Raw genomic sequence first — 144,179 nt, 5'->3', positions numbered from 1 at the left:
ATTGCCGGGAGAAATATAAATAACCTCAGATATGCAGATGACACCACCCTTATGGCAGAAAGTGAAGAGGAACTCAAAAGCCTCTTGAAGAAAGTGAAAGTGGAGAGTGAAAAAGTTGGCTTAAAGCTCAACATTCAGAAAACTAAGATCATGTCATCTGGTCCCATCACTTCATGGGAAATAGATGGGGAAACAGTGGAAACAGTGTTAGACTTTATTTTTCTGGGCTCCAAAATCACTGCAGATGGTGACTGCAGCCATGAAATTAAAAGACGCTTACTCCTTGGAAGGAAAGTTATGACCAACCTAGATAGCATATTCAAAAGCAGAGATATTACTTTGCCACAAAGGTTCATCTAGTCAAGGCTATGGTTTTTCCTGTGGTCATGTATGGATGTGAGAGTTGGACTGTGAAGAAGGCTGAGTGCCGAAGAATTGATGCTTTTGAACTGTGGTGTTGGAGAAGACTCTTGAGAGTCCCTTGAACTGCAAGGAGATCCAACCAGTCCATTCTGAAGGAGATCAGCCCTGAGATTTCTTTGGAAGGAATGATGCTAAAGCTGAAACTCCAGTACTTTGGCCACCTCATGCGAAGAGTTGACTCATTGGAAAAGACTCTGATGCTGGGAGGGATTGGGGGCAGGAGGAGAAGGGGACGCCAGAGGATGAGATGGCTGGATGGCATCACTGACTCGATGGACGTGAGTCTGAGTGAACTCTGGGAGTTGGTGATGGACAGGGAGGCCTGGCATGCTGCGATTCATGGGGTCACAAAGAGTCGGGCATGACTGAGCGACTGATCTGATCTGATCTAGGACACAACGTTGTAACAAGACTTTGCTCAATGGGGCTGCTGCTGCTGCTAAGTCGCTTCAGTCGTGTCCGACTCTGTGCGACCCCATAGACAGAAGCCCACCAGGCTCCCCTGTCCCTGGGATTCTCCAGGCAAGAACACTGGAGTGGGTTGCCATTTCCTTCTCCAATGCATGAAAGTGAAAAGTCAAAGTGAAGTCGCTCAGTCATGTCTGACTCTTAGCGACCGCATGGACTGCAGCCTACCAGGCTCCTCCGTCCATGGGATTTCCCAGGCAAGAGTACTGGAGTGGGGTGCCATTGCCTTCTCCGCTCAATGGGGCACTCATCTTGAAAACCCTGAGCTACCATAATAAAGGGGCCATGTGGAGAGGTTCTGAACATTTATAATGATGGATGGAGAGATGGACAGGTAGAGAGATGATAGATTATTAGATCGATTATGATGGATGAATAGATTTCCAGGAAGCCCCAACTATTCATGGCTTCCCAGCTATGAAGTTAGATATGTGTGTGAAGTCATCTCTAGATGATTCTAGTCTCAAACCCTTAGAATCACCCCAGGTGTTCACATCTTCCCAGCTGAGATTTCAGGCACTGTGAAGCTGACACCAGCCAGCACCTCTGCTGTGCCTTGTCTCAATTCCAGACCCACACAATCTGTGAGCATAGTAAAATGGTGATTGTTTATGGAACTACATTTAGGAATGGTTTATAAGGCGACAGGCAGGCAATGGAGAACACGTATATACCATGATTACCATATGGAAAAATATGCCTACTCAAGGTAATGAAATACACTGCAGTTTGAAAGTTGAGTTAGTAAGATGTGCTGATGGCTTGGATGAAAAAAGATAGCAGTCAAGAGGTGGGAAAGGGGATGACTCGAAAATTTTTTGCCTGAGTAGTTGGATACTTGGACACATTTCCCAGGTTACAGAATGTTGGGGAATTGAGTGAGTTTGGCTTGATCATGTTACTAAAAGGACTGTGCAACCTATGTGTAGGATAGAAAGCAATTCCCGGAGACGTCCTGGCTAGGCTACTTCTGGTCCTGTATGCCCTCAGATCTGTTCTCTCTCCAGCTCTGTTCTGAGAATCAGAGGGCTGATAACTCCAGGTCCTGCTCCCAGGTTCCTGAGTCAGATTCTGGCTGGGTTTGGCCAATAGGAAGCCAGTAGTTGATTTGAGGGGGCTTCCCTGGTGACTTAGATGGTAAAGAATCTGCCTGCAATGCAGGAGACCGGGGTTCAATTCCTGGGTTGGGAAGATCCCATGGAGAAGGAAATAGCAACCTACTCCAGTATACTTGCCTGAGAAATCCCGTGAACAGAGGAGCCTGGTGGGCTTCAGTCCACGGGGTCGCAGAATCTGATATACTGAGCGACTAACACACACTTTCCAGCTGGCTCTAGTGGGAAAGAATTTGCCTGCCAATGCAGAAGACACAAGAAACGCAGGTTCGATCCCTAGGTCAGGAAGACCCCCTGGAGAAGGGCATGGCCACCCACTCAAGTATTCTTTACTGGAAAACCCCATGGACAGAGGAGTCTGGCAGGTGATAGTCCATGGAGTGGCAAAGAGTGGGACACGGCTGGGCACACGGTTGATTAGAGAGCTAAAAGAAGAGAAAGTCCGGGACTTTCTCCCCTTCTCTCTCTGCCTTGGGTAGCAGCTCTAGTCTCCAGCCATGGTTGCATCTCTTCCTGGTTCCATCTCCAGGCCTCCTGTGATTCCGGCTTCCAGCAGGGGACCCCTGGGTTCAGTACGTCCATCCCCTCCTTTGGCCTTCCAGCCAGCTGAAGTGGCCGCGGCTTCCGGCTGTAGCTCAGGGCAGCAGACCGGTACCTCCTGTCCTACTAGTTGGGACATTAGATTAGAAATTAAGTGCACAATGAATGTAGTGCTCTTGAATCAGCCTCAACCCAGCCCGCCAATTCTGGGTATGTGGAACAATCATCTTCCACACAACCGGTGCTTGGTGCCAAAAAAGTTGGAGGCCATGGCTCTGCCTGACCTCTGGGTTCTATCTCCTGTCCAGCCAAACCTCTCCATTCAATTCTCTCTGTTATAAATACGTAAATTCATTTGTTTTGCCACCTTGCCCCTGACCATAGTAATCTAGGTTGAAGATTCAAGTGTACATGTGCAGGCTCAGGGGAGCAGCAAAGCAGCCCAGCCCCACCTGGGGCAGACTCCCAGGCTCCAAGGTGTTTACCAGACCTTCACCTTGGGATTTGCTCATTCCCGACCTCTGCACTTTTGTACCTGACATTCCCTCTGTGTGTGTGCAAAATGTGATATCTGTGCATCCAAGGCAACCCCCCTTCACCGGCTTTCAACCCCAGCTCAGAACCCGTGACCTCCTGTACGCCTGTCACCAATGGCTCACCTGTCCAGCCCCCAGCCTGTGGCCTTGGCTCAATGAAAAACCACTTGCTGACCAATTGCTCAGTATTGCATCCTGTCTTCCACCTTTGTGCTTGGCAGACTGTCCCCTTTACTATTGCTCACAAGGTCCCTTTACTGGAAAACTCCTACTCAGCCTTCAAAACCTACTTCAAGTGCTCACCTGGGGAGTAAGACATTTCTGGCAGGTTTCCTTCCACATTCCTGCTTCTGTCTTGTTTCCCGGCAAGTCACATTGCAGTCACTTTACACATCCCTCTCCCGTATGCAACTGCCAGCTCCTTGGAGGCGGAGCTAAGTCATCAGCTGGGGTCTGGGCTCCAGTGGCCTTCAGGAACTCTTGGTTGAACTCTAGACACATGGATGACCGTGCATTTTCAGTGACTGCAGGCAGGTGACTTTGGTCTTCCCAGTCTGCTTAGAAATCTCTCCTAGGGGGATTCCTAATTCTTGTGCAGTTTGTTGGTACCTATTTTAGGGCAGGAGGAAACCAATAAATGTGTCATCAGACATGAACACTTTGTCTGTTTCCTTTAGTGCCATAAACTTTTCTTCCTTCTTTGTTCCTTCATTCCTTCTTGCCTCTTTCTTTCTTAGCTTTTTTTTTTTTTGCCTGTGCCCAGTCTTAATTGTCACACTTAGGATCCTCGATCTTCACTGTAGCATGTGGGCTCTCTTAGTAGGGGCATGCAAACTCTTAGTTGAGGCATATGAGGTCTAGTTCCCTGACTAGGGATGGAACCTGGGCTCCCTGCATTGAGAGCACAGAGTCTTAGCCACTGGACCACCAGGGAAGTCCCCTTTCCTAGCTTTTATCTCTTCTTAATTTATTAGTTTTACTGATTTTTATTTTTTCTAACTTTGTATTTCAAAATCATTTTAGATGGAGAGAAAAATTACAATGACAATACAAAGAATTCCCATCTATCCTTCACCCAGAATTCCTAAAGATTAACCTTTTCCCCATATCCATGGTCACACCCTCTCTCTCTCTCTCTCCATATATACATGTGTATTAAAATTATTTTAGGTAATTAATTCAGTTTTGGCTAGGGATCCAAGTTCCCTGACCAGGGATCAAACTCTGGGCCCCTGCATTGAAAGTATAGAGTCCTAACCACTGGACCACTAGAGAAGTCCCATACATGTGTATTATTATATACATATAATATGTAGATCGGAGAAGGCAATGGCACCCCACTCCAGTACTCTTGCCTGGAAAATCCCATGGACGGAGGAGCCTGGTAGGCTGCAGTCCATGGGGTCAGGAGGTGGGTCATGGAGAAGGCAATGGCAACCCACTCCAGTACTCTTGCCTGGAAAATCCCATGGACGGAGGAGCCTGGTAGGCTGCAGTCCATGGGGTCGCTAAGAGTCGGACACGACTGACCGACTTCACTTTCACTTTTCACTTTCACACATTGGAGAAGGAAATGGCAACCCACTCCAGTGTTCTTGTCTTGAGAATCCCAGGGACTGGGGAGCCTGATGGGCTGCCGTCTATGGGGTCGCACAGTGTCGGACACGACTGAGGCGACTTAGCAGCAATATGTAGATAGCACATAATATATATGTATTGTGCAGGTATATATGTTAAATGTGTACCTATGTATAAAATACAGATAGATGTAAAATACCTATAGCTACAGATTAAATATTGTTTTTGTGAACCATTTGGGAGGGAGTACGATGACCTTCTCTGTTCTTAATCACTTCCTGTGCCTTTCCTAAGAATACAAACATTATCTTATGTAACCAAAGTACAGTGTCTAAATCAGGAAATTTAGCATTGCTACAAGACTACTATCTCATGCACAGACTGTATTCACATTTCGCCAGTTGTCTCAATCAGCTCCTTTCCGGGAGAGTTTGTTTTTCCCTTCCTAGGGTCCAGTCCAGGACCACAGGCCACAGTCTGAGGTCCTGTCTCTCCAATCCTCTTTTATTTTATTATTATTTTTATATGTGTCTCTATTTCTTTCAGCAGTAAAATACACACTTTTAAAATTTTTTTATTTTTTAACTTTTTATTTTATATTGGAAAATAGCTGATTAAAAATGTGTGATAGTTACAGGTAGACAGCAAAAGACTCAGTCATACATATACATGAATCCATTCTCTTCCAAACCCTCCTGCCACCCAGGCTGGCACATAACACTGAGCAGAGTTTCCTGTGCTATTCAGTAGGACAGTCCTCTTTAATCAGGGCAGACCCTCAGCCCTCCGGTGTCTTTTAGGACCTTACTTTTTTTTTTTTTTTGCTGCCCCACGAGGCATGGGGGAATTATAGTTCCCTGACCAGGGATGGAACTCATGGCCCCTGCTGTGGAAGCCCAGAGTCCGAACCACTGGCCCGCCAGGGAATTCCCAAGACCTGACAGTTTTGGAGCATCAAGGCCAGTTGCTTGGTTTCCTCATAGGTCTCACCACGTTGTTACAAAACTCTCTTCTTGTCCAGACTCAGGGGAGGACTCTTTGCAGGGCCTTGTAAAACCTTAAATAAACGACATGGACAAATTCCACTTTGACCACTATCTTGTTAAAATTCCTCAAAAAAGTTAACTCATTGGGCCCAAAGTGTCTTAACAAAAGCCAGGCTGTACTTCTAGTATTCCCCCTTCCTCAAAGGATTTTATGTGCTGTTTAATGATTTTTCACAAATAGTCTTTCTTGCCCTTAAAGTCGGATTAATTGAATTTTAATTCAGTGGGATCACTCTCTAAAAAGAGAGACACTAGCTCTGCAGGTCGGGTCAGGGCTGCTCCACCTAATTAAGGGCTTTCTCCAACAGAGTGGGATTCTGAAGGTGAGAAAGTCCAGCCAAGCAGCACCCTAAACTCATGTCTATTTTGGATCATAATGAAGAAATCCCTCAAGAATTCGTGGGTGGTCCAGTGATTAGGACTCCGATCTTCTCTTGCAGGGGACATGGGTTCAGTCTCTGGTTGGGGAACTAAGATCTTGCATACTGCATGGTGTGGCAAAAAAGAAAAAAAAAGAAAAAAAATCCTCCTTTTCTTTCTTTTTAAAAAATATTTAATAATTGATGTATTTGGCTGATTAGTTGCAGCATGGGGGATCTAGTTCCCTGACCAGGGATGGAACCCAGGCCCCTGCATTAGCAGCATGGAGTCTTAGCTACTGGACCATCAGGGAAGTCCTGAAATGTCCTTTCCCTTCCCAGCAAAGGGAATTCTGGTAGGCCTATGAAGGGAAGCCAGCCACCAGGGTTTTCTGGGCTCCCAAAACTCACCTGTCATATTTAAGGCCCCTGCCTTTGGTGGGTGGGGGTCCTGAGACCATTCTCCTGTTGGCTACTCATATTAGCCTCCCTGTTCTTCCTTCACAAATTTTTTTTGAACAGCTAAACATAGTTGACTTTTGAACTGTGGTGTTGGAGAAGACTCTTGAAAGTCCCTTGGACTGCGAGGAGATCCAACCAGTCCATCCTAAAGGAAATCAGTCCTGAATATTCATTGGAAGGACTGATACTGAAGCTGAAACTCCAATACTTTCGCATCCAATACTGATGCAAAGAACTGACTCATTGGAAAAGACCCTGATGTTAGGAAAGATTGAGGGCAGGAGGAGAAGGGGATGACAGAGGATGAGATGGTTGGATGGCATCACTGACTCAATGGACATGAGTGAGTAAACTCCGGGAGTTGGCGACGGACAGGGAGGCCTGGCGTGCTGCGATTCATGGGGTCGCAAAGAGTCGGACACCACTGAGCAACTGAACTGAACTGAAAAATAGTTGAAATTCCCCAAATTATGAAAGACTATACCAAGGTCGCACAGAGTCGGACACGACTGAAGCGACTTAGCAGCAGCAGCATACCAAGGAAAGCAGACTTTCTCTCCCCTATTCTGGCCTCAATCCCACCATTCTGGCCTCAGTCCCACTGTTCAGAGTTGTTTCTGGCCCAGAGGACTTGAACTTAACTGAATGAATTTTACTGAATGAATCCGTGAACCAAAGCTTGTTATTTCCTCCTAGAATCCTGCCCACTATTTTCCTGATCAGCCTGGTCTGGACTACAGTTATAGATAGATAGATAGATGATAGATAAAGACAACTCATACTGAGAGTTCTAGAAAACATTCTGACTTCAAGTGGACAGGACAATTATCACACGAGACATAGCAAACTAGCCACAGCCACTCCACTTCAATGGTATCTGAGGGACTGATAGGCCAGATGGGGGCTGCTATCGACCTCGGATCCCTGATCCACAAAGCCACTGTTCGTTTTTCTTTCTTTTTTTGTCATGCCACACAGCTTGCAGGATCTTAGTTTCCTGACCAGGGATCTAGCTCAGACCACAGCAGTGAAAGCAACGAGTCCTAACCTCTGGATCGCCAGGGAACTCCCAGCCACTGTTGGCTTTCTCAGGGATTTTCACACTGTTTTTAGTGAAGGGCAGAAAGGAAGAAAACCCTTATTTCCTTCCCCAAGAGAGGAGGCCTGGAAAACTCAGACTCCAGACAGAGGGCAGCCTTCTGAGCAGGCCTTTTCCCTAAAAGGAAGGTTTTGAAGTGGAGCAGAACTGTGTGGTCCTTGCCCCCCATGTCCTCCTCCTGCCTTTGGTCTGTGGAAAACCTTTCGCCAAAGAATAAGTGTAATCAGACAAGTGAGAGAATGCAGAAATAAAGGAAAACAGTTCAACAAGACTCAATAATTTGCCATGAAGTGATGGGACCGGATGCCATGATCTTAGTTTTCTGAATGGTGTTGAACTTTAACTTAATGACTAATAGTAGATTAGTCATTAAGCAAAGTCAAGGACCTTCAGTTTCTCCTCAAGGGCAATAGATAATATTCTGAACCATATCCTGTGAGCTGTGTGCTAAAGGCTGAAACCCCCACCAGGTGGAAGAAGTTAACTACATGAGAACCAGACTGTAGCCATGTAGCGTATGTGTAGCCATACGCTACCACAATTCTGAGAACTGGCATCAAAGAAATGGGGACAAACCAACCCTGGAATTGAAGACTGACTCTACTTAAGACAATCAAGATGATGCTGGACAGACCACCTGTGACCAATTTCAAGATGACTGTTAGAGCTGACCGTGCTGTTTCTGCAAGCAGCCTATGAAAGCTTTTGTCCGAGGATTGTGTGGAGTTGGGGGGGAGTTGCTTTCTGACAGGAGTCCACCCTACTCTCCAGGTTGCATGCATCCAAAATAAAGCTAATTTTCCTTTCCACCAGCCTTGCTTGTTTCAGTTCAGCTCAGTTCAGTGACTCAGTGGTGTCTGACTCTTTGCAACCCCATGGACGACAGCATGCCAGGCCTCCTTGTCCATCACCAACTCCCGGAGCCCACCCAAATCCATGTCCATTGTGCCGGTGATGCCATCCAACCATCTCATCCTCTGTTGTCCCCTTCTCCTCCTGCCCTCAATCTTTCCCAGCATCAGGGTATTTTCCAATGAGTTAGCTCTTCTCATCAGGTGGCCAAAGTATTGGAGTTTCAGCTTCAGCATCAGTCCTTCCAGTGAACACCCAGGGCTGAACTCCTTTAGGATGGACTGGTTGGATCTCCTTGCAGTCCAAGGGATTGCAACACCACAGTTCAAAAGCATCAATTCTTTGGTGCTCAGCTTTCTTTACAGTCCAACTCTCACATCCATACATGACTACTTGAAAAACCATAGCCTTGACTAGATGGACTTTTGTTGGCAAAGTAATGTCTCTGCTTTTTATATGCTGTCTAGGTTGGTCATAACTTTCCTTCCAAAGAGTAAAAGTCTTTTAATTTCATGGCTGCAGTCACCATCTGCAGTGATTTTGGAGCCCAAAAAAATAAAGTCAGCCACTGTTTGCACTGTTTCCCCATCTATTTGCCATGAAGTGATGGGACCAGATGCCTGATCTTTGTTTTCTGAATGTTGAAATTTAAGCCAACTTTTTCACTCTCCTCTTTCACTTTCATCAAGAGGCTCTTTGGTTCTGCTTCACTTTCTGCCATAAGGGTGGTGTCATCTGCATATCTGAGGTTATTGATATTTCTCCCCGCAATCTTGATTCCAGCTTGTGCTTCTTCCAGCCCAGCGTTTCTCATGATGTACTCTGCATATAAGTTAAATAAACAGGGTGACAATATACAGCCTTGACATATTCCTTTTCCTATTTGGAACCAGTCTGTTGTTCTATGTCCAGTTCTCACTGTTGCTTCCTGACCTGCATACAGATTTCTCAAGAGGCAGGTCAGGTGGTCTGGTATTCCCATCTGTTTCAGAATTTTCCACAGTTTATTGTGATCCACACAGTCAAAGGCTTTGGCATAGTCAATAAAGCAGAAATAGATGTTTTTCTGAACTCTCTTGCTTTTTCAATGATCCAGCAGATGTTGGCAATTTGATCTCTGGTTTCTTTGCCTTTTCTGAACATCAGGAAGTTCACTGTTCACATATTGCTGAAGCTTGGCTTGGAGAATTTTGAGCATTACTTTGCTAGAGTATGAGATGAGTATAATTGTGTGGTAGTTTGAACATTCTTTGGCATTGCCTTTCTTTGGGATGGGAGTGAAAACACCTTTTCCAGTCCTGTAGCCATGCTGAGTTTTCCAGATTTGCTTACATATTGAGTGCAGCACTTTCATAGCATTATCTTTTAGGATTTGAAATAGCTCCACTGGAATTCCATCACCTCCACTAGCTTTATTCGTAGTGATGCTCTCTAAGGCCCACTTGACTTCACATTCCAGGATGTCTGGCTCTAGGTCAGTGATCATATCATCATGATTATCTGGGTTGTGAAGATCTCTTTTGTACAGTTCTTCTGTGTATTCTTGCCACCTCTTCTTAATATCTTCTGCTTCTGTTAGGCCCATACCATTTCTGTCCTTTATTGAGCCCATCTTTGCATGAGATGTTCCCTTGGTATCTCTAATTTTCTTGAAGAGATCTCTAGTCTTTCCCATTCTATTGTTTTCCTGTATTTCTTTGCACTGATCACTGAAGAAGGGTTTCTTATCTCTCCTTGCTATTCTTTGGAACTCCACATTCAAATGGGTATATCTTTCCTTTTCTCCTTTGCTTTTCACCTCTCTTTTCATAGCTATTTGTAAGGCCTCCTCAGACAGCTGTTTTGCTTTTTTGCATTTCTTTTTCTTGGGGATGGTCTTGCTCCTTGTCTCCTGTACAATGTCACGAACCTCTGTCCATAGTTCATCGGGCACTCTATCAGATCTAGTCCCTTAAATCTGTTTCTCACTTCCACTGTATAATCATAAGGGATTTGATTTAGGTCATACCTGAATGGTCTAGTGGTTTTCCCCACTTTGTTCAATTTAAGTCTGAATTTGGCAACAAGGAGTTCATGATCTGAGCCACAGTCAGCTCCCAGTCTTGTTTTGGCTGACTGTATAGAGCTTCTCCATCTTTGGCTGCAAAGAATATAATCAATCTGATTTCGGTGTTGGCCATCTGGTGATGTCCATGTGTAGAGTCTTCTCTTGTGTTGTTGGAAGAGGGTGTTTGCTATGACCAGTGTGCTCTCTTGGCAAAACTCTATTAGCCTTAGTTCTGCTTCATTTTGTTTTCCAAGGCCAAATTTGCCTGTTACTCCAGGTGTTTCTTGCTTGTTTTCTGGCTTTTAAGCTGGGAGCACCTGGACCTACAAACAGATTTTTTTTTTCTTTCTTTAATCTTATTTTATTGGATTCCAAAGTTTATACTTTTGAAAGGCATTGAACCCATATCTATGCATCTATATCCCTGGTGGCTGAGAGGTTAAAGTGTCTACCCGCAATGCTGGAGACCCAGGTTCAATCCCTGGGTCGGGAAGATCCCCTGGCGAAGAAAATGGCAACCCACTCCAGTATTCTTGCCTGGAGAATCCCATGGACAGAGAATCCTGGTGGGCTACAGTCCATGGGGTTACAAAGAGTCGGACACGACTGAGTGACTTCACTTACTTACTTACTTACTGTATACCTGTATTCTAAGGAGCATTGTATTTTGGAGATCTTGCCCTGTCTTGGAGTGCCTACTCACTGTTTTTGGCTTCGCTGAGTCTTAGTTGCAGCACTCAAGAGCTTCGTTGCCACATGCGGGATCATTATAGTTGCAGCACATGAGGTCTAGTTCCCTGACCCGGGATCAAACCCGGGGCCCCTGCATTGGGAATGCAGTCTTAGGCACTGAACCACCAGGGAAGTCCCGCTAACAGATGTTGGCGCCCAATATGAGGCTGTGTTCTTGCAACATCGGGCTCCAGGGAGGGAGTCGTTCCCGAGCCAAGGCACCACCTTCATGAGGCGCTGGGAAGGCTGTGAGGAGCCGCTGGCCCCAGGAGGAGGTTTGAGAGGACGTTCCCAGTGGTAACCATTTGTTTTGGGGATCGTCTCTGTTTCTCCCCTGCTCAGCCCTTACGGCCATACTACGCTTTTCCTTGGTGGGACGAAAAGACACCTCTGAGGAGAGCTGACAAGCTCCAAGACACCTCTAAGTCCACCAGTGTGCACCTGGATAACTTCTCTTTTGAGTATGAACTGTGCTATTTTGGCATTTTGTAAATTGGTTGTGATTTGTGTCTGATGTGGAGGACAATTTTTGTAGCAGAGAAAGCTGGGCTGATAAAATACTGTTTTCAGAATTCTAATCCTGAGAGAACAAAAATGTGCCTAGGAGAAAGCTTGACATGAGCTCTTATCGTGTCCTTAAAATACAAACAAAGCCCACTTTGCCTGGGACTTCAGTCTTAGGTTAATCGGTAGAGCTTCAAAAGATGTTTGGGGTTTATTAAACACACTCTCGTTCCACATTAAAGAGAAAGGGTGCTATGAGAACAATTTAAGTTTTTGGAGATTATGTAATATGTTGAGTAAAATGCTGGTTTAACAATTCAATTACTTGTTTCTTGGTTTTGTTAAGGCTTTTAAGGGTTAAAAATTGTAAATATGTAATGAAGGCTACTAGCATGACAGGGAAAGCATTTCAGAGTGTAAAGCAGCTATATGCGTTGTAGGTGAGAAAAGGAATACAGAATGGAGATGTTTTTGTTGAGGAAAAATGGTGAAAATTTTGTTCAAGAGCTGTTTCTGGATGGGGAAAAATAAGAGACAGATCATATGGATACAAAACATGGTAAAAGGTTTGTGAGAAAAGGGAACTTTAAGAGAAGACTTTTGTGGGTTGTCAGGAGTGATTAAAATTAGAATGGATTTAATTAGGTAAATCAACTTTGTTACTAATAGTAAACTGGTAGAAGATGGGAATTTTTTTCTTCCCGCTCTGCCATGCAGCTTGTGGGATCTTACTTTCAGGACCACGGATTGAACCTGCATCCTCAGCAGTGTGAGCACTGAGTCCTAACCACCGGTCAGCCAGGAAATTCCCTGGAATTTGGTTTTCTTTCTCCCTGTTAAAAGAACAAAAATTTCCTGGAATATGGGGCTTTTTTTGATAACAGACTGTACGTTTCTTTCTCTAGCTAAGTTTGAGTATTCCCAAGGGCCCCGAGGCATCTCAGGAAAAATAGTAAAGTAAATTGGATTATTTGGTATATTAAATTATATTAGAAACACTTGATAACTTTCAGATCATACTGCTGAACTGGGTAAGAAATTTAAATAATATTATGGAAAGCTATTGTTTTGTTGCAAACCATATTTCATTTTATTATTATTTTTTTTTACTTTTGTTATTTTAAAAACCCTTTTGGCTGAACCACTCGGCGTGTGGGATCTTAGTTCCCCAACCAGGAATAGAACCCAAGCCCTCTGCAGTGGAAGCACAGAGTCTTAATTGCTGCACCACAAGGGACATGCCTTCAAACCATAAATTATTTTAAAAAACAATAATTTTATGTATTTATTTTTGGCTGTGCTGGGTCTTCTTTGCTGTGTGGGCTTTTCTCTAGTTGCAGTGCGTGGGCTTCACTTGTATTGGAGCTTGGGCTCTAGAACATGGGGCTCAGTATTTGCAGCTCTCAGGCTTTAGAACATAAGCTTAATAGTTATGCATGGGCTTAGTTGCTCTGCAGCATGTGGGATCTTCCCAGACCAGGGATTGAACCCATGTCTCCTGAATAGACAGGTGGATTCTTTACCACTGAACCCCCCAGGGAAGCCCCCAAACCATATTTTTGACCCCAATGTCCAGGGTGGAAAAGATACATTCAGAAAATACTACAAAGATGCATTTTGATTGTTAGCCTCATTGTAATGTCTACTAATTTTCAAAATTTTGTCCAGGTGCTATGACAAAATAATCAGAGAGAGGCAATGTTTTCATGATATAAAATACTGATGCTAAGCTTGGAAACTGAGATTATTTCCAACTCCGTGTCCATTCCCCAAGTTAGGCTGGGCTTCCCTGGTGGCTCAGTGGGTAAAGAATCCACTTGCCAATGCAGGAGACACAGGTTCAATCCCTGGGTCAGGAAGATAACCTGGAGAAGGAAAAAGCAACCCACTCCAGTATTCTTGTTGGGGAAATCCCATGCATAGAGGGAGGCTGGTAGGCTACAGTTCACAGGGTCACAAAAGAGAAGGAGTTAGCAACCAAACAATAGCAACAACACCCCATTTCAGCAGGAAGTAGTAAGTGGTGGTTGCCCCATTCCCTTGAAGGGTTGGAACAAATTGGAATGGAAATGGAACCAAAACCAAATTCCTCTGCTGAGTTTATGTTAACCTGTGTGTTCAAAACTGTATTCCCTTTCTGTACCCATTCCTCCTCAAGATTGAGGAATATCACAAAAAAGGGGTGGGGGGATTGAAACAGAGGACCCTTCTCTGCTGTCCTAGTCCCCAGCAGCCCCCAAGCATTTTGGCACCAGGGACAGGTTTCATAGAAGACAGTTTTTCTAAGGACCAGGAGTAGAGGGGATGATTTGGGGATGCTTCAAGCACACTACATTGATTGCGCCCTTTATTTCTATTATTATTATTACATCAGCTCCACGTCATTTTATCAGGCTTTAGACCCCAGAGGTTGGGGACCCCTGATTTCCCCCCATAACCTCAGCCTGCCTTCTGTTGTGGAAAAAGTTTTAGTAACAACTCCAGGCAAGCGGCAGCCAAGGGAGGCTCTTTTCCCCCTAATTCATGACATCAGTGCACCTTGGCTTTTAACAAGCAGAAATCAAAAACTCAGGACACCCCTCTTGAAACAGCTAGAGACCATCTGCTGAGCAGCTTTGCTAAGGAAGCACTTCTTGACTCTGCCCTCTGAAGTGGGCATCACTCTCATTTTATAGAGGTGGAAGCTGGGCTCCAGAGAGAGCAAGCAATTTGCACATAGTCACACAGCCAGGAAGTAGCAGAGCAGTGCCCAGGACTTTGCCATGAACCCATCCTTCTTTCTTTCCCAGACTGCGGAAGAGAGCCCGACTCGGGATCTCCACAAGGCATTTTATAGTAGCTTCTGCATTCATTTGTTTAACCTTCACTGAACTGGTACTTACTAGCTGCCAGGCTCTTTTCCTAGAGCAACTCACTTGAGCTTCATAACAGGCCTATGGGGTTCCTATTATTCTGGTGCCATTTTACAAATGAGGAAACTGCAGCACAGAGAGGTGCAGTAACTCACCCAAAGTCACACAGGAAGTGGTAAGTGGGATTGGCATCTGGACCCAGGCTGCTGGGTTTCAGAGTGAATGTTCCCTACATTCCCTGAAGCCAGATCCAGGAGGAGAGGGTGGGCAAGGAGATGATGTACACCAACAAATGAAAAAGCAGAATGGGACACCTCCCCAAAATTCATGGATTAGAAACCCATCTTTTGCCCAGTTTGAATGACAAGAGCCTCACTGAAAGTCGTATCTGGGCGGTGTCTTCACCGGGCTTCTTGTCAACCCTGCCATTTCCACGGAGCCCTTTCCTGTGGGAACAGCACAAATGGTGTTCAAGAAGGGCCCTTGGCCCTACTGCTGGCTGTGGCTACAGGAGCCACGGGGTCCAGGACTGGAAGGAAGCTTCTTTCTTTCTACCCTTCCCAGCCCATGCCAGGCGGTAGACACCCTATGTGAGCTTTTTGTTTAGTCACTAACTCGTGTCTGACTCTTTGTGGCCCCACGGACTATACCCCGCCAGGCTTCTTTGTCCATGAGGTTCTCCAGGCAAGAATACTGGAGTGGGTTGCCATGCCCCTCCTCCAGGAGATCTTCCTGACTCAGAGATCGAACCTGAACCCAAGTCTCCTGCATTTGCAGGGGGATTCTTCATCACTGCATCACCTGGAAAGCCCAAAGCAAATATTAGCAAAGTGTTAACTGGTGTATCTAGGGTATAAGCGTGTTCACTAAACCTCTTTTTCATCTTTTCCATAAATTTAATCTTTTTCAGAATAATAAGTTGAGGAAAGATAAGGTGAAAATTGAAGAAAGTAGGGAAAACCACTAGACCATTCAGGTATGACCTAAATCAAATCCCTTATGATTATACAGTGGAAGTGAGAAATAGATTTAAGGGCCTAGATCTGATAGATAGAGTGCCTGATGAACTATGGAATGAGGTTCGTGACATTGTACAGGAGACAGGGATCAAGACCATCCCCATGGAAAATAAATGCAAAAAAGCAAGAAGGCTGCCTGGGGAGGCCTTACAAATAGCTGTGAAAAGAAGAGAAGTGAAAAGCATAGGAGAAAAGGAAAGATATAAACATCTGAATGCAGAGTTCCAAAGAATAGCAAGAAGAGATAAGAAAGCCTTCTTCAGCAATCAATGCAAAGAATTAGAGGAAAACAACAGAATGGGAAAGACTAGAGATCTCTTTAAGAAAATCAGAGATACCAAAGGAACATTTCATGCAAAGATGGGCTCGATAAAGGACAGAAATGGTATGGACCTAACAGAAGCAGAAGATATTAAGAAGAGATGGCAAGAATACACAGAAGAACTGTACAAAAAAGATCTTCACGACCCAGATAATCACGATGGTGTGATCACTGACCTAGAGCCAGACATCCTGGAATGTGAAGTCAAGTGGGCCTTAGAAAGCATCACTACAAACAAAGCTAGTGGAGGTGATAGAATTCCAGTTGAGCTATTCCAAATCCTGTAAGACGATGCTGTGAAAGTGCTGCACTCAATATGCCAGCAAATTTGGAAAACTCAGCAGTGGCCACAGGACTGGAAAAGGTTAGTTTTCATTCCAATCCCAAAGAAAGGCAATGCTAAAGAATGCTCAAACTACCGCACAATTGCACTCATCTCACACGCTAGTAAAGTAATGCTCAAAATTCTCCAAGCCAGGCTTCAGCAATATGTGAACCATGAACTTCCTGATGCTCAAGCTGGTTTTAGAAAAGGAAGAGGAACCAGAGATCAAATTGCCATGGAAAAAGCAAGAGAGTTCCAGAAAAACATCTATTTCTGCTTTATTGACTATGCCAAAGCCTTTGACTGTGTGGATCACAATAAACTGTGGACAATTCTGAAAGAGATGGGAATACCAGACCATCTGATCTGCCTCTTGAGAAATCTGTATGCAGGTCAGGAAGCAACAGTTAGAACTGGACATGGAACAACAAACTGGTTCCAGATAGGAAAAGGAGTATGTCAAGGCTGTATATTGTCACCCTGTTTATTTAACTTATATGCAGAGTACATCATGAGAAACGCTGGACTGGAAGAAGCACAAGCTGGAATCAAGATTACCGGGAGAAATATCAATAACCTCAGATATGCAGATGACACCACCCTTATGGCAGAAAGTGAAGAGGAACTCAAAAGCCTCTTGATGAAAGTGAAAGTGGAGAGTGAAAAAGTGGGCTTAAAGCTCAACATTCAGAAAACGAAGATCATGTCATCTGGTCCCATCACTTCATGGCAAATAGATGGGGAAACAGTGGAAACAGTGTCAGACTTTATGTTTTTGGGCTCCAAAATCTCTACAGATGGTGACTGCAGCCATGAAATTAAAAGATGCTTATTCCTTGGAAGGAAAGTTATGACCAACCTAGATAGCATATTCAAAAGCAGAGACATTACATTACTTTGCCAACAAAGGTTCGTCTAGTCAACGAACTATGGTTCGTTGTGGTTTTTCCTATGGTCATGTATGGATGTGAGAGATGGACTGTGAAGAAAGCTGAGCGCCGAAGAATTGATGCTTTTGAACTGTGGTGTTGGAGAAGACTCTTGAGAGTCCCTTGGACTGCAAGGAGATCCAACCAGTCCATTCTGAAGGAGATCAGCCCTGGGATTTCTTTGGAAGGAATGATGCTAAAGTTGAAACTCCAGTACTTTGGCCACCTCATGCGACGAGTTGACTCATTGGAAAAGACTCTGATGCTGGGAGGGATTGGGGGCAGGAGGAGAAGGGGACGACAGAGGATGAGATGGCTGGATGGCATCACTGACTCGATGGACGTGAGTTTGGGTGAACTCCGGGAGTTGGTGATGGACAGGGAGGCCTGGTGTGCTGCGATTCATTGGGTCGCAAAGAGTCGGACACGACTGAGCGACTGATCTTATCTGACCTGAAGGTGAAAATTCATAAGTGCAATTAACAGTGCTTTCCAGAGAACTGATAGCAAATAGTGATTCATTTTTCTCTTCCCCCCAAATAACATAAGACATATACCTTATTGCACAAGGTCTTCGGGGAAGTGGGGAGCACTGTGGAACTCAAAGAACCATAGGGTTTCAGCGCTGACAAATGAACCCTTACCTACCTCAAATTACATACCACTCTCTCTCCAGCAGCTACGACCCACTGCAGTGTGACAAGAAAAACAAAAACGAAACATCTTAGAACTTCTTTCCTAGTTTAATCTGAAACGTACCCCCTGAGGTCCAGTCACCTGCGGCTGTCTCCTGCCCCCTCTACCTGACCACCTGAAGTGAAACTTCCTCCTTGATGCTTTGTTCCAGTTCTTGGGTCTTTGTCTCCCATCCTAATTTTGGCTTGGAGCTCTAGAGACTGGGAGTCTGGGCCCAGAGCAGGTACCTTGATGGAGTTTAAATATCTGATTGATCAAACATGCAGTGTGGGTTTCACATTGTGTCAACTGGAGAAATATTTATTAATGGCTTTTGGTCAACACATGTCCCTGGCCCAATGATGACATCAAACCTTGTTCCCGACTTTCCAGGTGCTTCCAATTTAGTTGTGGAGATGAGACAGACACTGCAAATAATGAGCTGAAGTGTATTCATTTTCACTATTAAAACTCAGAGGCAGGAAAATACATACACCTCAGGATAGGATGAAAAAGATATCCATCTTTTCCCTTCAACCACAAATAAAGTAATAGACAATAAAAACAAATGAATTAATGAGATAAAATGAATAAAATAAAAAATAGAATAAAGAGAAAATAAAAATAAAAGCAGAACAAATGAAATTAAGTAATGAAATAAAGCTAGTAAAAACCAAATGAATATAAAATGAAATAATAAGCCGAGTAAAATAATAAAGTGGAATAACGAAACAAAAATGAAATAGAAGAAAATTACTATAACAACTAAAAATAAAGCCAACACAATAAATATAAGAAAATTAGTAAAATGAGAAGGAATGTAATTAATCAAAGAAACACTATAAGGATTGGAGGGAACGGAGTTACGTTTGTTGGGCAGGATCTCGTTATGTTTTCCGCCTGCATTTGGGCCCCCGGGTGTCGGCCGGAACGGAAGCTCGGCGCTGGGACATGCTGGGTCGCTAATTCGCGGCGCCCTCGGGTGGGATGGCTTTCCGAGCCGGGAAACGTGGAGCCTGGCGGGGAAAGAGGGGCTCCCTGGGCCGGCACCACCTCGGCTGCTCTGGGCCGGTTCGCGGCGTCGACCCAGCCGCCAGCAGGTGGCGCCCTGAGCCCCGAGGCCCGCGCACCGCGCTGGCCGAGCAGGTTCCTCCCAGACCGCGCGCGCCTTCGCCGCGGCCCGCGCTTAATCCTTTGGAGTCTCCCCTGCCCCCGCCACCTGCGGGCCCTCGGCTGCTCTTTCTGAGGATGAGCCGCGCGAGTAATGGTGACTTTGCAGCCCCTGGGGGGAAAAATGTCACATCAAACGCCAGGTTCTTGCCACAGACCATCGCGGAGACTGGACAGGATGGTTCATGCAAACTCTTGATCTGCCTCGATGGACTTACACTGTGTCCTAAAAAGTAACTGAAAGTGTGAAATAAAATTTTGAAACGGGAGTAAAAAAAATAAAATTCACCTGCCTGCTGCCTCCGGGGAAAGGCTATTCGTCCAGAGTAGCTAGCTACCTGTGGCTTTAGCAGGGATTCAGTGAGGGCAGAGGGCGCTTGCAGGCGGCCGGCGCGCAGTCCCACAAGCCCCAGGAAGGCCGCGCTGGGGGAGGCCGGGGCGCGCAGGGGGTGGGGACGCGGGGACCAGGGGCCGCTCACATGCAAATGCAGCTGGGACAATCCGGCCGGGCGCCTCCGCGCCTCCGGGAGGCCGAGGCTGGGACAAAGCATTAGCATTTTCTACATGTGAAAAGCCCGCATTCCTGGGCGGGGAGGCCGCGAGGGCGCCGCCCCCCTCTCCCCATTCACACTCCGGACCACACAGAGCGCCTCTCGCGCCAAATGCTCGAAGGTTCGCTCCAGCTTTTCTTTTGACTAGGGCGATGCATCCGAAATGTAGATATTTCCCTAAACGCCGGCTTTGACATTTAATGTGATCCTAAGTAGCCAGAAATGTGGACTGGATTAGGAGGAGGCTTGGGGCCCACAGGGACACTTGGCCAAATCCGCCTAAATCCTCCTGGACAATTGCTTGTCACCACACGGATCCCCTTTGCCCCAAATGAGGGGGCTAATGAACTGCGGTGCCTCCTCCCGGGGCACTCCCACTCCCACCCAGGAGCCGGCACGTCGGCCCGGTTCTTCCCAGGGAGGAAGCCACGCCTAGGGTGCAAACTGCTCTGTGAAGGTATAGGTTTGGTTCCTTTAGGCTGGGCTGGCTGAGTTTGACCAGTAACCCACCCATGCTGGGTCACTATTTAACTGGCTTGATGAGGCTCAGAGGGTCAAGGATGCTGAGGCCCCCCGCAAACCCTGGGATTATGTTAATAAGCCATCCCCACCTTGAGAGAAGCAGTTCCTGTAACACTGCCCGACCAAGAAAGGAAGGCACCCAGAATCTGTGCTGCAGACTTTATTATCTAGAACAATCCACACACTGTACACACACAGCCCTGTTTTCAAAGTATTCAGGATCCAGGAAGGGGAAGAAAAGATGATGAAGAAAAGAAGTAGACAGCCTGAAAAATCCACCAGGTTACCATCGGGGCTCCCCTGAAAAGCTTACCATCCCCGAAGTACCTCTGGGTAGCATGTGTGGAATGAATGAAGGCTTGGGACAGAGCAGGGAATCTCCCTGGGAGTTAGGGACCAAGGGGCCGAGTGAAAGGGCCAGAGTGTGTACACATGGAAACAGGAACCCAGTCCTAGGGATGGGAAATGGGGACCACTCTGGGGGACAGCAGATTCCAGTCTGGATGTAACACGCTGGATGTAAGAGAGGTTCAGCTGGGGACAGGGGAGTGGTTGGTGTACAGAGACCTCTCTGGGGGGTCGGAGCTGTGCTGCGGTGCAGATGAGAGGAGGAAAGGTGGGAAAGGGACCTCCTGTCAAAGGAGGAGGCCTGGGTTCCCAGGTAACCTGAGACAGGTTACGCATAGGATGAGAACATAGGATACCCGTATATACTGAACACTCCTTGTGGCCCAGACACTGGACACAGCTGGAGCTCAGGAGGCAGTCGTTTACCTGGAAGGGTCCCCTCACTCTCTACCACCCAACTCCCCAGTTCCAGTGGCTCAGCAGTCTGCTTTGATTATCCTTCATATTACACAGTAAAAAAATTAAGAATTTCCTTTTGAACAGTTGGAGCTCATATCCAGCAACAACAATGTCCAGGGCTTTAAACCTCATTCCAAGTCTGTGAGAGGGGGACTGTTATTGTCCTCACTTTACAGATGAAGAGAGAAACTGAGGCACAAAGAGGCAAAATAGCATGTTACAGATCAAGTCTGTCTAGGTGAAAGAGCTGAGATTTGAAGCCAGTCCAGCAGTCTGGCTCCAGGGTTCACAATGGCACTGGTCACCTTCCTCCAGGTGGCTTCCAAGTCATCGAGGATGACTGGGCTGAGCAGGTCCTTTGGGCAACAGGAAGATAAATGCACTCACCTGTAATGAATGTCTTTGCATTCGGGCATCTCATTTTAATTTTCACAGGAGGCCCTGAGGAAAGTTAGCTTCATTGCGCAGAGGGTCAAAAAGCTCAACAGAGATCAAGTCACTTGGGTTGAGTAAGGGGCAGAGCTCCCAACAGACTGGCCCATAAGGGGTTCTGCATGGTGGGAACACCAAGAGTGCTATTCTGAGAAGGGGGTAGGGGTACAAGTGGGGCAGGAGAGACCCTTAAAGGCACTGGGTCTGCTGGGGACTGCCCTGCGCAGTCTGTGAAGGGACCCATGCTGTGAATTCTGGCCCACTGGGCTGCTGAACACGTGGTGGGGCTTGAACAAAAGCTAAGGAGGCCTATCTCAGAATTCACAACCCCATCAGCTATGACACCACCCTTTGAGAGCGCCCATACCTGTTAAACTGCAGAACATCATCTACCATAAAAGAAAGGTATGATCGAGACACAAAGGGTCAGGGAGGGGAGGGGGGTGGAGAAATTGGGACAGTGAGGAAAAACTTCCAGGACATGGCATCTAAAACCTCTCAGCACAGTTAGGGTTAACTCCATTAGCAGTAAGTGAAAGTTGCTCAGTCATGCCTGACTCTGTGACCCCATGAACTATATGGAATTCTCCAGGCCAGAATATGGAGCTTCTTTACCAGCTGAGCCACCAGGGAAGCCCAAGGATACTGGAATGGGTAGCCTATCCCTTCTCCAGGGGATCTTCCTGACCCAGGAATCGAACCAGGGTCTCCTGCATTGCTGGAGGATTCTTTTCTTTATTGAAGTATAATTGCTTTGCAGAATTTTGTTGTTTTCTGCAGGCAGATTCTTTACCAGCTGAGCTACCAGGGAAGCCCCTCCATTAGCAGAGATGGTGGTTCAGACTGTGGTGGAAAAAATGAGTGCGAGAAGCCTTCCTGGCTGATGGACTCAGAAAGACAAGTCACAGAGGTGAAGAGCCTACATTTACTGCGCCCAGATCTGCTGAGGGCGGCTGTGGAGGGGAGAGCTGGACTGCTGGGGTCAGAATTTGACAACAGTGCATCAGATCTAGAGCGCTCCAGCTGGGAAAACCCTTCACCAGCCTTCTCGAAAGATGTGCAGGGTTGTATCAGCACTGCAGCTAAGGATGGATACATGATTTGAGCTACAGAGGAGATGGAGGCTGAGGTTTGCTGAGGGTTTCTGGGGAAACTTTGTTCCTGATGGTTTCTGATCACGACAGGGTGCCTTTACCCTCTTCTTTTCAAATTTTATTTTTGGCCGCGCTGGGTCTTTGCTGCTTCGAGCGGGCTTTCTCTAATTGCGGTGAGTGGGGGCTACTCTTCGCTGTGGAGCTCAGGGCTCTCCTTGTGGTGGTTTTTCTTGCTGCGGGGCATGGGCTTCATTGCCCCGCGGTGCATGGAATCTTCCTGGACCAGGGATCCAACCTGTGTTCCCTGCATTGCCAAGAGGATTCTTCACCACTGGACCCCCAAGAAGGTCTTGCCTGCATCTTCTTGCTTCAGTGCAGATATGATGCTGGAACATCCTGTGACCAGGGGGACAAAAGTCCAGATGCTCTGTGGGAAAACAGAGCTGAGTCCCTGATAGCATCACTGGGCACCAAAGCCAAGGTCACCAGCTGCCTTCGGATCCCCTTCTCAAGTGGGATAGAGACTATCTTTAAGTCACGGATCCACTTTGTGCTACTCACAGCCAAGGGTATTCTTATTTAACAGCAACCTGGGGCCTCATCTGCCTCTTAGCTCTTCCTGCTTTCCCTGTAACTAATCAGCAAGTGGGGGAAGTTCAGTTTCTTGAGATGTCTCCAAAGATGTATTGCCTTCGAGTTCAATTACAGGCATATGCTACCCAAGACCTGGTGGGCTCGCAATTTATGAAGCGTGTGGGCTTTGTCTGGAAAATGCCCTGGTTAAGCTCTAATCCTTTGGCCACCTGATGCGAAAAGCTGACTCACTGCCAAAGACGCTGATGCTGGGACAGATATAGGGCAGGAGGAGAAGGGGGTGACAGGAGATGTGGCATCAATGACTCAATGGACGTGAGTTTGAGCAAACTTGGAGAGGTAGTGAAGGACAGGGAAGCCTGGTGTGCTGCGGTCCATGAGGTCACAAAGAGCTGGAAACGACTGAGCGACTGAACAGCAACAGGCAAAGCTGCCACCATCCTGCGACACACATGTGGGTCCCACAGAACTGCTGCAGATCTGGGGCTTGGGGAAGCAGCTCCTGCAGATTTGGACCAATACTGGTGCAGCCTACGACTCCCATCTCATTTGGAAAAGGCTTCGAGAGGGCCCCCACCTCTGTTTTCTGTATCCTCCAGGAAGGAATCTACTCTGTATATAAAACAACTTGTTGTTTAATCACTAAGTCGTGTCCGACTCTTTTGCAACCCTATGGACTGTAGCCCCGCCAGGCTCCTCTGTCCATGGGATTCTCCAGACAAGCATACTGGAGTGGGTTGCCATTTCCTTCTCCAGGGAATCTTCCTGACCCAGGGATCGAACCTGCGTCTCCTGCACGGGCATGCGGACTCTTGACTGCGGAGCCACCAGGGAAAGCAACTGGCACATGGCAAGAGCAGGCGAGCCCTGTGCACACCCATCCCAGGTTCAAATGGAAGGAAAACCGTGCCCCCTTCTCCGAGTCACTCCTGGGTAGTGTCTGGTCACATCACACTCAGTTCCTATAGATCCCTAACTAAAATGTTTGGTTTCAGCAACAGAATAATTCAGATGCAGCTTCTGCTAAACCATGTGCTTCTCTAAACGCTCCCCTCTCCCATTTGTGAAAACTGAGGAACCGTGTACATTCAGCTAGTGTGAGCCCGGTTTTCCAGGTCAGGAACTGGAGAGATGCTGCAGCGGGGACGATCCTGAACGGCCAGCTTTCATGAGGCCACCAAGCCTGATACTGACTGGGAGGCTACCCAGGTTCTCCAGAGTCAGTCTGCAGAGTGTTTTGTTTTTTCTGCTTTTAAGTTTAACGTATTGACCCTATCGACAAATTTTGGCCAGGTCAATCCCGCAACACATACCTGTCTCTTATGAGAAAGAAGCTTTTAAGTTCCCATTTGCATCTGCAACGTGATTAGCGATGAGCCTTGAACTCCCTGCTCACAGACTCCCTAACTGGTGCTTCTGCCTGACGGTACAGGAGGGTGAACGTGGCCAGTGCCCTGAATGCTGTTTGTTGTCATCTGTAATTTTTAAGCCATAATTGATTCCTATCAGTCAACGCTTCTTAACCCACCTGACTAGCCCTAGGGGCCTTACTATATGCATTTTCTGGCCCCTTTAGTCACAACTAGGTTATGACACATCAGCCTCCCCTGCCTTCTGCCCTGCGCAACTTCTGGCCTGGCTACTCATCTGCTCATGATGTGGTATCCATTTTTAAAACTTTAACATGAAATCTTGAATGCCAACATACTGTAACCATTGCAAAAAAGACAAAATGTATTTACCGAGACTGTTCTGATAAGACTGTTTTAATTGCCTTTGACAGATATATCACATAATGGCTTAAAATGAATAATCTAGCAAAGATTATATGGAAAACAGATGAAAATGAGTTTATGAATCCTTAACTGTATTAAGCTTCCAGCCAAAAAAAATTAAAAAAAAAACAAAAAAACAAAATAAAAATCAGGGGCTAAAATCGTTTCAAAATTGTGTCTTCAAAACTAGCACCCTTCAGCATCTGTCTTTTATTCATTTTGCTGTGATACAACTAAAAAGGCTTGTAAATATTCCCCTGGGTCTCAGGTAACAGTTTTCCACGGGCACGCTATCACTTTCTCTGCACAGTGAACGCTGGCATTTGGATGGGCTGGATCGGGTGGACGGGCTGGAACACTGGCTTCTTTCTCATTTCAGAGAGTGTTTTCACTGCAGGGAGCAGCTGATTCCTTTTGATGATCTGTAAGGCCAGCTGGGTATTACCTATAAAAACACTTCCCATTACAAAAAAGCATATAACAATAGCACCACCTAACAAAGCAAGCCCGTCAAGTCTCAAAAGGGAGGAAAAGATGATAGAGAAGAGCAGTGGTCTGCGACCGCTGCTGGGCACTAGAATCACGTAATGCCCCTGCACCATCCTGGGAAATGCTGATTTAAGAAATTCAGCATGTGAGCTAGGGGACAGAATTGTTAGAAGCTCTGTATTGAGTTTAAGGTGGAGCCCAGTTTGAGAACTTAAAAGGGCTCTAGACTGTGCACTAACCCTGCCACGCCTTTCAGGAGGATGAGGCCTGCTGGGCGCCTTCTTCAGCAATAAAAAGAGGGGAGGCTTGTAAGGATTTCCACGATCAGCAAGGGGGTATGACGAACAACTCTTAATGCTTCTGTCCCCCCTCATCTCTCCCATTCAGCTCTCCTTTTCTACTTCACATCATCTCTCATGTAGGGCCCACAGCCTTTCTTCTAGGTCATATATGCCCCCAGAGGCATGACCTGGATTTAGGCTTGAATAAAAAATCCTCAGCAGGAACTGGCTTACGGCAAAGCTTATTAACGACATCTGTGTTTAAAACACTAAGGTGTACAACTCAAAGCCACTGCACTCTGTCTCAGGTTCTCAATTAAGAGTCATTTGGATGCCTAAGAGAAAGGTTAATTAGTAGAGATGAATTATAATTGTCAGAAGTTATGCTATTCTGGATTTTCACAGATAAAATGATATACACTTAACCTGCAAGAACTAAGAATTTGCGAGATATCAGAAACTTCCTTGTTTAGAAGAATGTGATGGTTAATATCTCTTCCGTTTCTAAGAGAAAAAGCAGACACCAAACATCTCTGGCTCTCTGCAGGGCTATAGTCAAGAGAAGAACCACTCACCATTCTGTAGCTCAAGGTAGACGGCCAGCAGGATGGCTTCAGGGGGCACCTCTTTGGGATGGATCATTGAGGCCGCCTTCATTCAAAACAAGAGAGAGACCCATGAGAAACGGGTAGCTTAAGATACAAACTCCGAGTAACGCCAAGAAAAGAAAAAGAATGTCAGCCTACCAATGTCGAGTCAGCCAACTAACTCAAGCTCACTGGGACACTACAGTTCTGCTCGGATGGCCCTCAGCTGTCTGTCTTCATCCCTCACAATTAAACTAGACATGTAATTTTCAGTACATATTTATCTTCCCTTGCTTAGTCCGTAACGAGTTCTTAACAGGAGAAAGCGTTCCTTCTCTCTTGGTCTTCTCCTGCTTGGGATTTTTCTAGCTCTTGCCTATGCTTGTTTTTTGTTTTGTTTTGATCATGCCCTGCACCTTGTAGGATCTTAGCTCCCCAACCAGATACTGAACCCATTCCCCCTACTGTGGAGGTGTGGGCCTAACCACTGGACCGCCAGGAAAGTCCTGCATTAACATGCATCTGAGGATGAGCCCTTTCCAGTTCTGTGGAACCCCTCTGGGGCTGCTGATGGCAGTACCTGTTCCCCTACTACAGGTTGGGTCCCTGCCTGTGACTGCTCCAAGGACGGGCAGGGGACCTAAAGAGCCCCGATCAAAAGTTCCCGAGACCGGCTGATGCGGCCCCTCTGGGTGGGAGAAGTCAGAGGTCTAGTTTAGTTACACAGCGCCAGGGACTTTTATCGTGTGCAGAATTTCTTGGGTACTGACTTTGTGAACCCTTCTTTCTAAAAAGGTTTATCTGTAATTTAACTTTTTGAGTGGACAGAGATTCACGCAATTCAAACAGGTATCCAGGGAACAGTCTCCCACCTCAGTGCTCCAGCTACACCGCATCTCTCCTGTCACCCCCGGAAGCCAATGTTAGCGGCTTCTGGTGTATTCATCCAGAGATCCTTTATGCATATACAGGATTACATAAAAAGTGTTGTGCATTTATTTGTTCTTTTCACTTAAAATATGTCTCAGATATTTTATTGTTTTAGTATGCAAGGTTTACAGCTGCCTTGGGTTCAACTATATGGAACACCATTCATTATTGATTTGACTGAGCACTGATATAGATGTGGTTAACAATCTTTTGAAATATTGATGATTAAAATTTTCAGGACAACTCTCCATTAGGTGCCTAGGTTCATTTGCAACAACAGTCAGTTGTGTACGTTGCACGAATATGTCTGGGGGCTTCCTTGGCAGTCCAGTGGCTAAGACTGCGTGCTCCCCGTGCAGGGGGCCTGAGTTCGGTCCCTGCTCAGGGAACTAGATCCCGCAAGCAGCAACTAAAGACCCTGCATCCGCAGCTAAGACCCAGCACAGCCAAGTGAGTACTTTTTAAAAAGAGTGTGTCTGGAGGAGTCACATTCCAATGTTTAACAAACTGACCAGAAGTCAGAAGGCAAACAGGATGACAGAGCCCAGCAATTCCAAGCCCCTGCCAGCTGCTCCACGAGGCACCCGGCCCGGCCCGGCCTCACCTGGTGGAGACACTTGCGGGCTTTGTCATACTCGCTCCGCAGGCAGTAGGCGCTGCCCAGGTTGAACAGCATCACGGTCCGGGCCGAGCTGACGGAACTGGGGTAGCACTGAGGGGCCCGCTTCCCGGCTGGGGAGAAGAGCAGACCCGCGTGAAGAGGCCAGGCCGGGGCTCGGAGGCAACCCGTCCACCGCCCGCGAAGCTGCCCAGAAGTAAGCCTGGCTGTCCTCGGGCGGCAGAGGAAGGCCACGGAGGCTCGAGGGCGAGTCTTTGGGAAGCAGTCTGGGCTACTGAAGTCTTTACAAAATGTCTTACTTACAGGATTCCATTGCTTCATTTTCACCTTTGTCTGATCCTACAAAGACAAGAACATAAATCTGAGGGGGCCAGACAAAAGAGTATATTTTCCAAACGCTTGATTTTCTTTAGGAAATGGAAATCTAGTATTAAGGCCACCTGCCCCAGTATTTCCTTGTTTACGGAGTGGAGGCGCTAACGCTGGCGGCGCGGATGGTGGGACTCTGCCCGCAGCGTGGGCGGGCTGGCTTCCACCCCTGCTTAGGAAGATGGCTTAGGAGGGCATGGCAACCCACTCCAATCTTCTTCCCTGGAGAAGCACCATGGTCAGGGGTGCCTGGAGGGCTACAGTCCATGGGGTTGCAAAGAGTCAGACATGACTCGGCGCCCAAGCACACAGGTTCTAATAAAAGACACGAGAATGCCACCTGCCACCCACCAGCACCCCACGTCTGAGAGATAACCTCAAATAAAGGGAATTCTAGTCTTGCTCCCTCAAAAATTTAGCCATGATTTAAAACTGACTTTTGAACGTGTTTTTACTCTCCCTGGGATTGTGGAATCCCTCAACAGAGAAAAACACAGTATAAGGATAAAAACAAATCATTCTGAACTCCTCAGTGGTCCAGTGGTGAAGACTCTGCGCTCCCAAAGGAGGGGCCCAGGTCCAATCCCCAGTCAGGAAACTAGATCCTACATGCTGCAATCGAGTTTGTATGCTGCAACTAAGGCTCCAAACAACCAAATAAATAAATTAAAAGAACCCAAAAAAAACCAAATCGCTCTAACACCATCAGCATTTCAAAAGTTAGAATTTAGCAATTAATACATAGTAAGTATGGCCGCAACTACAGACTGCCGACCTATAACTCCCTCCCCTTCACAACCGTGCCCTTAAATTTCTATACGTCCTGAGTTACAACGGAAAGGGAGTAGAAATGGTGAAGAGTTCTGATCAAACATGTCTTCCTTAACCTTGGTCCTGCTCGTTTGAAGAGATCCCTAAGGAGACATCAGTGACATTCTCTGGGTTCAAGTGAGTAATAGCATCAGAGATTCTGTCCAGAGAGATGAGGGCTTCTGCAGCATATAAATGACCCAGGAACCTGAAATGAAAAAAAAAATGGGTTTCAAATTGAAACGTAGGTCATCACAAAAATACCCAATGTATAATAAAATCTGGTGTATATGTAAAAATTTCACGTATGTTAAGAATCACTTAAATTTTTCTCTTTAAAAATATCTTAAAAAATACAATAATTTTTATGTTAGCTAAGAAGGATGACACACATCAAGACAGCAGTTTAAAAGTGGGCAGTGAATCAACTGTATTTCAATAAAAATTTAAAATACAGTTGACAAATGTATGCTGTTCTATTTATACAGAAAATACCATCAGAAAGCGGCGAAGTTCTAAAGGAAGTGGCAGATCCTAGGGTGTGTGCCCCGGGAGTGGAGGGTCAGAGTTAGGGTTCTCCAGCCTGTGCTGCCGCCTGGAAAATCCCATGGACGGAGGAACCTGGTAGGCTGCAGTCCATGGGGTCGCTAAGAATCGGACACGACTGAGCGACTTCACTTTCACTTTTCACCTTCATGCACTGGAGAAGGAAACAGCAACCCACTCCAGGGTTCTTGCCTGGAGAATCCCAGGGACGGGGAGCCTGGTGGGCTGCTGTCTATGGGGTCGCACAGAGTCGGACGTGACTTTTAGCAGCAGCAGCAGCAGCAGCCTGTGCTGCCAAATCAGCCAGAAGGCACCGGGGCACCAGACTCTGTTTGGGTCAGATCAACTCTATTTCTTTAAACTTATTTATAACTTTGGCTGCACTGGGTCCGTGTTCTTTGCTGCATGCTGGCTCCCTCTGGTTGAGGTGAGCGGGGGCTACTCTCTAGCTGCGGGGCACGAGCTTCTCGCTGTGGTGGCTTTTCTTGTTGCAGAGCACAGGTTCGAGGTGCCTGCAGGCTTCAGTGCTTGTAGTACATGGGCTTCAGGCTTAGCTGCCCCACGGCATGTGGGATCTTTCCCGACCAGGGATAGAACCTGTGTCCCCCACATTGGCAGGTGGATTCTTAACTACTGGACCATGAGGGAAGCCCCTGGATCAGCTTCACTTATACTGCACAAGTGTCCTCCCCTTCACATCCTCTCTCCCGGGTGCAGCTACTGCCAGGCAGATGTGTTTCCTCCAGGTTTACAATAGCCTGGTTCTTCCAGTGTCTTGCTTTGAGCCATTTTCCCCAAGATCATCTGATTGATTTCTCAAAATTAAAACAGCCTTAGACATAATAATCCTTTGCTCAAAATCCTAATGACTCTTTCCACTTGAGAATTAAACTTTTGTAGATTTAAAGCTCTCCACAGTTGGGTTCTGCTTTCCTGTGTTCAGTCAACGTCTCACTCCCCCAAAGGCTCCTCTGTTCCCGTCACTGTCCTGGGCGGACACCCCACTGCGCTGCCTGCAGCCTTGCCTCCTGGGGTGCAAAGCCGGGCCAAAACCTAACTCCTCTGAAAGGCCAGTTCAGTTCCCATCTCCTTGAGCCAGCCTGTCCCAACTGAGTCTGTCCACAGACTCAGTCCTCAAGTCCTCAAACCTTAGACTCTTTCCAATTTGACCATTTTCTGGGATTTGTGCACACTCAAGAGCAGTTCTCTTTCTTTTCTCTTTTTGGCTCTGCTGCATGGCCTGTGGGATCCATTCCCTGACTGGGGATCAAGTCCAGGCCCTCAGCAGTGAAAGCACGGAGTCCTAACCATTGGACCATCAGGGAATTCCCAAGAGCCATCTCATCTCTCCCTCTTTTTTTCCTAAGAGCTATCTCTTTATTGAGCAATTTCTTTCTTCTAACTAGCAGCAGCTGTAATGCCCCCACTTTTTAAAATTAATTTTTACTGGAGTATAGTTGATTTCCACTGTTGTGTTAGTTTCTGCTGCACAGCCAAGTACGTCAGTTACACACATACACATACCCACTATTTGTTAGGTCTATTCTCATGCAGGTCGGCACAGAGCACTGGGTTCCCTATGCTACAAATTAGGTTCTTATTAATCTATTGTATATGTAATGCTCTTCCATTTTGCTTCCCCACCAGATACCCTATTAGAAATGACAACTTAAAAAATCAGTAACTTTAAATTTATTTTGAAATAAGATATTTAAAAAATTGCATTAAACCAGAATCCATAAGCCAATAATCATTATAAAACACAGACACATTAAACTTTCCTGGTGGTCCAGTGGTTAGGACTCTATGCTTCCAAGCAGGAGGTGCTGATTCGATTCCTGGTCAGGGAACTGAGAACCCACATGCCTTGGCAAGGCCAAATAAATAAAAAAAACCCTCCTCCCACCCATAAACATACAAATTCAGAGAACCAGTTCAAACCACTTCAAATTCTGTGAATTTACTTAAAAAAAAAAAAAAAATTAAATGCCTTCATGACACGCAAAGCCCAGACCTTCGGACGAGGTACACGAAGGTAAAGCCGCTGTGGTACCTGGGCTGTCTAAGGCACAAAGGCTTATCCTCATTGCAGAGATGGGGGTTCTGGCTCGTGATTAGAAACCACAGATGAGGGTAGAATGGTTAAAGAGAATTACAGATGAAATGATCAGACATGGCCAATCCCTCAAGAAATAATAAAACCTAAGAATGTTGTTGCTTTGAAGTTCAGAGGGAAGAAGTTGATAAAGGAGGTTGAAAACCCTGCCACAAATGCCAAGGAAAGAATCTAATTAGGATTATTTCACAACAGTGATGACCATGTCAGTCAAAGAATTAAAAAAAAAAGCAGCAAGGATCTGTATTTCATTTTTGTTTAAAAGAAATACATACACAAAACTCTGCTCCGCCGATGGCCATGCACAGCACAGTCTGAGCAGCGGGTGTCTGGCAGGCACAGGCCAAGGTTCCTGGCTGGTACTTCTCAGCACTGGGGCAACCTGACTGCCTTGATCTCAAGCCCAGGACCCTCCAGGCCTGGAGTGTAGATGAGATTTTCTCACAGGAGAGCAGAAGCTCTCATACTTGAATTGTGACAAAGTCTCTAAGTTCCTGGATGCTTTTTTTTTTGCGGGGGGTGGCGGGGGTGGGGGGCCTCGCCGTGCAGCCTGTGGAATCTTACTTCCCTGACCAGGGATCAAATCCGTGCCCCGCTGTCTTGGAAGCATGGGGTGTTAACCACTGGACCGCTAGGTAAGTCCCAATCAATGTTAACCGTAGATGCTTGTATAAAGTAGTACTTTTATAAAAGGCAAAAACAAACATTTACAGAACTGTTCCTCAGGGTATGACCTCACAGTTCTAAGTGTTGCATGTTACAAAGGCCACTGAAAGGGAAAGGAACGTATTGTGGAAGGTGTAACTATGTGCATACAGGAAGAATGCAAAAGCAACTGTCCTGATGTTACGCAGAGTACACATGGCCTTGGATAAAATTTCCAGCATCAGCATCATATAAAGATTCAAAGAATGCTGCATGTTACTTAATTTTCATAAAAGGAAAGATGATGTGCTTTAGAAAATTTTAGAGTGACAATGACATTAATATTGAAGAGGCATCTGAAGAGTTTAAGTAAGTCTCATGCTCTCTGGAAATGGTGCAGTTGTTTGGGAAAATATTTTAAATTCAAAGCAGATTTATCCTGTTGACCAAACTCCTTTTCATGTGGGTCTTTTCACTGAGGACTCAGCTTGTTTTGGGAGCTAGTATGTGGTAATGTGCCCCCTCAGACCCAGAATACAGAGTCCAGAGTTTCTGCTTCCGCATGCAGCCGTTTCCAATAACCCTCGCAGTGCAACAAGTGAAAAAAGGTTTCACTACCAAACAAAAAAAAATTAGCAAATTAAGAAACTTTTTTGCTTTCCCTAAGATAATTTACATTCCACTGGGGAAGTCAGAGAGGCAATATGCACCACAGAGTCACAGAAACCCTCCAAACAAAACAAACACACAGGGTGAGTCACACTTACTTCAGAGATCCTGACAGCTTGGGCTGCTGAAGAAGTTTATCTGCGTGATTCAGAGCCATAAGGTTATCACCCAAAGCCAGAGCCACGTAGGCACTGCAGGCGAGTATGGAGCATCTGGAACACAAAAGGCGAGGGCTGAGGAGACCTGAGTCACAGGGCGGCGAGGATGACGTTTGTTTCAGAGGAGAGGACGGCCTACATTGCCGGCTGTGGCAACCTGGACGCCAGGCAAGGAGCGGGGAAGCCACAGTGCTAACGGTGAGAATTAGAAGGATGTACAAACCACCACCTGAGGCTCAGTTTAGCTGTTTACCTAAATCATCTTTAGCTTCCATCCCATCTCCCACAAAATAACCCTCTGGAGTCAACAGCATATGCTTAGCCTGTTAAAAAAATGTCATTAAGTGTCTAGTGGGAACTTACTCCCATATAACATTTCTTTTAATATCCTAGAAATTAAGCTATAGAAGCACATTTGCGACTCTGCTAAGAAACACAATTAACTTACCGAAAAATCCATTTTTTCGGATGTTAAAAAAAATCCATTTTTTACAGTAAGCTCAGCTTACTGTAAAGCATTCTTCTCTGAAAGTATTAAGAAGTCTATCGCTTTTGCTAAGCCACAGTATCAACAGTAACTAAAAGAATTTCATTCACATAGGTACTATTATCCTATATGAATATTCAAGGAAAAAAAAAAAAACCAGGACGAATAAATGTGAAGATAAAAATGTAAGTTACACTGATTTGGCTAGGTTGGGCTGGAAACGTAAACTTCTGTTTGGTTTTCTACTTAACAGGCAGCTCATTTAAAACGACTCTAGCTAAAGACTTGACACTAATAGATCATTTGAATGTTAAACAACCGCTCCACAAAGCAATCTTAAAATAAACCCTTGTCAAATAGAAATGAGGTCTGAATGGCCAACCACAAATGACCTGACATTAGATACAGGGTTTTGAGTTATGTTTACAAATTACAATACATATGTATATCATGAAGTGCACTCCAGTTGTAATTTCAGTCTGGGAAGAATGTGACCATCCTAGCAACACAGTTTTCTAATAACTCTGAAATTCTCTGACTAGAAATGCCCCTCTGGTAAAACCACAGGCGGGCAAATTCACAAGCAGCCTGTTTCCTCCTCACTGCCTCACTCCTGGTTGCTGGAACCTTAGAAAATTGTCCACTAAAGGAAAAGTAGCCCTGCAACCCCTGACAACGCAGAATAGTAGACTGGCACAAGGAAACTGAGATTGATGGCCTGAGCTGTGACGATAAGGGCTAGAAGACTGCCTAGTGTGGGTCCTTGCTTTATGAAACTGAGATCCAAAGTAACTAAATATATTCTCTAGCTTGGAGTATATGACTAAGGTCAGGACTAACAGTCAACGCCGTGGACTCCCCATTCATGGTTCTTCCCAAACTATCACACTGCTTGTCAGTTCACAAGACTGCCCTAAAAATAAAGTATAAAGAATGGATTACATTATGATTTTTCTAGTGCATACATAACTATGCATGCACATGCAACCTATCTTTTTATCATTTATTATTGTTCTTTTTACTTTTTGGCTGTGTTGTGTGGCACGAGGGATCTTAGTTCCCCGACCAGGGATAGAACCTGCGGTCCCTGCATTGGGAGCATGGAGCCTTAACTACTGGACTGCCAGGGAAGTCCCATAATCTGCCTTTTTAAACAGGAAGAAAACAGAATTTAATGGAAACGTTACAAGTTTAAATTTTGTTACTGAGCACCTAATTTAAAATCTGAACCCTGTTCACAGAAGCGAGCGCTTAAGGGCAGCAAGCAGTGTCATTACCAAAGGGATTTTCCCGACAAGCCTGCAGTCATCCTCATGTCTCCAACAGCTGTCTTCACTAACAAGGCCATCCCACGGCAACGACGCCCAGGGGGAGTCCTCTGTGATGGAAGACTCCAGGGCCCAAAGGAGGGAGGCACTGGCTGGTTATCTCCTGTTTTCAGGAGCACTTCAGTGATGAGCTCTGTGTGGTGAGATTAGGGTGACTTAATTTCCTCTTTTGGTTTATTTATAGTTTTTTTTTGAATGGCAATAAACATTCATTCATCACTCAGATATGCACTGCTTATGAAGAGAAAGAATGACTTTTAAAGGCCGGGGTCTTGGGCTTCCCTCGTGGTTTAGTGGTTAAAAATCTGCCTTGCAATGCAGGGGACACTGGTTTGATCCCTTGCTTGGAAGATCCCACCATGCCACGGGGCAACTAAGCCCATGTGCCACAACTACGGAAGCCTGCGTACCCTGGAGCTCGTGCTCCGCAACAAGAGAAGTCCTCCCACCACAGCTGGAGCAGAGCCCCTGCTCGCCGCAGCTAGAGAAAGCTCGTGCGCAGCAACCAAGACCCAGAGCAGTCAAGAATAAATAAATAAAAAATAAAAATAAAATAAAGGCGTAGGTCTCCAGAGGCCCTAGGCCATCATCAACTCACGGCCACTTGAATGACAGTCACACAGCTGAATATTCGTTTCCGTCTGTGACTCTTGCCAAAGGCCAGGGCAAAACACAAGCTCCTTAAAAGCAGAAGCTTGCCTCTTTTGTTTCCTACACAAAGGCTGGAGCAATTTCTCAGTGTCTGCGTAGGTGTTTAACAGGCCAGCACTGTAAGATTCAGCTTTCAGCACCGCAGATCTACTTTTCTGGCACCCAGACGCCCACCTGCCCAGGTGGCAGGCCACCTTGCTGAGGAAGCCAACTCCTCTCCGGCTTCCAGACGTAGGCTCCAGGGCCAGAGTCTAGGACAGGCCTCGCCTCAGGCAGGCTTGCTGGGAAAAGCCTGCCCTGGCCTCTCCTGACAGTAGGGGGGCTATTACTGCTCCAGCCCACTGTCAAGCCCACTTTGGGTCCAGAAATCAGTCATGTAAGATTTGCAGCAGGATTCTACTTCCCAAACTATAATTGTGTACAAGGTAAAAACTGGTTTTCCTCAGTTTTTACCTTTTCCCCCACGAGACACCATGTCAAATCAGAACAGGGTGAAAGATTCTACTATTAAAGCAAGCTCCCTATTAAAAAATACTTGAATACGTGAACGCAAAACTCTCTGCTCAAGAGTCATCACATTCAAGTATGTTTCCTTGCATGAAACTAACATTCATACTCCTCTTCTCGGATGGAGTGCCTTCTCATCCACCCTGAGGCATCTCTTAACACCCTCTCGCTCACCCTCTATTTCCTCTTGGGAAACAACACTCCACGCTGCATAATTCCTGCAAACTGGTAACACCAGAAACACGCTTGGCTCTGGAGAAATTGCTTCACTTCTGATAGCTGCTACTTAAAATACTGACCCCCCCGCCGCCCCAACCTGCTCCACCACTTCCTCGAGTCACTGTCCAATCTGCTTGACCAACCGCTCAGTGGATCTGACAGGTCATCAGACCGGAAGAACTATACCTCAGGGGAAGGGACATGCTTGCTTCACCCGCCCTGCTGCGCACCCCTCCACCGTGGGGGATCCCATACAACCCCGCCCGCCCCTCCACACGCTGGAGGAGCTGGCTCTAGAGCCACAGAATGCCAACCCCTGGTAAAGAACAGAACAAAAAAGAAGAACAAAGAAAGGAGAGAAATGGGGAAATTTTTTTCCTTAAAAGACCAAACTGCAGCAACAAGCCATTTAAGACTGAGCATTAAAATGTGTCAAGCCATATATTCTGTGGGTAAAATGAATCTAAACCAAGTGCCTAAAACAGCAAAGTCAGTTCAGTCGCTCAGTCGTGTCCGACTCTGTGTGACCCCACTGACTGCAGCCCGCCAGGCCTCCCTGTCCATCACCAACTCCCGGAGTTCACTCAGACTCATGTCCATCGAGGCGGTGATGCCATCCAGCCATCTCATCCTCTGTCATCCCCTTTTCCTCCCGCTTTCAATCTTTCCCAGCATCAGGGTCTTTTCCAATGAGTTAGTTCTTCGCATCAGGTGGCCAAAATATTGGGAGTTTCAGCTTCAGCAGCAGTCCTTCCAATGAATATTCAAGACATTTCCTTCAGGATGGACTGGCTGGATCTCTTTGCTGTCCAAGGGACTCTCAAGAGTCTTCTCCAATACCACAGTTCAAAAGCATCAATTCTTTGGCACTCAGCTTTCTTTACAGTCCAACTCTCACATCCATCCGTGACTACTGGAAAAACCATAGCTTTGACTAGATGGACCGTTGCTGGCAAACAGCTCAACCCATATCAAGAGAGGCTACACTGGGGGTAAGCCCAGTCAGTCACCATTTGTCAAAGGTAAATAAATTCACAAAGTGACCTTGTGACACATGTTATTTGAAAAATTGGCTCAAAACATCCTATAAAGAATTTCTTCTAACAAATTGAATATGGTACTGGATTTAAAATTTTTTAAATGTACATTTCAAACTGTTTCCATTTATCTACAGAAATCTAGAAAATGTTAAACTTGTCAACTCCAGCTCTTAAAATGTAAAGCTTTATGTCTTCTGTAAACACTTCGCTTTCTAATAACTGTTCTGTTACTAAGAGCCTTACTGATAAACACACCCCAAATCCAATACCAAGAGAGGACCAGCCCAAAAAAGCTGAGGAAGTTTTCCTCTTCAACCAAATCTAGCATCTCAAGGAATCCAGTCCTACCCCAGGCAGCAAGTGAAATGCAACCATCACAGACACAGCATCTCACGCACGGCAGGGCCGTAAGATCACGCAACCCAACTTGACAGAAGAGGAAAGAAAGGCCCAAACGGGTTAAACGATTTGTCCAATGCCAGCAGGAGCCCTGTGGGGTTTCTCCAGAGTGGGAGACCACTGAGGAATTATCCCAGCCCTGGCTTGTGATTAATCCGATCACCATTCATCTAAGTGGGGTCCCGGGACTCAGATGTGAATCGTGCTGTGTGAAGACAAGCTGCTGATAAGATGAAGGATGGATCCCACAGGCAGGTTCCCTTTTCTGGAAGAGTTTCCTAGATGAACACGTTTCCGTAGATCAGACCCAGTTAAGAGAGTGAATCGGGGCTGAGCTCCTAACAAGAGCAATATGAGAGTCAGGAGATTATTAGTCACGATACTGTTTTAGGTATGTCTCTCCAACTACAATAGAAGTACTTGGCTAAGACCAGAAGAAATAGGATTCCTTAAGTACACTAAAACTGCCTGTGATATTTATATTATCCACCATTTGTTTGGCTCATCCTCTTTTATAAACACTGGGCCACGGGAGGTCCCTTTTAAGTGAATGGGAAATGATTCACTGGGTGTCACATCAGAAGTCTATAAGAACCAATTAAGGTTCCATAATTTATACTTGTGGAATAACTGGGCCGAGTTAAATTTGGTCCGAACATTTCCTTTTATCCATTTTGAGCCTCTTACTAAAAAAAAAAAGAAAAGAAAGAAAGAAATATTGAAATTAACTGTGAAAGCCAAAAAAAAAAAAAGACTAATTTGAAATTTTGTTTTTATTTTGTATGCTCTGATTTTTCTCATACGGACACTTCCCATATTGGCCCCAACATTATTTCTTGCCCTTTTCCAGTTCTGTTATACTCTTTTCCAGGTTCTAGAGAAGCCTCTAATTTATCTTTAGAAATTAAAAGTTTGTTAATATCACAATCTCAGAATAAATAACAAAGATGTCCTGTAATATGCAACATATAAGACATACCCATGCAACATACCCAGGACAGTTATTAAAATATCACACAACAATGAAATGTTAATGTGACTAAACTTGTGGACTTCTTTCTTTACTATTAATAAGATGTGTTTAGTCGCTCAGTCATGTCCGACTCTTTGCGACCCCATGAACCGTAGCCTGCCAGGCTTCTCTGTCCATGGGATTCTCCAGGCAAGAATACTGGAGTGGGTTGCCATGCTCTCCTCCAGGGGATCTTCCCAACCCAGGGATCAAACCCAGGTCTCCCACACTGCAGGTGGATTCTTTACTGTCCGAGCTACCAGGGAAGCCCATTAATAAGATATTCTATGCAAAAGGATTAATATGTTGAGCCCTTAGTTCATATCATATACAAAAATTAACTCAAAATGGATCAAAGACCTAAATGTAGTGCTGAATAAAATTTTTTAACTCTTAGATGAAAACATAGGAGTAAATCTCATGACCTTGGATTTGGCAGAGGATTCTTGGCTATGACACGAGAAGTACAGTCAATAAAAGAATAAAACATAAATTGAACTTTATCAAAATCAAAAATATTTGAGATTCAAAAATACCTGCAAAAAACCTGAAAAGACAACAGACAGAATTGGAGAAAATATTTACAAGTCATATATCTGATAACGGAGAAGGCAATGGCACCCCACTCCAATACTCTTGCCTGGGAAATCCCATGGACGGAGGAGCCTGGTAGGCTGCAGTCCATGCGGTCGCGAAGAGTCGGATACGACTGAGCGACTTCACTTTCACTTTTCACTTTCATGCATTGGGGAAGGAAATGGCAACCCACTCCAGTGTTCTTGCCTGGAGAATCCCAGGGACGGGGGAGTCTGGTAGGCTACCATCTATGGGGTCACACAGAGTCGGACATGACTGAAGTGACTTAGCATAGCATATCTGATAAGGACCCTGGGCCTAGAATATATAAGTAACTCTTACAACTCAACAATAAAAAAGACAACCAACCCCTCTATAAAACAGACAAAGGATTTCAATAAACATTTCTCTAAAGAAAAAGATACAAGTGTCCAATAAGCACATGAAAAGATGTTCAACATCACTAGGTTTCAGGGAAATGCAAATCAAAGCCATAGTGAGATACCACTTCATACCCACTACAATGTATCAATAAAATAAAAAAGATGAATAACAAGTGTCGGTAGGTATGGATGTGAAGAAATTGCAACTCTCATACACTGCTGGACTTCCCTGGTGGCTCAGACGGTAAAGCATCTGTCTACAATGCGGGAGACCCGGGTTTGATCCCTGAGTCGGGAAGATCCTCTGGAGAAGGAAATGGCAATCCACTCCAGTACTATTGCCTGGAAAATCCCATGGACAGAGGAGCTTGGCAGGCTACAGTCCATGGGGTCACAAAGAGTCAGACATGACTGAGCAACTTCACTTCACTTCACTTCATACACTGCTGGTGGGATTGTTAATGGTGCAGCCACTTTACAAAATTACAGAATTACAGTCTGGTAATTCCTTAAACAATTAAATAGTTACCATGGGGCCCAGCAATTCCACTTCTAGGTAGAAAAATAAACAGCATGTCTACACAAAGACTTGTACATGAATGTATAGAGCAGCATTATTCCTAGTAGCCTAAAGATGCAAACAATCCAAAATGAATGAATAAACTAAATGTGGTATATCCATACAACGGAATATTATTCAGAAATAAAAATGAATGAAATACTGATATAGGCTACAACTTGAATGAACCTTGAAAACAGTATTGTAAGTGAAAGAATTCAGTCATAAAACCCACATATTACAGAATCCCATTCACAGGAAAGTGCAAAGCAGGTAATCTAGAGAGACAGAAAGTGGATTGATTAAGGCTGGGGAGTAGGCTGAAGAGAAAGGGGTTACAGCCAAAGGGCGCACGGCTCTGAAACTGACTGCGGCGATGATGCACAATGTTGTGAATAGACTAACAGCCACGGGGCGGTACACTTTACACGGGTGAATTGTATGGTATGTGCATTATATCTCAATGCAGCTGTTTTAAAAATATGTGATCAGTTATTTTGTTGTTTAGTTGCTAAGTCCTGTCTGACTCTTTGCAACCCCATGGACTGTAGCCTCCCAGGCTCCCCCATCCATGGGATTCTCCAGGCAAGAATAGTGGAGTGGGTTGCCATTTCCTTCTCCAGAGGATCTTCCTGACCCAGGGATTGAACCCTCGACTCCTGCAGGCAGATTCATTACTGCTAAGCCAATTATCAGTGATAGTCAATAAATTTTGACTTAAAAAAGAGTCAACCCTTATATTAGGTGTGTATAGTGTAAGAAGTCAACCCTTATAATATATTAGGTGTGTATAGTGTGTAAGAAAATCATTATCTCCCAAATGCACGTGGCAACATTAATATTTAAATCAAAGCACATGGCCAAAATATCAGCCCTGTACATGTTTTTGCACTGTAAGAGTCATTTGGGAGTTAGGCCTTTTAAAGATGAAATTTTCTGATGAGACGCTCAGCTAAATTTTGTGGCATGTGAGAAAACTGGCATAGGAACAGTATCACACACTGGTAAAAACCACGTGTCAAAAAATACAAACACTTCAAATGTTTCTAAAACCTTAGAGGCAGCAGTGTCCAAGAGGAATGTAATCGGGGCCATGAGCGTAATTTTGTATTTTCCAGTAGACACATTAAAAAAAAACAGTGGAATTAATTTCCATATTTTGAAATTAACCCAATATATCTAAAATGTCATTTCAACATAATCAATACACAACATTACTGACATATATTACGGGTTTAGAAGTCCTGAAATGGGTGTGTATCATACATCTGTGTGTGCCTTTCACCAGCCGTGTCCCACGTGCTCAGGGCCCAGTGATGAGTGATTGTGATCTTAGATACTGAGGCTTTAGGGTCTAAGGAATACACGTAAAATACAAGCAGAGTTTTTTTGTTGCTCTTAAAACACCAAGTTTTCCACATGTCACCCTATGAGTGATATGTCAGAGAAACTGACCATTCATGAATCATTATTGGTTAATTGTATTCCCCCAAAGAATATATTTAGAGTTCTATGAATTTTGAAAATTTTCAAAATTTCTTAAAACCATTTAAAGTTAGGTATGATTTTTATATCATCTTAAAATACATCATCTTAAATGTACAGTTTGGTAAGTTTGAGATACAGAATATTTCTTTCACCCCAGAAAGATTCCTTCCAGTCAATTCCCCAAACACTGTTCCCATTTCTATGAACATAAGTTAGGATAGCTTCTGCCTGTCGTACAAATGGTATAAATAGAATCATACAGTAGGTACCTTACACTGAATAAAAGAAGAAACAAAATGTTTTGAGATTTGCATCATGTTGACTAGTGCAGCAGCAGCTTGTTCTTTTTACAGCTGAGTAGTATTCCAATATACAGAGTGGCCTGTAATTTATTTTATTTCTTAAAAGTTAAAAAAAAAAATTTAATTTGGCTTCACTCGATCTTACCTAGGGCACGTGGGATCTTTAGTTTCAGCATACAGGACCTGGTTCCCTGACCAGGGAATCAAACTCAGGCCCCTTGCGTTGGGAGCGTGGCGTCTTAGCCACTGGACCACCAGGGAAGTCCCTATTTATGTTAGAAAGAATTTTTGGTTGCACTGAGTCGCATGTGGGATCTTAGTTCCCCAACCAGGGATCACACACTTGCCTCTTGCAATGGGAGCTTGGAGTCCTAACCATGGGACAACTAGGAAATTCCTAGCCAGCAATTTAGTTAAGCCAGTCTCCCACTGATACATGCCTAGGCTATTTCTACTTTCTGTCTATCAAAAGTAAAGCTGCTTTAAAATTCTTACGTGAACAAATTTTCATTTCTCTCAGACAAAAACTGAGAAATAGAATCACCTTTCATTTCAATAATGTAAGTCAGAGCACTTATTTAACTCAAGACTGGAGTGAAAGTGAGTATGCGTGTCTGCGCACGTGTTTTCTTAACCGCATGAAACCAATGGCTTTGCTTTGGGTGGTTAGGAAATAAAGGAATATTCTTACAGTGTCATTATATGCATGCCTTCTTGATCCAATGTATCAGTATCTCTAAATTCATCTGAGCCTCATGATTAAACTATTAATTTCTGAGACTTCTTCCTGCTTGGGGGACAAATTTCTGTTTTAATTTTGAGAATATTTTTTTCTGAAAGCTACCTTGATTTTAATACAGAATCTCACAACTGCTTCCGGTATCCTATGCCTTCTGAAAACATACCTGTAACTTGGTTAGAATGATTTTTTTGGGGAACCATCTTCATTCATGTACAAACGAAAAAAAAAAAAAAAAAAAAGGAAACTAGTCAAGAAGCTCTGTCTGAATCCATACAGTAAAAAATGGTCATTAGAACAGTCATGATAATTTACTGCGTATTAGTTATGCTGGAAAAGAGGAAATGAGGTTTTGCATTGGTGTCTTGGGTATTAGAGCACAGAGGGGTCAAATATAATAGTCCATAAAAACTAAACTATGCACTCCTCATACACGTTTCCAATCGTATAAATGAATTCAGGTTAGAAACAGATAAAATCTCTGACAATTCTAGGATCTCAATGGAGAACCAATGTGCTCAGGCTCCTCCTTTCTGCAGAAGACAGCTGGCTCCTGCCACAGAACTGCCCTCTAACACACCCAACTACGCTGAGAGCTTTTATAGCTTTGAAAATTACAACACAAATCTTTTACGAGTCCTTCCCCCACACCATTTGTCTCCACATTATGGTTACTACTGTCCTGCCCAGCGGTTCTTTTTAGAAATCTACCCTAAGGCTCCTTCCATCTTGTTCCATTTCCCTTCTCCCATCTGCTCCATAAGAAAAAAAGGTTAGTATGTATCAGCAAACCCATCTTACCTCACTTTATGATGATGGAATTCCCTATGGAGACCCTCTGTCCCTTTCCACAAAAATAGGGAAGTAATTTTTTTTTTCTCTCTGAAAACCACCAATCCTCCTGCTAGAATGTGTGGAAAGCAAACAGTTGTGAAAGGCACAACACTCTCTGAGAGGATGAATGCCACCCTGCACATACCCTTCTGTTTTATAGTGCCACTTACAGAAGGTAAATTTAAATTACACAACTCTGTAGCTGTTCAACCAGTGTGGAAGCAGAAACATCTTAAATTACATGCACACATAAAGCAATCCTAAGATTAGCACTCATTCAAATAAACTTGAAAAATTAAATCCAACTCAAATATTGCTGCAAATATTCATCATAAAGGATTCCCCTTAACTGTGTACAATGATAAGTCACCGCAGCATTATTTATAACAGCAAAAACTGACAACATTGTAACTATAAATCAACATTAAATAGTCATATCCATATAACGCAACTGTATGCGTCCATATAATGCAATTGTATGCACCCACTGGAGAAGGCAATGGCACCCCACTCCAGTACTCTTGCCTGGAAAATCCCATGGACAGAGGAGCCTGGTAGGCTGCAGACCATGGGGTCACGAAGAGTCTGACACGACTGAGCGACTTCACTTTCACTTTTCTCTTTCATGCATTGGTGAAGGAAATGGCAACCCACTCCAGTGTTCTTGCCTGGAAATCCCAGGGACGGGGGAGCCTGGTGGGCCGCCATCTATGTGGTCGCACAGAGTCAGACACGACTGAAGCGACTTAGCAGCAGCAGCATGCACCCATTAGTGAAAGTGAAAGTGAAGTCGCTCAGTTGTGTCCGACTCTTTGCAACCCCAAGGACTGTAGCCTACCAGGCTCCTCCACCCATGGGGTTTTCCAGGCAAAAGTACTGGAGTGGGTTGCCATATCCTTCTCCAGAGGATCTTCCCGACCCAGGGATTGAACCCAGGTGTCCTGCATTGTAGGCAGACGCTTTACTGTCTGAGCCACCAGGGAAGTCTAATGCACCCATTAGAAAGAATGAAACCGAGCTCTATACTGATACAAACTATCTCTACAGACACATTGTAATGCGAAAAGTAAGGTACAGAGCAGTGTGGAAGGCTATGGCTGTAGTGTAAAAATCCATATATATATATGCTGGGATGGTAATGAGAAATCTCACTGGAAGGACACAGAGGAAGCTGGTCAGCTGCCGCCCAACAGGAGGGAAAGCAGCCTGAGATTGGCTAAGATTCACTTACACTGCAGGGCCTCTACCGTACTTGGACCCTTCACCCTACAGAGTAACCTACTAATGACAGAGGAGCCCTGAGGTACGTGTGAAATGTGGTGGCCCCACAGACAGAGACGTCTGTAGCAAACAGTAGGCATCCTGGGGGAAACTGTACATTTCTGGGGCAAATTTAAAGCGTTTTCCCAAATGCAGCCTTGGCTGAAATTTACAATCCATCCCTTTACATCAGCTCACTTTATACCAAACCTAGATTAGCTGTACTTAATTTGCTTTGTTTTTTCACGTTTCCACTCAGGACAAAGATCCAACATAGTGAGTTTATTTTAGCTATATGGTTGGAATTTGATTTTTTTTTAATTTCATTTTATTTCACTCCATAGCTATATTCTTTTGTATATTTTGTCATTGTTTCACCAGTAATTTGTCATAGTATTTTTTATTTTCTTGCTATCTTCTGACTCATATAGGAAATAAGAATTCAAGAAAATTTAAATAAAACCTTGGGGAAAAAAATTTAATTATCTTTAAGTTAAAAACAAAAACGCTGCTTTTAAAACCTTAAACGACCAACTTATTTCTAACTAAATTTGATAGTTTAGATTTTCCTCATATAATCAGAAGATTAATGCTTTCTTCCCAAAAATAAGATACAGTGGGAATTTACACATATATATAACCCAGGAAAGAGAGGTTATATTGCTGCAAAGTGGGAATTTGACAGAATAAAGAGATAAAAAGCTGTTGTTTGGACTTCCTTGGTGGTTCAGTGATTACGAATCTGCCTGCTAAGGCAGGGCACATGGGTTCGATCCCTGGTCTGGGCGACTAAGTCTGTCCGCCACAACTACTGAGCCTGTGCTCCACGAGTGAAGCCCAGACACCACAACTAGCCCGTAGTCTCTGCTCGCTGCAACCAGGGAAGGGCCAGGGGCAGCGACAAAGACTCAGCGCAGACAAAAAAAAAAGCTGTTGCTTTGTTGAACAGGGTGCCTGGAGCCCTAAGCTCGCTGACAGTGATGCCATGCCATCAACACACTGATCTGATGATACACGACCAGAAAAGGGCACATGGCCAGTCTTTCCTCCAAAGAGATTCATTAAGATTAATGGAGTAACTTCATGTTTTAAAAGTTGGAAGAAACAGATATTCCAGTAACAATAAAAATCATCAGTTATCCCCCCACTATGAAGGTTCTGACACAGATCCCTCCAGACTTATCATGCAGACACACAGACACACACACACACACACACACACATTTATTTATTTATTATTATTATTTTTATTATTTTATAAAAATGTAACTGTAAACTATTTAGACACAAATCTTAGCATTTTATAGCTCTGTCCAAAGCTTTATTTGGAAAGGTAAATGAAATTAATCAAATATATTATGAAAAATTACATGAAACATGGAGAGAGCCTTACATTATTAAGCTTATATAAAATAAATTCTAGATAAAACAAAAATTTAGATTGGTGGTTGTGACAGTGTAACAAAAAGTGCTAGAAAACTGTGGCTAAATTATTCTTTAAATCTTGGAGGCAAGAAGGCCTTTCTAAACACCGCACAAAATGGAGGAAAAAAGTAAAGAAGATTGATAAATATGATGCTTAATACATGAAACTGTTTTATAACTAAATATCAGAAACAGTGTTATAAGACAAATGATAAAGATCAATTTCCTTAATAAAACAGTAAATCCTACCAACAGGAGGTTCACAGTAAAAGTAATATAGGTGATCAATAAACTTTGGCATCAGATTGAGCACCTTGGATCGAAAGAAATGTAAAATTATAACGTGAAGTCATTCCCCACTTATTAGGGTGATCAAATTATCACAAGAAGAAAGGACACGCCCCATATCCCACCACCTGGTAACTAGCCTACTAAGTAACGCCGTTTTCTCCTAAGTGTTTGCCATCTGCTACTGAGAGCAGTGCCTTTTCTTTTACCTCTGATTCCCCTGCAGCTAGCACAGATTAGCACTAATGCTTGTTGGAAAGAATGTGATTAAATGAAATGCTTTCCAAAAATTTACAATGCTACTGGCAATATAGAAATGTCTCAACTGTACTCTCGTCACTTTTTGCAACTTGGTAGGTGAAAACATAAGCAATCATGGCTCTTTCTTTCCATTTTAATTTGCAGTCCTATTATTGAAATCATTCTTAAAGAGATGCTGAAACATTAACCCTATTTCCAAAACATGAAAAGATGCTGGTCAAAAACATCCCAAATTTGTTGAAAGATAAATTTACAGATTTAAGAAAGTCAGCTAACACCAAGGGAGGTTAAAACCAAAGAAAAGCCCACTTAGATCCATCATAGTCTAACTGCTGAATGAAACACAGACAATCCACGGGGACAGGAACACAGCACCTGTAACGCAGCGGCTGGGGTCAGACACTGGCGGCCAGAGACGACGCGGTGCCGTCTTGGAAAAGCCGACTGAAAACAGAACAAGACCTAAAGCACTTTTATGCGATGAAAACATCCTCCAAGAATGAAGAGGAAATGAAGACAACTTTAGATTTAAAAAGGAAAACAAAACAACATAAAACCTTAGGAAAAACTGATGGGAGATCTTCATATTGAAGGGAAATGATTTTCTATAAAAATTAGAATCATCAGGAAATGGTACTCATGTAGTTAGACATAAATGACTGCTCTGTTTCTTTTAACATATACATGACTGTTCAAAGCAAATATAATGGGGTTTGTAAATCTACATAGGCAATAATATAACTTACCCAAACTGATAGAGACAGACATAGAAAATCTGAATAGCACTTAACTACTGAAGAACTTCAATTCACTATTCAACCTTTCCCACAAAGACCCTAGCCCAGATGGTTTTACTGGTGAATTCTATCAATCATCTGAGGTAGGAGCAACACCTATATTAGATAAACTCTTTCAGAAAAGAGAGGAAGTACTTCCCAACTCATTCATATGTTCAGCATAACCCTGAAACTAACACCTAAACAAGACATCTACAGGAACGAAGAGCATGGACCACCTTTCCTTGTGAGCATGGGAGCAAACACTCCTCACAAAAAGATTCAATCCAACAGTTTATTAAAAAGGTAATAAATACATCCTGCCTAGTAGGCTTAAATCACAAGACTGAAAGGTTGGTTTAATATCTGACACTTAATCAATGCAATTCATAATATTAACAAAATAAAGGACCAATGCAATGCTAATTTTGTTTAGATACTCACTTTAAGTTTTCTAACTCCTGTTTTCTCAATGGGGAAGAAGGTGGAGCTGGAATGCATTTGTCTCCATCGTGGCTTTTACTGCTAAAATAAAGATAGAGTCCTAATTATGAAGAGCACAAATAATCAAATATATTGATAAAGTTTCATCTCCCTATCCCCACTCTCATGCAATTTTTTTATGAAAAAAGTGTAAAAGAATCAAACTGAAAAATACTTGGTAATGCAGTATCACTAACATGTTAAAGCTGTACCATAGGGACTTTTCTAGTGGTCCAGTGGTTAAGACTCTGTGTTTTCAATGCAGGGGACACAGGTTCAATCCCTGGTTGGGGAACTGGGATCCCACATGCTCCACGGTGCAGCCAAGAAATTAAAAAAAAAAAAAAAAAGCTATACCATGTATTAGCTTCTTTTCCCTACCGCTTTAAAAAATCTGTAACAGAAAACAATATCTCTACTATATAAAGGAAACCATTCCAGTATTTTTACAAATTTCTCATTCTTCTAGTTGTCTTTTACCAACTACAGTAAAGCATAACCCCTTGATGGAGGGAAAAAAATTCCAAAATTTTTATTTCAAATTTTCTATAATAAACATTATATTTTTAGCATCTTAGAAAAGATGCTGAGATGGAAGACTCGAGTTTAAAGGTGCCATATGTAAAAAAGAGCTCTTTACATATAATAGTGTTTGTTTTATTAGGGATAGAGTTCTCCCAATTCTGTGCGCTCAGTGTTTAGTCAGTCAGTCATGTCTGACTCTTTGCAACCCCATGGACTGTAGCCCACTATGCTTCTGTCTCCATGGAATTTTCCAGGCAAGAATACTGGAGTGGGTAGCCATTCCCTACTCCAGAGGATCTTCCCAATCCTGTGTTGATTCTTTACCACTGAGTCACCTGGGAAGACCCCCAATTTCTATAGATTGGCATAATATTTCATTTAATGTAGAAAATCAGAAATATACAGAAATATCCTGAAGGTCAGTGGTTTAGTATGTTAAGAGAAAAGGCAGAAAATAATAAGAAAAGAGAAGTTTTAGGGATTTAAGTATTTATTTTAATAAAGGCTTTTTTTAAAAAAGCCATCTCTGACAGCAGCAGGATTTCTTGCAATGATTCCTCATGGCGGTGAAAAGCTGACTTTCTACTTTTCTTTTTCGAGATGCTCTCCTCACTTAGCCTTCACCTTTTTTTTCTCTTGTAGAGAAAGAAAAAAAAAAAAAAAAAAAAAAAAAAAATATATATATATATATATATATTTGTATATACATTTGGCCATGCTGCGTGGCTTGTGGGATCTTAGTTCCCCAACCATGGACTAAACCCAGGCCTCTACAGTGAAAGCGTGGAATCCACTAGGCCACCAGGGAATTTCCCAGAAATACTTACACATTCATACTTCCTATCACTCAAAACAGAAAACTTTGGAAATTCTGGCTGCAGATTTTAGGAACTCATCTACTGGACAAAGCTAACGAAGCCCCGCAGACCTGGCCGAGGGAGGTCGAAGCGGTCGGGATACCTGCAAGCATCGCTGCTCTCACCGCTCTCCGCGTTGCCGCCTAACTGATTACTGTTTTTAGATCCATTTTCCTGCTTCGGATCTTGCTGGTCTTCAGGTAACAGCAGCAAGGCATTTCGGAGACAAATGGCTGCAAACTCCATACTGGCTACAGGAATGGCTGAAGACTGTCCATCACTGAAAAGAACAAACCCAAGTCAGCTAACAAAACGACAACCATAAATAAGACTTCCCTATTATCAGGAATAAAACCAATGTAACTAAATAATAAAGGCTTTGCCCTCGGACAGGTAGAAATGGTAATACAAGCAGTTATGAGAGAATGCTAAAGAATCCAAGGCCTAAATATCATAGAGGAGTACCTTGGGGACATCATGGGTTCGGTTCCAGACCACCACAATAAAGACAGTATCACAATAAAATAAGTCACACAAAAATTTTTTGGTTTCCCACTGGATATATAAGGAATGCCTACACTATGCTGTGGTCTATTAAGTTTGCAACAACATCATGTCTAAAAAAAATAGCCAATGTACATATCTTAAGAAATATTAATTGTTAAATGCTAACTATCACGACCCTTTAGCGAGTCAAAATCTTGCAAAAGTACCATCAATGATCACTGATCACCATATCAAATAATGACGAAAAAGTTTGAGGAAGTGTAAATAATGACGAAAAAGTCTGAAAACGTGCCAAGAATTACCAAAATGTGACACAGAGATTACAAAGTGAAGAGCTATTATTGGAAAAATGGCACCAACAGACTTGCTCCACTTAGGGCTGTCACAAACCTTCAATTTGTAAGGAAAAAAAAAAAGCAACATCTGCAAAGGGCAACAGAGGAATAGCCGAGTGCAGTACAGGGAGGTATGTCTGTATATACGATGTAAAGTATAAGCAAAAGATTGCAAGTATATACATTATACACGACGCTGTTTCTACTGGAATGGGACCTCGGGGACAACCTGACGGATACCTGCAATGTCAGTGTTAATCTAATAAAGGAGTTACAGACAATAAGAACTGTAGTGAAGGCCAGGACAGATACAATCAGAACGGAAAAGAAGGGAAAAAGTAGATTTTCACATCTGAGCTTTGTTTTGGTTGATGTTTGCTTTTAAAAATATCTTACTTACAGTTACCTTGTGAAAAAGTAATGTTACCAGTCTTATAACTTTGTTGAGATTTTATATAATTTTCTGTTGGCTTTATATATCAAGCTGAATCAGCTTTATTAGGGAGAAAAGGTGTAACAATTTTAAAATGGTAGGGAAGTGATGCTTTAACTTGTCTTTGAAAGAAATCTGTATTACCGTTGAAATAAAGAGCAAATTATTGCCAGATACATTTTTGAAACTTTGGGAAAACTTTTAAACGGCACTGAACAATTTTACTTTGGACAGAAGAGAAAAGCAGAAATTTTTTTACAAAGCCTACTACTTTAGAAATAGTAGCAACTCCAAATTGGAATCTTTTTAAGAGATAAAGATGGTCATATTTAAAAGTTGTTCAATTGAAAACCTGTTCTACATGAGACAGCTTTATATTACCTCTGTTGATATATATATAATAGTGCTTTTTTCTCCTAGTACTAAGGAATTAGCTTTTTGGACTATGAGAAAATAATAACTAAATGAAAAGCATCAATGATCAACTATATAACAAGGAAACAACAAGATGCCCTCTTCTGGACATTCTGGATAATGGCACTGAATAGACCAGGGTTTCTTAGGGCAACAACCTCAACACCCATGGATATGATAAACCAAAATCATGTATGAAATAACATTCGCCGCTGACCTGTGTATAGCAGTCTATTTGTTGAAGCAGCAATAAAATCTAGTTACAAAATGGCTCCTCCTATGAAGTGATTTCCAACCATATTTTTAAATACATAACACTATTATGAAATAGTATTAAACATATACACTTTCTCTTTGCAAACTACTTACTTATAAACAGTATTCTGGATGGACTGTGATGCCAGAACTATTTTACGATGATAGCCTTGACCAACAATAGACTGTACAATTCCTTTTTTACTTGGAAGACCTTTTGTTTCCTGTTCAGAAGTCTACAAAACACAAATCATTTCTAATTAATTTAATGGAATTGTAAGATGGGGTATGAAAAATAACCCAGGACCTTTCACAATTACTCTAAGAACCTTCTTAAGATCCATCAGTGTGGAGTTTGGGGTGATAAACGTTTGGCAATGAAGAGAAGAGTACATGAGGCTGAAAGTCCGCGGCATACACTGCACTTTATTATATAAGCTCTGAGATAAATCTGAGGCAAACAGCAATTCAAGAGTGACAAGGAACAAGGTGCGACTGCACAGCAGAGAGAACTATATTCAATATCCTACGAAAAACTATAATGGAGAAGAATATTAAAAAAGAATGTATTTAAAAAGAATGACTCAAGTGTTTATTCAGAATGATTTATTTGGACCAGTTTGTGCCCTAGGCACCATGCTGGATATGACGGGCACTATGGGCGTTTTCTTTCTTAAAGAAAGTAAGAGCCACAGAATCACAGTGAGTGAGAGAAGGGAAGCAGTTCCATTTACTAAGACACACATCTCTCCCTTCTTAACTGCAAGTATTAATTACAGCATCAAAAATGTATACACAAGCAAGCTATATATGTCAAAATTTATCGTAGGCACGATTCTTACCTTCAAGGAAATTAAAATCCTACAGTCCTGTAAACATTAAACTGAAAATAGTAAAAGCTACTAGCTCATATAGAGATATTTTAGGATATTTCACTATGATACATAATCTCAATACAGGAGCTTGGTGGCGCCAACTTCCTTTATCGACCCCCGCTTCATGCTAAGTCTCTGATTTACCTGCATTTTATAAAGTCCTGCAGGTTCTCATATACAAGAACAGACTGGTGACAACTCACATGAACTCGCAGAGATAAACTCTGCCCTACAAAAAGTCCAGCTCTCAACGCGTTGTTTCTGTGCTGTTACTTCTCGCTACCTAATGCAACTTTCTCATGATTCTACCTCCATATACGTGTGACTTTTTAACAAAGCAAGGATTTACATGTATCTTCATTTTAGAAAGAATTACATGACATATAAAAAATACAATAAAAGTGACTGAGTGACTGGAACTAATTTTTTTTTATTGAGGTGGCAGCTAAGGAATACTAGTGAAAAATAAAGACAGGGTAGATGTTCTGAACCACGATTAGAAGGCCTTCTCTTCTGACCTCTTTTCCTGGCAGGGGTGATAAAAACTTTCAACAGCTTGCCCATACTCTCTTCCCTGATCCTTAAGGCTGTAGAAGCTGATCAGATGGCTAGATGTGGATGGGACTAAAAATCCACAAAACAGACCACAGAGTCAATAGGATACCAACAGCCAGAGAGTGTGCCAGAACGGTCTTAATGTAAAATATTATGTGATTAAAACAGTCATAATTTTAAAGTGGCTTGGCAGTAACCACACTCAAGATGTAATTTTCAGAACTCAGAAAAATAAATGGCACATATCCAGAAAAGTAAACGGTATGTGGTGATTTTTTTTAAGTAGTCTTCTCTTAAGTACTCTAATTGAGTCTGTATTTTTTATTTAGTAAATATTTTCTTATATATACTATACATTGCTCAGGTAAACAAAAACCCTGCATCTGCCAAAAGAGGTCTGCAACAACATGCACTGATCATGAGGACGAAGTCACCTCCTTGGCGTCACCAAGTTACTGCTTATTGTAAAGGAGTGTATTTTCAGACAGTAAAACTTTGTCCAGCATTCCTTCTGTCCGGAGTAAATTAAAAGAAATGTTGCACAATTTTATTTGGACATTATAATTTCTCCTGTTGGGATTTTCCTCTCTCATGTTACTCAAGAGTATTTTGGGGCTCATTTTACCTCAGGTTCTAGATGGAGGAGAAGTGCAAAGATAGATAATTATTTATGGCAAATTTCCTGTTAATAGCACAGGATTGTGAGTGTTCTGGTATCTACCAGGTTTTCACAACCAAATCATTTTTGCTATTTTTAAAAAAATTCACAATTTTCTAGAAGAAAACAGGAGAGGAAAAAAAAAAAAAACAACCCTCATGAAATCCATAGAAGACAGACAATCCTAAAAGCACCAATTTCTAAAAATAAGTCATTTTAAAAGAAAATAATTAAACCTCACTAGAGCCTCCAACACTAATTAAATTCATCTCATTAAAGAGAATAAGCAATTTCTAGAGATCCCTTTTGTTTAAAAAAACAAATTATACCTAGAATTGTTTATCAGTTAATTTAAGAATTACCCATTAAGAAAGCTATCTCTTGATACGAAGGAAAAGTACAATGAAATAACCCACTAAAGCCTTTCAAAGACAACATTCACCCCCAGTGGTAGCAAACTCAAATCAAACTGCTTGTATCAAGTGTGACAACTGCCAGGCAGACACACCTCTTTAATCCCTTTAGTTCCTGTAGCTGCTTTTCAGGAAGTGCTGTTCCCCATGGCAGACATGCCAGGCAAAACCTCTGGATGCCATACCCCCTAGAGCCTAGCAAGGGCGGGGGTGGCTAGCAGACGGGGTGGTACAGACAGCTGGTGATTCTGATACGACCTGTCTTTCCCCCACCTCCCACTGACCCCTCCCCGACCTGAGATCCAAAAGGCTTTCGTCACCCGCTGTTTGGCGATAATCTAGGCACGGACGCTAGTGTAAACTGGTCTATTTCTCATAACCCCTGTGGATGGACACATGTCAGAGAGAAAAAGCCTGGTAATCCACTAACTCCACACCATCTACTGAATCAGAAGGAAACCTGCGGGCACTGGAGGACACAGCGTAACACAGTTCTTTCCACACTCGCAGTGTTATCAGCAGTCCCCGTTTAATCTCCGGGTGCATACAGCACTTTCACGCCAGCTGACGGCGTGGCCCCTGCTCCGGCAGCTAGCAGACCACTGTTGCAACAGATACGACCTTCTGAACGGCTTCGACTTTTCACCGTGACTGCTGACACATGCGGTCATTCTCACCAAGAGCCAGAAAGTGAAAACATGACTTCACGAAACTAAATTCTGTCCAACTGATAAGGAACGGAAGACTATCTTTACAAATTCCCTGAGAGTCAGCAAGGGGAGGGGGGCAGCAAGTGGGGGTGGGGGTTCAAAAAGATAGAGACTCACTCCCTTATTGGCAGCAATGCAGCATTCAGCCAGCCGCAGCCAGAGGCGGGGGTTTGCGTGATAAACCTGAACCGCTTCAATCAGACACTCAAATGCAGCGAGCGGCCTTCCAATGTGAAGCAGCTGAATCCCACAGTTATACAGCAACTCATACCTCTTGTTGGTTAGTAATGTACACATAGGTCTTCCTGAGAATTTTTTGCCTGATGATAAAAAGCAGATGAGAACAAATCATTAGATTTAAAATAGCAGCTCCACTGAAAACATTTCTTCACTAAGTACTCAACCACTACCTCATCTGACACCGAGGAGCCCAATCCTCAATCTGAAGGTGTAAACACCTCCCACCACAATGATGATCTCCACCCCCGACCCAACAAATATCCTCCAGAGGCATCTCAGTTGTCTGTGCTCATGGAACCAGAGATGTGTCTTCTAATGTGCCAGCTCCTCAGGCAACAATGTTCCAGGAGAGCAGAGACAGAGACAGGAGGACCCTCTCTCACTCCAATGAACCTTACACTACCTCTCCACACTCTTAGCACCTGTAAGAAGATGCCCCTCCTCTTCACTTTCAGTTCAGCTAGGCTTCCCTGGTGGCTCAGATGGTAGAGAATCCCTGTACGATGCGGGAGACCTGGGTTTGATCCCTGGGTTGGGAAAATCCTCTGGAGAAGCGCATAGCAAGCTACTCCGGTATTCTTGCCTGGAGAATCCCATGGACAGAGGAGCCTGGTGGGCTAGAGTCCATGGGGTTGCAAAGAGTTGGACAAGACTGAGTGACTAAGCACATCACAGTCATTTTATCATCAGGTATTTTCTTAACCAGAAGTATTCAGCTAATGTTAGGGTTTTAGGGAACTTTACTATGGAAACAAAAATTTCCTATACCTACAATGACTAGTGTTCATTCACTTATTCTAAGTTTCATTGCTGCTGTTCAGTCACTAAGTTGTGTCTGACTCTTTGTGACCCCATGGACTGCAGCAAGCTAGGCTTCCCTGGCCTTCGCTACCTCCTGGAGTTTGTTCAAATTCACATCTATTGAGGCAGTGATGCTATCTATTTCCTCCCCTGCCTCCCTCTTCTCCTTTCTTTCATAGGCCGTAAGAAAACGAGAGGAGGGATTCCCTGGCAGTCCAGTGGTTAGGACTTGGCGCTTTCACTGCTGGGGCCCAGGTTTGATCCCTGGTCGAGGAACTAAGATCCCACAAGCCGTGTGGTGTGGCCAAAAAAAAGGACAGAGAGAGACTATGTGTGATTTTTTGGATATATTTTTCATCAACTAAATAGTCTTTAAGCTACACAATTACCTGATTTTAAGGATTTCAGATCAAGGATCCATATACTAAGAATATAAAGGAATAAACTTCATAAATTTGCTTAAAGATTGTCAGGTGCTGCCAACAGTATCACATATGAAACCCCCTGAAGAAAAAAAAAAAGGCTAGAATAAAACTAGTTTAGGGACTTCCCTGGTGGTCTAGTGGCTAAGACCTCACGCTTCCAAGGTAGGGGGGTCTGGGTTTGATCCCTGGTCAGGGAACTAGATCCTGCATGCCTCAACTAAAGAGATACTTCATGCTGCAAGGAAGACGATCCTGAGTGCTGCAAGTCAGACCTGGAGCAGCCAAAATGAATTAAAAAAAAACAAAAACAAAAACAAAAAACCACAAACAAAAAAATAAACTAGTTTGGCAGAGTTAAGAAATTTTAGGAAAATACTTTGCTTTGTAACATTACCACATGAGATTACTGTTATTTCAAATCCACAAATTTGAATGTAATTTAAGCTTTTTTGATTATTATTCCTAACACCTTGCTACACAAAGTAGCAATATCCACTAAAACTCCAGAGTCAATTTCTGGGGTGGGATCATGTGTATGTAAGGACCATGCCGTGCATTTTAACCAGATACTTGCTCTCTGAAATCATGCTTTCCTCGAGCAGTGAAACACAAACTGGCTCCCGTCCGCGGGCTCACCTGGATCGGTGCTGCCTGCACTGAGCTGGGCACAGACGTTGTCATTCTCCTGTAGAGCCTTTTTAAAGTAGAAAATTCCCAAATTGTGCTTGCTCATGGCAAAATGGATACAACCAAGATTATTCCAGAACATGCACCGCAAGCATTCACCTGAGAAAAACACAAATTTATCCACAAACAAATTTTACTGCTGATACACATCCTACAAGAATCAGGCTTTTGGGGCCTGAGTTAATTCTACATTCACTCGGACACTAGAGAACAGTTTACAAGGCATTCGAAATTTAGGAAAACATCTGAAAATTCTGTAACCTCCTTTCTCTTAAAATCTCTTATTAAAAGTGATAAGTAAATCTAGCTTATTGATTTTTTTAGCATACTGATTGTTAGCCTGTTTATCTTTTTCTGACTTCATTTTTAATAACCACAGGCAAATGATACAAAAATGCAGAAGACAAGAAGTATTTATTAGTAACGTAATAAGTATGAACTGCATCCACACAACAGTTCTGGGAGGAAAGCAGCAAGTTATAGAAGCGACAGAAGTATATTTAAGAACATGTAAATGGAACGTGTAAAATCCTGCTTTGTTTTGCTCAACCTTGTCTTCACTCTTCTTTCCATTCACACTCCTTTAAATACGATGATAGCAGAGCATCTACCTTCCTGTGTGAGTCGGGCGTTTGTATTTCTTCTCCCGTACACTTGCCTCTTCCTAGCTCTTAATCCCTTTAAAAGACCTGGTTACAGATGTGTTCCCGTTGGTTACCTGCCAGCGTGTATATTATAGAAACCTTCTGTCCCGTGGGTTTCCATGACTCCCCCCGTGTCCAGCTTGTCGTCTGTCTTGTGAGTTGGTTAGAGTGTGTGTATGCGTATGCTTATGCTTTTAATCATAAAAAGTTTCACATTTTTATGTGGTCAAACTTAGTCATCTTTCCTAAACTGTATGGTTCTGAGACTTTGCATAATGTTTAATCAAGGCTTCTTCACCACAAAAATAAGATAGTCATCCAAGTTTTCTTTTGTTGTCTTTATGATTTTATTTTTACATTTTAATCCTGCATGTGTCTGGATTTTATTTTGGTGTAATGAAAGCAATCCAAGCTTTAGTTCTCTTTTTCTAAATGGTTTCCCAAACATTCCTAAACAATTGGCTGACAGTCTGTCTTTTCCTCAATGATATAAAACACCAAACTAGACTGATAAAATTAATAATCAGAATATTCATTCAATGCTTAATGCTAAAGACGGAAGGCTCGCTTCATTTTGCTTTAAATTTAACTTATTTTTAATTTAAATTTAAATTTTACCTTAAAATTAAGCAGTGATAATATTTAAGGAAGAAAAAAGCTAGGCTGAAGAAAAAGAGTAAGAGGTATGTCTTAAAGGAGGTTGTTTCTCGTGGGTGGCATTATGAACAATTAAGAAAAATTCTATTCCCAAATCTTCTCTAATAGGCCTACTTTATTAGCAGCAAACACTGAATTTTATATATGGCAAGCAAATTAAAGATTTTAAAATAAATACAATTAAAAATATCAATACATAAAGTATACAACTATATATAAAATCTTTCCTATTAGATTATAAGTGTTGACTAGTCAACTGCATGTCTGACTCCATTTTAAAGACTGACAACATCAATTCTGAAATCAGTATCAAGACAATCCTAGGTAAAATTTCTACAATGTATATTATCTTTTTAGTCTGAGAGACCATTTCAGTTTGGGTGTTAAGAGGGTCTCTGAGGGGAAATTACAACAATAAAAACATGAAAAATAAAAATTTAGCAGAATTAGACACAGGTACTCAGAATAAGCTGAGTACCTGAGAGAATTATAATGGAAAACACCGCCTTTTTCTTTCCTTTATGACTCCACTGAACTGAAGGGGTGAAGAGGGGGAGGTTTGAGTGTGTTTACATGTGTGTTTTGTGCACCGGTCTAAACAGAATGTCAGATGAAACAAATATTTATTCATCTTTTGCGTTCTGCACTTAGTCCAAAATATTTTCACTAGTTTAACTTCATTTCTTGAATAAACCGATTTTCTTCCTCCTTCTCCATAAAACAGCAATGACATGAACTTAAATGAGAGCTGCAAATTTTACCTTTCATTTTACTATTAATATTAAGCAATTTGTTAAGGCTTTCCAAATAGAGGAAAGAATAGATAGCAATAAGTATATTCTTAATTTATAAAAATATTTTCGATATAATAGTCTAAAAAACATTTCATAATATCACTGCTTTTATGGGAGAGAAGAGAAAAAGTAAAATCACTGTCATTTCGTTTGGGAAATGAGAGCATTCCTGAAGTCCAATTTCTAAGCTGGTATTAAAACCAGAACGACCGAAAGACTACCCGAGGTGAAAGACAAGGAGGAGAAGTGAGGCATCTTTTAAAATGGAAACAAGTAATGAAAGAAAATTCTAGGAATTTTCTGCAGCAGAAATAAAAAATATTTTCATTTAAAAAATCACTTGGAATAGCAGCCTAGGCGTAGAACAAAAAGCAACAAGGCGTAGAAGAATCAGGAAGAAAACACCAACACTTCACAATTTTCTTTTACCTGTTTTCATGAATCCTGGATGCTCAGCAATGTTTGAACTATTCAACAGTTTCACAGCTTTTCGATAATTGCCTCTTAAGTACTCAAAATTGCTTTTAAGAAACAGGGAAGGTGCAGACTGTAAAGAAAACACAAGTTTCTTACAGTTTGTTCTCAGACGCCAAATGTGAGATCATAATCACACCACTGCACTGGCATGTGGTTAACAGCAAAACCAAACCACGTTAAGTCAAGGTCATGAAATCTACAGTCTCTGACTTTCCTATTGTTTCCACAATCTAAAACAATGAAACCTGGCAGACAGCACTTTACAACCTGAATTATTAAATGTCTACCTAAAAAAATACATACAACATATATGAATAAGAATATAGTCTGCAAAGTATTCTTTGCAGACAACACTGACTGTCTTCATCTATTATACTATTAACTAAAAGCCAATTTAACAGAACTAGAGCCTTCATCTTAATGATTATTATAGACTGGTGATCTCCCTTATCTTCTAGGACACAAATACAACCTTCATTAGAACTCAAAGTACAAATAATTAAATGCTTTTCCAAGTAAGGGGAAAAAGGTGTCATTTTATGGATGGAAAAATTTCCTAACAGAATGCCTGTTTTCAACGGTGATTATTTCAACAACAGAATAATCGTGTTTTGGATCACAGACCATCTTTTGCTTCTCCTGAAACTTGCTCCTGAAGTTTTCCCTGATGTGGGTATGACTAACAATGATTTATTTTCCTGTTCATCTTTTCCCTTTGATGATAGCATCCTTTAAGAAAGGGAATCATGTCTTTTCTCCCCGAAAAGACTTGATAATAGCCTCAAGTCTACCCCTCAGGTCTGAAATCCCTTGAAACTGACCCAGTGGCTAATTTGGATCCTACCTGAGATTTCTAGAGTCAACTTTCCTGAACTTTTCCTACTATAAACTGTATCTCTTTATGACTTCACACTTTTAATTTACAGTTTTCCTAAAAGTATCTGTCTCTTTACTGTCTTAAGGCTACTTAACAGTGCAGGGTTGGAGTGGAGGGAAAGGAAGGGGTATTTTTAACTCAAAATACTCTAGCACCAATCAAACTGAAGGTACTGTCGAGCAAAAGATTATGTGGAAGGGGCAGGTTTGGGGAACAACCAAATTATTTACCTTTAATAAATGTTTTGGGTATAATCGAAAAAAAATACTACCGTATCTAATAACAGTAAATGTTAAGTTAATTGTGATAAACCACTCACAGAATTCTGGACAGCTGTATACTAACAGGGAAATGCTTGTTACAGTTTTAAGTGAGAAAAATACTGTAATAAATTATAGACACAGAATGATCAGTAGCTCAGAACTCAACATAAAGGTTTATATCTGGCAGTATACATACACTATAATAAACGCAAGTTACTTAAAACTGACAAATACCTACGGTGCAAATAAGAAAATTTGGGACATAAAAGCTACTCATTAAAAAAAAAAAAAGAAAAGTCAAGAAACTTACATTCCCCGCTGTATTCATGACAGACTTGATTTCCCTTTTGCACGCCTTTAGGGACTTCATTTGGATATATGCTCTTACTTTATACTGCCAAAAGAAAAACACTAGTAGGTAGGAACCGTGGTGGATTTACACATGCTCAAGAAGTTTTACTTTCTAGTTAAGAAAATTAAACCCAATCTATTCACAACACAGTTATACCAGGTACTTGTGAAAGTGGGTTTTAAAAAACTTTTTTTGGATTATTTTTACTGTACTCTTGGAATATACATTAAAAAAAAGTTTTCTCTCCTTGGAATACACTTTTAAAAACTAAAACATGGTTGAATGAAATTTATATCTAAGTTCCAAACAAAAATCTTATCAATCCTTAACTGTATATGGTTAACAATGAATTTTCAAATTCTACAAACTGATTTTTATCATCCAATACGTTCCTGGGCATTTCTCTCAATTTTCTACAGAGAATTAAAAGAAATAATATTACATTATCATCTTAAGCAAAATATACTTAGATAAATGTGCTTCTAAACTTTAATACTTCAAAACCAATAAACATGCATGCCTTTAATTACTTACTGTTTTCAATGATCACATCCTTCATTATTCATAACTACAAGTAAATATATGTCAGGTACAACTCCTCTTAAACTTTACACTACCTGATGTATCTTTGACTTTGCAGCTTCTATTAGTGCTCCACTTTCAGCTTTATGATTAGATCCATCTTTGTTGGTATTATTACCAGTCTGTAGGGTGGTAAAATAAAGTTATCCAAGATTAAATATTTTTGACCATAACTGAAATCACTGATTTACAAGTGAGCTAATCTGAATCACCTAGAGAACATTTTCAAAATTCTGAATCCCAGGTCCCATTTGGGTGGTTGACAGGAAACTCTTAAGCTCACAGTTGAGTATAATGATGGGCTAGGTTTAAAAAGCATGGATGTTACTTGGGCAAAACTGATTATCTTCCTAAAACACAGAACAGATCATGTCATTCCCTCTTTAAAAATTTTCTCTATGGGCTTCCCTGTGGTCCAGTGGTGAAGAATCTGCCTTGCAATGCAAGGGACACCAGTTTGATCCCTGGTCTGGGAAGATCCCACATGCCTTGGAGCAACTAAGCCTGCCCACCCGAACTACTGAGCCTGTGTGCTCCAACTACTGAAGCCAACTCATCACAACTACACAAAGCCTGCACGCAGCAATGAAGACCCCCCACAGTCTAAAAATAACATAAATAAATCTTTTATAAAAAAAAAAAGAAAAAACTTTCTTTGGGACTTCCTGGTGGGTTAAGAATTTGCCTTGCAATGCAAGGGATACCAGTTCGATCCAGAGTCTGGGAAGATCCCACATGCTGTGGGGCAACTAAACCCATGCACCACAAATACTAAAGCCTGTGCTCTGCAACAAAAGCAGCCACCACAATGAGAAGCCCAAGCACCGAAACTAGACAAGCCTGTACACAGCAACTAAGAGCCAGTGCAGCCAAAAAAAAAAAAGTAATAGCAAAGCTATCATTAAACAAAAGGAAGAAAGAAAGCAGACCCGTGGGCACCAGAGGCTGAGGGAAGGAGAGAATGGGAATGATGGCTAACAGATACAGGGTTTCTTTCTGGAGTGATGGCAATGTTCTGGAATTCAGAGAGTGGTAATGGCTGCACAATTATGTGAGTACACTAAACACCACTGACCTGTACAGTTTCAAATGATAGATTCTGTGTATGTGAATTATATTTCAATAAACCTATTAAAATACTACTTAGTAACCACAAATACTAAACATACTTTACAGTTTAGTCTGATCACCTCAGAACACTCACCTCATTCTTTCCATTTTTGTTATTGTTTCCCTGTGAAATCATTTTTTCTAGAACAGCAAGAAGATGTAAAGCTTTCTCAGCTTGGTAGGTTAATATATACAGGTCTACGAGCAAAAAACACACTGCTTGGGCAAATTTTTCTTCTGGGGGGAAAAAAAGAACAAACAAGAAAAGTCACAATCCAAAATAACATCTCAGACCATTCCCCCCACAGAAAGCTCTAAAAAGCAAAGCCTGCGTCTTTTACCTGAAGGAGTGTTCATTCTCCAGAGCCATGTGTGGAAGCCAAGTGCAGTACCAACTATGCCATCCTATTAGGCTTCCCAAGGCCTCACATATCAGGATTCTAGTGCCTGAAATTCCTTTGGCACAGTCTCTACCAAATATCAGCGCTTATAATGAGGAGTATTATGCTAGGTGGAAGGAAACCCTAATTCCACAGCCTGGTTACTTAACAGATGCACAGCCTCTGCACATCATGGAACTATTCAAACTCAGCTGATTGACCTGAAAAGTGGAGAGAATACTTCCCGTGCCTGATGGCAGGGGGTGGACTAGGTGAACAAGAAGGACTTGTTCCATCTAACTCTAAAAAGGTCTGTGACTCTAGGAAAACAGACTTCCTTTCTAGGCACTGAGACAGAGAAAATAAACACAGGGATCAGAGACACAAAAGAAACAAGATGTAGACTGGAGTACACCAGAAGCTGAACCAGCCAAGAGGAAGACCCAATGAGAAAAATCCCAAGAAGAACCAGTGAAGGAAGGAGAGGTAACCTGGTACACGACATGACACCATTCTCCTTTTCTTTCAGAAGAAAAGACAAACAGAAAGGGTCTAAGAGAAGGCTGCCAGAAAGAGACACAGGCACAGGGAACAAATATATGGACACCGAGGGGAAAAATGCAGGATGGAATGAACTGCGAGCCTGGGACTGACACCTATACACCACTATGCATAAAACAGAGAACTAATGAGAACCTGGTGCGCAGCACGGGGAACTCCACTCAGCGCTCTGTGGTGACCTACATGGGAAGGCAATCCAAACACGAGGGGATATATGTAGCTGATTCACTCTGCTGTACAGCAGAAACTAACACAACACTGGAAAGCAGCTAGTTATACTCCAATAGAAATTTATTAAATGCCAAAAAGAAAAGAAGGCTGCTATAATCAAGAACTGAACATTTCAGGGGAAGCCCCTGGTGGTCCAGGGGTGAGGACGCCATGCTTCCAGTGATGGGGCCGGGGTGCAATCCGGGGACTGACAAGCCTTCCTGTTCCACGCTTGCGCTTACACAGCGGCCACGGTGGAATCCACTTATAAGCGATGCAGTTGACGTGCCAAGGTCGCACGTCTAGAAGGGCTACCCACCTCAGCTGAGAACCCGCCAGTGCTTACCCAGGCCACAGTGCCGGGTCTGTGCTGCTCCCCGGGCCCCGCTTGCTCCTGTCCCGGTGACACCGTCCTCACTCCCCGGAACGGCCATCACCGCAGGGCCTCTGCGTACTCTACAACCTCTTGCTCTGACGCTTTCCCGCCCATTGCAGCGCTTGCCTCTCCTCTTCACTCAAGCCACTTTCCAAACACTGTCTTATTCCAGGCCTTCCTCAATCACCTTATCTAAAAATGACATCCCCAGTCAATCCTTTTACCCCATTTTAGGGGTAATCCTTTCTTCCCAGGATTTAACTACCTCACTATACATATTTGTTGTATTGCTCTCTCTGCCAGACTTGATTGCATTCATTATTATCTTCTGACTCCAAAACAGCATCTGCTCAATAAACTTATACTGTATGAAGAGGCAAGTAATAAAGTAAAAAAAAGTTTCAAAGAAGGAAAATGGATCTGAATACTGAGTTGGTGTTTGTTGTTCAGCTGCTAAGTTGTGTTTGACTCTGTGACCCCATGGACTGCAGCACACCATGCTCCCCTGTCCTTCACTATCTCCTGGAGTTTGCTCAAACTCATGTCCATTTAGTTGGTGACGCCATCCAAACACCTTATCCTCTGTCATCCCCTTCTGCTATATTGTGCTCGTAGTACAGCACATGGTACAGATGACCACTGTTTCAGAAATTCTAAAAACCAGCTTTAGAGAGAAAGCACATCCATGCCATCCTAGAAGTAGAACTGTGATTCCCAGCGTTACAGGGCCGAGGATCTGGTCCCTAGTCATACAGTCTTTCATCACTCCTGCCTGGCACGGCGTCCTCAGGGCTGAGGGGCAGAAGAGTGTCTGGAAAAGGCCTCCCTGGAGCCACAGTGACAGCTGTCCAGCCAGCCGTCAGCTCAGGGACCTGGAATCTTCCCAAAGCAGCATCTGTCCTACAGTGACCATAACAGCAATCAGGGATTTATAAATCAAGAACACACACTAGTGTTTTGAATTTGAAAGAAAGACCTCGTGGAGAACAAGACACCTGAAATCTGCTTGCTCGCAGGCTGGAAGCCAACAGCCCTCTCTACACGTTTCTTAGGTCCAGCTTTGCTGCTGCTTTATTCACGCCCTCTTCTTTCCGTGCCCTTACTTTAACTTTTATTGGAGTATAGCTGCTTTCCAACGTTGTGTCAGTTTCTGATGTTCAGCAAAGTGAATCAGCTATACTTAAACATATACCCCTATTTTTTGGATTTCTGTCCCATTCAGGTCACCACGGAGCAGTGGTCCTTACTTTTCTTAGCATTCTTATTCGAGGCTGGTAACTGTAAGCTAGTTAACAAAAGGCTAATTGTATTCTATATGATCTACTCTATGATTACCTACAAGAATTTTAATTAGGCAATATATGAAGTAAAATACTACCCTGTCCCCCTCACTTCCAAAACACCCCTTCCTTAACACAGCAGTCAAGAAAGAAAGGATCAGGTACATGAAGGCAGTGTTTAAAGAGCAAAGAAAAAAAAAAAAAAATCAGTGAATCTTTCCAATCAGAAACAGCATTTCCAACAGTTATCTTCAAAGACTGGGTGGGGGTAATAGCAGGATGTTAAAGAAAAACCTAGATTCATCTAAAAGTGATAGAATTTTTATTTTTTCTAACCATTAAGATAATCTGACACTGCCTTTTCTTTCTTTAAACACTCATAAAGGATTCTGATTTAGGTTATCTAGACACAAGTATCACAGACCTTTGCAAGTGTGAGGAGATAGGCAAATTTCTTGACAGATGACATACCGAAAGGTTCTATGAACTGATAAAGTTTTTCGCCAACGGATATGGCCTCTGTATACTGCCGCAGATGATACAGGATGACTGCTTGATTGTAATACAACATGCTGTTTTCAACATCATCCAACCCATCCATTTCTTCAACAGCTGAGTGTACCTATAAAACAATCCAAGGAGATTATGTTCTAACAGTAAGAAAATAAAGAGTAAAGGTGGAAGAATCTGAATAAGCAGGAACACAGGCCAACATTTTTAATCTAAAATCTCCCACACTGTCAATAGGACCTAAGGTTTTGTTGTAAATTTCTGGCTGTGCTGGGTCTTCACCATTGCACACAGACCTCCAGTTGCAGAGAGCGGGGCTTACTGTCCAGTCGCAGAGCAGGCGCTTCTCATCGTGGAGCACGGGCTCTAGGGGTGCGAGTTCTAGTAGATGGATCCCTGGTCAATCCTTGGGTCAGGAAGATCCCTTGGAGGGGGAAATGGCAACCTGTTCCTGTATTCTTCCCTGGAAAAGTCCTATGGACAGAGGAGCCTGGTGGGCTACAGTCCATGGGGTCTAAGAGTGGGATGCGACTGAGTGAATGGGCCCACAGTCACGCTACAGTATGGTGGTTCTCATGAATTTAGCACGGGGGCTCAAAAGCCAAACAGAACTGGGTTCACGTAGCTCTTATTACGTAAAAGCTTTGTGTCTTTGGACAATTTGCACAAGTCATCTGTACCTTAGCGTTCAAGTCTATTAAATGAGAAAAAAAATGTAGTAGCTACTTCATCGGGCTACTGGGAAGAATAAGAGATGTCCGACAGAGGTTCTTAGTTATGTAAGGTCTCATTGTGCGGTCAGCACTGAAGGTCTGCCACCAGCCCTCTTCAGTATCAAAGGTCTAACCTTGAGATGCTATTATGACCAGACCAATGACCAAGGCAAGTCCCAAACCGTAAATAAATTGTATCTTCTATTTAAAAAATTAATCATTTCCTGACCTCAAATGCTAAAACAATGACATTATTATTAATAATCAGATCTTTCAGTTATAAGTAAGATTATAATCTCAGCAGCTACATTTTTCATATATTTCTATTCTAATTCTTTCTCAAAACTCCAAAGCTCATTCAGATTTTGTATATTAGCTTATTCTGTTCAAGTTTAAAATGCAACAGAATGTAAGATCACATAGCATACCTTCATTTCCTAGAAAATGAATTGTATACAAATAAAACTAATACAAATGTTGCAGATACATTAGAAATTGTGCTACTAATATCAAATAAAAAGTCACATTAATTTTACTTTGCTAATTTCATTTCATAGAGAGCACCACAATATTTTATAATGAAATTCATGTATGGTATTACCTGATTCTTCAGCTGGTTAAGTGTTTGTCTCAAACTATCTGTTGTTGTCTGGTTACTTTTAAAAAACTCAGCTACTGCTGTATTCAAAATTATTTTATAATCATCTTTGTTTATATCTTGTAGACAAGCAAGATGTTGCAGACAGACATCGTAATTTCCAGCCTAAAACAAAAATACACAAAATCACATACCAACTTTAAGAACTTTACATTCATTTCCAAATATATTTCATTCATCTTTATTTAAAAGCTTTTACAAAGATATAATCCCCCTAAATATACTAAAGTCACTAGATGAAGTAATAGTCACATCAATTAAAAAACTGTGATATGATTTTGGAAACACAAAAACTTGGCAATGGCTCAGATTATTCCCATTCCTTTCACAATATTTAAACTCTAAAATTAAAGAAATTTAAACCTAAACCTACTCTCTGAAGCTAACTCTTAAATTAGTACAGAGCAAAGATCATAAATTTACGGTGAAAATATCACGCTTGACAGATTCTAAAAATGGAACTGATTAAGAGAAACCGTTTCTTACTGTGAAAGCTTGGAAAGCACTGGTGGACAACTCCTTCTCTTGATCAGTGATCCCAGAGGACGGACCTGGCCCTTCGTGCTTCTCTGCTCCCTGATCTGCAAACACACAAGTTTGATAGTTCTTGAGAAGTAACAGCTGTCCAGTGAACGCATCCCGAGTTTTCCTCTTGTCTTCTTCCTCCTGGAGTTGCCAAAGTCTGACCTTTCTCAACCACAATGAATAATTGGTATTTTTTATATTTATTTTTAGGCCATGCAGCATGTGGGATCTTAGTTCCCAGACCTGGAATTAAACCCTGCCCCCTGCATTGGAAGTGCAGATTCTTAACCACTGAACCATCAGGAAAGTTTGCTAACTAATGTTCTTCGTGAGGAATGAAGCATTCTTTCAAAAACTTAAAAAATGTCTCCCTTTGCTGTGGAAATCTTTATATAAGGATTACAGCTCTGTCCATTAGGACATCCAGGCTGAGAATATCGTGCTTTCTTCAAAATATCAGATCTGGGACTTCCCTGCCTACCAACGCAGAGGACACATGGGTTCAATCTCTGGTCCAGGAAGAATCCACATGCCACGGGGCTACCAAGCCCGTGCACCACAATTACTGAGTCAGTGCTCTAGAGCCCAGCAGCTGCAACTAGACAAAGCCTGCACGCAACAACGAACACCCAGCACAGCCAGAAAGAAGGAAAGAAAAACAAGTAACTCCTGTCTTAAAGAAAAGAACTAGATCTGCCTCCCACCACAGCAATACACCCCAAATCTCACATATTCAAGAACCTATGCCAGGCACAAAGAATTTATAAGCACATGTGAGGTGCCTTCAAGAAGTTTATCATCTGGTTAGGAAGTAGTAACGTTTAACAATGAGAAAATGACACCGATAAGAATTCATAGGTAATTTACCAAGCAATGAAGGCTTTCATAGGCTTAGAAATCGAAAAGCCAGGATTAATACATTTAAAAAGCTTCCTTAATAGAAGTTTCCGTATATATTATTTCTGCCCTACAATTTACTGTTTTAAAAATTAGTTTTTTATTAAAAAAAAAATCCCAAATAAATGCAAAAATCTCAGCTAATGCAAGTTTTAAACTACTCAAGGACAACACCTGTTGAGTCTGAGTGTAAATTGGTCAGACCTCCTGGGAAGTAATCACCAATACCTGTCCATGTACAACCTCTTGACCAAACAACCCCACTTCCAGGTATTCACTCTACAAATACACAAAGATGCTCACTGCAGCGCTGTTTATAATAGTGAATGACTAGAAATAAACATCCTTCAGTTAAGAAAACTGCTAAGTAAACTGTGGTACAGAAATACAATGGCACACTAAACAATTGTTAAAAGTTGAGTCCCGACAGTGCCTTGACGTGGAGAAACATCCTCAACATCTTCTTAAATAAAAGAAGCAGACTGCAAACAGTTTTATACAACAGAGCTCCATGTTTTATAAAAATACACAGATATTCTGAATGTATATAGAATAACATTTGGAAGGATAAACATCCAGTTTGTAGTTGTTACCTTCAGGGAGCAGGACAGAAGAGAGATTTGACTTTCCTTCCTATTGCTCTTAACTGTGAGACCCAGGAGGGCTCTGTCTATGGTGTTTTCCTGGATACAAAACTTTCTGACCCTTCCCCCTAACGCCCCCACCCCCACGTTCTGTCCCATTTCTTGCTTGTAGGAAAAAGCTTCCAACTCCTAGATCTTCCTTAAGTTCAAAGGGCAGATTCAAACAATAAACAGGGAAGATGGAGCAGTCGAGAAACGGCAGGGCAGGGCCCTGGTTCCTGCTCAAGGAATATATGTATCTCTGAGTTTTTTTGCAGGAACTCTGTCCCTACCCAATGGAGGATGGTAACTTCAGGCTGAGCACACGATTCTGGTTACCTCACCACCAGCCTATCAGAGAAAGCCACAAACCCTGCAGCTCTCAACCCAGGTTTTGCCTACAAAAACTTTTGGCTACAAACTGTTGGGGGAGTTTGGGGTTTTTTTAGCACAAGCTACCCATTCTCCTTTCTTGGCCCTGCAATAAACCTTTTTCTGCTCCAAACTCTGACATCTTGGTTTGGCCTCACTGTGCCTCAGGCACACAAACTTGCATTTGACAACAACTGTCTAAATTTTTACAATGATCACTGATTACTTTTTTTTTTAAGTTTTATTTTTAAATGCCTGCCTAGGGATTTTCAGTGTTCCAGTGGCTAAGGCTTCACACTCCCAATCCAGGAGGCTGGGTTTCGGGCCTGGTGGAGGAACTCGATGCCTGGTGGAGGAACTAGACTCCACAAGCTGCAACTAGGGCCCGGTGTAGCCAAATAAACAAATAAAAACAAACATTAAATAAATGTCTGTCTAAAACTAATGTTAAGGTTTAGAAGTAAGATAAGGGGTCTAGTGACTGCAGATCTATCAGAGGAGACTGTGGCGGGGCCGGGGGGGGCGGGTTGCTTCTGGATTTGTGAGAGTTCATTAAACCATAGGTACCCTTATGGCATGGGCATTTTTTGGTGGGGCTGCACTGCTCAGCATGTGGGGTCTTATTTCCCTGACCATGGATCAAACCTGTGCCCCCTGCAGCAGAAGTGTGGAGTCTTAACCACTGGACTACATGGGAAGTCCTGGTATTTTTTGATAAAGGCCTAGAAAACTGTTTTCCAGGAGCATGTCAAAGAACCCAGTGTCAAAAGAGCTGATTTTAGGAAGCCCTTAGTTCAGTTCAGTTGCTCAGTCATGTCAGACTCTTCGCAACCCCACGGACTGTAACACACTAGGCTTTCCTATCCATCACCAACTCCTGGAGCTTGCTCAAACTCATGTCCATCGAGTCAGTGATGCCATCTACCATCTCATCCTCTATATTCCCCTTCTCCTTCTGACTTCAATCTTTCCCAGCATCACGGTCTTTTCTAATGAGTCAGTTCTTCACATCAGGTGGCCAAATTATTGGCGCTTCAGTCTCAGCATCAGTCTTTCCAATGATTTCTTTTAGGATTGACTGGTTTGATCTCCTTACAGTCCAAGGGACTCTCAAGAGTCTTCTCCAACACCACAGTTCAAAAGCATCAATTCTTCGGCGTTCCACTTTCTTTATAGTCTAACTCTCTCACATCCATACATGACTACTGGAAAAATCATAGCTTTGACTATAAAGACCTGTGTCAGTAAAGTAATGTATCTGCTTTGTAATATGCTGCCTAGGTTGGTCATAGCTTTTCTTCCAAGGAGCAAGCATCTTTTAATTTCATGGCTGCAATCACCATCTGCAGTGATTTTGGAGCCCCCCAAAATAAAGTCTGTCACTGTTTCCCCATCTATTTGCCATGAAGTGATGGGACCGGATGTCATGATCTTTGTTTTTTGAATATTGAGTTTTAAGCCAACTTTTTCACTCTCCTCTTTAACTTTCATCAAGAGGCTCTTTAGTTCTTCACTTTCTGCCATAAGGGTGGTGTCATCTGCATATCTGAGGTTATTGATATTTCTCCCGGCAATCTTGATTCCAGCTTGTGCTTCACCCAATCCAGCATTTTGCATGATGTACTCTGCATATAAGTCAAATAAGCAGGGTGACAATATACAGCCTTGACATACTCCTTTTCCTATTTGGAACCAGTCTGTTGTTCCACAACCAGTTCTAACTGTTGCTTCTTGACCTGTATACAGATCTCAGGAGGCAGGTCAGGCGGTCTGGTATTCCCATCTCTTTAAGAATTTTCCACAGTTTGTTGTGATCGACACAGTCAAAAGGTTTGGCGTAATCAATGAAGCAAAAGTAGATGTTTTTCTGGAATTCTTTTGCTTTTTCGATGATCCAGTGGATGTTGGCAATTTGATCTCTGGTTCCTCTGCCTTTTCTAAATACAGCTTGAACATGTGGAAGTTCTTGGTTCATATACTGTTGAAGCCTGGCATGGAGAATTTTGAGCATTACTTTGCTGGTGTGTGAGATGAGCATGTGGAAGCCCTGGCCAGGCACATAACAACAGTTAGTAAAGACTCCCAGTTTCCCTATCGTCACAGTACAATGAAAACACGTGTCTTAGAATTAGTCACATTTCCAGTCTGGTCTCCCCTTGGCCACCTATCTCTTTGCTTAGAGATGTAACTAAATATTAGCTTCCTTCCCACCTTCCCTATCACAGAACTAAGGACTCCACTGTGGCTTTTTTTTAAACAAAATACTTATTTCTGCACTTTAAATATACAAATAAACAATGAATTACATTTAGTGTGAACAGCTCCTTGGATCACTGTGAAACCCCTATTCTTAGACTGAACACTCTTGAGAATCACCACATACTTTAAAACAAAATGCAACTTGTGAACTTATCTAAGACTTAGATCTGCTACCAAAAAAAAAAAGGTATTCCGGTATTTGGGTTTATAAGAAGTGTTACTTCTGATAATTAAAGTTACATAAATTAGTATTTCATTTCCACTTTGCATACAGATAGATAAGAACTGAGTCCTAACAGAGGAAAAACTAATAGTTTGATGAAGAGAGCTCACTGGTTTGAGAAGACTCTGTCAAACAGAGTTTTTCATTAAAAAGCTAGTAACAGTGAGTTTCTGTTAAGTCAACTGCTTACACAATACACCCGCCTGGCAAAACTTTCAAGTGCCCAATTACAGTAAAGACCAATTTCTTTAAAATGTGTAAAACTAAGGACACAGGATTTCAGGATCCCCAAAAAGCAAAGTATGAGTTTAGATTGAGATGGAACCTCAACTCTAGGTAAAGTCAACATATTAACAATGAACATAGATATTAATACTTAAAAAAATTATTAAAGGAAACCTGACGTATCTCCTCTCATACAGAAGTACACTAAATTGAAACCAAATACCCCAAATTCTTAGTTTGCCATCAAGTTATCTCCACAGCTTCTTCTAAAAATACAGCCTCCCTACATTAGATGCCATTCTTTAACAGGGCTTCTGGGTCCAAATGTCATTTATAAATTGTGATTTATAAATACAGGGCAGAGGGAAACACAAGACAATTCACCAAGTCACTGAAGAGTCAAGCTTCTACTTTCCACCAGAACAGATTGGTTCATGTGGCCACTGCTACCATTATCCCCTAGAAACCGTGGTGGTGATGGTTTAGTCGCTTCAGTCGTGTCCAACTCCGCGACCCCATGGACTGTAGCCCACAAGTCCACCAGGCTCCTCTGTCCATGGGCTTCTCCAGGCAAGAACACTGGAGTGGGTGGCTGTTTCCTCCTCTAAGGAATCTTTCCCACCCAGGGATCAAACCCAGGTCCCCTGCACTCCAGGCAGGAGACTGAGCCACCAGGGAAGCCCCTGCTGCTGCTGCTACTGCTAAGTCGCTTCAGTCGTGCCCAACTCTGTGCGACCCCATAGATGGCAGCCTACCAGGCTCCCCCTTCCCTGGGATTCTCCAGGCAAGAACACTGGAGTGGGTTGCCATTGCCCTCTCCAATGCATGAAAGTGAAAAGTGAAAGTAAATCTCCTAAAATCCTCTAAATAAGGACAGAAGCACGTTGATAAGCTAGACTCTAAGGCTGACAAGAGACTCTGAAACAGACATTTTAGAGAACTGAGCTCATAAACAGCCTCTTACATGTTGCTGCTGCTGCTGCTGCTAAGTCACTTCAGTGGTGTCCGACTCTGTGCGACCCCAGAGGCGGCAGCCCACCAGGCTTCCCCGTCCCTGGGATTCTCCAGGCAAGAACACTGGAGTGGGTTGCCATTTCCTTCTCCAGTGCATGAAAGTGAAAAGTGAAAGTGAAGTCGCTCAGTCGTTCCCGACTCTTAGTGACCCCATGGACTGCAGCCTACCAGGCTCCTCTGTCCATGGATTTTCCAGGCAAGAGTACTGGAGTGGGGTGCCATTGCCTTCTCTGTCTTACATGTTAACCAGCCATTATTCTACTTACATTCTTTTACTTCAAGATAAAACTTAAGGGAAAAAAATACTACTTCAATGAGATTATTATTTTTATTTTCCTTATCTTTATGCACTTTTCAAGTTTTCTCCAAGGAATAGTCTCTAAAACATTCATTTTGGAGGTAACTGACTTCTTACCAGAAAGAGTCTGCACATAATTCCACAATGTGTCTTTATTTGTCCAAAAATAGTCTCCGTTGCCAACTGCAAGAGTATATGACCGTTCATCCATAAGCTTGACCTTCCTTCTACTCTGGCCTAATGAACAGGGCTGACCATCGAGGCGTACAGAGCTCTTTGGCACACAAACCTTGACGTTTTTTAAGCCAACAGGCTTCATTTCTAACCAAACAATTAGGTTTAAATTAAGTAGAAAAGAAACACACCACTTTCCCCAAACTGAAAAAAGTCAGTTAACTGAAAGCCCAGACAGATTCCAGTACAGAATGTTAACAATTCAAATCTGATTGGAGGAGGATCTTCCATACAAGTTACACTTTTCCAAGTAGAGCTCCGATGAGGTTCAAGGAAAGAAAATTTTCCCCCAAGACAAAAGAAATGAAGGCCTAATGAAGTCTGCTGCTATACTTGCAAAACAATGTTGATGATTTTGTGAAGGAAAATTTTAAATAAGAAGGATGCCATTTCAAAGAAAAATAATTCAGGTTTACTAAAGCCACCATCCAGCCAAGGTTCACAAACCTCACATGTGGTTTTCTATCACTGGACCAAGTATACCTGTCTTAGCAAAGTCCTACATACGATGGCTGCTTTCTCCACAGCTCAGAGGAGTACCATGTGACCAGCAACGCTACAGACTTGAACACAGGAGAGATAAAGAATAGAACAGCAAGCACCAGGAATATCAGCACACTCTGGGGAAGACAGGCAAAGCAGAACACTACCAGTGCAGATAAGCATTTTTATTTTCATACCTGAGAGTAGTTTGGGGGCATAGATTTACTATAGTTTTCAGATATTAATACTTATTAATTTATGAGCTCAGAAAGCTGAAATTTTTCCTCAAACTTATACATTCAACTTAGATCCTCTTACTCTATTTGGAGTTTTCATTTAAAGGGCTGTGATGAATGTTTGATTTCACTTACACTTTCAAACATAAAATTTTAACCACTTTAAATAATTTAATATAACCCATTTTAGCAACAATCTTTGACTTAAAAATACAAAATTTCCTAAGAACTCAAACAGCTTATAAATTTAAAAAATTAAGCTTATGAGAACAGTGACTCTTTAATTATGTGCATGCAATACAAAGGCTTCAATTTACAATCACAACTCTAAGTCAATTATTTACTCAATTATACATTTTAAATTGGAATTATAAGACAATTCTTAAATGTTAAAAACGCTTAAAATATCTTATGTAGGTCACTTAAAGATAATTTATGTACAGACTCCATTAACTACATTTTGATTAAAAAATAAAAAGGTTTAAAAAAAAACACAGATTCCTTATTGGACTGTGAAAAAAGCAAATGGCAAGACAGTATTGCACAGTTTATTTCTTCTTTGGCATACATATACACATATACATGGTTCTCCCTGGAGGCTCAGGTGGTAAAGAATTTGCCTGCAATGTGGGAGACTGGGGTTCAACCCCTGGGTGGGGAAGATCTCCTGGAAAAGGGATGACAACCCACTCTAGTATTCTTGCCTGGAGAATTCCATGGACAGAGGAGCCTGGAGGGCTACAGTCCATGGGGTTGCAAAGAGTCGGACACGTGCGTGCGTGCGTGTGTGTATGTGTGTGTATGAACACATATTTGATGTGAGCTTGGATAGTCTGGAAGAACACAGAAACTCAGTTACCTGGAGAGTGCGATTGGGCAGAAGTGATAGAGGACTTCATATTTTTTACCTTATATACTTAATAACAATCAAAACGTTGGGGGTGTTTTAAATAAAATAAAAGTAGCCTTGGCTTAAAGTTCTCTCATTTTGTTCTTCCTACCATTTAAAAAAAAACTGTTATTGGAGTACAGCTGTTTTACAGTGTTGTGTTAGTTTCTACTGTACAGCAACATGAACCAGTTATACGTATACATATATCCCCTCGTTTTTGGACTGCCTTCCCATGGAGGTCACCACAGAGCACCGAGTGGAGTTCCCTGTGCTGGTTCCCCGTGCTGCACCCTAGGTTCTCGTGAGTCCTCTACTTTATACATAGTATCAGTAGTGATACATGTCAACCCCAGTCTCCCAGTTCCTCCCACATTCCTCCTTTCCCCTTGGTGTCCATATATTGGTTCTCTATGTCTGTGTGTCTATTTCTACTTCGCAAATAAGATTGTCTATATCAATTTTTTCAGATTGCACGTGTATGCGTTAATACATGATATTTGTCTTTTTCCTTCTGACCTACTTCACTCTATACGACGGTCACCAGGTCCTTTCATGTCTTCTCGCCATTTTTACAGTCATCCTGGCTCAAGATTTCAAAGCCATCTTTAAATACTCTTCTCCTGACTTCCTATTACTCATCTGGTCGTCTTTCCCTTTTTCAGGTAATCAGCAAACACACACCTCACCTCAGCTGAAGGTCACAAACTATAACCAGGTGAGGTAAATACATCAGGAAGCTATTAGGAATAAATTAAAAGACTATTAGGACCCCCATTTTACAAATGAAGAAACAGGCTCAATTTAGAACCTTTCTCAAGGAGCAAGGCTTCATGCTCACCAACTAGTCCCAGTTATCCACAAGTTCTGCCAATTTCACTCCTTCAAAGATTCTCACACGTGCCCCTCTTCTCCATCAACCCCTACCCTAAAGTAATACTAGTCAGCATTTTTAAAAACCAGGGCCTACATTGAGCCCATTTAACCCCTTTCCAAAACTGTGAGGTAGATATAACCATTCTCTTTCTCCACACAGGAAAACTGAGGCTTAAAAAAATGGTTTCTTTAAAAAATCTGCCCAAGGTCACACAAATAACAAGTAGCACAAGCAGGATGAACCTAGGCTGTCTGATTTCACACCCCAGGCTCCTAACTCTTCATCACTTACCTGGCTCACTTAAAACAAGAACTCATGGACTAGTGACTAAGACTTCGAGCTCTCAAGGCAGGGTGCCCGGGTTCTCTTTCTGGTCAGAACTAGATCTCTCACGCTGCCACTAAAAGGTCTTGGATGCCCCTGCCGAAATCTCTAAGGCTCCTCTTTAGTTAGAAAGAAATCCTACCTTCTTCCATGGCCTGTACAAGGCTGGAAGAAGCTGACCTCTGCCACAATTCTAACCGCCTCTTGCCATGCTTCTTCTGCTGACTAGGCTATGAATATGCTGAGTGCTTTGATACACACCAGCTGTTGGTCTAGGAGCTGGAGGTAGCACACGACTAAACAAACACGCCTGTCCTCACGGTGCTTAGGCTCCAGGGGTCTTCCTGCTGTCCAAGGGGTCTGCACAGTGGATACTCCTCCCACCTGGTATCCTTCTTCCCCCATTCGGCCCGCTGGCTCTTTATCGTCAGGGTCTTGTTCAAATGTCGTCTCTAACAGAGCCCTTCCTCCTCTCATCAATCCACTCAAAGTAGGATCCCTGCTCTCAGTTATCCTTTATCCTCTTATTTTCTCTTCACATTTCTTTTGGGGGGGCCACACCATGCATCATGTGAGATCTTAGTTTCCTGGCCAGGGATGGAACCCACGCTCCCTGTAGAGGAAGCGTGGATTCTTCACCACTGAATCCCTAGGAGAGTCCGTCTTCACAATTTATCACAGCTTGAAATCCTAGTTATTTCTTACATTGTTTACATATTTATCTGCCTTTCATGTATATTACAAGCTCCATGAGGACAGAGACTTTGCAGTGCCTGGCAGGGTAGGCTAAACTGGTGAATATTACTGAATAAATTAATCCACAACATTAGCTGGTTTCAGTCTCTGGGCTTCCAGTTTTGTTTTATTTAACTCTATCCTTACCTACTTAATACAAAGTCAACCTGATTATCCAGGCAGGAAGTTTCCTACAGTGTGGGCTATAAGCTTAAACCAATCAAAGCAACAATCACTCTAAACCCTATTTTTCTGTGACACATATTACACAGCTCTTCCCAAGTGGGAGGGTCACTGTTACGGGGCTGTCTCTAACACACTGAAGAGCAGACCGTCAAAAGCAGGGGCTGTGTCACATCCATTTCTTCAACATCAAAGGCAGGGCTTGGCACTCAATTCTGGCAAACCAAAGAACGATTAAGTAGAAGAATAACAGAGGTAAGATTTGAAACCTAGATAGATTTCAGAGCTAAAAAGGTCATTCCAGGCAAGGGCACTGATATGGACAAGTAGGAATGGTAAAGCTGGGGGAGACACAATGTCCTAAACTGAGAAGGAATATGCTGGTCACCTTTCCCTTCATGGATAGCAGCCTTATTGTGGTTTTGCAACTCAATGAAGCTATGAGCCATGCCATGCAGGGCCCAAAGATGATGGGTCACAGTGAAGAGTTCTGACAAAACGTGGTCCACTGGAGGAGGAAAAGGCAATGCACTCCAGTATTCTTGCCTGGAGAACCCATGGACATGAGTACATGTATGAAAGGCAAAAAGATATGACACTGGAAGGTGAGCCCCCAGGTTGGAAGGTGTCTTATATGCTACTTGGGAAGCTGCTACTGCTGCTAAGTCACTTCAGTCGTGTCCAACTCTGTGCGACCCCATAGACGGCAGCCCACCAGGCCCCGCCGTCCCTGGGATTCTCCAGGCAAGAACACTGGAGTGGGTTGCCATTTCCTTCTCCAATGCAGGAAAGTGAAAAGTGAAAGTGAAGTCACTCAGTCGTGTCCGACTCTTAGCAACCCCATGGACTGCAGCCTTCCAGGCTTCTCCATCCATGGGATTTTCCAGGCAAGAGTACTGGAGTGGGGTGCCATTGCCTTCTCCGAGCAGAGGGCAATTACCAATAGCTCCAGAAAGAATGAAGTGGCTGGGCCAACATGGGAACAACACTCAGCTATGGATGTGTGTAGTGTGAAGTCTGATGCTGTAGAGAACAATACTGCATAGGAACCTGGAATGTTAGGACCATTAATCAAGACAAATTGGGCGTGGTCAAGCAGGAGATGGCAAGAGTGAACATCAACATCTTAGGAATAAGTGAACTAAAACGGATGGGAATGGGTGAATTTAATTCAGATGACCATCTACCACTGTGGGCAAGAATCCCTTAGAAGAAACTGAGTTGCCCGCATGGTCAACAAGAGTCCAAAATGCATTACTTGGGTGCAGTCTCAAAAACAATGAAATACTCTTGGTTTGTTTCCAAGGCAAACCATTCAACATCATAGTAATTCAAGTCTATTCCCCAACCATTGATGTTGAAGAAGCTGAAGTTGACCAGTTCTATGAAGACCTATGGACTTCCCTAGTGGCTCAGATGGTAAAGAATCTGCCTGCAATGCAGGAGACCCGGGACTGATTCCTGGGTCAGGAAGATCCCCTGAAGAAGGGAATGGCTACCCACTCCAGTATTCTTGCCAAGAGAATTCCAAGGACGGAGGAGCTTCTAGAACGAACACCAAAAAAAAAAAAGACGTCCTTTTCATCATAGGGGATTGGCATGCAAAAGTAGTAAGTCCAGACAAACCCAGAATAACAGGCAAGTTTGGCCACAGAGTAAAAATGAAGGAGGGCAAAGGCTAACAAGAGTTTTGTCAAGAGAACATGCTGGTCATATCAAATACCCTTTTCCCACAACCCAAGAGAAGACTCTACACATGGACATCACCAGATGATCGATACCGAAATCAGACTGATTATGTTCTTTGCAGCCAAAGATACAGACTCTGTATACAGTCAGCAAAAACAAGACTTGGGGCTGAATGTAGTTCAGATCATGAGCTCCTTATTGCAAAATTCAGGCTTAAACTAAAGAGAGTAGATAAAACCACTAGGCCTTTCACGTATGACCTAAATCAAATTCCTTATACAGTGGAGGTAATGAACAGATTCGAGGGATTAGATCTGGAGTGCCTGAAGAATTATGGACAGAGGTTTTTAACACTGTACAGGAGGCAGTGAACAAAACCATTCCAAAGAAAAACAAATGCAATAAGGCAAAGTGGCTGTCTGAGGAGGCTTTCCAAATAGCTGAGGAAAGAAAAGAAATGAAAGGCAAGGGACAAAGGGAAAGCTATACCCAACTGAATGCAGAGTTCCAGAGAACAGCAAAGAGAGACCAGAAGGCCTTCTTAAGCGACCAATGCAAAGAAATAGAGGAAAACAATAGAATGGGAAAGACTAAAGATCTCTTAAAGAAAATTAGAGATATCAAGGGAACATTTCATCCAAGGATGGACACAATAAAGGACAGAAATGGTATGGACCTAACAGAAGCAGAAGAGATTAAGAGGTGGCAAGAATACACAGAAGAACTGTACAAAAAAGGTCATAATGACTAAGATAACCACAGTGGTGTGGTCACTCACCTAGAGCCAGACATCCTGGAATGTGAAGTCAAGTGGGCCTTAGAAAGGAAGCATCACTACGAACAAAGCTAGTGGAGGTGATGGAATTCCAGCTGAGCTATTTCAAATCCTGAAAGATGATGCTGTTAAAGTGCTACAGTCAATATGTCATCAAATTTGGAAAACTCAGTAGTGGACTGGAAAACTGGCTACAGGACTGGAAGAGGTCAGTTTTCATTCCAATCCCAAAGAAAGGCAACGCCAAAGAATGTTCCAACTACTGTACAATTGCACTCATTTTACATGTTAGCAAGGTAATACTCAAAATCCTTCAAGCAAGGCTTCAACAGCGCCTGAACTGAGAACTGCCAGATATACAAGCTGGGTTTCGAAGGGGCAGAGGATCCAGAGATGGAATTGTCAATGTTCTTTGGAACATGGAAGAAGCAAGGGAGTTCCGGAAAAACTTCTGCTTCAGTAAAGCCTTTGACTGTGTGGATCACAACAAATTGTGGAAAATTCTTAGAGAGATGGGATTACCAGACCACCTTAACTGTCTCCTGAGAAACTTGTATGTGGCTAAAAAGCAACACTTAGAACTGGATGTGGAACAACTGACATGCAAAATTAGGAAAGGAGTACAACAAGGCTGTATATTGTCACCCTGGTTATTTAACTTCTATGCAAAGTTCATCGTGTGAAATGCCAGGCTGGATGAAACAACAAGCTGGAATCAAGACTGCTGGAAGTATCAACAACCTCAGATACACAGATTATACCACTCTAATGGCAGAAAGCAAAGAGGAAAGAAAGAGCCTCCTGATGAGGGTGAAAGAGGAGAGTGAAAAAGCTGGCCTGAAATTCAACATTCAAAAAACTAAGATCACGGCATCTGGTCCCATCACTTCATGGCAAACAGAAGGGGAAAAAGTGGAAGCAGTGATAGACTGGCATGTATAGTCAAAGCTACGGTTTTTCTAGTAGTCATGGTTTTTCTAGTAAGGATGTGAGAGTTGGACCATAAAGAAGGCTGAGCACTTAAGAATTCATGCTTTCAAACTGTGGTGCTGGAGAAGACTCTTGAGAGCCCCCTGGACTGCAAAGAATTCAAACCAGTCAATCCTAAAGGAAATCAAGCCTGAATATTCACTGGCAAATAAATATATATATATTTATTAGTATATAATAATTGTTGCTGAAACTCCAATACTTTGGCCACCTGATGTGAAGAGTGAACTCACTGGAAAAGACTCTGATGCTGGGAAGGATTGAAGGCAAGAGGAGAAGGGGGCGGCAGAGGATGAAACGGTTAGACAGCATTATGGAGTCAATGGACAAGAATTTTAGCAAACTCTGGGAGAGAGTGGAGGACAGAGGAGCCTGGCAGGCTACCGTCCATGGAATCACAAAGAGTAGGATATGACTTAGCACCTGAACAACAACATGCTGGTCCCTTTGGTTCAGACTTGGACTGCTGCTGCTGCTAAGTCGCTTCAGTCGTGTCCGACTCAGTGTGACCGATAGACGGCAGCCCACCAGGCTCCCCCGTCCCTGGGATCCTCCAGGCAAGAACACTGGAGTGGGTTGCCATTTCCTTCTCCAATGCATGAAAGTGAAAAGTGAAAGTGAAGTTGCTCAGTCCTGTCTGGTTCTTAGTGACCCCATGGACTGCAGCCTACCAGGCTCCTCCGTCCATGGGATTTTCCAGGCAAGAGTACTGGAGTGGGGTGCCATTGCCTTCTCGGTCAGACTTGGACAGGCCAAGCTTATCCCTGTGTGGAACTTTCTCTCAACCCACCCCTCCCCATTCCATGAGGCTCACTTCATTTCATTGGGCTCAACCATCACCTCACGAAAGGCTTTTCCTGACCAGCCTACCTAAAATTCTCTAGCACGCTCTAAATGCTTAGCCCCACTTTCTAGATCTTTTCTCTTGTTTTTCTTAGATTACTGAAGAGATGTTCTAATGATTTTACTTATCTGTACCTGTATTACGATTGGCACGGTCCCCTGAAGTAGGAAATGGCAACGCCATCCACTATTCTTGCCTGGAAAATTTCATAGACAGAGGAGCCTGACGGGCTACAGTCCACGGGGTTGAAAAGAGTCAGCAACTGAGCACACACGCATGTATCAGGATTGGCTCACTTTAATATCAAATCCAGTTTGTCAATTATTGAGATCAGGATCTAATTAAAAAATCCTGGAGCACATTTTCTTTTCCCTCTTAAAAAATATATAAATTTTATTGTAAAAAGTCTGTGTTGACCACTTCTAAAACCTGTAATTTAAGCGCCTTCCAACAAAACGTGGATGGATGCCACAGAGAACATTATTTCCTTACAGGAAACAGGTATCAAGATCGTCCCAGAGGTAGGCAGGAAAGAATTTTATATTCCTCAAATAGAGAAGAGTCTAGGAATGGAATAGTAATCCATAAAGAAAACCGTTGAGATTAATCTTGATGAACTAGAGGGTAAAAGGTTCTAAATAACAAGGCACTAGAGAGCACAGACCGAAGTGAGACAAGATAACGTTATGCCTATTTCAATAAGTGGTTTCGACAAAGTTAATTACACAGGACGTCGCGGACCACAGGCAGGCTGGTGTGGCCGAAGCCACCCAGGTAAGTGTCGTAGCCTGAGCCACGGGCATCACGGCGCTGCGTCTCCGGGGTGAACTTTCCTTGCTCTGCCTTCCCCAGTGGGAAGTCGAAAAGTCTGTGAAACGGCCATCTAGACTCATGCTTTTTAAACCAGAGAAATTCCGAAGAGCAAGGCAAAGGCGAACAGAAGCGGCTTCGTGTTGCACTTGGTAAGAAACTACTGGACCTCGGGCCCAAAGACTCACATTAGCGGCGGCCGAGGGAGGGTCTAAGGGAGAGAAATGCACGCCCCAAAGAGAGCAGCCCCGAAGTCTCCACCTGGGGCCCCGCGGCAGCAGCGCAGGGTCTGCCCGCTCCCGCCGCTCCAGCGCGCGGGCGCGGGCGCCTCACCTGCAGGCTTGTCTGCAGCCATCTTCCCGCCTCGGCTCGGATTCTTCCCTGCAGGTGGCGTGGCCTCCACTCCAGCTGCCCAGCTGGCTGCTGTCCTGGACGTCGGAGGACGAGCCTGCGCCCACCCCGGCTCCGGGTCCCTGGGTTCCGGCCTGGGGAGTGGGCAGACGGCGGGCTAAGGAAGTGACGAAGGCTAGTTCGCGTCGTCTAGCAACAGCACCAGCAGCGTCCCCTGCCCGAGGGGCGCCACTGCCTCCACTTCTGCGCGGCTTCCGCCCCGCGGAGTCCCCTGACACACTACTTCCGGGCGCCGAGGCCAGCGTGGGAACTGCGCCTGGCCCCGCCCTACGCCAGCGTCCTCGCTGCCCCGCCCCCACGGCGTGAGCGCGCCGGCCGGCGTGCGCGCGCTCGCTCGCTGGCTCGCCTGCGCGTGGGCTGGCCGGGCTGGGCTGGGCTGTACGGGGTCCCTTGTGCTTTACACTGATAACAGTTGGTAACAATTGATGAGTATTGGAATTCTTGTCCCTTATTTCACATGAAACCAAACTACACCTCATATCTATGTGTTAAGCATTGAGCCTTGCACTTGGCTTGTACACCTGTAAGAATTTCTCACAGCTTTGTGAGAAAGCCCAGTTGCAGGTCCGTGTTTGAAAGCAAAATAAAACATTTTATTTTAGAAGTTTTAGATTTACAGGAAAATTGCAGATGATACTTGGAGCTCTTGCGTACTCCTCACCTAGTTTCCCTTGTTGTGAGCATCTTGATTAATTATTCAAGACGTACCCTACTGAGGTACGTCTGTCACATATGAGAAACCACCTCGGTTGATATATTAGTATTAACTTTTAAATTCAGCGTTTAAAAAAATTAAAAAAAAAGTTTTTTTTTCAGCTAGTGTCCCTTTTCTGTTCCAGGATCTTGTCCAAGATGCCACATTAAATTTATTCACGTGTCCTTAGGCTTTTGTTTGACTGTGCCCCGCGGCTTGTGCCATCTTAGTTTCCCTCACCAGGTATCTAACCTAGGCGGCCATCCGATTCCTAATCACTGGACCGCCAGGGAGTTCCCTCCTTAGGCTCTTCTTGACTGATCACTTCTCAGATTTTCCTTGTTCTTGATGACTTTGACAGCTTTGAAGAGTACTGGTTAGGACTTACGAAGAATGGACCTGGATTTGGGTCTATACAGGTAATGGCAACCCACTCCAGTACTCTTGCCTGGAAAATCCCATGGTCAGAGCAGCCTGGTCGCGAAGAGTCGGACACGACTGAGCGACTTCACTTTCACTTTTCACTTTCATGCATTGGAGAAGGAAATGGCAACCCACTCCAGTGTTCTTGCCTGGAGAATCCCAGGGACGAGGGAGCCTGCTGGGCTGCCGTCTATGGGGTCGCACAGAGTCGGACACGACTGAAGCGACTTAGCAGCAGCAGCAGTGGTTTTTCATGGTGAGACTAGGGTAATAGGTTTTAGGGAGAAAGACCGCAGAAGTGACTAGCCGTTAGTGTTGCTGCAGATGGTGTTATTTCATTCTTCTTTATGGCTGGATAGTATTCCATTGCTGTATAAACCACATCCTCTTTACATGGACATTTATTTTATATTGTTATAACCCAATATTACATGATCTTGTTGCTCAAATTGTTTCAGCTTTTTTAATTGGGAACTTTTTCAGGTTTGCTCCATGTCCCTTTAACATGGTTGCCCATTAAAAAAAAACAACCCTAATTCATATTAATATATACACAGAGAAGTACACAAAGCATAAACACTGATTTTTGAATTTTCATCATCTCAGCATATCCACATAACTAGCACCCAGAGAAAGGATGACAGGTTACCCACCTGCAGAAGCCCCCTCGTGCCTCCTCCCATCCCCCCCACAAGGGTGATTCCTAACTGATGGCTAACCCCATTGATTATTTACCTGTTTTCAAACTGAATAAGAGTGGATCACAGTATATTTTCTTGAGAATCTGGCTTATTTTGCTCCGTCTTACAAGATGTGTCCACGTTGAGCAAAGTTAGTTTCTCACTGATACGTAATGTACCATTACGCAAATGTATCATAATTGAGGTATTCATTTACTGCTGAGTAGTTGGGTATTTTGTCTATGCCTAATAAGGCCAATATGAACGTTCTAGTATGTCTTTTGATGAGTATGTTAGAACCCACATAAAAAGACACCTGAAGTGTTTATTGATCTTGCTGCTGTGAGGAGCCTCCCAATAAAAAAGGAATTAGCAGGAAATTAATAGAATTTGGGCACTTTCTGGATGATTTTAAAGAGGGATTAGGAAAGTTGGGGGGTTGGCAGTTTGGAATTGGATGCATTCAGGAAGCAGACGATCAGAGTTCCAGTGTCTTAGTTTTTATCCAGGAGGCAGGAGGATTAGAGCAAGGTTGGAGTTATCCTTGGTCAAGGGGCAGCACCACTCATGTCAGAAGAAGGTGTTCCATCATTGTTGTGCTTGTGGAGGGCTTTGTTTCTGTCTTGTTGCCACAACAATCATGGCGTAAGCTTCTCTGGACATGTTCATATCCTGTGAGAGCTGTGTATGTCCAGCTGGGGACGTTCTGCTAGCAGAATTATGTCTCACTTTCTTAGTCTCCAGGCTTGTCAGCAGAGCCAGTTTTCACTTGCTCACATGTGGTCCCCTCTGTGGGTCCTTATCCATTTCACAGATCAGGAAAATGAGGCTCAGATGTTAACCCATTTTCCCAAGTAACAAGACTATAAGCAACTGTTACCTTAACCTCTACATTCAGCTTTAAAGTTTCTGGAATTCACCTGTATTGAAGACATCTTGGGTCTTGTCTCTCATCTTTCAAAATTGGCATCTCTCTCTCGTTTATAGAGAGGGAGAAGAGTTAATTCAGAAGTGGGAGATGGAGAATGTCAGTGGTCTCTGCTGTGTCACCAGCCATGACGAGTCAGCTCACGTCCAGCTAGTGATGGTATGGCTGTGTACCCACAGTGCCTCAAACTTCTGTGGTCTTCACCACTTGTGGAAGCCTGTCTCCTAGGATGGTTGCCAACAGTTCCTCCCATCCCAAAAGACACGTGCTGCTCTTCCCCCTGCTTTGAAGATGAGTTGTGACGTGCTTGGACCAACTGAATGTAGAAGTGATCCTGAGCCAATTTTGGTTCTAGCCCTTGAAAGGCATGGCAGCGTCCACTTTTCTGCTCTTGTACTCACCTGCCGTCCTGCGAGGCTGTCCTGCTAAAGACTATGGGAAGGAGATCCAAGGTGCCGCAACTGACAGCCAGTACCAAGGTTCCTGACATAACAATGAAGCCTTATTGAGCCTTCCAACTCAAACCAACTGCCAGATCAATGCAGTCAGGTGAGTGATCCTAGCGCCCATCATATGAAGCAGAAAAACTGCTCAGTCAACCCCCAGAAGCATGAAAAATAAGAGGTTGTTGGTTTGGGGTTTTTTTTGGCAAAGCGTGAAAAATAAGAGGTCATTGGTTTTGGGTTTTTTTGACATCTAATTTTTAAAACTGAGATATAAGCACATACCATGCAATCCACCCTTTTATTGGATTGGCCAAAAAGTTCACTTAGTTTTAAGTAAAAAAAGCACATTTTTATTTTCACCAAGATACTTATCGAACAATGCATTATTAACTGAACAAACTTTTTGGCCAACCCAATAAAATGTGCAATTTCATGGTTTTTAGTATATTCACAAAGTTGTGCAAACATTACCAATATCTGATTCTGTGTCAAACTGCCAAGGTAGAATTTTTTTGTTTTTAGTGACTCAGTGGTTTCTTCTCCTTGAGGACATTTCCAATTTACAAGTGAAGAAAAAATATATTAAACATTTTTATTACTCTCTGAAACATGAATTCTGGAAGATTATTGCAACTATAAATATGGAAAAATCGAGTAATTAAAATTTGATCATGATGATGAGAGATTTTAGAACATAGGGAAGTACAGAATATGTTATGATGTTTATTTACCACTCAGATTTGACCAGTGTCAATGTTTGCCACATTTTCTTTTGAAAATCATTACTGGTATAGATGAGTCCAGTTTATATTCCCTTCCTGATTTTATTTCCCTTACTCCCTTTCCAGAGGTAGCCACTGCTCTAAAGATGGTATGTTTCCCTGAAGTCCATGTTTAAAACATAATATATGCATAAAAAACATTTATTTTCACTCATTAAACTTTATATAAACATCACACTGATAGGGTCATTCTGAAACTATTTTAGCCCAACACTGCATTTTTTAAGATTTAAATATATATTCATCAGTTCCGTTCACTCAGTTGTGCCCAACTCTTTGCGACCCCATGGACTGCAGCACACCAGGCTCCTCTGTCCATGGATTCTCTAGGCAAGAATCCTGGAGTGGGTTGCCATGCTCTCTTCCAGAGGATCTTCCAGATCCAGGGATCGAACCTGCAAAAATATATATTCAGAATATATAATATTTATACAAAGTATATCATAAACATGTAATATATACTTATATTAAACATGTACAGTTTAAAATAAAATAAACATGTACAGTTTATTTTTACTACTGTTCAGTATTCCACCAAATCATTATCACTTAGGTATAGTTTGGTGGTATGATCCCTACATAAAAATCTCATAAATGATAAAGGGCTTTCCTGGTGGTCCTGTGGTTAAGACTGCATGCTTCCACTGCAGGGGGACTGCAGGTGGTGTGGTCAGGGAACTAGGATCATGCATGCCAGTGTGGCCAAAGTTTTTAAAAAAAAACTAAAAAACAGGAAAAGGCATTAATTATCTCACTGATGAGTAATCTGTAGGTAGACTGTTCCAGTGGTAGGTCAGTGGTTCGCAATGTCAAGATGCTATTTGGCATCCCTGGGATTCTGTCTGTCTTCCTCTTGCGGTCCCAAGATAGCTGCCGTAAGTCTGAGCATCGTACTCTTGCCTGTCTTGGTACCCAAAGCAGGAAGCGGACAAAGAGGGAAAAGTATTTTCCTTTTCTAGCTTTATTCTCTAACAAGTAGGTACCACGTTTCGTCAAATCCAAGATGCTATCAATCTACTATTAAAAATAAAGAGTGCCAACAATTAAACTGACTTAATGCTTTCTTATCCCTTAGAATTTTTATTTGATGCTTATAAAATACCTCTTTAAGACAAAAATATAAAATTTAAAAATATTATATGTTACTCTTGAGCATACAAAACAAGAAAATAGAAATGATCTAAATTAGTTATGGCATTTTCAGAACATCTTCCCACCAGAGTTCCACTTTAAATTGCTTTTCAATTCAGTGCCTTCCCTGTCTGTCTTCTTCCCCAAGACACCACTCTCTGTGCTCCCAGGAACACTGGCAGGACAGCAGTCTCCTCCGGAATCACCACAGTTATCTCAAGGAGTCCCATTCTGTAGGTTTTAGTTCTGTCATTCTCTGGATCTTACCAGAAGATGTCACAAACCAGTAGGCTTTTGGATCAAGTTTGCACACCCGAGGGGAATGACTCATATACCACAGCAGTCCTCTGACAGATTGATTGTGAGAAGCCTGTCAATTTCAGAAATGAAAGAATGTGTCTCAGAATCAATGCAGTACTGAATTGTCCCCAGAAGCCTCTCACCAAACTCTTCCCTTAGTTCTCCTTGGTCAGATAGGTTGCCTGCCCACCACTGGATCAATTACTGGCCAAAGAGAGTCCAATGCTTCCCTTGGGTTCATTGCGATGCATCCACAAGACACTGATGTGGGGGATCAATAAAACCGGGGTTTCATTAAGTAGGAGGAGGAGGGAATGCCTGCTGACAGGACTGGCTCCTCACGTTAGCAGATTTGTCTCTTATGGACAAGACTCTTAAGTCATTTCCAATTTTCATTTCATTGGGAAAACCCGAATGAACCTTTTGGCTAACCCAAAAGGTGCAACCAAAAAAGTACAAACATAGCCACAGAGCCCACCCTTGCCCTTGTGCACGGTTATGAGACTTTCTCTAGGCTGCACACTGTAAGATGGGGTTTTGCTGAAAATGTAACAAATTCTGTGTGTTCACCCCCAGCTTCATCTCATCATGGACTTGTTTTGTCTACTCTTTTCCTCTTCTGATGTTTTGCTGCTGGAATATTTTAAAGCAAGACCCAGACATCATACCCATTCCCTTCTAAACACTTCAGTATGCAACCTCGAAAGGAATATCCAAATACTTTCTTGCCTAACCACAATGCCATTATCCCATCTAACAAAATTTCAAATAATGCCTTAATATTCAATTACCAAGCTGTACTCAAATTTCCTCTATTGTATAAAAATGCTCTTTTTATAATTTCTGTTTAAAATCAGGATCAAACAAGATCCCTTTTATTTGGTTATGTCTCTTGTGTTTCTTATAAGTCTTTTAAGTCTTATGTTTCTCTTAATCTAGAGCAGTTTCCTCCCCTTTTATTTTTTCTTTCATTGACTGGTTGATGAAATTAGAGTCCAATATAAGATCCCTCCTTTGAGATCTGGTGTATTGCTTCCTTTATGCTCAGTATTTCCTGTGCCCTAGAGGTCAGACTGTAATTTTTTAATTTTTATTTATTTAGTTTTGGCTGTGCTGGGCCTTCATTGCTGCTCAGGCTTCTCTCTGGTTGTGGCGAGCGGGGGCTACTCTCTAATTGCGGTGTGCAGGCTTCTCACTGGGGCTTTCCAGGTGCTGCTAATGGTAGCGAGCCCACCTGCCAATGCAGGAGACGTAAAAGGCGCTGTTTCAGTCCTTGGGTCCGGAAGATCCCCTGGAGGAGGGCATGGCAACCCTCTCCAGTATTCTTGCCCAGAGAATCCCGTGGACAGAGGAGCCTGGTGGACTACCGTCCAAGGGGTCACAAAGAGTCGTACAGGACTGATGTGGCATTGCAGTGGCTTCTCTTGTGCACTATGGGCTCCAGGGCACTTGGGGTTCAGTAGTTGCGGCTCCTGAGCTCTATAGCACAGGCTCAACGGTGGTGCACAGGCTTAGTTGCTCCGGGGCATGTGGGATCTTCCCAGTTCAAGGACTGGACCGGTGTCACCTGCCCTGGCAGGTGGATTCTTTACCACTGAGCCATCTTCCCTGGTAGCTGGCCCGAGATCAGTTTTAAAGGCTTGATTATATTATGGTTCAATTTTTTTTTTCCCTTGAGAATCCTTCCTGGGTGGTGCTGTGCACTTTCTGCATCACTGTCTGGAGGTATATGATATTTGCTATCTCATTTAAAAGACTTTTATTTACTTTGGGCTGCTCTGGGTCTGCTTTGCTGCACGTGGGCTTTCTATAGTTGCAGTGACTGGGGGCTACTCCCTAGTTGCGGTGCACAGGCTTCTTATTGTGGTGCCTTTTCTTGTGGAGCATGGGCCCTAGGGCGTGGGCTCAGCAGTTATGGTGCATGGGCTTAGTTACCCCACAGCATATGGAATCATCTTGGAACAGGGATCCAATCCATGTCCCTTGCCTTGGCAGGTGGATTCTTAACCGCTACCACCAGGGAAGTCTCTCATTTTTTTTTGATGTGTATTTTAGTTTAGTTTAGTCTAGCATTTGGCCATACTGTGTGGCATGTGGGATCTTAGTTCCCTGACTAGGGATCGAACCTGCATCCTCTGCATTGGAAGTGCAGAGTCTTAATCACTGGGTAAGCAGCGAAGTCCTGCTATCTCATTTGTGTGTGTGTATGTGTGTGTGAGACATTAGCATTGATCCTACCCAGTGTGGTAGAATCTGACTGATCCTACCCAGTCTGTGATGACCTAGAGGGGTGGGAGGGGGAGAGGGAGGCTCAAGAGAGAGGGGGGTATATGTATAATTATGGCTGATTTGTGTTATTGTACAGCAGAGACCAACACAACATTGTAAAGCAATTTTTGTCCAATTAAAAAATAAATTTAAAAAAATTAAAAGAAAAAAAAAAAAAAAAAAAGAACTGATCCTAGGGAGTTCCTTGGCAGTCCAGCCATTAGGACTCCAAGCTTACTGTCAAGGGCCTGGGTTTGATTCCAGGTCAGGGAAATAAGATCTTACATGCCTTGCAGCATGGCCAAAAAAATTAAGAAAAAGATTGTTCCTTGGGTTTGTATAGTGCCTGTCTGATCTTTATACATTTCCTGTCAGCCTTTTCCCTAATGATTTCAGAAGTGCTAGTGACCACTGTGTTAATCAGTTATTTTGCTAGTAGTTGAAACAATTTTCAAATTTTGACACTCCTGCATCTCTTAACTAGAATCCATAGATTTCACACGCTAGGATCTCCCTCGCCTTTCCCTGGTCCTAGCCCTGGCTAGAATTCTTCCTCACTGACAACCTTTCCCTTGTCCACAGAGATATTCAGTTACACTGAAATTTAGTGTATATCAGAAAGGCAGGAGGAGTACTTAGTTGTTTCCCTATAATTATCAATTTTCCAAGGAGTCAGTTGATATCCCGACAATCTCTATGGCTATTTCTTTTCTAAAAAATTATTCAGAATTCATTTTTTATATGTTCAGTATGTTTTAATCAACTGCATGCCTTCATATGCCTGAAATAAAAATTATTCCATGTGTGCCCGTGGGAGCACATAGCCCTAATGATTGTCCATTATTATACTTCTACTGTGGCTCAATGGTAAAGAACCTGCTTGCCAATGCAGGAGACGCAGGAGACACTAATTCAATCCCTGGGTTGGGAAGATCCCCTGGAAGAGGAAATGGTAACCCACTCCAGTATTCTTGCCTGGAGAATCCTATGGACAGAGGAGCCTGGAGGGCTACGGTCCATAGGGTCGAAAAGAGTCAGACACGACTTAGGAACTAAGCACGCACTGGTATGAAGCAGAAGTGTCAAGCAGAACTGTGTTCTTAATCCCCAGTTTGGCTGTTGTCATTGTGTATGTGTTTTAAATACACCTTTATGTTCATCAGTTTCTTTGCTTATCTTTGCTTCTTTTTTTTTAAGTAGCTATACTGATATATAATTTATGTATCATACAACTCATCTATTTATTTATTTTATTATTTGTAAAAATATTTATTTTTATTTATCTGACTGCATTGGGTCTTAGTTATAGCACGCAGGATGTTCGATCTTCATTGCAGCCCATGGGATCTTTATCTGAGGCATGTGAACCCTTAGCTAGGGCATGTAGGATCCAGTTCCCTGACCAGGAATCGAACCCAGGCCCCTCCCTCCATTGGGAGCACGGAGTCTTAGTCACTGGACCACCAGGGAAGTCCCACAATTCATCTATTTAAAGTGCATGGTTTGGTAATTTTTAATATATTCACAAAGTTGTGTGATCACCCCCACAATCTAATTCCAGAACATTTTCATCATATTCAAAAGAAGCCCTGTAGCCTTTACTAGTCATTCTCAGTTCCTCCCAACCCACGTTACCATGATTCTAGAACAAGAAGCCACCCTCAGAGAAGGTAGCCCTCGCCTCACTTGCACTGCCCCATTCCCCAGTCCTCTATTTTTACCCTTTTCCAGCCACTTACCCCTGGTAATCAGTTTCTTAAGTTCCTGAGAATCACACATTCCCCCACCTTTAAAAATATGTAGAACGTGAACATGTCTGAAGTAGAGACTCAGCCACTTACTCCAAATGCCTTCATCTTCCAAAGTCATACAGTCAGGGGAGGGTGGGATGGATGAACTGGGAGGTTGGGATTGACATATACACACTGCTGTGTATAAAATAGATAACTAATAAGGACCTACTGTATAGCACAGGGAACTCTATTCAGTACTCTGTAATGACCTATATGGGAAAAGAATCTAGAAAAGTGTGGGTATGTGTATAACTGATTTGCTTTGCTGTACAGTAGAAACTAACGCAGCATTATAAATCAACTATACTTCAGTAAAAAAGAAAACATTGAATATAACAAAAAAACCCAAAGTCATACAGTATGTAATTTTCACTTGTCAAACACTCCCTTTTCCTACTTTTCCTGGGCAGCCAGGTATAACCACATAACTACTGCTTTAAAAGGTTGTTGCATGTCTTTTTCTCTTTTCTCCCAATTCTCCATCCTACTGTCTGGATTGTAAATGTGATGGCTGGAGCTCTAACAGCTATCTTAGACCCTGAAGCCAAGGTCTTTGGGATAGAGGAGTGTAAAGCTTAAAGAACCTGCATTCCTAACGATATCTTAGACACTCCACACCAGTTCCAGACTGTATTTGTGTGTGTGTCGCATGCAAAATTTATTCATTGTCAATTTGGATGTTCTATCACATAATGCTGAAACATAATGCTGAATCACATAATGCCAATCCTAACTGCTTCAGTTTCTAAATGAAACTAAGGAATAAATCTGATTTGATTTTTGCTTGTGTCATCTAAATTTACTATTTCGTTATGTACAGTCCTACATAAATCCTGTAATAACATGGAATGAAAACTGTACGTTTATGTTAGAAATGTTGGTGTTGTGATATCATCAGGGCTAATATGTTGGTGTTCATGTGTATTATATAATATTTTGTAACAAATGAGGAGCAGAGGAGCAGAAAAATACTGTTCTAAGAGTGCTTCTTTGGGGGATGTGACCTAGTCCAGGAGTCAGGAGACTCAGAGAGAGCCTGAAGAAGCTAGATCTGAAAGGTAGAAATGAAAAAGGATAGGGAAGAGCAGGTGCAAAGGCTGGTGGTGGGAGGGATCCTCCTGAGTGTGAGAGATGGACATAGACTCCTTGTGGCTTGAGCAGAGAGAATGAGGGGCAGGGAGGAGTCAGGCCATATGAAGAGTTCTGTTTCCTGCCCCGCAGGGATCACTGTCCTTTATCACCTGATGTTCAGTGTTTGGGCTTCCCGGGTGGTGCCAGTGCAGGAGACATAAGAGACGTGGGTTTGATTCCTGGGTTGGGAAAATCCTCTGGCAACTCATCCCAGTATTCTTGCCTGGAGAATTCCATGGACAGAAGAGCCTGGTGCGTTGCAAAGAGTCGAACACAACTGAAGCGACTTAGCACACATGCTCGTCTAGTGTTTTAAAAACCGTTCTTTCTCATGTATTTTTGTCCTTTTGTTGTTTTCTCTACCTTTTCCTCAACGGTTACTTAGTATTCCATGGTGCAAGTGTGTCCTGATTTATCTAGTTAATCCTTCACAATGATCGTTGAGATATTTTTTGATTTTCTGGTATTTCACCCAGTCTCACAACTAACATCTTTACATGTGAACCTTGTCTTCCATTGCACAGTAGCTGTGCAGACACAATTTGTCAATAGAAGGAGCCGATGGAAGAAAAGCCAAATGCGGATACTCTTTAGGTAAATTAAACAAGACTTCTCTCTTATGGTCATTTTTCTTTCCAGAACTGCTGTCTGTCACTCCAGTCAACCTCCTTCAGGAATGTCCAGTTTATTAGGTAGGTCAGTACCTGTAAATCCCTGTTTTGAATTGTTTCATATTCTTTGTGTTTAGGACTGCTCGGCCATTGCCAATTAAGAGGTAACATTAAGCAACTATTTTATTTTGTAATTGATTAATTTAAAATATTTATTTCTTTGGCTGCACCTGGTCCTAGCTGTGGCACTGGGGATATTCAATCTTTCTTGCATCGTGTGAGATCTTTAGCTGTGACATGAAGACTCTTAGTTCCAGTGTGTGGGATCTAGTTCCTCGACCAGGGATCGAACCTGGGCCCCCTGCACTGGGAGCTAGGAGTCCTAGCCACCGCACTACCAGGGAAGTCTGTAAACAACTGTTTTAAATGTCCCTGGACCTTCTGTGATGGGGAGGAGGCTGTTCTGCCCCACGCACGTAGGACAGCCTCATTTCCTCCCTGGGGCTTGTTGGCTGCATTGATGAGTGTTAGTGGTTGGCGCCAAGGGAAGGAAAGCCAAACCCAGTCATCCACTGGGTAAACCCAACGTGTTTTTTATACCTGGGGATTCAGAAGGAACTGAGCAGTCAGAAAACCAGTTGATCAGCGGCATTCTGTGGGAGGAAGAGTGGTGCAAGCATCAGATCCTAAACAATCTCACCGTAGATGTGCGTGCTGGAGGTGGAGTGAGGTGCAGATGGGAACATCTGGCTATCCAGGGTCACATTCAGCCTCCAGGAAGTCAGCAGCCCCTCCTGGGCCTAGACTTCTGTGTGTTTGTATCAGCCTGGGACGTGCTAGGCCAGGTGACTCTCACCAACACAGCAGCTAAATCCCATGGGGTTTCACTATGGGGCACCCTCCGTGTGACTGGTCATCACCCTGCTGAACCTCAGTAAACACAGCCTGGTCCGTGACATCCCTGAACTCAGAGCTGTGGATGCAGAACAAGGCTCAGTGCCTTGTAGTCTCGGGGATCATTCACCAGATCCTTAGACCTGATCAGCGGCCTGGGTGCAGGCCTTCCGGTTCAAAACCTAGAAGCATCTTTCACCGTCCATTCTTGAGGAACCTACGCCCATGTCTACAGCCGCTGCTGCACCCATTCCAAGATATTATCACACTAAACCTCAGAACTGGCCTTGAACCTGGTCCCTGACTCTCCATACACCTCCCACATCTGTGGCTCTCATTACAGATGTATTGGACAGAGTGAGTTTAGACCTTTGGGACAGGTGTGTATACCTACATCCCGGGCTTCCGAGGTGGTGCTAGTGGTAAAGAACCCGCCTGCCAGTGCAGGAGACGTAAAAGACGCGGGTTCAATCCCTGGATCAGGAAGATCCCTTGGAGTAGGGCATGGCAACCTGTTCCAGTATTCTTGCCTGGAGAATCCCACAGGCAGAGGAATCTGTCAGGCTACAGTCCATAGGGTCGCAAAGGGTCGGACATGACTAGAGCAACTTCGCTTGCCTCTTCAGTTCAGTTCAGTCGCTCAGTCGTGCCCGGCTCTTTGCGAGCTCATGAATCGCAGCATGCCAGGCCTCCCTGTCCATCACAAATTCCCAGAGTTTACTCAGACTCACGTCCATCGAGTCGGTGATGCCATCCAGCCAGCTCATCCTCTGTCGTCCCCTTCTCCTCTTGCCCCCAATCCCTCCCAGCATCAAAGTCTTTTCCAATGAGTCAGCTCTTCACATGAGGTGGCCAAGGTACTGGAGTTTCAGCTTCAGCATCATTCCTTCCAAAGAACACCCAGGACTGATCTCCTTCAGAATGGACTGGTTGGATCTCCTTGCAGTCCAAGGGACTCTCAAGAGTCTTCTCCAACACCACAGTTCAAAAGCATCAATTCTTCCGTGCTCAGCTTTCTTCACAGTCCAACTCTCACATCCATACATGACCACAGGAAAAACCATGGCCTTGACTAGATGAATCTTTGTTGGCAAAGTAATGTCTCTGCTTTTGAATATGCTATCTAGATTGGTCATAACTTTCCTTCCAAGGAGTAAGCTTCTTTTAATTTCATGGCTGCAGTCACCATCTGCAGTGATTTTGGAGCCCCCCAAAATAAAGTCTGACACTGTTTCCACTGTTTCCCCATCTATTTCCCATGAAGTGATGGGACCAGATGCCATGATCTTAGTTTTCTGAATGTTGAGCTTTAAGTCAACTTTTTCACTCTCTACTTTCATTTTCATCAAGAGGCTTTTTAGTTCCTCTTCACTTTCTGCCATAAGGGTGGTGTCATCTGCATATCTGAGATTATTGATATTTCTCCCTGAAATCTTGATTCCAGCTTGCTGCTGCTGCTGCTGCTAAGTCACTTCAGTTGTGTCTGACTCTGTGCGACCCCATAGACAGCAGCCCACCAGGCTCCCCCGTCCCTGGGATTCTCCAGGCAAGAACACTGGAGTGGGTTGCCATTTCCTTCTTCAATGCATGAAAGTGAAAAGTGAAAGTGAAGTCGCTCAGTCGTGTCCGACTCTTAGTGACCCCATGGACTGCAGCCCACAGGCTCCTCCATCCGTGGGATTCTCCAGGCAAGAGTACTGGAGTGGGGTGCCATTGCCTTCTCTGTGATTCCAGCTTAGCTAACTTGAAAACATAAATTTACCGCTGACCACTAGGTGGCACCCCAGCACAAGTTATACTGTTGTATGTTTAGGCTCAGCATTTTAAGACCAGTTGCTTTGAGGATGTGTGATCTGACTAAGATAATACTTCCTTTTGGAGTGTCAGGTTTAAACATTGTGGGTCCAGTTCCAATGTGAATTTCAAGAGCGTGGCTGAACGATAGACACAAGTAACTGTAGTGAGTCTGGCTGTGACCTGTCACTGCTCTTTTAGTCTGTATTTGTTGAAAGAATTAGCCACTGTCTTTCTGTAGAAATGTCTCTTCTGTGACTTGTTTCTCTCTGAATCTCCAGAGACACTGGTGCATGCCAACTTCATGTCTCTCCCTCCTGTCTCTCCTCCTCAATCCAGATGGTTCAGTCTCAGAGCTTTGCCAACCTGGAGTATGCCTTCTACCTTTGCCTTTTCGTTTATCAATAAAACAGGGGGAAGAACAATAGGACCACGAGTCCTTTTGCTTAGGCGGTACAGTAAGTCCCCTACATATGAATGGATTCCATTCGAAGAAAGCATTCTATAAGTCCAACAAAGATAACCTAGGTACCCAGCTAACACAATTGACTATACAGTACTATACTGTAATAGGTTTACAATACGTTTCACACAAAAATACATAAAAAAAACAGACACACACAAAATAAAACATTTTTAACCTTATAGTACAATATCTTGACAAGTACAGTAAGACACTATAATACCTGGCATACAGGGGCTGGCATCAAGTGAGCAGGCAAGAAGAGTGACTGCCTGGAGGAGGGAGAGGAGGTGGGAGATGGTAGGGCTGAGGGATCGCCAGGCTGCAGTTTCGCTCATGCCTGGCGTTACTGGCAGGGGTTCTGGTTCCTTGTGGAACCAGATGCAAGTTTGCATCTTTGCAAGTTTGCAGCTTGAAGGTTCCTTCCTGGGGACTTAGTGTACAAGGAGGCCAAGGCAGCGCTGTTGCTATAGTAAGTCAGGCACATGCGGGTAAATCAAGGTATTTCCTCCTGTGGGTAACTTTGGTTGTTCTGGCTCTTGGCTGCTGTTTAATTCCTGTGGTCACTGTAGCAGTTGAACTTCACTCAGTTGCAGCAAATGCTGGAAAATCAGACCCAGCTCTCTCTGTAGCTTGTCCTGTGCACTTGCAAGCAGACAAGACTTGCTTTATTTCATGTCCCTACCATTAGGAAATGGTTTTTTATTGAAGTATAGTTGATTTACAATGACTTCCCTAGTGGCTCAGACGGTAAGGAGTCTGCCTGCAATGTGGGAGACCCAGGTTTGATCCCTGGGTTGGGAAGATCCCCTGGAGAGGGAAAGGGTAACCCACTCCAGTATTCTTGCCTGGAAAATCCCGTGGACGAAGGAGCCTGACAGGCCCCAGTCCATGGGGTCACAAACAGTTGGACATAATTGAGGGGCTTCACTGATTTACAATACTATATTAGTTTCAGGTGTTGACAAGATAGCGCTTTAAAATTTTAATAGATTGTAGTCCATTTAAAGTTACTATAAACTAATTGGCTATGTTCCCTGTGGTATACAGTATATTCTTGTGGCTTATTTATTTTATCCATCTTAGCTTGTACCTCTTAATCTCCAGCCCCTATCTCGCCTCTCTCCCCTCCCCACTGGTAGCCACCAGTTTGTTCTCCATATCTGTGAGTCTGTTTCTGTTTTGTTACATTCATTAGTTTGTTTATTTTTTAGATTCCACACATAAGTGATAACATACAGTATACGTCTTTGTCTGACTTATTTCACTTAGAATAATGCCCTGTGGATCAATTCATATTGTTGCAGATGACAGAATTTCATTCTTCTTTATGGCTGGGTCATATTCTATTGTATATATATATAATGTATGCATAATGTGCATATATATTTTATATTATAATATAATGTTTAATTCATTGTATTTAATATATAATTATATAAATGTAATTTATATTATATATGCATATATATTATATATATACACCAAATCGTCTTTATCCATTACATTTTGTAATGAACACTTAGCTTACTTCCATATCTTGGCTGTAATGTTGCTATGAACATTGGGGTGCATATGTCTTTTCGAATTAGTGTTTTCACTTTTTTCGGATATACACCCAGGAGTGCAATTTTGCTGGATCATAATGGTGGTTCTATTGTTAGTTTTTTGAGGAACTTCCATGCTGTTTTCCACAGTGGGTGCACCAATTTGCATTCCCACCAACAGCGTACAAGAATTTCAGCTCTTCACATCCTCGCCAACTTGTGTTATTTATGGTCTTGTTGATGATAGCCCTTCTGACAGGTGTGGGGTGCTATCTCACTGTGCTTTCGATTTGCATTTCATGTCCCTACCATTCTGGATTCAAAGCATTTTCAGCGTCCAGTGTGTGTCAAGGCTCTGTTTGTACTGGACACTGGACACTCTGAAGGACTTTGTCCCCAGAAGGATATTATAGAAGGCAGAGGATTTTAAAGTAGGGAAAAGAGAGGGGAAAATTGACAGGTTAGTTTCAGTGAGAGACAGCAGTCAAGCTAACTACTGTGAGTGTTCCCTGCTGGTTTGTATTCTGTTAATTTTGAGAAAAATAAAAAGTGAGAAACCAGCAAGGTGTGAAAAGATACTGAGGGCTGACCCATTTCTGGTTTGTAGGATTAAAAACAATGTTTGTTTCCTGATCATAACACTCAGGTTTATCTTCAGATAGTAATTCATATCCACAATGCAAAAATGACATAAGGCTTTGGCTTTATCCAGAGGTTAGCAATGAAAATGACGGCGGCTGAGCTTAGCTATATGAAGTCACCAGGTGAGCTAGGCTGTCACCCTGACCCAGGGTAAGAAGGAAGCTGGGTAATTGATGATATTAGGAAATGAAAAGGGACAGGTCAATGGAGGGGTCAGAGTTCATGCAGAAATAAAGGAACCCAGTGACTGAAGGAGGCAATGAGAAGGTCAAAAGCACAGGCCCAGCAGCGCCCGAGACATGGTCGCCCTTGTTTGTGGCAAATATAACAACTGCTGTTTTCATCTAGGCCTCCATTTCTTTTTCTTAAAAAAATTTTTTTATTGAGACATAGTTGTTTTCAATTTAATTTAATAAAAAAGATCATTGACTGTGCCTTGAGACTTGTGGGATTTTAGTTCCTTGGCCAGGATTGAACCTCGGGCCACAGCAGTGAACGTGTGGAATCCTAACCACTGGCCTGCCAGGGAGTTCCCCCAGGCATCGTTGATGTACAGTATTAAATTAATTTTCAGGTGTGCAACATAGCGATTCACAATTTTTAAAGGTTATGCTCCATTTATAGTTATTATAAAAATACTGGTTATATTCTTGTGCCATACAATAAATTGTTGAAGCTTTATATATTTTATACATAGTAGTTTCTACCTCTTAATCACCTCTGTGTATCTTATCCCGCCCCCTTCCCTCTCCTCACTGGTAACCAGTGGTTTGTTCTCTCTCTTTTTTGTATTTGGCTATACCAGATCTTTGTTGCAGCATGTGGAATCTACTTCCCTGACCAGGGATCGAACCCAGGCTACCTGCGTTGGGACTGTGGAGTCTTACCACTGGACCACCAGGGAAGTCCCCATTCATCATTTTCTGAATCTTCTAAGGTTTAAAAGGACTTGTTTCTACTCAGACTAGAGGCTGTTTAAATATATTGTTTTATCCTAAATTAATACTAATCCCTCTATAAAAAGGTTTGGTTTTGTTTTGTTTTTTTAAAGACCTGATACTCTGAATATATATCTCCTGATCACAAGAAAGGCATCCAAGCAGAGAAAAAGTTTGACACAAAGGATTAAAAAACAGCAGGGTGCTTTCCTTTTTCTGTTCTTTTTTGTTTTCAAATGCAAGCTCTGTGTCTAGACATGGAAACAAACAATGGTTCAGTGTAATTACGTCTATTGTTTAGGGGGCTGAATCAGGCTGGTGGGGGAGGATTGACTAATGAAGAGGTTAATGCTAGTTTTTCCTCCCCACTCAGCACTGACTGGAACAAGTACAACTTTGGAAATGGAAAATAATGCTTTTGATGTCTTAGTAAGCCCATCATTTGATTTCCTTTTATGGTAGTCCTGGCGATGGTGGGTTCAGATATTGGGGAAGCCAGTAGCCCCAGAGACATTCACGGCCATGTATATACATATATTCTTTTCCATGTGGTTTATCCCAGGACATAAATATAGTTCCCTGTGTTATCCAGTAGGACCTTGTTGTTTATCCATCCTGTATATAACTGTTTGCATCTGCCAACCCCAAACTCTCAATCCATTCTTCCCCCACCCGCTTGCCCTTGGCAACCGTAAGTCTGTTCTCTATGTCTGTGAGTCTGTTTTTGTTTCATGGATAGGTTCATTTGTGCCATATTTTAGATTCCACATATAAGTGATATCATGTGGCATTTGTCTTTATCTGACTTCACTTAGTGTGATCATCTTAGTTGCATCCATGTCGCTGCAAATGGCATCGTTTCATTCTTTTTTATGGCTGAGTAGTATTCCCTTGTGTGTGTGTACCACATCTTCTTTATCCATTCATCTGTTGATAGACATTTAGGTTGCTTCCATCTCTTGACTGTTGTGAACAGTGTTGCTATGAACAGAGGGTTGTGTGTATCTTTTCAGATGATAGTTTTGTCTGGATATATGCCCAGGAGTGGGACTGCTGGCTCATAAGGTAATTCTAGCATTCTGGGGCCCCTCCATACTCTGTTCTGTAGTAGCTGCATCAACTTACATTCCCATCAACAGTGTAGGAGGGCTCCCTTTTCCCCACATCCTCACTAGCATTTATTATTTGTAGACTTTTTAACGATGGCCATTCTGACTGATGTGAGAATTTTAGTTTGATTTGCATGTCTCTAATAATTAGTGATGTGGATTATCTTTTCATGTGCCTGTTGACTATCTGTATGTTTTCTTTTGAGAAATGTCTGTGTAAGTCTTCTGCCCATGAATTTGATTGGGTTGTTTGTGTTTTTTTGCTGTTGAGTTGTGTGAGCTGTTTGTATATTTTGGATATTCAGCCCTTGTTGGTTGCATCATTTGCAGATATTTTCTCCCACTCTGTAGGCGTTCTTTTCATTTTTTTAGTAGTTTCCTTTGCTGTGCAAAAGCATGTACGTTTGATTAGGTCCCATTTGTTTATTTTTGCTTTTATTTCTATTGCCTTGGGAGACTCACCCAAGAAAACATTGGAATGATTTATGTCAGGGAATGCTTTGAGTTTCATCATGTCATTCTTTGTTTCATCAGTTTCCCCATTTTTAAAAAAGGAATAGTATTAGTAATAGTATTTATTACATGTCCTGGGGGGAATTTGAAAAAGGCAACAGATGCTGGCTTTGTTAAATCCTCAGGAGCCGGCCACACACTAGTTTTCCCTCCCATCCAAGGAGGCTGGCTTGACTGAACTGCATGTGTGCAACATGGAAGTAGATTAGGATCAGGGATAGCTGGTGTTGGCAGGTATAGAATAGATCTGGCTTAATCTGGACCAAGAAGCAGAAATCCCAAGTGGTCTTGATACAATGGCCAGTATTTTTTTTTTTTTATAGCCCTTACCTGGTGCCAGGAACTGTTTAAATACTTAAAGCACCAGCAACTCACGACTCTTCACCAAAAAACCTATGATGTAGGTTGTGTTTTGATCTTTGTCTTAGAGACTCGATGTCTCAGGCACAGAGAGGTCACAGCTAGTGAAGGGTGGAGCTGATTCAAACTCAGGCAAGTTCATGCTTTTCATTTATACATCCAGAAACACAAGGAAGGTAGACCCAATGTCACTAAAGAGCACGATCATCATAGCCCAGGCCCTCACTCCAGGGACCTAGCATTCTGGGAATTCGGTTACCACCTAGGGAAGCTTGTCCAAGAGGGAGCCTCTGTGCAGATATTATATATCATTCCTCTGTGTGGGTTCTCCATGCAGGGGGGTAGAGCTCCTTGGTCAATTTTTTTTTTTTTTTAATAAAATAAAAGGTTTAGGGAATTCACTGGCAATCCAGTGCTTAGGACTTACGCTTTCACTGGCAGGGACCCAGGTTCAGTCCCTGGTTGGGGAACTAATATCGTACAAGCCATGTAATACAACCACAAATATAAATAAGTAAGTAAGAGTTTTAAAAATCCATAGCTCCAAGTTCATATTCAGAGGTGGAAACAAGGGGACCTCAGTTTACTCAGTCTGGGAACCCCAGATGGTGGCTGCCCCCTCCTGCTGTCCTGGTTTCCCCCTTTCCACCCTCTTTCCAGCAGTCACCACAGCAAGGGTAGCCTGATAGCACTTCTCCTGCCCTGCGGGTCTCTCTTGCTTTCTGCCTTGGGTCAGCTGGGTGGGCCTCTGCTGTGTGTGTTCTAGTATATTTATTTATTTGGCTGCGCTGGGTCTTGGTTGTAGCACGTAGGATCTTTGATCTTTGTTGTAGCAGGCGGGACCCTTAGTTGTGGCTGTAGGATCTTTAGTTGTGGCATGAAGGATCTAGTTCCCTGACCACGGCTCGAACCTGGGCCCCCTGCATTGGGAGTGTGGAGTCTTAGCCAGTGGACCACCAGGGAAGTCCTTGACTGTGTTTTGTGTTTTCACTCCCACAAGCTTGAATGTCCAGCTACCCGTGAGCACAAACTCGACTGTGATAAATACTCTCATCCTGGTTTCCATCTGGGCCAGGATGAAGATTCCTTTGGGACATATAGCTGGGGATATATGCTGTAGCCCAAGGTGTGTGTATGGCTTCCCTGGTGACTCAGATGGTAAAGAATCTGCCTGAAACGCAGGGGACCTGGGTTCGATCCCTGGGTCAGGAAGATCCCCTGGAGGAGGAAATGGCAACCCACTCCAGTATTCTTGCCTGGAGAATTCCACTGATAAAGCAGCCTGGTAGGTTACAGTCCATAGGGTCACAAAGAGTTGGACACGACTAAGTGACTAACACTTTTACTTTCAAGGTGTGTATATTCTTATGTCACTAAAAAGTGCCTGACTGTTCTCCAGAACGTCTGTACCCCTCCTGCCAGTAGGGCCTGCAAGACCCTGTGCCCCCAGTCCCAGCCAACATGTGACATTACCCATCTTTCTAATTTTTGCCAGTCTAAAAAAATGTAAAGTGAATTCTCAGTGCTGTTTCCCATTTCTCTAGTTCCTCGTGAGCTTGATCATCCAGCACAGGCTTGTTAGCCTTTTTGCTTTCTCTCCTATAAATTGCCCATTTTCCTGCGGGATTCCTTGTCTTCTTCTTGTCGATTTACAGGAGTCTCTTGCACATCCCAGATAATATTCACCCATCGGTTTAGACATTACAGTTGTCTTCTATTCTTGTTATTTGTCTGTTAGCTTTTTCTGTGGTCTTCTTCGTTGAACATAAGTAGATCATCAGTTTTATCAGTTTTTTCCTATGGCATGTGCTTTTGAGTTTCATTGAAGTCCTTCTTAAGATAGTCTCTCACATTTTCTCATTTTAAATATTTATGTTTATCTTCACATGTAGGTCTTCAGTCTGTTGGAGTTCATCTTTGTATGTGGTGTTAGGTAAGGATCCAGTTTTTTGTTTTTGTTTTTTTCCAAAACATGAGCCTTTTTATCCCCAGGACCTTTTGCTAAATAGCCACTGTTTCCCCATTGCTTTGTGGAGCTGGAAGGTACCGTGTTTGTCCTGTCTTCTTGAGATTAGACAAACCGGAAGAAGGCAGAACTGCGTGGGGGAGCGGGGAGAGATGCCGTTGTTTGAGCTCCAGATATTTCCACAGCCAGAAATCCTCCTACCCCCACCATGCCTTGTTTTTGCTTTAGGTTTTGTTATCTGCAGTTGAAGTGACTATTGGAACGGTGATGCCCTAATCTAGCTTCTGTCTAGAAGCGCACACCCTCTTGACTAAGGCTGCTTGCCTTCTAATCCCAGCTCCACCAGTAAGTGGGGGTGTGATTTCATGTAAGTTACACAATCTCTCTAGGCTTCAGTGTCTCCACTGAAAAATCAGGGTAGTAATAGTACTTAATTCATAGGATTATGGGGAGGATTAAATAAAATACTTTAAAACAGAACAGCGCCTGGAATGTGGTAAGTAAATGTTCTTCACTTGCGTAATCCTGTGTTCCCCAAGAAGTGTAAGTCATGTATGATCTTGATCTATCTGATTATATTCTAATTATACCTGAGAGCCCATTTAAGAAGTCATATAGTAAAATTAATTTTGAGGGCATACAAATAAATTATCTTCTAACCAATCTGTTTTAAAAGGTTTTTCAGGACTTCCCTGGTGGTCCTGTGGTTAAGGCTCTGTGCTTTCACTGCAGGGGGAGTGGGTTTGATCCCTGGTCGGGGAATTAGGATCCTGCATGCCATGCTGTGTAGCCAAAAAAAAAAGTCCTTTTCCCGGGAACTGTGACGGTCACCATCGCTAGATGGCGCCCAAGTGGACTGAGCATGAAACAGGGAGCCTTAAAGAGCTTCTGACTCAGAGTCAGCTCACCACATGCCAGATGGAGTCATAGGCGAGCTTGATTTGGCCTGCAGGGAATTGCCAAAATGTTTTAAAATATATTTGCTAATATTAAAAAATCAGGAGATTTCATAAAAAAACCTGATTTCCAGTCTGGAGAACTTGGAAAAGCTGGCCCCTCGGGGCCTGCAGTGGTACCTCCCTGAGGCTGGGCAGGCTCCTGGGTCCAGCACAGCCCCATTGGTTCCTGTCATTTGTCCCTCCTTGTCTTCTCTAAGTATATAACTTCCTAATTCCTAGTTAGACCAGCCCTTCCCTTTGCAGATTGGAGGCTGAGGTCCTAACAGAGAGGTGAAGGGCTGGAACTGGAATCAGAGCAGAACTCTTTTCTTTTTTTTTTCCTTCTTTTACTTTTTTCTTTCTAGCTGCACCACGTGACTTGTGGGATCTTAGTTCCGCAAGCAGGGATTGAACCCTGGGCCCCCTGCAGTGGAAGCACAGATTCTTAACCACTGGACCACCAGGGAAGTTCTCTTACATTGATTCTTTGACACTTGGTTGTTTTCACGGACTGACTGAAGCTAAAAAGTGGGGAAGACATAGTGAAGAACTGAAGTTGGGGAATTTGGGGGTACCAGTTGATGAAAAAGTGGAGGTCAGTAGGATTCTTTCTCCTTTTTGTGTGGAAAATAACTTCATTGATTTGGGGGTAAGTAATATACTCAGATATGCAGATGACACCACCCTTATGGCAGAAAGTGAAGAAGAACTAAAGAGCCTCTTGATGAAAGTGAATGAGGAGAGTGAAAAAGTTGGCTTAAAGCTCAACATTCAGAAAACTAAGATCATGGCATCTGGTCCCATCACTTCATGGCAAATAGATGGGGAAACATTGGAAACAGTGAGAGACTTTATTTTTCTGGGCTCCAAGAATGCTGCAGATAGCGATTGCAGCCATGGAATTAAAAGACTCCTTGGAAGGAAAGTTATGACCAGCCTAGACAGCATATTAAAAAGCAGAGACATTACTTTGCCAACAAAGGTCTGTCTAGTCAAGGCTATGGTTTTTCCAGTGGTCATGTATGGATGTGAGAGTTGGACTATAAAGAAAGCTGAGCGCCAAAGAATTGATGCTTTTGAACTGTGGTGTTGGAGAAGACTCTTGAGACTCCCTTGGACTGCAAGGAGATCCAACCAGTCCATCCTGAAGGAGATAAGTCCTGGGTGTTTATTGGAAAGACTGATGTTGAAGCTGAAACTCCAATATTTTGGCCACCTGATGAGAAGAGTTCAGTCATTTGAAAAGACCATGATGCTGGGAAAGATTGAGGGCAGGAAGAGAAGGGGACGACAGAGGATGAGATGGCTGGATGGCATCACTGACTCAATGGACATGAGTTTGAGTGAGCTCCAGGAGTTGGTGATAGACAGGGAGGGCTGGCGTGCTGCGGTTCATGGGGTCTCAAAGAGTCGGACACGACTGAGTGACTGAACCGAACTGAACTGAATATACATTCAATGCAAAAGATTCAACCAGTACAGAAAGATATAAAGAAGAAGGTCAGGATTCTTTCAGATTCCACTTTCTATTTGTAACTCTCATTCATTTTGGTGTCTGTGCTTCCAGCCCTTCTCTGTGTATTTATAGATACACTTAATATAGACATTGTCTGGGCCAGGGAATATCTGGGATGAAGTTTCCACATCATCTTCATCAGCTTCCCTCTAACTAATTCTTTCATATCTTTCACTGGGAGTTTTTTTCAATTATATTAAAGTAGTACGTAAGTATAAAGTAGTATGTAAAAATGTAAGGTCAAAACTTTTTGCTCAGCCTAACTCTTCCATGATAAGCCATAGTGAGGATGGGGAGGGAAGAAAGAGTCATGAACAAAATTACTATGTATCACCGGGACCAACTGGATGGGAGGTAACTGAAATTGAGACTGAGCCCCATTGTCAATAAGCCTTAGAAGTGCAGTTTGAACCCACGCCGCTTGAGAACCTCGAGGGCTTCATCTAGTGTGTCCCTTAATCAAAGACCTTTTGTCCTCAAAGATTCTTTTTTTCTTCTTATAATTAATTAGTTTCTGGTTGCACTGAGTCTTTGTTGCTGCGTGTGGGCCTTCTCTAGTTACGCGCGTCAGGGCCGCTCTAGTGGTGCGCGGCTTCTCATTGCCGTGGCTTCTCTGATGGCTGGGCTCTAGGGCGTGCGGGCTTAAGTTGTGGTGCACGCCTTAGTTGCCCTGGGTGTGTGGGATCTTCCTGGACCAGGCATCAAACTGGCAGGTGAATCCTAATGCACTGTACCACCAGGGAAGTCCCTCAAAGATTCTCAGTGAAGGCCCCTCTCTGATCGTGTTCACTCTGCCTTTATATTTTTATGCTTTATGCTTTTGTATGGTATATGCCTTTTATGTTATTTAAAGTTATGAAGACCTCACACGGGCCTTTAAAAGAAGGGAAAGGTTGAACTGTCCTCTCAGTGTTTGAGTCTTGAAATAACTATTTTTTTCCTTTCCTTTCCCTGCCAAAGTTATACCAATCAGCAAAAATACATTTCCCTGTGAATAAGTGCAAGGAGTATTGTTGCCAGGCAACAAATAAGAGAGCATTATTTTTATGCTTTTGGGAAGGTGTAGCATCTTGCTCCACTGTTTCCATGGAGAATCCCAATTGTCACGCTTAATCAAGTGCTGGAGAATTGAAATTTATGCAAAGAGACTAGCTTACTAAGTCTTCCTTTGCTAAGGGACAACAAGGAGAAATATTTCAAGGAAACCTCTTTCTTCAAATCAGGCATTATCTCTTGGTATCACTTGACTCAAGTTAACACACTTCATTTGTGTCAATTGCTTTTCTAAAGCTATTGGAATAATATTTCATTAAAGTCACAAATTGCGCATATGCTATTTCTGGTATAAATCACCATAGATGTTTAGAGCACATATGAATGACATCAGAATACTTTAAGGAAATATATAAAGAATGGTTGTTAAGAAAGTTGTCTCTTTTGTTAGCATAGTAATGTGTCAGTTTCTAAAGTTCTCCCCATAAATTAATAAGAGAAAATACCCAACACAATTCAGAAAAAGTAAAGGAAATGGAAGGAGGGTGGAGTTCAGAGAATAGTCCACCAGATATTAAAACATATAGGATAAGAAAGAGAGGTATGGTTCTGGTGAGAGGATGCTGCTGCTGCTGCTAAGTCGCTTCAGTCGTGTCCGACTCTGTGCGACCCCATAGACAGCAGCCCACCAGGCTCCCCCATCCCTGGGATTCTCCAGGCAAGAACATTGGAGTGGGTTGCCATTTCCTTCTCCAGGTAAGAGAATAGATAGTTAAAAAGAACAGAATAGATAGATATGATAAAGAAGACATAAAGAATAGTTGGGTAAAAGAAAATGTACAAATGACCGATAAGCACATGGAAAGATAGTTAACATTATTGGCCATCAAGAAAATCAAAACCACGATGAGATACCACTTTGCATCCATTAGCAGGTCTATAATAATAAAAATAATAATAAATGTCAGCTAGGATGTGGAGAAATAACACTGTGGGAATGTAAAATGGTGTACCGTCTTTAGAAAACAGTCTGGCAGTTCTTCAGAAGGTTAAATATAGAGTTACCATTTGACCTAGCAATTCCTCTCCTGGGTATATACTCAAAAAAACCTGAAACACATGTCCACACAAAACTTATACACAAATGTTCACAGCACACCAAAAAATGGAAACAACCTACATATCTTATCAACTGATGAATGGATAAATGAAATGTGGTGTATCTTTACAATGGAATATTATTTGGCTATAAAAAGGAATGAAGTTTCGAGGGACATCCCTGTGGTCCAGTGGCTAAGACTCTGTGCTCCCAATGCAGGGGGCCTAGGTTCCATCCCTGGTCAGGGAGCTAGAGCCCACATGCCACAACTAAGATCTGGCACAGTAAAAATGAATAATAATAAAATAATTATTCTTAAAAAGGAGTGAGGTATTTATACAAGCTACAATATGGATGACCCTTGAAAACATTATGCTAAGTGAAAGAAGTCAGTTATCTAAAAACCCAACATATTCTTTATTATGAAATAATAATGAAATATCCAGAATAGGCAAGTCTATAGAGATAGTTAGTGGTTGCCTAGGACGGCAGGGGTTGGGGGAAGATGAGGGTGACCGCTAAAGTATACACAGTTTCTTTTTGGGGTGAAGAAAATATTCTAAAATTGTGGTAATAGTTGTACAACTCTGTGAATATACTAAAAACTATTGAATTGTACACTTTAAGTGGGTAGGTTTTATGGTAGGTGAATTACATCTCAGTAAAGCTCTTACAAAATAATGGCTGAGGAGGGCAAGGATATTGCTTTGGAAGATGGCATAATAACTTGAGAAGAAAATTTGTTTAGACCTTTAATCAATATTAAACTTCAAAAAATCATTTTAAAATAAGCCAGAGTTAAATATAAAAAGCTGAAACAGAAGGGTAGAAGAGGAAAACTGGATATCCACCTGCAGAAGAATGAAGTTTGATCCTTTTCTTATACCATATGCAAAAATTAACTCAAAATGGATCAATGACCTAAATGTAAGAGCTAAAACTGCAAGACTCATAGATGAAAGCATAGTGGAAGGACTATATAACAGCGGATTTGGTAATGATTTCTTGGTTATGACACCAAAAGAAAAAAGTAGACAAATTGTACTTTATAAAAAATTAAAACTTTCATATATTAAAGGACAATTGTCAACAGAGTGAAAAGGCAAGTCACAGAATGGGAAAAATATTTGCAAATTATATCTGATAAGGGATTAATATCCAGAATATAGAAAGAGTGTCTGCAACTCAGCAACATAGAAACAACCTGATTAAAAAGGGAGCAGTCCTCCAATTAAAAATATAATTTTAAAATGGTAATAAAAAAAAACAAAAAAAGAAAAAAATATAATTTCAAAAATTGGTGAAGAAGGACGTTTCTCTTTGTTATCTGACCCAAGATACCTGACCACATCATCAAGAATAAAGCTTCACTTTATATTGGCATAAAAAAAAAAAGTGGGCAAAGAGGACTTCCCTGGTGGTCCAGTGGTTAAGAATCTGCCCTGCAGTGCAGGGGACGTGAGTTCAATCCCTGCTTGGGAAACTGGGATCCCACAGGCCTCGAAGCAGCCAAGCCCTGGAGCTGCGACTACTGAGCCCACGCACCACATCCAGAGAGTTGCAAAAAAGGATCTGGCATGACACAGCTAAGAGCCAACGCAGCCCAATACATGGATAAAAATTTTTTAAAGTGGGTAAAGAGGTCAAATCGGAGAAGGCAATGGCACCCCACTCCAGTACTCTTGCCTGGAAAATCCCATGGACGGAGGAGCCTGGTAGGCTGTAGTCCATGGGGTCGTGAAGAGTCGAACATGACTGAGTCACTTCCCTTTCACTTTTCACTTTCATGCATTGGACAAGGAAATGGCAACCCACTCCAGTGTTCTTGCCTGGAGAATCCCAGGGACGGGGGAGCCTGGTGGGCTGCCGTCTGTGGGGTCGCACAGAGTCGGACACAACCGAAGCGACTTAGCAGCAGCAGCAAAGAAGTCTAATAGACATTTCTCTAAAGAGAGTACACAAATGGCCGATAAGCACAAGAAAAGATGCTCAATATCACTTACCAGTGGGGAAATAAATGCAAATTGAAACAATGACATACCACTTTATGCACCTTGGAATGACTAGTATTTTTTTAAAAAAGGCAAACTGAAAATAGCAAGTGTTGGTGAGGATATGAAGAAATTGGAACCCTTGTGCATTGCTGGTGGGAATGTAAAATGTTACAGCTGCTGTGTAAAACAGTAGGTGGTTCCTCAAACAGCTAATCGTAAAAAAAAAGATAAAATAAGCTAATCACAGACCATATGATCAATTTCTATGGCATATAGCCCAAATAATCGAAAACTGGGATTTGAACAAGTATTTGTATACCCAAGTTCATAACAGCATTATTCATAATAGCCAAAAGGTGGAACCAGTCCAATGTCCATCAACAGATACATGGATAAACGAAATGTAGTATGTACTTAACACAGCTGCTGCTGCTGCTGCTGCTGCTGCGTCACTTCAGTCGGGTCCCACTCTGAGCGACTTAACACGGAATACATAAGAACTTCAGTCCCAAGATTGCTTCACTTGTTGTGGTGGGGGGAGGCAAGGCTGAATTAGAGCTAGTACTGGGGGTACAATGTGAGGGAGATAGGGGTAGATGGAGACTGGGGAAAGACAGTCTAGATAAGTAAGTAGCATCGACACGCATCCAAGCAGTCTCAACCGCCCTCACCTCCTCCACCGCCTCGTTTTTAGAGGGTAGATCTACCCGTGTAGATCTAGGGATTCTAATGTTATTTCAATGTTCTTAAGAATCTTTACCAGAGTGTTTTTTCCTGTCTTCTCTGACTACTGCATAATTACAACCAGGTAAGCCAGTTCTCCACCCAGTTAGGGAGGAGGCAGATTAGAGTCATCTTGGAAAAGAAACAAGCATATAATTCAAGCTAGATGACAGCCATACTTACCTCTAGGCAAAATGCAAGAGAATATGGTTTAGATGAGATTAGAAAAAAGATCAGAATAAACACTTCTTTCATTTCTTACAAGAATTTTTGAGTCTATCTCTGGAGCTTTCTACCTGATCAGCTACCTGGTCAGCTATATATGTACACATTAAGACAACAAAATCATGTTAAAAAGTTCAAAATCACCCCTCCTTCCTTCAGTTCTGTTCTTTGGGAGCAATTGCATCTAATACTTAATTTGTTTATTCTTTTATTGGTTGTATATTTCTAAATACTTATATTAATATTTTGTTTATTGAATTTTGACATAATTTATGGCTTTCTGAATCAGTCAGTTTCAAGTCAGAGAAATAAAATCCTCATCATACTATTTAGTAGAGAAAGTGTAATAAACGGGTTAGAACAGTAGTTCTCAACTGAGAGGATTTTGCTCTTCAGGGAACATCTGACAATGTTCTGACAATATTTGGAGATCTTTTTTTTTCCCCCCAAAAGTGGGTGAAGACTACTGGTATCGTGTGTGTGTGTGTGTATGCATGCATGCATATACATACATACATATATATGTGTGTGTGTGAAAGTGTTGTTTAATTGTGTCAGACTCTGCGACTCTATGGACAGTAGCCTGCTAGGCTCTTCTGTCCATGGGATTCTCCAGGCAAGACGACCAAAATAGGTAACCATTCCCTTCTCCAGGGGATCTTCCCGATTCAGGGATAGAGCCTGGGTCTCCCACAATGCAGGCAGATTTTTTACCATCTGAGCCACCAGGAAAGCCCATATATATGTACATGAATGGCCAAATATGTGTGTATATATATATATTATACATATATATGTATTTGTATGTATGTATAATAAGGCTGAGAGCCAAAGAATTGATACTTTCCAACTGTGGAGCTGGAGAAGACTCTTGAGAGTCCCTTGGACAGCAGGGAGATAAAACCAGTCAACCCTAAAAGAAATCAACCCTGAATATTCACTGGGAGGACAGATGCTGAAGCTGGAGCTCCAATATCTTGACCACCCGATGCGAAGAGCCAATTCATTGGAAAACACCCTGATGCTGAGAAAGATTGAAGGTAGGAGGAGAAGGGGCGACAGAGAAGATGGTTGGATGGCATCGGGAGAGAGTGAAGGGCAGGGAATCCTGGCATGCTGCCATTCAGGGGGTCACAAAGAGTCAGACACAACTATGTGACTGAACAGCAAATATATATGATATATAACCTATAAAATATATATTACGTGATATATAATACAAGGTATATATTATATATTAATATGTATAATAGAGAAAGAGAGAGAGGTGTCTCCAAGATTTCTTTAACAAATTATTTATTTTGGCTGCGCTGAGTCTTCGTTGCTTTGCGTGGCCTTTCTCTAGTTGTGGCGAGTGGGGGCTACTCTTGGTTGTGGTGCGCGGGCTTCTCACTGCGGCGGCGTCTCTTGTTGCAGAGCACAGGCTGTAGGTGCATGGGCTTCAGTAGTCGTGGCACTCGGGCTCAGTAGCTGCAGGCTGTGGGCTCTGGAGCGCTGGCTCAGCACTTGGGGTGCACGGGCCTAGTTTCTGCATGCCCTGTATGATCTTCCCAGACCAGGGATTGAACGCGTGTCCCCTGCATTGGCAGATGGATTCTGTTCTTCCAGGGACAGATTTTATTTACATTTATATTTAGGTCACTGAGAATGCAGAAATGTTTTCTCATTAATGTTGTTAATCATAATGAGAAATGTGGTTTATTTGTATTATAAATGTTAATCATGGTTATGTTTCTTTTCTTGTACAGTTTTGTTTTTCTTGTAATTAACAATAGTGTGTTTTTTTGTGTGCTTAGTTTTCTATGCATATATCATTAATCATTGTCAAATTCTCTGTTAGGTCTGTAAGACTTCTTTTATATATTTTTTCTGATGCATTTCTTCAGTGCATTAGAAAGTCAGTTTCTTTTTTTCTTTTTTCCAGTAATCTTGTTCCTTTAACTCTCCTTTAGTGTTAGATCTTTGACTATATCCATAAGCTTCATTATCTTTTTTTTTAATGGTTTATTTTTCTGAAGGAGCCTTTATTCTTCTGTTATTAGCCTCTAGAACTAAAGAGGTGATGAAACACTTAACACTTTGCCTCCTCCAGTAAAACCTAAATAGGGTTATTGGATGGATCAGCAGGAGAAGAGTTAGAAGTGATTTTCTGAAAAAAGTATACCAGGCTAAAAACATTTTTGAAACTTGAAAAACCAAAAGAAAGTTAAGTATTCTTTTTTTTTTATGATGATTTTTATTTTTTTTAATTTTTTTAATTTTTTAATTTTTTTTTAAATTTTATTTTATTTTTAAACTTTACATAACTGTATTAGTTTTGCCAAATATCAAAATGAAAGTTAAGTATTCTTATAGATGAGTCGGGAGACCAAGATGAGGTTAAAGTGGCAATTAATGGCCTAAGAGGATAAGATGAAAAGGTACTCGATTTGAAGACAGACATTTTATTTCGCTTAATATTGTTCTATTTTTTTCCACCTTGTTTTATCTCATAATAACTACTAGTTATATTGACAAAGAGTTATATTTTTATAGGAAAGTGAGGCTTGAGGTACATTTCTATTTCGTTCCAATAATTCGTGTACTGGATCTTGTAGCTAGCTGCACCATTTACCTGGTGAAGACTGATACTTTTTTATTTTACTGGAGGATGATTGATTTACAGTGTTTGTTTACAATGGGTTAGTTTCAAGTATAGAGCAAAGTGATTCAGTTATACATTTGCATATGTTCATTCTTTTTCAGGTTCTTTTCCCATGTAGGTTATCACTGAATGTTGTGTAAAGTTCACTGTGCTGTATTAGTTGGTCCTTGTTGATTCTCGGGGAGAAGGCAATGGCACCCCACTCCAGTACTTTTGCCTGGAAAATCCCATGGACGGAGGAGCCTGGTAGGCTGCAGTCCATGGGGTCGCTAGGAGTTGGACACTACTGAGCAACTTCACTTTCACTTTTCACTTTCATGCATTGGAGAAGGAAATGGCAACCCATTCCAGTGTTCTTGCCTGGAGAATCCCAGGGACGGGGGAGCTTGGTGGGCTGCCATCTATGGGGTCGCACAGAGTCGGACACGACTGAAGTGACTTAGCAGCAGCAGCAGCAGTGTTTGTATGTTAATCACAAACTCCTCATTTATCATCCCCTCCACACACATTTCCCCTTTGGTAACAGTAAGCTTGTTTTTGAAATCTGTGCATCTGTTTCTGTTCAGTAAATAAGTTCATTTATATCATTAAAAAATATCAGATTCTATATATGAGTGATATCATATGACATTTGTCCTCCTCTGTCTGGCTTCCCTTAGTGTGATCACCTCTCGGTCCGTCTGTGTTGCTGCAAATAGCATCGTTTTGTTCTTTTATGGCTGAGTACCATTTCGTCGTACATATGTACCACATCTTGCTTATGCATTCATCTGTCAGCGGATGTTAGGTTGCTTCCACGTCTTGGCTATCATAAACAGTGCTGCAGTGAGTGTTGGAGTGCATGCATCTTTTTGAATTATGGTTTTCTCCGTATATACCCCCAGGAGAGGGATCATATGATAACTCTATTTTTCATTTTTTAGGGACCCTCCACACTGTCCTTCATAGTGCCTGTTACCAATGTACATTCTCACCGTTAGTGTAGGAGGGTTCCCTTTTCTCTAAACCCCCTCTGGCGTATTGTTTAAAATAATTATCTATTTATTTAATTGATTTTTGGCTGTGCTGGGTCTTTGTTGTTGTGAGGGCTTTTCTCCAGTTGTGGAGATTGGATAGAGAGGTGGATACTCTTTGTTGTATTGAGAGGGCTTCCCATTGGGGTGGCTTCTCTTATTGCTGAGCGTGGGCTCTAGGGCAAGACGGCTTCAGTAGTTGCAGCATCTGGGCTCAAGAGTTGCAGTTTCCAGGCTCTCGAGCATGGACGGCAGGATGTGTGGTGCACGGGCCCAGCGGCTCTGCAGCATGTGGGAGCCTCCTGTACCGGGGATCGAACCTGTGTCTCCTGCATTGGCCCGTGGACTCTTCAGCACTGAGCTGTCAGGGAAGCCCTCCAGTGTTTATTGTTTGTAGATTTTTTTGGATGATGGCCATTCTGAGTAGTTTTCATTTCCTTTTCCCTGATAATTAGCAATGTTGAGCATCTTTTCATGTGCTTTTTGGCCATCTGTATGTCTTCTTTGGAGAAATGTCTATTTAAATCTTCTGCCTATTTTTTGATTGGATTGTCATTATCTTTTTCCTGTAAAGACATTTTTACCTCCTCTGACTCTGCTGGTGTCTTTCTGTTAATTACATTATTATTCCCACTAAGACAGTCCGACAGTAATCAGTCCCTTTCATCTGGATAAATGGCAGCCCCAGGATTCTTGCACCAGGTCTACAGATGGGAAACCCTAGGTGTAGTGAATCAAACCCAACTACCTTGCCTTTATTTCTATGATTGTTAGTAGACACTTGTGTCCTTGGGTGTGTTAGCATCCCTTTGCCCAGCTATTCCCAGTGATGCTGCTAATGGCTCAAGCTGATGCCCTTCTCGGGAGAATTATCCTTGGCCAGGGGGATCCACCTTATTGGGAAATGCCTGGGCGGTGCTATTAATAATTCGCCTCAGGGCATGGTGCAGCCCATGACTGACTGAGATGAGGATAAAAAAACTGAGCCCCCTTGCCTCAAAGGGCACAACTCTGTGGCGTCATCTGCATTCCAGACTGTGGTCAGGCTGAAATTAGACCTCATCTGAAACTTCATCTTTGTTTAGCCTCTTTCGCTGCTCTATCCTGCTTCTCCTACTTTCTTACGAGTTTCTCCTGAAAGCACAGCTTCAGGATGTCTCTTGAAGAGTAAGAGTATAAGAATCCCTGCCTCCGTTTCTGCTTCTGGGAATAAAACTCAGACAATGATAAATGTTTTCTTTGGCTTCTTAGCATTCATTCTCGTTTCTAAATAGCACCAGAGTTTCTTTTTGGGAAATGACCTTCCCATCACCCTATTGTGGCCAGTATTTTTTTTTTTTTTTCTTTTAACTTAAAAAAACTGTTGTTTCTGTGGCTGCACCAGATCTTAGTTGCAGCAGGTGGGATCTTTCTTGGGGTGTGTGAACTCCTGGTTGCGGCCTGTGGGATCTAGCTCCCTGACCGAGGATTGAACCTGGACCCCCTGCAGCTTGGAGCCTTAGCCACTGGACCACCAGGGAAGCCCCTGGGGACCATCTGTATGTGATTAAATCTATATGCCCTTACCTCATGGAAGCTGAAGGGGTTTGCGGAAGGTCCTCCTAGTAGAGATTCTTCCTCTCCCTGGTTTGGGACAGCAAGCTTGGTCTTTTGATCTAAACTCTGCCAATGTAACATTCTCTCCAGGGATTATGAATGTTGAGTGAGCACTACCAGGGTATGTGAAGTTCACTGTTCTCATCATGGGGTTCTGCTTGCCTTTTTCTCCTTCTCAACCTTTCTGTGGTTCTTGCCTCTCAACTTCTAGCACCTTGGTTCCTACCTACTCCCAAGTTATTTGGTTGGGCTTTTGTGAGTTATTCCAATCCTTCCAGGAGTTTCCCTTTTGCATAGGATCTCTCACTCAGGTTATCTTGCTTATAGGCAAAAGAATCATTAGGGATGCAGATACCTTACTCTTTATCTCACTGAAGAGAGGAAAAAGATCTGGGACTACATCATTAATTCAGAAGAGGGGAGATGTAGGGCTTCTGAGTTTGGTGAATAAGAGCTTACCCAGACGTTTGCAAAGCATCTCTCAACTGGCTGAATTATACTTTGGTCTTAGGTGAGATTCTGAATTAATACCTTCTGTTAGAAAGCTGATGTCTGGCTTTTAGCCTCAAAACATACATCTCTGTCTGAAACCTCTCAATTGGCATTTTTCTGCTTCTTACGTGTTAATGCATTTTTCTTTTTCTTTTCTTACATGTTCATGTACCAGTCCTGAAAATAGAGCGATTCAACTGCATAAAGATAGCTGTATTTCTTAAAAATACCTTCTGGAGGAAAAAAATACTTTCTTATGAGTGAAATTCTTCCTCCAAAATTGTTCAGTCTGGGGGTTGTAGGGAGGGAAATGAGCTCAACAGAAAAACCAAAATAGATACACAAGATTCCAGAGGAATCTAAAGACAATCCTTTGTTCCGAGTTGCCAGGCAACTGTTTCTCCAAGGATGCTGTCACTTTGATTTTACAGAATAATCAGGTGCCTGAATTTCTGCCTCAAGAAATTTTGGGATAATAATGAGTTCATTTTTTATGATTTAAAAAAGTATAAGATAGAAGACTCTCTCCTGCTTGCACACCTATTTCACTCCTTTTTCTTTCAGTTTCTTTGTTGCGTGTCTTCAAAGCAAATAGGTTTTCATCTATTTGGGGTTTTAAAATTTATTGAAATATAGTTGATTGACAATGTGTTAATTTCTGCTGCATAGTAAATTGACTCAGTTATACATATATATATTCTGTTTCATGTTCATTTCCCTGAACCGTGATGGTTTATCATGAAATAGTGAATATAGTTCTCTGTGTTACACAGTAGGACCTTGTTGGTTATCCATTCTGAATATAATAGTTTGCATCTGCTAATCAGTTTGGAATGTTTTTGTTGGGTGCTGCTGAGAGTGGAGATGGATGGAAGACCACTCAAGATGTTGATTTTTGCTGCTTCAGATTCTCATCTTATGGCTATTAAGACATTTTATCCACAAAGAACAAAAGAAAACAATGCACATAAACATTGCCTAAAACAATAGACCTGGGTAACAGCATTATGCTTAGAAACTAGGTCACGGCACATAGGTAAACAAACTGGTATTGGATAAAGAGCCAGACAGAGAAAGAGGCCTATAGATGAATCTTTTCATCAATATTTGGGGAAAAAAATTCTTGGCAGAAACACAGTTGTTTGTTCAGGTACCTGTATATAAAATCTCAGAAGAGAGTTTTTGAAAAAAAATCACACGGCTAACTTTATAGAGAACCAAGTGTGTGTGGCCAGGCATGGAAAAGGTGTAGCCCTTAGGCTGCAGGAGGGTTCCACGCCACGTGTCAGGAACCTCAGCAGAGCCCACACTCGAGAAGCGGGTAGTCAGCAAGTTCTGCTGCATGCAAGGAGTGACGTCCTGACCATCTCCTCCAGGTATTACTCGCTCCCAATTCCAAACTCTAGGAGAGGGCACCCCCCAGCTCAGAGGTTCAAGCCCTCGGTCTGGGTTGGAGCTGATCAGCAAGGACCTTCCTTTTACGATGCTGCCACAACTTTCCACTAAGACCCCAGATGTGGGGGCAGCAAATAGGAAAGTGAGGTTAGAGTCTAGAAGCCGAGGAAAAAAGCCAAGTATCCACTGCATATATTATTTATCTTTGAATCTCAAAATCTAGGCATAGTCTAGAGACAGTGAAGACATTTCTTAATGTTATTAGGGGAGAAATTATTTACGAAAGATTGGGGGTAAAATCATCTACTTCAACCATTTTATTTATTTATTTTTCTTTTTTTGGCCGACCACGTGACCTGCAAGATCCTAGTTCCCCAATTAGGGTTCAAACTCATGTCATCAGCAGTGAAAGTGAAAAGTTCCAACCACTGGACTGCCAGGGAGTTCCCCCTTTTTATTTATTTATTATTATTATTAAAAAAAATATTTATTTGGCTGCACCGGTCTTAGTTGGGCACACGGGATCTTCAATCTTTGCTGCAGTGTGTGGGATCTAGTTCCCTAACTAGGGATTGAACCCGGGCCCCCTGCACTGAGAGTGCAGCGTCTTAGCCACTGGACCACCAGCGAAGTTGAAATACTTTGGAACCACTTAGTTGGCAACCTGCCTGGATCCCACTGGTGCAGATGACGTCAGGGCTCCATCCTGCACCGGACTCTCTAGGTGGTTTCACTTCCAGCACCTGTAGCTGCTCAGTCACAGGCACAGAGAGTCAGACATGCTGGGGAGGAGAGCCCTGTCTGCTCTGACTGTGAAACAGTGACTGTGAGCTGCTGAGATATCAGAGGCCGGCTCCCTTGCCTCTGCGGGGGAGAATTATGCAGTGTGGCTTACACCCCAGAGCTCCTTCAGGGATCAGGGTAAAGCTACCCTCTCAAGCTTTCCCTGAGGGCATCTGTGATGGTTAATTTTAAGGGTCAATTTGACGGAGATACGAGGGGCCCAGATATTTGTTGTTGTTGTTCGTTCAGTCACTCAGTCATGTCTGACTCTTTGCAGCCCCATGGACTGCAGCACACCAAGCTTCCCTGTTTTTACCATCTCCTGGAGCTTGCTCAAACTCATGTCCATTGAGTTGGTGATGCCATCCAATCATCTTGTCCTCTGTCATCCCCTTCTGCCTTCAATCTTTCCCAGCATCACGGTCTTTTCTAATGAGTCGGCTCTTCACATCAGGTGGCCAAAGTACGGGAACTTCAGCTTCAGCATCAGTTCTTCCAGTGAATATTCAGGACTAATTTCCTTTAGGCTTGACTGGTTGGATCTCCTTGCAGTCCGAGGGACTCTCAAGAGTCTTCTCCAACACCACAACTCAAAAGCACTAATTCTTTGATGCTCAGCTTTCTTTATGGTTCAACTCACGTATATTTGATTGAACATTCTTCTGGGTGTGTCTGTGAGGATATATCCAGGTGAGATTAGGATTTGAATAGGTAGACAGAGCAAAGCAGATGGCCCTCCCCAGTGTGGGTGGGCCTCATTCAGTCTGTTGAGGAACTGAGTAGAAGAGAGGAAGGCAGACAAAGAGACAGGAAGGGAAAGTTCCATTTCTGTTGGATTGCTCCAGCTGGGCCGTCTTCTCCTGTCCAAGAACTGGGCCTTATGCCTTGTTTCCAGATGTTTGGACTTCGACTAGAACTTATGCCACCCATTCCCCTGGTTCTCAGGTACTCTAACTGCAACTGGCTTTTCTGGATCTCTAGCTTGCAGGCAGCAGATGGTGGGAATTTCAGTTTTCATTATCATGAAAGCATGATTTGGGGCCTTCCCTGTTGGTCCAGTGGTTGGGAATCTGCCGTGCATTGCAAGGGACACTGGTTCAGTCTCTGTTTTGGCAAGATTCCCTATGCTGCAGAGCAACTAAGCCCTTGTGCCAAAACCACTGGGCTCTAGACCCTGTGAGCTGCAACTGCTGAGCCCACATGCTTAGAGCCCATGTTCTGCAACAAGAGAAGTCACTGCAGCGAGAAGCCCGTGAACTGCAACTAGAGGGTAGTCCCTGCTCGCCTCAACTAGAGAAAAGCCCGAGCAAAGCAACAAAGAGTCAATGCAGCCAGAAATAAAAATAAATAAAATTTTAAGAAAAGAAGAAAGCATGATTTGTTCCTTCCTTGATACTCCAGAGCCCCAAAATATACCAAACTCTGCAGATGCTCAAGTCCGGTAGTCAGCCTGCAGTTCTGCATCTATGGATTCACCCAACCCCTGATTGTGTGATGTGTTGGTGTTTATTTATTTATTTATTTATTTGTGTTGGTGTTCAGTGGCAAGGTCATGTCTGACTCTTTTTCGACCCCATGGACTGTAGCCTGCCAGGCTCCTCGGTACATGGAATTTTCCAAGCAAGAATACTGGAGTGGGTTGCCATGCTCTTCTCCAGAGAATCTTCCTGGATAAGGGATCAAATGCCCATCTCCTGAACCACTGACTTCCAGGGAGGTCCTTATCCACTTTGTTAATGGCCTTCCCTGGGATCATATTTCTAATAAATCAGTTCAGTTCAGTTGCTCAGTCATGTCTGACTCGTTGCAACCTCATGGACTATAGCACACCAGGCCTCCCTATCCATCACCAACTCCTACAGTTTACTCAAACTCACATCCATTGAGTTGGTGATGCCATCCAACCACCTCATCCTCTGTCATCCCCTTCTCTGTCTGCCTTCAATCTTTCCCAGCATCAGGGTCTTTTCAAATGAGTCAGCTCTTCGCATCAGGTGGCCAAAGTATTGGAGTTTCAGCTTTAGCATCAGTCCTTCCAATGAATATTCAAGACTGATTTCCTTTAGGATGGACTGGTTGGATCTCCTTGCTGTCCAAGGGACTCTCAAGATTCTTCTCCAACATGACAGTTCAAAAGCATCAATTCTTTGGTGCTCAGCTTTCTTTATAGTCCAACTCTCAAATCCATACATGACCACTGGAAAAACCATAGCTTTGACTAGACAGACCTTTGTTGGCAAAGTAATGTCTCTGCTTTTTAATATGCTTCTAGGTTAGTCATAGCTTTTCTTCCAAGGAGCAGATGTCTTTTAATTTCATGGCTGCACAATCTGCATGTCATCATCTGCAGTGATTTTGGAGCCCAAGAAAATAAAGTCTCTCACTTTTTCCACTGTTTCCCCATCTATTTGCCATGAAGTGATGGGACTGGATGCCATAATCTTAGTTTTCTGAATGTTGAGCTTTAAGCCAACTTTTTCACTCTCCTCTTTCACTTTCATCAAGAGGCTCTTTAGTTCTTCTTCACTTTCTGCCATAAGGGTGGTGTCATCTGCATATTTAAGGTTATTGATAATTCTCCCAGCAATCTTGATTCCAGCTTGTGCCTCATCCAGCGCTGCATTTCACATGATATACTCTGCATATAAGTTAAATAAGCAAGGTGACAACATAAACAGCTTTGTCGTACTCCTTTCCCAGTTTAAAACCAGTCTGTTGCTCCATGTTAGGTTGTATCTGTTGCTTCTTGACTTGCATACAGGTTTCGCAAGAGCCAGGTAAGGTGGTCTGGTATTCCCATATCTTTAAGAATTTTCCACAGTTTGTTATGATCCACACAGCTAAAGGTTTTAGCCTAGTCACGTATAAACATTCTTTTTAAAAAATTGTTTTTAATTTTAGCTGCCCTGGGTCTTCATTAGGGTGTGGGGGTGGGGGCCTCTCTAGTTGCCCTGCATGGGTTTAGTTGTCCCTGCACCATGAGGGATCTTAGTTCCTTGACCAGGGATCAAACCTACGTATCCTGCTTTGCAAGGTGGATTCTTAACCACTGGACCACCAGGGAAGTCCCATAGACTTTCTTTTTTTTAATATATTTTTTTCCATTATGGTTTACCACAGGATTTTGAATAGAGTTCCCTGTGCTATACAGTAGGACCTTATTGCTTATCCAACCCCACCTCCTTCTTTACAAATGAGGAACTGAGTCTCAGAGAGGTTAAGTGATTTGCTGAAGACTACCCGGTGGGTAGAGAGCTCTATCTGTCCTCAAAGCCCAGAATTTTTGTTGCAAGGAAATGCCTGGAAATAAAAGGACGTTGGCCTACTGCCTCTCAGAGTTGTAGAAAGATGTCTGTAGCTTGTCCCTCCTTCCTGTCTACTTAGTAGCATTTCCTGGTTAAGTGTGGTCCCCAGATGAGCAGGATCACCATCTTCTGGAAGCATCTTAGACAAGCAGGAACTAAGGCTTCTCTCCAGACCTGCCCTCTAAAGTTAGGAGAGAACTGATCACCTTTCTCCCTGTACATTGATCACATGCCTTTGATAAAGTGCTAATTATCCTGTGACTTATCTCAGAGCACCTCTGAGAAACAGTTTCTGTCCCCTCATCAAATCTTTGACTTTCAAAGTGTGTTCTTTCAGGACTTCCTTGGAAGTCCAGTGGTTAAGACTTGCACTTCCACTGCAGAGGGCGGGCGGGTTCGATCCCTGGTTGGGGAACTAAGATCCCACATGCCAAGCGGTGCAGCCAAAAAAAGAGAAAAAAAGTGAAAAAACAAAGTGTATTCTTTCTACTGAAAAAGCTGTCATTTCCACTGACCTCTTGCCAGAATAGAAATCTCCCATCAAATGAGCAGAGGCAAGAAGCAAGGGAAATATTTCAAAAGGTTCTGCTGATGAGGCTGTGGGCACCTGGGTATTACCAGGTAAGGCTAAATATTAACACCTAAGAAGATTACTGGAGATTGCAGGAGAGGGACTCTCATTGGGTTAAAGGTCATTGCTCTGAAATCTCTCCTTGGTGAGGAGCCTCACAGTGGAAGTGATAAGGCGGGAGGCAGGAGAAAGGACATAGTTATAGGGATGAGGCTTAAAGAGATTTCTCTTCTAGAGGAGAGGCTTAAAGAGATTTCTCTTCTAGAGGGGAAGGCGGATGACCATGGGAAGGGCTTCGTGAGGCTTCAGGTTTTTGGATAGAACAAGGGGTTACTAGGCAGAGGAAATTAGTCAACAAGAGCGCTAAGAAGAGAAAAGCTAAATTTAAAATACATCCAAGAAATTGGCAAAGAGAAGAAAGTAATTCAGGACAAAAGAGAGAGAAGAAATTCTTCACCAGTGGAACCATACTGGAATCACTGTATCTTTTAATTTTTTGAGATTCTAACTTCTGGCTGCTTGGAAGTCTAACGTCCTCCCAAAGATTTCTTTAGCTCACCAAGAGCTTATGTTCTCACAGTTCTGTCAAGTTTATGGTTTGTACATCTTTCTTTCTTGTTGTTTTTTTTTTACCTCGCCACGTGGCATGCAGGACCTTAGTTCCCCGACCAGGGATCGAACCTGTGCCTCCTGCATTGGGAACACAGAGTCTTAACCACTGGGCCATCAAGAAAGTCCCCTACACATCTTTCTAATGCTTCACTTCTTCCTATGAAACCCCATGCAGTGATTATGTCCAGCATAATACACATTTTTCTCATTCATGCCTAGAGTAATTCTGCCCAGAAGGAATTGTATCCTGGTTATTTTATAGATAAGGAAGGCAATGGTGGTTAAGAGAAGCATAGCAATTAGGCCAAGGATATAGAGCTAGCAAGCCGAGGAGCCGGGATTTGCATGTATATCCAGCTGCCTCATTGGTGGCCACCAATAACCCGTGCCTACTGGTGTTTGTGCCTGGTGTGTGTGTCCCCTTCCCCTTGCATCTGGGCTGGGCCCTGATTTGCTGTAGCCAATAGGATGCAGTCAGAGTTCCAGGCAGAAGTTCCCGGGAGCCGTGCAGCCACACAAGTTGAGTGACCATCCTGCCGGAGAGACCACGTGAGGGAAAACCTCTGAGACCACATGGAAGAAAAGCCAGTCACTCATCGGCCAGAGTAAGCTAGAGCCCCAGACACGCCATCCCAGCGTAACCATTCCTGTTTGCCCCTCAGCCTCGTGAACAATCTGAACTGAGACATCGGACGTGGTGGACATTATGTCCCAACAGATGTCACGTGGAGCAGAGGTGATGGGCTTGAGTCTGCTCAAATCCCTGACCCCCGGAACTCTTGAAAAATGATACAAGTGACTGTTTTAAGTCAGTGAATTTTAAGTCAGATAGTTTGTTGTGTAACAGTAAATGACCAAGACACACTCTGCTTTTCTGTGGCCGAGACATGAGCAAGTGTTTGCAGCAAACTGTTTGCGAGTGTTTATTGCAGACATTAATCAAGTAGGATGGGCAGCTCATGCTCAAGAGACCTCAGATTCCCCAAAGGCTTCCAGGCAAGGTTTTGGTTATTGTTTTCTCTCTCTCTCTTTTTTTTTATATAATTGTATTTATTTAGTTATTTATTTTTTGGCTGTGCTGTGTCTTCGTACCTTGTTTCTGCCCGGTTTCGAACCGGGGACCTTTTGCATGTGAGGTGAACGTGATAACCACTACACTACGGAGACTCCATGTCTTCACTGCTGCATGTGGGCTTTCTCTAGTCGTGGTGACTGGGGGCTACTCTTCATCGTGGAGCACGGGCTCTGGAGCACGTGGCCTCAGTAGTTGTAGCACATGGACTTAGTTGCTCTGCAGCATGTGGAATTTTCCTGGACCAGTGATTGAACCTGTGTCTCCTGCATCACGAGGCAGACCCCTAACCACTTAACCACCAGGGAAGACCCCAGGCAAGGGTTTTTTAAGACAGTGTTAAGGGTGGGAGGATGTGTGAGCAACTCATGGACCTTCTTCCGATTGGTTGGTGGTGAAGTGACAGGGTGATGTTTCAGGAATCTCAGTCTTCTGCTTCCAACTACTCTGGGGTCTGTGTGCTTATGGTCAGCATGCAGTCACCATCCTCCACCTCTGTGGGAGTCTTAGCTTTTGCGGAAGAACTGTGAGATATGCATCAGATTGCTGTGTCTATCCCTTCTGGAGGAACTACAAGTCCTGTGCCTCTTGTCGTAGTCATTAACTGCCTGAGCATGCTCTTTGGAACTCAGGGAAGGCCCAGGAGACTAAAGTCTTTTTTTTTTTCTTCCCCAAACAAGAAGTGGGGGCCATGGAGGGACATTTTTGCATGGGAAGGCCCTACAGGATCCTGCCTGGTTTCAGTCCTCCCCTTTGTTTGCTACTCTTTAATCCTGAGGGGAACAGGGACAGGACAAGAAAGGGAAGGAAGTTTTAGATGGATTAATTATAAACTCAGCAGGGGAATTTGATTTTAGGAGGATTCAGTTTTACAGGCAGCATTCAGGGACTGATGAGAGGATAGAGAATAATGAAGAGAGGGTTCCTGACCTTTTAGAGCATATATTTTGGTAAAGGGAGATGGTTGATCACAAGCAAAGAAAGAAATACAATAATATCTGAAAATAATAAGTTCTATGAAAAAACCACATAGAGTATGGATAGTATGGCTGAGTGCATTTTCCAAAAATTGGCTGTAATAATACGTCCCATTCCAGGGAACCTCCCTGGTGGTCCAGTGGCTCCATTGAACCAGGAGGAGCAGGTTCAATCCCTGGTCCGGGCACTAAGATCCCACATGCTGCAAGACCAAAAACAAAACAAAACTCCCATTCCACATGCTCATCTATCAAGACCTAGAGTCTTATCACTCATCTGTCAAGACATAGAATGTATTTTCCTTACCCTTACATTGAGTGGGTGGGTGATTTGCTTGTAACCAGAAGAACACAGCAGAAACAATGCTGTGTGATTCCAAGGCCAGATCATAAAAGGTGATAAAGCTGCCATGGAAAAGCAGTCCAATTGCCCTGAGGCTGCTATGCTGGAAAGAAGCTCAAACAGTTGCAGAAAGGGGGACCCTTTCCAGGGCCAAGAGTGGGCCCTTGTCAAACACTTAGAAATGAGCTGCCCAAGGAGACGTAGGTGCTAACAAAGCAAGAGACTTTATTGGGAAGGGGTGCCCCAGGCAGGGAGCAGCAGGGTAAGGGATCCCAGGAGAACTGCTCTGCCATGTGGCTCGCAATCTCAGGTTTTACGGTGATGGAGTTAGTTTCCAGGTTGTCTCTGGCCAATCACTCTGACTCAGGAGCCTTCCTGGTGTCACATACTGAGCCAAGATAGATTCCAGACAGAAGGATTCTGGGAGACTGGTAGGACATGTGGACTGGAGTCTCCTCTCTCCTTTTGACCCTTCTTCAATTCTTCCAGTTGGTGGTAGCTTGTTAGTTCCACATTCCTTACCAGGACCTCCTGTTTAAGATAACTCATGCGAGTGGTTACTATGGTGCCTGGCCAGGGCTGGCGGTTTCAGTCAGTGGCTCCCCTAACAAAAGCAGCACACAAAGAGAAACCTCACAGAAAGACACTGAAACTACAAGAGAAAGAAGAGCTCAGCCAGCCCCCAAGTGTTCCGGCCACTCGCCTGTCCCCTCCTGCCACCATCTGACAGTTAACTGTGGCAGAGAGCCACTCTTGTAAACATAGGAAAGTAAATGGTCCAGACAGAGGAAACAGCAAGTGAAAAAGACCCGAGCTAAGAATGAGACTCACACACACACAGAGAAGTGAGATTCACACCATGGACAAAGACAAGAATTTTCACAGCAACTTTATTCACAATAGCCCCAAACTGGAAACAGATCGAAAGTCCATCAACAGAAAAATGTATAGACATATAATCCTACAGTGGAATAACATTAATGCAATGTCTACTACACTTATATTCCCAGTTCTTCAGAATCATGCTGTGATTTGTCTTTGCTTCACGCATCTTATACATTTCTTTTCTAGTGTTTCTAATTGGTTCTCTTTTGCCACTGAAAGATCAAACATTTGCTTTCTCTACTACATGACATATCATTTAGCTTCTTCTTCCTTTTCCTGTTGTTTGAAATGTATTCTTTTCTTAAAAATAGTCTTGTGAGAGCTCAGTGAGTCTTTGATCTGAGGTGAACTCATTGCGTTCAGGCTGCTTAAACAGCTGATAAGCTGGAGCTTCTTTTCATAGCAATCCTTGGCGAGTTCCCTTGCGTCCTATATACCACATCTTCCTTTGGCAGAAAGGATACTTGAGAGAGAAAATGTCTAAACCTTTCATATTTGGTAATAAGTTGGATGCTTCAACTATTCCTTTATTGGTGACCTGTTGTTTCTTACCCTCCCAGGAGGATTTAGAGTCTTCTCTTACTCCATGATCCTCTAAAGTTTCCCTTTGGTATCTAGACTTCTTTTTTTATTTTTTTTCAACTTACTATGTCAGGAACTCAGAAGGCTTTTTCAAAGTAGGGGCATATATCTTTGCTGGAAATTTTATTCCATAGTTCTTTAATAAATTCCTTCCTTTGGTTTCCACCTTCTCTCTTTACTGACTTCTTACTGTTTAGATGTTGAACTTCCTGGTTTTCTATCTTCATTATATCTTCTATTTTTTCATTTCTTTGATTTGTTTCTTCCATTTCCTGGGATGTTTCCTTTTCTTTCAGACTCTCTGTTGAATTTTTTATATCTCCCATTATACTTCCAAAGATTTTTCTTGTGCTGTTGACTGTTATTTTTCCCCACAGTACTGTGTTCTTGTTTTATAAATATAATAGCTTCTCAAATCTCTTTGAAGTCACTAAACTATTTTGTTTTTAAAATTTTTTTCAATTTGTTTTTAATTGAAAGATCGTTGCTTTGCAATATTGTGCTGGTTTCTGCCATACATCAGCATGAAGCAGCCATAGGTGTACATGTGTCCCTCTCTCTTGAACCTCCCTCCCACCTCCTACCCCACCCACCCCTCTAGGTTATCACCGAGCACTGATTTGAGCTCCTGTGTTTGTTTTTTAGATTACACTCTCTTCTATTTTCTGATTTATCTCCATGTCCTCTGGGATTAATTCTTCCTTTGACTTGGTCATTTTATTTTTCATTTGTTAACTGTACATACCCAAGAGCCTGGATAGCTTTTTCAAGGTAGTGGGTACTGGTTCCCTCTGCTGATGTAAATGTCATGCTCTTGCTTTTGGTCTGTCCTCAGCTGGGAAGTGAGGTGGTAAGGGCTTGTTTATTGATAGATTTTGCTCTAGAGTGAGCAAGAAGGGAGTAGGCCTTGAAATGATAAGATCTCAAGATTCCGGAATGGGGATGGCTCCATTCTGAGAGTGCTTCAGGCAGTTTATTCAATTTCTTTAGAGTCTACAGTAGCTTGTTAACAGGCTGGTTCTCAATGAATCAAATCTCCCGGTGTCTATGCCGCTTTAACATTGGCTTTGCAGCTCCTCCATCTAAAGATGAAGTCTGTTTTCTGCCTGTTAGACCTGGTTTGGTCTCGTGAGTTGCTTTGGCTAACTGATGCCACAAAAGTGATATTTTGCACATTCTGGGACCTTCGTCTCAAGAAGCCTTGCAGCTTTCACCTTACCTTTCTTGGAAGCACGAGCTGGACTACTGAGTGATGACAGACCATATGGAGAGGGGTCACAGTGACAGCCAATCCAAGGCCACAGGCCATCTTAGACCTCCTTAGACCCAGGGAGCTGCCAACTGACTGCAGCCAATCCATAAGACTGTGAGAAATAATAAATGATTGTTATTTTATGCCACTCTGGTTTGTTGTACAGCCATGATAGCTAATGGAGAGCTTTAAACCATTTTTGGTCTGGATTGCCTATGTTCCACATGTATGAGGCAGATGTAAAGTGGAGATCTAACTGGTTTGGTGATTCTAAAACATTCATCAAATCTCTGTTTTCTGTCCTTCCCATTGCAGCCCTCTACATCAAACATCTCTAAGTCTTGGATTTTTGGAGGTTTTTTATTGGCCACACTATACAGCATGTAGGATCTTAGATCCCTGAACAGGGATGGAATCTGCAGTCCCTGCATTAAGAAGCACAGTCTTAACCACCACTTGACCACCGGGGAAGTCCAGATCTTTCTTGGTAAGTCAGAGAATACTGGTTTATCTGACGCAACAGCTGTTCTTTCCTCTCTACTTAGTAACACAACTTTGATTTTAGCAGCTAAGATTTATAATTGTAAGGTTCCCTTGCAGCTCCAGGCTGCCACATGAAGAAGTTCTAGACAATGAGATCTAAATGGAAGAGTTCTGTGTCATTTCCAGACACACTGCTTAAAGGGAATTGACCTACTAGGAAAGGTTCCTGTCTGCTCGCCTGCTCTTCCTTCTTTCTGCTGCCTAGATGGATGTAGTGGCTGGAGCTCTGGTTACCACCTTGGGCTGTGAGAGGATGGAAGCTACGCACACAGGATAATAGGGTGGAAAGATCAGGCTGATGGGGACTTCCCTGCCAGTCCAGTGGTTAAGACTTCATGTTCCCAGTGCAGGGAGCACAGGTCTAGTCAGGGAACTAAGTTCCTGCATGCTGCACGGCACAGCCAAAAGAAAGAAAAGGAAGGAAGGCAGACAGACCAGACTGAATCTGATGGCATAGTGGAGCTCCCCTTTCAGCTATGCAGTGGCTACCTCCAGATTTCTCTTAGTTGAGAGAGGAATAAGCTTCTCTCTTGTTTAAAGTGCTACTAATTACCACTCTCCATCTGTTTTATGTATCTGAACCTAATCCTACTATTATAATTCGATGAGGACCCTGGGATCCTCGTCCATTACCTATATTTATCTTGGGTTGCCTTCCTCTCTTTAATTCATATCTAGAGATTCCATTGGGCTTTAAAACATCTTCCATGTCCTATCTTATTATGTTCCATCTTTCCTCTAGCTTTTTGAAAATGCAGACGACAGTTATAATCATGATCTTAATGTCCTTGTCTGCCAGTTTTAACATCTGTATCAGTTTGTGTCTACTCCACTGATTGAAGTTTCTCATATCAGGGTTTCCTACAGTTGTCTTAGATTGGATTCCCCTAGCAGGAGATTCAGACTCAGGATTTGAGTTGAAGGTAATGACAGGAGATCTGATAGGGGATTAGGAAAGTAAGCCAGAAGGAAAGTGAACCAATGGAGGATATGTTAACAAGCAGGTTACTGCTGTGGGTGTCTGGGACCCACTCCCACTGGGACCTGTGTGAGATGGTACAGAAGAAAGATATCCTACCTGCAAGGCAACAGAGATAAAAAAAAAAAATTTAGGGTTTTGTCTCTTCAATTTTTTTTAAGCAGGAATCATGTTTATTTAGGTTCTACTTTTCTTACTAAATTTACAACATAATAATAAGAATTGATATTACTTGGGATCTTAGGGAAAAAATATGTTTGCACACTGTTGGTGAAATGTTTTTATTAGTTGTCTATTGCTGTGTAGAAAACTTCTTCAAAATTTGGCAGCTCAAAACAACGTGCATTTATTATCTCGATTTTTGTTGGTTAGAGATTCAAGAGTGGTTCAGATGGGTAGTTATGGCTTGAAGTTTCTCATGAGGTGGCAGTGAAGACATTGTGTAGGTGAATCCCTCAGAATAAATGGAGTGGCCATCATGGTCAACAAAAGAGTCTGAAATGCAGTACTTGGATGCAATCTCAAAAACGACAGAATGATCTCTGTTCGTTTCCAAGGCAAACCATTCAATATCACAGTAATCCAAGTCTATGCCCCAACCAGTAACGCTGAAGAAGCTGAAGTTGAACGGTTCTATGAAGACCTACAAGACCTTTTCGAACTAACACCCAAAAAAAGATGTCCTTTTCATTATAGGGGACTGGAATGCAAAAGTAGGAAGTCAAGAAACATCTGGAGTAACAGGCAAATTTGGCCTTGGAATACGGAATGAAGCAGGGCAAAGACTAATAGAGTTTTGCCAAGAAAATGCACTGGTCATAACAAACACCCTCTTCTAACAACACAAGAGAAGACTCTATACATGGACATCACCAGATGGTCAACACCGAAATCAGATTGATTATATCCTTTGCAGCCAAAGATGGGGAAGCTCTATACAGTCAGCAAAAACAAGATCAGGAGCTGACTGTGGCTCAGACCATGAACTCCTTATTGCCAAATTCAGACTGAAATTGAAGAAAGTAGGGAAAACCACTAGACCATTCAGGTATGACCTAAATCAAATCCCTTATGATTATACAGTGGAAGTGAGACATAGATTTAAGGGACTAGATCTGATAGATAGAGTGCCTGATGAACTATGGACTGAGGTTCATGACATTGTACAGGAGACAGGGATCAAGACCATTCCCATAGAAAAGAAATGCAAAAAAGCAAAATGGCTGTCTGGGGAGGCCTTACAAATAGCTGTGAAAAGAAGAGAAGTGAAAAGCAAAGGAGAAAAGGAAAGATATAAGCATGTGAATGCAGAGTTCCAAAGAATAGCAAGGAGAGATAAGAAAGCCTTCTTCAGCGATCAATGCAAAGAAATAGAGGAAAACAACAGAATGGGAAAGACTAGAGATCTCTTCAAGAAAATCAGAGATACCAAAGGAGCATTTCATGCAAAGATGAGCTCGATAAAGGACAGAAATGGTATGGACCTAACAGAAGCAATAGATATTAAAAAGGGATGGAAAGAATACACAGAAGAACTGTACAAAAAAGATCTTCATGACCCAGATAATCACGATGGTGTGATCACTCACCTAGAGCCAGACATCCTGGAATGTGAAGTCAAGTGGGCCTTAGAAAGCATCACTATGAACAAAGCTAGTGGAGGTGATGGAATTCCAGTGGAGCTATTCCAAATCCTGAAAGATGATGCTGTGAAAGTGCTGCACTCAATATGCCAGCAAATTTGGAAAACTCAGCAGTGGCCCCAGGACTGGAAAAGGTCAGTTTTCATTCCAATCCCAAAGAAAGGCAATGCCAAAGAATGCTCAAACTACCACACAATTGCACTCATCTCACACGCTAGTAAAGTAATGCTCAAAATTCTCCAAGCCAGGCTTCAGCAATATGTGAACCGTGAACTTCCTGATGTTCAAGCTGGTTTTAGAAAAGGCAGAGGAACCAGAGATCAAATTGCCAACATCCGCTGGATCATGGAAAAAGCAAGAGAGTTCCAGAAAAACATCTATTTCTGCTTTATTGACTATGCCAAAGCCTTTGACTGTGTGGACCACAATAAACTGTGGAAAATTCTGAAAGAGATGGGAATACCAGACTACCTGATCTGCCTCTTGAGAAACCTATATGCAGGTCAGGAAGCAACAGTTAGAACTGGACATGGAACAACAGACTGGTTCCAAATAGGAAAAGGAGTACGTCAGGGCTATATATTGTCACCCTGTTTATTTAACTTATATGCAGAGTACATCATGAGAAACTCTGGACTGGAAGAAACACAAGCTGGAATCAAGATTGCCGGGAGAAATATCAATAACCTCAGATATGCAGATGACACCACCCTTATGGCAGACAGTGAAGAGGAACTCAAAAGCCTCTTGATGAAAGTGAAAGTGGAGAGTGAGAAAGTTGGCTTAAAGCTCAACATTCAGAAAACGAAGATCATGGCATCCGGTCCCACCACTTCATGGGAAATAGATGGGGAAACAGTAGAAACAGTGCCAGACTTTATTTTTCTGGGCTCCAAAATCACTGCAGATGGTGACTGCAGCCATGAAATTAAAAGACGCTTACTCCTTGGAAGGAAAGTTATGCCCAACCTAGATAGCATATTCAAAAGCAGAGACATTACTTTGCCAACAAAGGTTCATCTAGTCAAGGCTATGGTTTTTCCCGTGCTCATGTATGGATGTGAGAGTTGGACTGTGAAGAAGGCTGAGCGCCGAAGAATTGATGCTTTTGAAGTGTGGTGTTGGAGAAGACTCTTTAGAGTCCCTTGGACTGCAAGGAGATCCAACCAGTCCATTCTGAAGGAGATCAGCCCTGAGATTTCTTTGGAAGGAATGATGCTAAAGCTGAAACTCCAGTACTTTGGCCACCCCATGCAAAGGGCTGACTCATTGGAAAAGACTCTGATGCTGGGAGGGATTGGGGGCAGGAGGAGAAGGGGATGACAGAGGATGAGATGGCTGGATGGCATCACTGACTCGAATGACGTGAGTCTGAGTGAACTCCGGGATTTGGTGATGGACAGGGAGGCCTGGTGTGCTGCGATTCATGGGGTCACAAAGAGTTGGACACGACTGAGCAACTGATCTGATCTGACCTGGTGGATTCACTTCCAAGAGGGGTCGCTCACATGGCTGTTTAGCAGAAGGTTCTTAGTTCCTTGCTGGCTGTTGACAGGAAACCTCATTTTCACAAAACAAAGACCTCTCCATTGATTTCCTTCAGGATCCTTATAACATGGCAGCTGACTTCCCCCAGAAAGTGTGATATTAGAGAAGGAGAAAACCCTAGTGCCTTTTATTGTATAATTCCAGAAATCAAACATCATCACTTTCTTCATTCAGTTTTATATAAAGTATTTATTTGGTTGCACCGGATCTTAGTTGCAGCATGCGGGATCTTTAATTGTATTATGTAGGATCTAGTTCCCTGGCCAGGGATTGAACCTGGGCCTCCTGCATTAGGAACACAAGGTCTTAGCCACTGGACCACCAGGGAAGTCCTGGAAACAGGGATTTTTAAGCACCAACTCCCACTGGTTATTGGTTGAGGGTTGCTCTGGGAGACGGCTTCTTGCACTTGTATCCTGCCTGTCCAGATGGGTCTGAGTCAGACTCCTGTAGCTAGATAAAGTCCTCCGGGTACACTTCTCAGGTGCTTGTAGTAGGAAGTGGTTCATATACTTAGGGACTGTGTGTGTGGAGGGAATATGAGCAGGACTCTGACAGTGTCTGCCGTACACACCAGACCTGGAGTTCAAGTCTTCATTCAGCAAACAAGGAAAGAATGAACTGCGGTCATGAAAGTACTTGCCTTTCCCAGCGTGGTTTCACTGACTCAGTCTGACCCAATGCCTTGTGTTCCTTCTGATTTATTCTGGCTTCTAGGCACTCCACCAAACCTTGTGCTTCTTCCAAATGAAGGCAGAGATATTTTATCCTATTATGTGTCGTCATCTGATGGGGAAGGAGGTACCCTTTCAGGTTCTTGAACAACAGAAGAACATAGCCTTCCTTCTAGCTGGGCAGTCAGCCACCTGGCCATTCCATCTTCCGTGTCATGATGTAATTTAATTTCTATAAACAACCCAAGTCCGGAGCCTGATGGCCTGGCCAAGTCTGGTCCATCTGGGCTCCTCTCAGAGAGGCTTGTTGAGAGCTTACACATATGCCAGAAGTGGCCAAAGTGCCAGAAGTGGTTAAGTCACTTGTAATTCTTGGCCATTATCAAGTGGTCAAGAATTGCAAGTGACTTAACCCCTTGGGGACTCAGTTTCATATCTGAAAAATAAGAAATAGGGTGTGGGAGGGGGCCATCTCTAGGGTACCTGCAAGCTCAAGGACCCTGCCTGGCTTGCAACTCCATGGCCAGGGGAGTTGTCTCTGTACGTCACAGATCCTCTCCAGGGACGGCTGTGTGGAGGCTGCTCCTTCGCTCAGTCCCCAGACTTTTGGCCTCATTCCCTTTGACTCTGTAGTCACACATCTGAGAGGACATCCTGACAAAATACCCACAGGTGAGGCAGTCTGCACAAAGGTGAAAGTGTGAAAGTGTTAGGAGCTCAGTCATGTCTGACTCTTTGCAACCCCATGGACTGTAGCCTGCCAGGCTCCGCTGTCCATGGGATGCTCCAGGCAAGAATACTGGAGTGGGCTGCCATTCCCTTCTTCAGGGGATCTTCCAGACACAGGGATCAAACCCGGGTCTTCCACACTGTGGACAGATTCTTTACCTTCTGAGCCATCAGGGGAGCCCCAGTACAAAGGTTTTCACTCAGAATTCATAGAAGAATAGTCAAATGGTTTATGGCCCATCCAGGTGATGGAATAGGATTCAGATGGCAGAGAGATGATGAGGAATTGTCAGTGACATTCAGATTCACACAGCCCATGATATGTTATATGAAAAACAGGATACAAAGCCATGTATGTAAAAAGATGGCTCTAATACATGATTATATTATAAAATATCTGATTTTCTTTATATGCTGATAAATTTATCTATTTTGTTTATATATTTGTACAGGGTCAGAACATGATTACAGAACAATTACAGTTGACTTTTTCCCCTTCTTTACCTTCTTCTGCATTTCCTTTTTTAATATTTATGTATTTGGCTGCACTGGGTCTTAGTTGCAGCATGTGGGATCTAGTTCCCATACTTGGGTCAAACCAAAGCCCTCTGCATTGGGCATTTGGAGTCTAAGCCACTGAACCACCAGGGAAGTCCCTATCTCGTATTTTCTAAGTTTTCTCCAATTACCAGAAGTGTGTGTTATTTTTATGAACAAGAGAAAACAGACGGATTTCAAACAGTGCCTCTGTGGGCCTTCTGATTTGTCTGCGAGAGCTCTGGTGTAGGCATAGACATCCTCGGGACCTCTGATGCGCTGGGCTTCATTGTCATGGCCATCTCAGGTACTGAGCATCCTTCCCTGAATTGTCTAGATAGCGATGATGGAGTCCACGCCCCCGTTCCTTCCTGTCTCTTGCCAATGCTGCTGTCTGGGTTTTCAGCTGAGTGTCGACCAGCCGTCGCCTTCTGCCCAGACTTGTGTTGACTGCACAGGGAGAGGGTGACCTCATTTACTTTGGGTGGAGCCGGAGAAGGGGGCTGGGAACTGCATGTGGTGAAGGTTTCAGTTCCAGTGTGCTTTTGCTGCATAGCCAATACCTACAGCTGGATTCTCTGCTGCTTTACTCAAAAGCAAATAGGCCTTGCAAGGCAAAAATGGTCATTCAGTGTTTTTTTTTTTTCTTAATTTGGCCAAGAGGTTTGCAGGGTCTTAGTGCCCCAACCAGGTATTAAACCCAGGCCCTCAGCAGTGAAATCGCCAAGTCCCAAACACTGGACCGCCAGGGACCTCCCCATACTGTGTGTGTCTATATATACATATATATATATATGTATGTATATATACCAATTATTTATTTATTGGGTTGTGCCAGGTCTTGGTTGCTGCACATGAGGTCTAGTTGTGGTGTGCAAATCTTTAGTTATGGCGTGTGAACTCTTAGTAGCACGTGGGATCTAGTTCTCTGGCCAGGGATGGAACTGGGGTCCCTGCATTGGGAATGTGGAACCTTAGTCACTGGACCACCGAGAAGTACCCCCATACTGTATGTTTTAAATGTGGGTCACATGGTTCATTTACGACTCAGACTCTGACCCTTGTCGTAGGGGCTGTCAGGGTCCCATCCACACATCCTTTGCCATCCTAGAGGGCTTCCTCATTTCTCTGGCTGAGACGGTCTCTGATCCTGGGAAGTGGGGCTCTTAGTCCACTCTAGGGCAGGCCAGGGGCATCAGATGGTTAACACCCCAGACTAAGCCCTAAGTCCCTGAGGGATGGGAGTGAGGGTCTACACAGCCCACGTCTCCGCCCTCAGTGGGATGTCTTTGAGACATGTTCCAGCAGACCTTCAGAGTCCTAAGAGGATGAAGCCCCAGGAGCCGCAATAGAGACCTGCTGATGAGCATCTGCTCCACTGTCTCCTCATCCTCTCTTCTCCACTCTCACCTTCTGGTCCTCAATAAACCTCATGCACCAAAACCCTTGCCTCGCTATGACAACCTCACTCCATGCATACCTGACAATGCTCTGAGTCATTTGGAACAAAATAATCACCTTTACCCTCCTACACCAAGGTGGAATTGGGGATATCAAGTTCATTTACTGCATAGGCCATAAAGCAGGAAAGTACCCTAAGTTCCAGTGATTTGAAACTCTCTCAGCTTGATGTGAACAATGAATTGTTTCCTGTTGCTACAAAGAAAGAACCCATTCTGGATACCAGCTGAAAGAGAAAAAGAGAACTGACTTCATTTTCCTAAAGCATTGGAGACATTTCCTTGAGGCCAGCAAGAGCTCTGAAGATGATTGTGCCCTAAAAATAGCATTCTCACTCCTGAATGGGTTATAAAAACTGAAAGGGTGGGGGGGTATTTTCATCTACTTCTAGAGCAACTGTTCAAAACATCAGAGGGGATTATGCAATGACTTGGTGCAGTCTTTCGCCTGGCAAAGCAAATCACAGCTCTGTGATGGGCTTTCATGGTGATGCAAGAGGACACATGGGGATCCATGCAAGGAGGGAAAGAAAGGGGTGAAGAGTGGGGAAAATGAAGAGTGGACTGGAAAGGGATCACATGGAGGGCCTGCTGGCCTTCCTGCTCACCTTAGAGAGCACTCCACACTCACTCTCTGCACCATGCCCAGGAAAGCCCTGATCCTCTCTGCCTTGTCCACCCTGGCTATGACCTTCCCCACACCAGCCCTGGACTTGACCACTGCTGTAGGGCTCACTACTGATTTAAACTCTGCCCCTGACTGGTCCTTGGAGAAGACACAGGCTTTCCAGCGGCATCAAACACTCCCAGCTTCCTGGACGAAGTCACTGAGGCCACACACGATTACAGCTCAATTTACATGGAGAGCTGCTTCAGTGAGGATCATACTGATGTCACTGCTGATTATCATGACTGGAGCACCAGCCCAGCCCAACACCTCCATGGAAAGTGACTGTAAGTCCCAAATAAAGACCTATTTTTCTCATATATTGAGAAGTTCAGAGGTAGGTCATTCAAGACTATCACAGTGCCCTAGGAACCCAGATCTAAAGTGGATTTCAGTCTGTCTGCGGACAGGGCAGAAACTATGGGAAAAGTTGCCATAGTAGGTTCAGTTGAAGCAAACTGTGCATTCTGCTTTAGCCAGTTTCTACTCACTCCAAATCCAGGCGCCAAAACACCCCTAGCCCCTGGGTCCCCATGTAATAGTCCGACTGAGTCAGCTGTTTTCCTCCAGTTGTTGGAGAAAGTGCCAGTAATGTTAGGAACGATGCTTTAGGCCCTTCCCTGGTGGCTCAGACAGTAAAGAATCCGCCTGCAATGTGGGAGGCCTGGGTTCAGTCACTGAGTTGGGAATATCCCCTGGAGAAGGAAACAGCTACCCACACCAGTATTCTTGCCTGGAGAATTCCATGGACAGAGGAGCCTGGCAGGCTACAGTCCATGGGGTCGCAAAGAGTCGGACATGACTGAGTAACTTTCACTTTCACTCAAAGTGTGGTCCACAGACCATCATCTGGGAGTTTGTTGGAAATATAAAATTTCCATCCTGACCTCTGAGATTCTGAATGAGAATCTGCATGTTCACACAATCCCTGGTGATTGAATCCACATTGAAGTTTGGAAGCTCAGCCTTAACTATTATCTTAAATCATGAATCATAAGTCTAGCTCTCTTTGTTCATTCATCCAGCTGCCTAATGATAATAATTTGGCTGTTGCAGCAGAAATGCCTGCCCCAACATCCTTTTCCTTGCCTTCCTTGTTTGTTATTTATTTATTTGGCTGTGTTGGGTCTTAGTTGTGGCATGTGAACTGTTAGTTGCAACATGTATGTTCTAGTTCCCTGACCAGGGATTGAACCTGGGCCCCTGCATTGGGAGCACAGAGTCTTATCCACTGGACGATCTTGGAAGTGCCTTCCTTGCCTTCCTGATAACAGACTGTAAATTTATTTGGGGAAACAATACACCTGCCTGAAAGACCACATTTTCCAAGTATCCTTGTAGCTAGATGAGGCTGTGAGAGTCTCATCAATGACATGTAGGAGGAAATGTCTATGGCGCTAAAGGGAGGGCTCTGAAAACCAGGCGGTATATCCTTCTTTCCTCTTTCCTCCTAACTGGTGCCTGTGACATGGACGTCATGATTGGCCTTTAGAAGTCATCTTGGGACATGAGGTGACCTTGAGAATGGAGGTCATAGGCTGAGAAGGGTAGAACAGAAAGACGAAAGCTTATGTCCTAGGGTTGATGTGCTCAGTCATGTCTGACTCTTTGCAACTCTCTGGAGTGTAACCCACCAGGCTCCTCTGTCCATGGAATTCTCCGGGTCAGAATACTGGAATCAGATGCCATTTCCTACTCCAGGGGATCTTCCCAACCCAGGGGTCAAACCTGAGTCCTTGTGTCTGCTGTGTTCGCAGGTGGATTCTTTACTACGAGTGTGTCTAGAAGATATAGTGTGATTACTGTATCAGCTTGGATATACTGATAAAGTATCATATACTTTACCATATATTGTGTATGTCCAGACTTCTTTTATGAAAAACTTCTGTCTTAATTATTTACTTATTTTTAATATATTTATTTATTTATTTGGCTGCTCTGGGTCTTAGCTCTGGCATGCAGGCCCTTCGATCTTCCTTGCAGCATGGGGAATCTTTAGTTGAGGCATGCAGGATCTAGTTCCTTGCCCAGGAATTGAACTCAGGCCCCCTTGCATTGGAACCGCAGTCTTAGCCACTGGACCACCAGGGAAGTCCCTCTTTAAGTATTTTCCAGATTACGCTGATGAATGATAATAGTTATTTGTTTTATGCTTTCTAGCTAAGGAATCCCCTATACATACTTAGTTTTATTTAATCCTCAATAGCCCTATGAGCCCCATTCAACTCATTCATTATAGAGGAGAGAACTAAGATTCAGAGGGGTTAAGCAATGTGCCCAATGTCACACAGCCAGGAAGTAGTATTTATTTATTTATTGGCTGTGCTTTGCAGCTTTCAGGATCTTAGTTCCCTGACCAGGGATTGACCCCATGCCTTCTGCAGTGAAAGCATGGAGTCCTAACCACTGAACTGCCAGGGAAGTCTCTGGCAGCAACTTTAATATCCCCTACATGCACAAACCTGTGGATGTTGAAACTTTATTTTCCATCACTTTTGTTATTTTGGTGGGTATTTTTTATGCAAGGTAATAAAATTATGGTAGCTGTGTCCCACTAAAAATAAAAATTAGAATTACTGTAAAACCATTAAAATTTTTTTTTGGCAAGAAGTATGGTGTAGAACTTTTTACCGAGGCCAGTATACATATATTAAAGTGTATAATGTGGGGCTTCCCTGGTAGTCCAGTGGTGAAGAATCCACCTGCCATTGCAGGGGACACGGGCTCGGCCCATGCTCCACAACTCCTGAGCCCATGCTCCACAACCAGAGACGCCATCGCAATGAGAAGCCCACAGACCACAATTAGAGAGTAGTCCCCATTCACCGCAACGAGAGAAAGCCCACACAGCAAAGAAGACCTGCACAGCCAAAAATACACAAATAAATAAGTTGTCAAACAATTTTTTTTAAGGTATATGATGTACACCTCCTGGATCAAAAACTCTGGGGTCAGGCTCAGCACTCTGTGTCTGAACAGGCTTTCCAGCCTGTTCCTCTGCTCACTCAAGGTTGGAAACCACTGGACTATGCAAAGCCTACAAATCACATGTTAGAGTCAATAAGGTTCTTGTTAATTGTGAAATTCTATTTAGTGCCAGAGAGAGAAGAGTTTTAAGGGTTATTTAGGAAGCCTGAATATCCATCTATACTATTCGATCAATAATAGTAGCATGGTGTGGAAAAAGAATATGGGCTTAGTTCAGCCATTTATTAACTATGTAGCTTGGGCAAGACACAATCTCTTTGAGCTCTAGTTAGTTGTTTTTTTTTTTTTAAATGTTTATTCATTTATTCGACTGCTTTGGGTCTTAGTTGCAGCATGTAGGATCTTTAGCTGTGGCATGTGGTATCTAGTTCCCCGACCGGGGATTGAATCCAGGCCCCCTGTGCTGGGAACATGGAGTCTTAGCCACTGGATCACCAGGGAAGTCCCAAGCCCTAGTTGTTTACAACCACAAAATAATTCTTAGTCCCTGGATTGGATCCTAGACTGCATTTGTATTTTGTTTGCTATGCCCAGGGATTTTTCTTGTTTGTTCATTTGTTTTGAATTACTTGCTATGGTAGGGGCAATGAGTGGTCATCAAATATCCGACTGCTCCCCTTAATTTCCCTGTCTTCTTTGGACTCAAGCAACTCCATGGATCAATGGACTGTGAACTGAAATGATGTGCGTCATTGCCTGACCAAGGCACTTAGGAGCTGGTGTGCACTTTGCATGTCTTTCTGCCCTGCAGTGGTGGTCTTGGAAACCATCTATGGAGGTGGCAGGATCACAAGATAAAGGGATCCTGGCTCCCTGAGTCACCAGATAAGAGAATCCTCTTGACCTGCATCTGAGTTTGTGCTAAGCCAATGACATTTGAGGGTTTGTTTGTTTCTACAACATAACTTAATCTGTCCTGACTAATATGGTTAGTGACACTTAAAAATTGGGAATTTTTATATGAAAAATCTGGATTTGGGGGGGGCTTGAATTCCTAAATGGCAGTAATTGTTCAGAGCTGAGGGATGGTGCGTGGGAGGGCACGCACTCTCTGTTTCACCTCAGTCCTCACCATTTCCTGAAGGAAACCCTGACGACACGGCTGAATGTCAGCTGCCACTTGACATCACTCTTGTGTAGTCATTGTCTTATACCTAAGAGGGAAGTGAACTATCTCTGAGTGTATATCCCTAACAGAAATGGGAACATTAAATATATGAGAGCTGTATATTTAAGGAAAATTATAAAAGAGTTGTTCTCTTTGTGGGAGTGAAGTGAAGTGAAGTGAAGTTGCTCAGTGGTGTCCGACTCTTTGTGACCCCATGGACTGTAGCCTACCAGGCTCCTCCCTCCATGGGATTCTCCAGGCAAGAATACTGGAGTGGGTTGCCATTTCCTTCTCCAGATTTGTGGAAGAGAAGTCTAAATGTTGAATTATAAACTGTGTATATAGTCAGGGCTCCCAAGGTGACGCTAGTGGTAGAGAACCCACCTGCCAATGCAGGAGACGTAAGAGGGATTTGATCCCTGGGTGGATAAGATCCCCTGGAGGAGGAAATGGCAGCCCACTCCAGTATTCTTGCCTGGAGAATCCAGAGAAGTCTGGTGGGCCACAGTCCATAGGGTCGCAAAGAGCTGAACATGACTGAAGCAACTGAGCACACGTGTATAGTCAGGAAATCCCTGGAGGTCCAGTGTTCAGGACGGCACTTCTCTGCTGGGGCCCCTGGTTTGATCCCTGGTAGGGGAACTAAGATCCTGCAAGCTAGGTAGCATGGCCAAAAAAGAGGGAAAGTTAAAAAGAGAATAAAGTGTGTCTGTGTCGAAAAAAGACAATGTAACATGTTACTCCATAGTGACCCATAGGAAGAGTTATGATGGGTGTAGAGCAAGATGCCTGCTGCAGAAGTTATTAAGTAAGGAATGGTGCTTACATTTCAACAGGAGTTCCTTTCGATTGTGAATAAAGTAAATGATACTGCTGTGCAATGCAGTTACATCTGATGTGAGCAAACTACAGTATCCCACTCACTTCACTTGGGTGCCTGCCTAATCCCTAGAGGTGCTTGATCCATCAGGATTGAAAGAAACAGTGTATGAGTGTCGCTGACATGGAATGAAGAACGTCTAGCTTTGTACCTGGCATGTAATTGAGTCTAAAAATATTAGTTTTATTTATCCTGATCCCAGAAAAGAACACTGGCATCTATTGGGTTGGCCAAAAAGTTCTTTTGGGTTTTTCTGTAAGACAGTACAGAAAAACCTGAATGAACTTTTTGGCCAACCCAATATTTCCAGCTTTACTCAGAAGCCCAACGGTTCAATGTGGACATAAAATCAAGAAGACCAACAAAATGGGTCGTGTCTAACAAGATGAGGAGACCAAGGGTGAAAGCAAAGCCAGAAGGGAGTGATGTCTATCAGGAGAGAAGAAGATTTAAATTCTTTAGTCTAAGAAAAGGCTGGGACTTACCCAGTGGTTAAGACTCCACACTTTCATTGCAAGGGGCATAGGTTTGATCCCTAGTTGGGAAACTAAGACCCTGCACGCTGCAGAAAGAAACGAAAGGCTGAGAGGAGACACAACTGAAACCATAAAATCTTAGACAGAAGGTGTGAAAAGTGAGAATTTGTTCAGGATATATTTCTATTGCCTCTGACCTACCTCCACGGATGGGAAAACAGAACCTCCCCTTCCCATGGATGCTGGCCTTGGCCATGTGGTTTGTTTTGGTCAATGGAGTGGGGGCAGAGCTATATACCATCAACTGTGTGTGTGTGTGTGTGTGTGTGTGTGTGTGTGAGCTCTGCTCCCAGGCCTCTGGAAGCTTCTGACCTCCATCAGAAGAAGAACACGAACCTCAGCCTATACCA

General features: G+C 43.0%; 1 protein-coding gene and 1 non-coding gene across 3 annotated transcripts; both read right to left on the bottom strand.

Annotated features, from left to right (window-relative positions):
* Positions 1-24,801: 24,801 nt before the first annotated feature.
* CNOT10 (CCR4-NOT transcription complex subunit 10) lies at positions 24,802-83,311 on the bottom strand. 2 transcript variants are annotated; one of them, XM_044934382.1, is made up of 19 exons: positions 83,037-83,311; positions 67,685-67,779; positions 67,142-67,303; positions 65,789-65,939; positions 62,605-62,747; positions 61,436-61,522; positions 60,777-60,860; positions 59,279-59,396; positions 56,704-56,853; positions 54,719-54,921; positions 51,505-51,626; positions 49,550-49,726; positions 48,026-48,103; positions 32,988-33,101; positions 28,991-29,121; positions 28,038-28,073; positions 27,720-27,847; positions 26,174-26,249; positions 24,802-25,273 (listed from the first exon to the last, which is right to left on the bottom strand). In XM_044934382.1, the coding sequence occupies exons 1-19, from the start codon at positions 83,056-83,058 to the stop codon at positions 25,122-25,124; spliced, it is 2,229 nt and encodes a 742-aa protein (XP_044790317.1). In that variant the 5' UTR covers positions 83,059-83,311; the 3' UTR covers positions 24,802-25,121. The 2 variants fall into 2 exon arrangements, with proteins under 2 accessions (XP_044790317.1, XP_006079655.1); XM_006079593.3 differs by having other exon boundaries at positions 48,026-48,106; positions 83,037-83,310.
* Positions 83,312-134,505: 51,194 nt separating this feature from the next.
* TRNAR-CCU lies at positions 134,506-134,578 on the bottom strand. The gene has a single exon. It is a non-coding gene; the product is annotated as a tRNA-Arg (tRNA).
* Positions 134,579-144,179: the final 9,601 nt, after the last annotated feature.

The sequence above is a fragment of the Bubalus bubalis genome, chromosome 21 (assembly GCF_019923935.1).
Source record: "Bubalus bubalis isolate 160015118507 breed Murrah chromosome 21, NDDB_SH_1, whole genome shotgun sequence".
In the NCBI taxonomy this organism is placed as follows: Eukaryota; Metazoa; Chordata; class Mammalia; order Artiodactyla; family Bovidae; genus Bubalus; species Bubalus bubalis.
Note: the sequence above shows the minus strand (reverse complement) of the source record. Positions and strands in the feature narration are given on the sequence as shown.

Excerpts from the sequence above, each read along its gene's own strand:
- CNOT10 (XM_006079593.3), bottom strand. The coding sequence starts at position 83,058 with ATGGCTGCAGACAAGCCTGCAG. Across the intron at positions 49,727-51,504 it reads ATCCAGAATACTGTTTATAA|TGATGGACAGTCTTCAGCCA; the intron begins GTAAGTAGTTTG and ends TGTTCTTTTCAG. Across the intron at positions 29,122-32,987 it reads AAGCTGTCAGGATCTCTGAA|GTTCCTGGGTCATTTATATG; the intron begins GTAAGTGTGACT and ends TTTTCATTTCAG.